This window comes from Wyeomyia smithii, chromosome 1, assembly GCF_029784165.1.
Source record: "Wyeomyia smithii strain HCP4-BCI-WySm-NY-G18 chromosome 1, ASM2978416v1, whole genome shotgun sequence".
NCBI classification, from domain to species: domain Eukaryota; kingdom Metazoa; phylum Arthropoda; class Insecta; order Diptera; family Culicidae; genus Wyeomyia; species Wyeomyia smithii.
The window spans coordinates 72244867-72347194 of record NC_073694.1 but is presented as its reverse complement, the minus strand read 5'-3'; the positions used below and the strand labels follow the sequence as shown (position 1 = coordinate 72347194).

The 102328-nt window shown below is 38.7% G+C and overlaps 2 protein-coding genes across 6 annotated transcripts; one reads left to right on the top strand and one right to left on the bottom strand.

Annotated features, from left to right (window-relative positions):
- Positions 1 to 9686: 9686 nt before the first annotated feature.
- On the bottom strand, positions 9687 to 94512 carry LOC129724002 (myosin heavy chain 95F). Of its 5 annotated transcripts, none has more exons than XM_055678613.1 (14): positions 93671 to 94511; positions 17349 to 17656; positions 16424 to 16497; positions 15238 to 16357; positions 15008 to 15172; positions 14719 to 14942; positions 14459 to 14656; positions 13968 to 14400; positions 13446 to 13908; positions 13297 to 13387; positions 13081 to 13220; positions 12534 to 12581; positions 11141 to 11379; positions 9687 to 11058 (listed from the first exon to the last, which is right to left on the bottom strand). In XM_055678613.1, exons 2-14 carry the CDS (start codon positions 17530 to 17532, stop codon positions 10709 to 10711), a joined length of 3729 nt encoding a protein of 1242 aa, XP_055534588.1. In that variant the 5' UTR covers positions 17533 to 17656; positions 93671 to 94511; the 3' UTR covers positions 9687 to 10708. The 5 variants fall into 5 exon arrangements, with proteins under 5 accessions (XP_055534588.1, XP_055534669.1, XP_055534751.1 ...); XM_055678694.1 differs by having other exon boundaries at positions 17349 to 17659; positions 93673 to 94511; XM_055678776.1 differs by having other exon boundaries at positions 94326 to 94511.
- A 3655-nt stretch (positions 94513 to 98167) lies between these two features.
- Positions 98168 to 100571, top strand: LOC129727082 (pre-mRNA-processing factor 17). Its single transcript, XM_055684514.1, has 4 exons — positions 98168 to 98538; positions 98596 to 99633; positions 99702 to 100057; positions 100116 to 100571. Exons 1-4 carry the CDS (start codon positions 98344 to 98346, stop codon positions 100291 to 100293), a joined length of 1767 nt encoding a protein of 588 aa, XP_055540489.1. The 5' UTR covers positions 98168 to 98343; the 3' UTR covers positions 100294 to 100571.
- The last annotated feature ends 1757 nt before the right edge of the window (positions 100572 to 102328 follow it).

Here is a 102328-nt window from a genome sequence, read left to right as displayed (position 1 = left end):
GGGAATTAAGGTACGGGTAGCAAGAAGGCCACAGTCTTATCGAAAATCAGTCAAATTCTCCCGACACCACTCTTAGACGATTTTCGCCGTGTGGGCCGGTGCGCCGTCCTGTTGAAAGACGTAATGATCAAGCTGACCAACCGTACAGTTTTTTTTTGTGGACGGTCCGGATTTTCAGGAGTGCTGTCCGGATTTTGTGCGGATTCTCCAAGCATTTCAGATTTTGTCCTAATTTTTCAAACTCGTTTTGAACAAGTTTAAATGAACCTCTCTTTTTATTGGAATCTAACAGCAATGATTCGCTTTATCGTTAAAGTATTATAGTTTTCATGGGTTTCTCCCAAATTTAAATGTTTACACTCGTTCAGCGTACGATCACAAATAAGACATGCACAGAGAATAGACGTTCATCTCATTTTCAAAGGATGTATAAAAACTTGAAACTTTCATTCTACAGTATGTGGTAATGCTCCCGCTATGTGGCGCTCGCGTCACCGACAAACCAAGCACTGATAACGATACGGCAACATTCATGCAGTGCAACTGGGGCACCACAAGACAGGTGTCGTTAGTATATTAACGTTTTTTGATCCAAATTTTTACACACGATTTTCAAATTCTTTATATGAAGATGAATGTCAACAACGATTGAAAACTCGGCACTTGGAATGTTAGTACTCCGCTCGAACCGGTTTGCGCGAACATCTGGCCAGAGAGCTACGGAAGGCAAGAGGGGAGGTGGCAGCCATACAAGAGGTGCGTTGGTCTAAAACCGGAGAACGTAAATTCCGGGCGGTTGATCAGACCGCAGGCACTTCTTTCAAGTACCACATCTCGGTACGTCGGGGTCGGTTTTGTGCTACTAGGAAACCAAATAAAGCGTGTAATGAGGTGAAGGCCTATCAATGACCGTCTATGCGTATTGAGGATCACGGGTAGATTCTTCAATCACAGCCATATTAACGGGTACGCGAGGACACTATCTCGTGGCAGGTAAGATTCGCGCTCGGTTGTCTAACGTATTTAAATCGAGATCGGCGAGCAAGATACGTCTGGACATCAGGGCGGAAAGAATTGCTGCTGAGTATACTCGGGAAATTAATTGACGGATCGGTGAACCAGCTGAGATGGACCTGAACGAGCAGTGGAAGCACATCCACGATGCGGTCAGCGAAACAGCGCGAGAAATGATAGACATGACAACGGGAGCCACGCGAAGTTCGATGCTAAGTGTCTAAAGGTGACGGCAGGGAAGAATCGGGCCTACACGAACACGTTAGCAGAAGGGGTAGGAGAGTCATCGAGGGGAACAGGATAAAAATTGGTGAGGGCGGACAAGCTGTGGACTCACTAACATTGGACGAGGTGAAAAAGCTGAACCAGATTATCCTAACGGTATGGTCTGAGGAACAACTACCTACGGACTGGTTGGAAGGATTCATGCCCTATCTACAAGAAGGAACATAGAATTGACAGTAGTAATTATTGTCATTGTTAAGTGTATAGCCCGTGCTTTCCGCTAAGTCAGCATATCTAGGGACTAACCCCCTGTTCTATACACCTATTGTAATCCTTCCTGTTGCACGTGTCGGCATGTGCGATACTCTAGACTCACATGGGTGGTCGTATCCGGGTCCTCCCCTGGGTAGGCGCAATGTCCGGCCAGGTTCTGGTACATTAACTTACTAACCCGATTCCCATTTTGTTTCATTCAAAGATGTTAAAGAAACAAAACTATTTGCAACAATACAATATAATGATAAAATAGTAATGTTCAAAATATGATTGATCGTTACGAGTTTATGGTAACGATCAATAATACTTACGATAATAATTATAATAATAGATTTCAAAGAAATATAACTAATAAATAATAATTGGCTTATCTGTTTGCGAATCCGATGCTCGATTCCTGGGTCTCTATCTCTCTTTTTATTCTAACGTGTATTGGTGGGGAGCGTGGCAATGCTCGTAAAAGCTGTTCTTCCTTCGGTGCGCGATGTTGTGCTTTCCATTGGTGTCGTCTCCGTTGTTCCCTGTTATTTGTTGTCATGTGCAAAGGCTCGGGTGTGTTTCAAATTATGATGGGTGCGGAAACGAGAGGAAGGAAAGGAATTGAAGTGTTAGTAACGGTTAAAAAAACAAAATTAAAAAAAATAAAAAAAAATTAAAAAAAATAAAATAAAAAAATAATAAAATAGTAATAAAAAAAATTAAAAAAACTAAAACAAAAAAAATAAAAAAAAATAAAACAACAAAAAAAAACTAAAAAAAACTAAAAAAAAATAAATAAATAAATAAGGTGGTTAATTTGATGATCGATTCGTGAAGAAGCAGCAGAGTATCCCCAATCCAGCGGAAGAGTCCGGTGAGGCTCCCCTGGCACACCTTTCCGTTGTCATACGTTCGTCCATTCTCGCTCTCATCGTTTAGCGCCACCCAGGGGGGACTTGGACCTGTACCCAATGCACTCAATATCTCTCCATCGCCCATCTATTCGCAATTGCTTGTGATACAGTGGACGAAATATCATTATTAGAGATAGTTTGCAGACGTCTTCCAGTTAGGAAGATCGACAGGTAATTGGTGGATATTCACCTGGCTCTCCATAGTATGTGCTACGGAGAGGGCCGGAAGTTTTGATGAGCTTTCCACTCCACATAGAATTGACTGTAGTAATTATTGAGACATAACCTCCTGAATTCCCTTCCCCTTCCCTCAATTCATCTTGAGACAGATCCTCGACAAGTTTCGAAAACACAACTTGCAGACACATTGTCTGTTTATAGATTTTAAGGCAGCGTACGATACCGTGAAATGCAACGAGCTGTGGCAAATTACGCTCGGGTATGGTTTTCCATCAAAACTAATTAAACTGTTACGGGCGACGCTTGAAGGTTTCACATCAAGCGTCAGGACAGCGGGCGAATTTTCGGACGCATTTGTGATGTTATATGGTTTGAAGCAAGGTGACGGGCTCTCGATCTTGCTGTTCAACATAGCTTTAGGAGGTGCAATAGGAAGAGCAATTGTACAGAGGAGCGGCACCATCATCACGGAGTCTCACATGCTTTTCATGCTTCTACTCTCGTGACATGTGACGGATTGCGGCATCGAAAAGGGCTTATTACGAATTGCGTAAACAACTTTGGTCTCGTATTCTACAGATCCGTACGAAATTTGCGCTTTCAGGACTCTGATTCTTCCGGTGGCGCTCCATGGACGCTGATTGTCAAGCTGATGAAACAGGGCAGGTTACAGTGGACTGGCCATGTAGCACGGATGGCGGATGAGCGACCGGCAAAGATATTTAGTAGAGAACCGAATACAGGCCGACGACTTCGAGGCAAATCTCGCACACGCTTGATGTGTTCTATAGACGAGGATGTCAGAGCAGCGGATGTGATGGGAGACTAGAAAGGAGCAGCCCAAGACCGAGTTTTGTGGAGGCGTATTCTGGATTCGGCAAAGGATCGCAACGATCTGTCGCCATAAAAGTAAAGTAGGCAGTAAAATTCACATATCATTCTCAAATGGAAGCCGATTGTAATTTCTAAAATTTTCATACATATAATCAAACTAGGGTGGTTTACCGGTAAAACAAAAACCGGTAAAACCAGTAAAACCAGTAAAACCGATATTTTTTTTCAATACCGAAATACCGGTATTGGAGAGACGAAAAAACCGGTATTTTCGGTATTTTCCTTAAAATGGAAAAAAAGCTTCCCACAATATTCATAAATCTTTGTTAGGCTAATGAATGCTTCTCACTTAGGTAGTCGTTACAAATCACATGACGATGTATACAGGGTGTAGGGTAGCTCACTTTTAATCAAATCCTTTAGGGGATAGAGGACCCTATTTGATGAAAAAAATTCTGCGCATATGGTCAAAATTTAACTACTGCAGAGTTATTCTCTTCTTCTAGTTTTCGGTTATGTTTACCTTAAACGAGGTCTATCACAAGAAGTATGATAGCTAGCTCAATTCTGTTGGTTTTCTTGAAAAGCTGAGAAAATTTCGTAATCAATAGTGTCTCAAAAATGTCGAATTAGGAAGAACAAGAAGCCTTTAGAAAGGAACAAATATGAAATCAAATGTTTTTGAGAACTTAACAGCAATTTTCTCTCTGAAATGTGTGATAAACATGGAGTTTGTTGTTAACCAAATTATACATTGGAGTCTACTCTACTAGTTGCACTCTGACACCAAGCACCTAATTCTTTTAGTTTAGATAATATTTCACTTTAAAAGCAATCAGCCGCGCCTTCGTTTAGTGTGGTAGAATTCACAATTTTCTGCTCGTTTAAGGCAAACATAACCAAAAACTGAAATTAGTGAATAACTCTGCAGTAGTTGACTTTTGACCATATGACTAGAAGGATTTTTTTCATCAAACATGGTCCTCTATCGCCCCTTGAAGGATTTTAAGTGAGCTCCCTAACACCCTGTATAATAAATACATTTAGACAGAAGCAACATTATATATTAATTTACCCTCACCTATTTACCAATTTTTGTTATCTTTTTGTTTATTCTGCTCGGATTCAGACAATGTGTTTGTGTGTATCGATAATATGTCAAAAAACTTCATATCAATAAAGCATTTATTTTTTAAGTAGAACAGCTTATCTCTACACACACTCATACTCACAGAGGCAACGCGTGGGTTGGTTCAAAACCTACCAGTTGAACTACAATTTATGAGGCAGTAATTACAATCATGTCATCGAAAAAACGCAAGTCATTATTCATTTTGTGCTATTTAAAAGTAAAACTAAAAAAATTATAAATAAATATAAATTTGGATTAGGAATTTATTTTTTGTTGAGACAAAGTGTTTACAGGATGAAATAATCAACCAATAAAGATTTTATCCTAAAAATTACTGCTCCTTGAAAAAGTGAAATTTAAATAGCTGTAACATGGTCAAAACTTCGTCGCCCGTACCGCAGCGGGCTTTTACTAGCAACTAGCTGAATGTACCCGGCCTCACTCGTGTACAAGTTTCTGCTTTTTCTATAATTTTCTATATTTTTCTATATTTTTTATCAACCTCTCATTTCAAATATTTATTTCTATTTCAGTTACAAACTTGTACATATGCCACATTTTTCGTTTCTTCATTAGAAGCTAAAATTAATAAAATAATAATAATAATAATAAATAATTTGGACGAATTGTTTAAAGAGCATCGAACAGAATAAAGAAGTATTTACCTTCGATTCATTCGGATTGGTAAAAAGTAAATTCTGGTCTGATCGTGATTTCTTTTTTTTTATTTCATTCATATACTCTTCTCAACAGTTTCAAATATTGTTTTTCTACGAAATTTTATGTTGTTCACTAATTTGTTACTAAGTTTTGCGATGTGAAAGAAAATTTAAATAAAAATCTGCATGTTTTTTTTCGTTATTACATTAGTTTCGAAATTATGTTCTTCGTAATCATATCACTAGATTCATTCATTGGAGTTTTTCAAACACTGTTATCCAGTGTTGTATCTGGATCGTATACCACAAGAGATCAAAATAATGGTCGCAGAGGTCCTAATCTTAGAAAAAAATCTGGATCGTAATGAAGCAGAGGTACTCATAAATGCAAAATCATAATCATGCAGCGACACGTCCATGCATAGATGCAACCTGAGACGCTAAGCAAAAAATAAATTTCAAATCCAAATTTATGTAGGTAACGTTTTCGGCAGTGTGGCTTACTTCGGCATGTTTTTGTATAAGACTGCGGCAGAAAACCACTACCGAAGACGTTCGACACCCCATATCTTTAATAATTTTTCAGTTTAATTTTTATATAGTACAGGGAAAATGACTTGCGTTTTTTTTTTCGCGGACAATCATCATTACTTTCCCGAACTATGATTTTAAGAACTTTGTACTACCCCTGGTTTGTATTAATCCGAAAGAAATAAAAATACCGGTTTTACCGGTTAGGTATTTTTATGAATACCTAAATACCGGTTTTTCGAAAAGTCGGTAATACCGACCACCCTAAATCAAACGCATTTCAAAATTTTAACTTAAAAAACTCGAATAACTCTGAATGCAGCTGGAACCAGTCTGGAACAAATGCAAATAGAACAATTTAAATTTAACTGAAGCGCTCCTAAAAGATAAAGACTCCAGGAGGAAAATAACCAAAAATGCACCCTGAAATAACTGGAAGCACTTTGAAGGCTTACGAAAGCAAAAAACAGCAAACAGGCCACCACAGGAGATAGTTCTAATTTGGAGAAAAAACATTCGAAGAAGCAGAGAAACTTTTGAACCCAAAAAAACTGAAAAATTGGTCTTAAATTAGTACTAAAAACTAAATCAGAAAAATACCAAACTCAAGGAAAAAAATCATCAAGTTTTTTTTTTAGAAAAAACTTCAAAACTCTCGTAGATGTCGCTTAAAACATTTGAAAATACTTCGAAAGGCTTGAAAGAATTAAAAAGATTGAATTGCAAATTCAGCTCAAATGGCTGCAGAGTATTCGCAGATAATTGATGAGCAGATCGATGGGCGAGTGGGAGGGGCCTTAACGAACAGTGGAGATATTTCCACAAAGCGATGATCTACTATGATCAGCACGACTGCACGAGAAGTGTCGGGTACAACTACAATTTCAACTACGACAGTCGCGTGTGCTGTTGAACGGCGAGGAAGACAGAGACGTCGAAAGAAGTAGAATGAATATTGCGAATGATGGACGAGCTGTGGATCCACCATCCATGTACGAAATTAGGAAAGCATCATAGAGCTGAGAAACTGCAAGTAAGCTAGGAAGGGCGCGTCGTTTCTGCCGAACTTTCCAAATTGGGAGCGAGGAACTGTATCGTGCCATCCATCGCTCCATGCTGAAAAATGAAGAACTGTCCTCGAATTGATTGGTAGGTCTTATATGCCCGATCTACAAAAGAGACCAACGCTTAGACTGTAGCAACTATAGAGGCATAACTCTTCTTAATACCGTACACCAAATCCTCTCCCGCGTCCTGTTCCACACATTAAGGCCGTTGCAGGAAACCTTTGTTGGCAAATACCGATGTGGTTTTCAAGAGAGACGCCTTACGACAAATCCTCGATAAACTTCAAGAATTCAACTTGTAGATTTACTATCTGTACATAGATTTCAGGGTAGCGTACTATTCAATTAGGAGAAATGAGTTATGGCCGATTATGCTCGAACATGGTTTTCCAACAAAATTTATTAGACTGATACGTGCCACTCTTGACGATTCCAGTATCAGGGTAGCTGTTCTAGCAGCGCTTTCGTGAAGATAGATGACTTGAACCAGGGTTAATTGCTGTCAAATTTGTTACTCAACATCGCATTGCGAAGTGTTATACGGAGGACTGGTGAGCAGAGAAATGGTACCATCCTTATGAAGTTTCACCTGCTCCTAGGTTTTGCGGATGATATCGACATCATTGGTATTAACTGTAGAGTTGTGGAATAGGTCTTTGAACCTTTCAATGGGGATGCTGTGAGAATAGGGCTAGTCATAGGCTCTGCCAGAATGAAGGTGGAGATAGATGGAGAATCATTTGGAGTAGTCGACGAATTTATTCACCTGGGTACATTATTGACGGGCGACAAGGAGGATAGTCGTGAGATAGAGACGCGGATAGGCCGCAAACAGGACCCCGCGCAGCAAACCCGTACGAAACTTGCTATATTATACACTGATTCTCTCGATGGCCCTCTATGGTCTTGAGGCATGGATACTGAAAAGGCTGACGGGGAACTCTTTGCGTCTTCAGACGTAGGATATTTCTTTCAATCCTTGACGGGACTGGAAATGGTGTTTGCTGAAGAAACGACCAACGAAGGCTATATTTAACAAGAATCCCGATACTGTCGACTTCGGGGTAGACCCCATACTCATTGGATGTGTGCTGTCGACGAGGATGCCCGGGTTATAGGTGTTCGAGGCGCCTAAAGGATAGAAGCCCAAGACCGAGTGACATGACGAGGTATTTTGGACGCACCACTGCCAATATACAGCCATTTTGATGCAAAGTTTAGATATTCTTTGATGAGTGTTTTTAGTTTGCTTACTAATAGCAAAGGTATGAGTCACTTGAAAATGCATCGATCGCGGTGAAGTCCGAAGAACCTAATTGTGAAGCTGACTTCAGTTAAAATATCGGGAACAAATAAATTAGCTCTATCTCGAAGTTGGTCTGATTTAGGAAATATGTTAAATAGTCAAAAGTTCATTGTACTTTCAGATAAAAATATTACCAGTCGTCAAATGAAATCGCAATCATTCTTTGGAATTCGCGCCATCATCTTCAGCGCACACACCTGGTCCACCTAAGCGGCTAGTTTGTTTCAATTTTCCAGTATCTGTATAGCATCCCGCATCAGTTTTCTAGTCTTTTTTTTCTCTTGATTATGTCCCAGTACTTTTTAGTGCATTTCCGATCAGAAAGAAAAAACAAAAATGTAACAGAAGCTGTTAGTTAGTTACGGGAAAAACCTTACAGACTGTGTTTTCAATTTGATCCCATTAGGTGTTAAAATAACAGAAATTATAACTGAAATGATTCTACTAGTATCAAACACATAACAAAATTTGTTACTAATGTATCAGCTTTCTAACAAAATAAGATAGCATATAGAACAATATAATAACAAACATTGTTAGAAACAACAGGTTTTGATAGAAACGAAAAATAAGTTAGACTTTAAGAACTACTTCATTTCAGGTTTTGTTATTATAACTCATTCAGATTCAATTTTGTTATCAAAATTATATGGAAAAATACAAAGTCGTATTTAAATATGTTATTTGTATCTCGCGTTGATAAAATTTTGTAATTTTTAGTTATGCTCTTCTGATAGGGTTTGGCTGGGTTGATATCCTTGGTGATGAAATCTACCTTGTCGTCACGGTACTACTGAATTCCCTCTGACCACTATAGTCAGTCCCTCCAAAATAATAACAGGATCTCGGTGTACTTTAATAACAGGTAGAACCAGTATTTTGAGACACTCTTACTTACTTGATTTTCCGTCCACAGCTACAAAATCCTTGCAAGACCAGTAGTTTACGTCCAACTTTTTACAGCAAAAACAAACTTGAACTTGGCGGGGACATCATACTGCGCTGTGGCAAGATAAAGTCAACATTTTTCATAGAAATTAGTATTCCCTATAACTGTAATTTATTTAGCTCAGTGAAAAAAAGTAACCAATTTGGATTGGCCCTACAATTCAACACATTTATAACTATTCCCAAGATTATGAACACGGCAAGTATTCGCCTTCTTATAAAAACCTCTTTCGCTAGGAGGATTATAGACACTAGAGAAAGTAAACAAGAAATGAACTCCCTTTGACTTTCTATGCTCTACAAAATTACGACGTGCATGCGGTAATTTTAAACAATCAAGTTAAACCAATTGGTCCACAGTAGCTAAGCGATCGTAAAATAAATTAACTTGACCTGGCCCGGCCATTAACCTTCTCGGCGTTTTGGCAATTCACATAAATAACAGTGTGCTGTTGCTGCGGTCTGAGAACTGAATTGGCTCGCCCGATTACGTGTAATACTTGAACTTGACCTGTCGTATGCTAAATTGGATCAGTCAAGGTTGGGAGTGCAAATTATGAACGGTGCAGTTTAAAATCATTTCTTTCTATCTATTATCAACAAAAGAAATCGGCAAAGAAGTCGTAAAAACTGCAGTAATTTATTCTAATTAATATGCTGAATTATTAGTAAACTTAGTTTTTCAAACTAACGTTACATCTCATGTTCGGCATATCGGCGTTGCCGGGTTGTATGTAAATAGAGAAAATCGGAATAGCATCCACGATGAGTACAAAGGTAGAAAGAACACTTCCTTGTCAAACGTAAGGAGGGAAAATTTGTAACGATGAATGGTCATTTTTCACATTCATTTGCACCTTATTTTAGCATTATTCTATTTTTTGATTCCGGAACAATTTTAGTTCTGTTTACACTGTGTCAGAATTTTGTTTCTCAGGGAAATATGTCGATAAATATATATAGTATTAAATGATCTCAGACACCAACAGATATAATATAGAGTGGCTATATTTGTTATTGATTTTTTTTATTGAATTTTGATTCTCGGTTTTGTTAATGATTTAATAAGCGGTTTTCATTTTGTTTGCCAATAATATGTGAGGAAAATTTGTCACAGCTATTCGATCATGAATTAACTTGTCAGCTGCCCCACTAAAACTGTAAAATATCTTTCCTAGAATAAATCGTATATATTTTCAATTGTCTTAAAAAAAATTTAAAACAGTCATACAACCTTAACTCACACTAAAAAGCTGACTATTTGCTATATGTAACTTTTACATAAAAGGTAATACGAATATATTGCAGTAAAGCGAAAAATACTCACACTGGAATTCGGATTGGTCTATTGTTCCAGCACATGCGATAATCGGAATGTTAATAATGAAAGCATCTAATTGGTTTAATACTTTTTCGAAAAAAGGCACCTAAACTCAAGTCACTCGAAAATCAGATAATATTTTATCTGTTTTTTTTTTTGGATCACTCAGCAGCTCTGTATTGTTTGGAATAATTGGAAATGTTAATTTTGGAGACTAAAAACAATTATATCAAACAATATGGAGCTATTCTGAAAAGGATGTAATGTTTTTCTTCTTCTCTGTTTTTGTTTTATATTGAAACCATGTAGCAAGACCAACTCCCTACTTTCCTACCTTTTTGAACGGTTTGCCGCCATTTCGTTCCCATTCGCGGTTAAACTCGTGCTCGAGTATCTCGGCGCCACGCTTTCGTGTCAGTCCTGTTTCCTCCAGACTTAGCTCGCACATCTGCATGTCGTCCACGCCGGCCACTAATAAAATTGGTGGTTTGTCTGCGTGTAACTCCATCTGACGTGCCACATACTGACCATCGAAGTGTGCATACCACCAACCTCTTTTATTGTTATCTTCCGGATTGATGCTGGGTCGCACGAAAGGGATACGGAAGTAGCGATGAACCGAACCGGTAGTGATTTCTTGCTTCTGGGAAAGTCGGGGCGGAGCGCGGGCGGCTGAAAAAAAAACAATAGTTTTTTTTTTTTTTTTTTTTTTTTTCAATATAAGATCGAAACCCCATCCTCATCCCGTACTAACCGGCTTCCATAACACTGCGCGGTGCCCGTTCGTTCTCGTCCATTGTCGTGCGCTTGCGATTCTTTGCTTTCCACGCATGATAAACCTTTAGGCGACGGTGGAACTCGTGACGGCAAGCTTCCAGCAGCTCAATGTCACAGCTAGTATTGATGGCGTCCCGCAGCTCCGAGTACTTCCATTTAGAGAGGTCATGCTTCTGCTTCTCGATCAGCTGCTGCTGAGCTCGGATCGCCTCAGATCTGTGAATTTTTGGTACACAAATTAGATGTAATGCCGGTTAACTGCCCATCAAATTGGACTCATAAAAGATACGGTAGGGAAACAATCTGTAAATACTGCTGCATGATTTGAAGTTTGCTTCCGTTAAGATACAGATAATGAAATGTAGCGCTACTAGGTTGGTAATAAATGTGCAGTTTTTATCAACATTTTGGTGCAAAAAAAAACATTCAAGGGAATAAGTGTATAGTGAATTGTGTACAGGAATTAGTAAATCGAGTAAGACAGTTGAAACAGTATTTTTTTAATTAAATTTCATAACACATGGTTTTATCAGATATCCTTTTTCCATCATTTTCTTTTTTACAGCCATGATCAGTTTTACTATCGAAATTGTATCGAACTTTTTCGGATCCCGAAAGGAATTCCGAAACAAAACTGTACCTTTGAGAATCTATTCTGATCGAACTAGGTTCGAATTGAATCCAAAAGCATTTATCCATGCATAATGATTTTGTTACTGTGAATTTTGCTATGCTATAAATCCGTTCAGTTGGCAAAATACAATTTTGCCGCAGGAAAAAACTTAGTTTTATGCTAAAATTAACCAAAAATTGTAAAAGTAAGCCAAAGCAGAAGCAAAATAGGATTTTTTTGACTGCGCACCGTTCAGTGCCAATAAAATTCTTCGTAAAGTTTGAAACAGCTAAATTAACCTGCCATCAATGCCTCGCAAGACTCTTACCGATTAAAAATTGATCAAAAGTGAAACTCTACGCGAGTATTATTATTGCAATCTTCTTCTTGGAGGAACAGTTATTTTCGTCTGAGCAAATTTCACTGGCATGACATCGACATGAATCTATCGATTGACTGCAGCTAATTGTTAGGTTTATTCAATTAAATTATTACTTTCCTTGCAATCTACGGAACACATGTATGAGAACACTCAAAACACTACAAACACAAATATCTACAATACAGGAAAAGTGGTTGGTTATGGTTATGATTTCAAAATGATTACATCTAGGATAAAGATAGTCAATTCTCGAAGGCTACAACGGAAAACAAATGCAGAGAAATGTGTGTATGGGGTAATTAACAAGTATGCGGTAGTTTTCTAAGTACGTTTCTAGCAAGTAAAAAGTAGTTGATTTCATAAAACAACAAATACCTGATCAATCGATTTGGATTACCCAAAGGCGTAACTTCTGGCGTACCGCTGTGGAATGATTGAATGTGAATGATTTAAAAAAAATTTAATCCGTTGTTTCGCTTTGTTGCCGGGGTCGACTTAGTTTTGAGACAAAAGATAATTAACAAGAATACAGTGGGGGAGTACAGCACAGACTGGAACACCAAAGATTTGAAACATAGATAGTAAATTTACAGGGCCGGTGTAATTTTTCTTGTTCATTGTGTAGATGCTTCAATGATGTGTCATGAAAGCAACGAAGAGATCGCGAAACCAAAAGCTTGTTACTTAAAGAATTCAGATATTTACAGCCGAAAGAGTTCAACCAAAGGGTATTAATTTTGATCTGTGAAACGAAAGCACTCGAATAATATGATCGTCGCGTATAGCTTTGCTTTGTACAAATGAAACCTTAAAATTACAACTTCTACCCTGTAGATTTGGGAAGCTGCATGAGATTCGTAAAACTATAAAACAAAATAGAGATTGCGCACAGGAATAGTGAAAAGGAATAATAAATGCATACTTTCTCAGTAACGGCGGACTGTCCTCAACCTGGCCGTTGGATTCCTGTGCCAATCGCAATGCTAACTCGTGATCACGTCTTTCCTGCTCCAATTGCTGTCGGTATTTGATATCTTCCTGGGCTTCTTTCTCTAGTTGAGCCTGAACAAACAATGGATAATATGAAAAATCAGAACTTAATCTACGTTAATGTCGATAATCTATGTTATTTACTTACTTGAAGAGCAAGCGCAGCTTTGCGATCCTCCTCTTCTTGTCTGATACGACGAGCTTCCTCTTCCTTGCGTCTAGCTTCCATTTCGGCTTTTCTGTAAATGATAACAAGTTTTAATGATAGCTGTTCACTTCATAAAGCGGGTAACGCACTTTCTTCGGTTGTCTTCTTCCTCACGTAATCGTCGTTCCTCTTCCTCTTTGGCTTTTCTTTCCGCTTCGAGGGCAGCCTGTATCTTTCGCAACCGTTCCTGTTCCTCAGCGTTGCGCTGCTCCTGAAGCTTGATGTGTATCATTTTCATTTGGGTATCGATCTTAGCCATCACGCCTGCGTATAAGTTATCAATTTCTGCCGGAGTTATTTTGGGATTCGCCTTGATTTTCCGCACAGCATCATCGATAGCTCGCGTTACATCGGCCACCTGTTTCAGCATGTTCTCCCGCTCTGTTTTCAACTGATTGGCAATGTCCTGCATCTTCCCTAGATTTGTTTTAATGGCGTTAATTTTCTGTATGCCCTTGTATCGAGGTTGGTGTTGCTTGCGAGCCAGATAACCGCGAATTGTTTTCTGTGCCATCAGAACGCACTTGTTGCGGTAGATGATGCGATTCTTTACTGTGAATTTTCAAAAGAGTTGGATATAATATGCATTGAAAAATATCACAGCAACTTACATTTTATAACACAAATTGCACAGAATACCGACTTAATCCAACGGGACCGGACCAACCACTTCTTCACGTTAGCCACAATCGCTCGCAGGTTTTCTGGGTCCGACTTCATAATTCGGTCAAACTCAACGAATTTACCCGGCCTGAAGAACACCTTCGTGATACCGAACTTGAAATCTCTGTTGTTTAGTTTAAGTGAATGCAGCATAGCTTCACAGAAGGTTCGTGGATTGAGCCGTGCTAGTTCGGGTGGCAAAAATGATTTATACATGTTGTACAACTCATTGAAGGGCACTCTCGATGGGTAGCCATACTCCATTAGTTCCAGCACCGATGTAGTACCGGAACATTTTAGCTGAGCTAAAGCCAAACCACCCTCGAACTCATGATCGGTCATGCGACTGTTGGGTTTGATACAGCGAATAAAATTTGTGCCCTGAAATATGAAATAATTTTGAAGAAATTCGTTTGATACGTTTGTATAGGAAACTCACATTCTTTTCCAACTTATCCATAAGCTCACCCAGCTGTGTTTTAAATTTGGATCCAACGGAAATGAAAGACAATTTACCCTTACTGACTGTCCCTTTACCACTAGCAAAGAGCCGTTTCAGCAGCGAGTTTTCAGACTCTTGGACCAATCCTTCCAGTGAAGCGTGGAGTGCATCATTATTTTTCTCGATGAATTGATTCTACAAATAAGCAAGTTTTTCATCTGACTGATTCATGTGTCACTTTTAATATCTGTAAATACCGTATTGTAACAAACGGCGCCTGCAAAGTGACGCACCAAGAACCCTTCGTCATCCCGTATCACACGGTGAGCCTTTAAGCGAGAAGCTCGTGGTAACGATAATCGGAAGTGACCCTGCCAAGCGCTATGTACTTCTGCAGTAAAATGGGCGTACGATGGTTTAGGAAGCTTTGATTCTTCGTCCAGCAAATTAAAAATACCACTTGATTTCGATTCAATCAGCTCTGCAAAATAGAAAACAATGTTATGCTCGTTCAATGCATTCAAGGAAGTAACCGAGTTGGTATACCGATGATATCTTGATTGTCGGTGAATTTAATTTCTGGAACGTTAAGGCCCTCTCGTTTATAGAGATCTTGCTCAGCGGCTAGAATATTGTCGTTGAAAAATTTTTGCAGCTTTTCGTTACAATAATTAATGCAAAACTGCTCGAAGGAATTCACGGTGAAATATTCTACAATTACAAGAGGATAATATATATAAGTAAACATTTTTGCCTATTCACAAAAAGCAACCCACCAAATCCTGCTATATCCAGCACCCCGATGTAGTAACTCGACACTTGGAAGGGTATGTTCTGATTGATGAGCGACACAATATGATCAAACAGTCTCGAGTACAAAGCCTTGGCTAATGCGTCGCGTGCGTTGTTTGCCTCATAGACCTTCAATGGGACCATAATAACTGTCCCCTTAACACCTCCGCCCTTGCTTTGCATCACCCTAGAAACTAGCGCTTGTCTTAGCTCCGAAGGATCCAAACCGATCAAATTTCCCGTTATTGCTAGTGCTTTCTCTGAGCCATGTGTAACGCGACAACCTCCTTTGGCATCTTCCGGATTTTCTTCGAAGCAGATGTTTCCCAGGTGCAGAACTGCTGCCACTAAACCATAAATCTGGTATTTCTGCACATCGGATAGTCCTAATCGACTCAGTGCTTGATCTAGCTCTTGAAAATCGTTGTAATCATCCAGTATCGGATCTTTTAGTGACCCTCTACTTAAATGATCCTTCGATTTCTGGGAATTGGGTATCTTTCGGTCTGTTTGTGATGTGGAAAAATACTGCGTACATCCCGTTAGATATCGATAATCATCAGGTTTTCCGATCAGCAATTTATCCCGTAACTGCTGCGGAGCACCCGCGCACAGCAGGTAAAAAACGTGATAATTTCGCTCCTCCGCACTTTGTGTACATATCCTACTCTTCTCCAAAAGGTAATGTGAGATGTGTCCACCTACCACTTGGCACCGACTATCGTAGTGCACCTCAATGAACTTACCGAACCGGGAACTGTTGTTGTTACGAGTGGTTTTAGCATTCCCGAACGCTTCGAGGATCGGATTAGCATCTAGAATTTTCTGCTCGATAGGACCAGCGGTCGCAGCCGCATCACACAGATACCTCAGTAAGTACTTGGTACTTTCGGTTTTGCCGGCACCAGATTCACCGGACACGATAATCGACTGGGACATTTTAAGCACTCGCATATCTCGGATCGCCTTATCCGCGATTGCGTACACGTGCGGGGGAAGCTCGCCGAGAGATTTACCATTGTATCGTTTAATGGTCGCCTTCGAGTACAGGTCCCGAATCTCTTTGTACGGATTGACCGCAATTAGGATATTTGCTACGTATGTCTGTAGATGGGAAATGTAATAAAATTACAATTTCGATTTTGATTGGAAAGAAAATTGAGCACTTACGTAAATTTTGTCTTTATAATATCGGTTCTTGATATTGTCTAGTAGAGTAGCCTCGTTTAGGAACATTAATTCACCTGTGAAAAAAGAGGTTTGGATAAAATATTTAGTGACAACAAACTGAAACAAGAATAAGGTGTGCCTTTTCCCAATGATTCGTACTAGACTTTATTTGTTAACGTAAAAATTTGATCTGATGCTGGAAAAGGCCAAGAAAGGCTTTCTTTATGATTTTATGTTTTACCTTAATGTTTAAACAACAAAGTGAAAGAGTTTCAATTAAATATTATACTCGGTTTTTTAACTATCGAGTCCCAAAAAATAGATCGAAAACGACTACAACGTAGGTCTACGGTTAAAAATTTATGTTAGTTTAATGCTCAACGCGATCTGTATATGTGAGTGATCTCCAAAGGTTCCAAATAATGTATATAATATATTCATGCTGTTTTGGATGCGTTTTTTGCACCAACGGTGAGCGTCTTACCAGTTTCGTAGAGTGCAGACTATCTATCTTTGACATCTCGCTGCACCATTCTCTGCCCTCCACATTCATTTGCCCACTGCGCTTCAGTAATCCATATAATGAAAAACTGAACTACAACTTGGTGTTCAAGTATCTGAACGACTCGAACAGCACAATGCACATACTGACTGTCATGCAATGGCTAGAACAATGCATTATAGGTTACTGTGTACATTAGATTTAGATGTTACTTCACACATTAATTAGTTGTACAAACAACCATTAAATTGCCTCACCTCGACTGAAGAGGTTTACAGCATAAACGATTGTCTTTTAAACAGCACATTACTTAGATCTACTGGTGCTAAGCACTGACTTATGCTTGTGTCAGTAGTTCATAGTATTGTTCATGAACTGCATATATTTCATTGGCAAATAGTTAAAATTTCGATTGCAACTTACAGTTATCATCATGATCGGATACAGCTTCACAGGAGGCGAAGATATCTTCCAGGATGCAGTTTTTTCGGGGTTGCTTGCTGTCCAGCGGCTGAACTTCGTACTCGTGCGCACCGATTTCAGTAATCCGGCCCTGGATGTAGCCCTGCTGGGAATCCCGAGCCCACACCAGTTGGGAGTCCCACATGGTGTTACCGGTGGCACCGTTTGGCCCTTGGCTATATGATGACACGGCGGTCTGGGTCGGGCCCACGTAAAAGCCACAATCCGGCCGTTTCGGTACTGCCCTACGCGACAATGTGTGCTGCAAACTGGAAAGAAAGAAGTGAGAATACGGTGAAATAACTTCGAGATAAGATTATTACTATCAGTGGCGAGTTTGCTGTTAGACTAGACAAACACTTGAGCTGTACTGCAAATGAACGATTTTTCGTTTTACAGTGAACTTGCGAACCACCCTAGAATGGTTTAGTCATCCATTTAGTCACACATAGGTACCAACTGATTAGACAATATACCTATATCAACGGATATAACAGTCCAGAAGTGCAAGCTAATAGTAGGCGATGGAGTGCGCAATAATGTGATGGAATTCAATGGATTTGACCTTGTATGTGTGTGACGCTGATTTTTGTACACATACGTGGAAAGTGCTCCGGTGCTGGTTGTGCAAACTCCACGCGCCATAAACTTGCACCACATATGAGGACCACGATAAGTAAATTGCCGTATGTGTGTTGGTTGATAAACGATTTATCGTGTAGCCGGTCAAATCAGCTGATGCATTGTGGAACATTTTGTTTTACTAAAATACTTGACAATTTCACATTGGATACGTACTGGTTGGTTCGCAGTAGTAAATGGCCATCATTATTTAGTTATTTTATTGGTTTTCAAAATTAACGAATGACGACATCAGTACTGAGCCATGTCGTGATTTAGTTTATATCTTAATGTCAGGTGTAAATAAGAAATGTAATTCAGTGTTGCAATAAGGATTTTTGAAGAATGAAAACTTTGTTAACTTGTATTGAGCCTTGTGCCAGTAACATCTGTACACTGTTAGATTGTACACATGTTAGATATTTTTCTGAATAAAAAAAACATTAAATTATTATGATGCATCACGGCATTATAAGGTTTTTTTGCAGGTATGACGTTTATGTCGCAAGAGTTAAATCTTATATGCGCCATCTGCTCATTATAAGGTTGACTTTGCCAAACTAACGAAGTTTTACTGAAATGAAGAATGCCAAGTTAGTTTAAACTATTAAAATGCCTACAGGACTCGTACTATGCTTGCAGAAGACCGCATCAACAGTTGCGGTTTCCAAGGAGTGTCTACAGAAGCATCTGCTTCCTCTATTGAAGCAACATGAGGGACCTACGATCTTCTGGGCAGGACTAGCTTCGTGCCACTGTTGAAATTATGTCCTGAAGTGGTACGAAGCCGTTCCCAAGGACATGAATCCCCCCAACGCACCGGAACTTTGGCCTATCGGTAAAAAAAACTGGGCTAGGCACTACGAAAGCATCCCAAGCAGGGCAAATTTAAAGAGAACATGATGAAAAAGTGGGTTTCCGTACAGAAAAAGCTGCAGCCAGATGTTGCACAAATCCTAATGAGTGGAGTTAAGCGCAAAGTACGAGCGTACGGTTATGGCATTGAAAAGTTGAATGAAATGAATATGTCTAAAGCTTACTAATGACTTATATTTTATTGTCTGAACGGCTGAAAAGGATCGGTCAACTAGGTAATTTTCTACAGCGATTTTTCCGTGATGTAATTTGATGTGGAACCCCTTTTATCATGCGCGTCATCCTTGGAAGGTGACACCCACGTAAATCCGCCAAATTTCTTGGCCCGGATATTACGAAGTCGCTTTGCGTCACTGGATGCGACTACAAGAAAAAGTGAGGTTTTGCCTCCAAGTGCTGCAGAAATTCGCAGTACAGGACCGGAATTTTATTTTTTTGATGTTTGTTTTTAATTTTTGCGCGTCTGGTTCAAATCGTTAAAAATCTGTTCACGTGGTATGTGGATGGTCCCTAAGCTGCAAAACTAAGGAGATACTAAACGTAAGTTGCTTACATTCTAAACTGCGCATTATCAATTTAATAATTAATGTCCTATATAAACCTTTGCTAACCTAAAATATGTTTCTATGACAGGAAAATTATATTCTCGCTATTTTCAACAAAAGTGCGTTTCATTTCCGTGTTGCGGGGAATTATAATTTTGGAAAAACTCTCGTTGAATTAATTTCATGATCATCATGAATTCGAAGCTTCTTATTCTGAATTATTGTCGTTATGAATGTGCCGTTAATGTGCCACCTATTGTGGTAATAGTTGCAAATTTTGAAGCTTTTTAACAGAACCTCCATCATTTCTGTAAAATTCGTATTTTAGCCGAGGCTTTTGATGATCATGAACATTTATTACAGTATTTGACTGAAAAGATGTATAAAATTAATCTTTATGATGCCAAAAACTAAAGACAGTTTAAGATATAAACACTATACACCCTGTTCAATAAGTTCGAATACAATATTTCATTGTTGTGCTGGTGTGCATTCTTGAGCAAAGCGCTCCTCTCAGTGCACAGTGGTCTAAACTCGAAAAATCGTAGATTTGACTGTGAAATATTGATTTTATGTACCCAGTGCCTTCAGCAAGTTTATTGCATATAACAAGGCCTTTCTTTTGGCGTTTTCGTTTTTTTCATCAATCCCCCTAGTAGTTAGATATAAAAACTATTTTTTCTAATTTTTAAAATACCAGATTGCTTTCATCAGCAAAGTTGTAGGAAAATCTATAAGAAAAAGAATTGCTGAACACTGTAATCTTTTATCTGTACGTCTGATATGACGAAATAGAGATTTACGAGGAACACTGCTCAAAATTCGTTTTTCGCCCATAACTTTTCCTGTAATTCTCAAAACAATTCAAGATGTTCTAAGATTTTGTTTATTCTGCCAAACCTCGAATTTTTGTAGAATATATTGGTTTGATATTTTTATTTGTTGTTAAGATATTTCTAGTTTTTTGCTGAAAATAACCATATTTTGAGTCCATATTTCTCCGAAGGTTGCAGATATAGACCGTTCCGATAATTATAAATACACTTACGATCAACCGTCATTTCAAATAACGTGCAGTATTCAACCAAACGTTGGCTGCGTTCTGTTGTTTACGACCAAAAGAAACAGATGCTGTCATTTTTTCTAGCATTTAGTGCGAAATTTTGAAAATGCGTGGCCTTTCTCCCGAGCAAAGAAAGCGAATTGTGCACAAATGGGGCACCGTGAGTGGTCTTTCTATAAGAAAATTAGCCAGAGAAGAAGGTATAAGTGTCGGAGCAGTTCAAACCCCATTGCGGAAGTATTGTGAAGAGTGCACATTTACTGATGCCCCAAGACGTGGTAGAAAACCCGGACCTGTTGATCCCACAATGGACAAAAAGGTTAGGGAATACTACAAGCGGCATCTTTCAGTTTCAGTACGACATGTGGCGAAAAAGCTTGTAACCTCGGCGAGTAACGTTATGCGTGCCAAGGGAAGAATGGGTCTGCAGACCCGTCGGAAGCAGAAACAGCCAAAACGAAATCCAAAACAAGCTGAATCTGTGAAACCGAGAGCTCGGAAGCTTTATGACAAACTTCTGACCAAAAAAATGGGGTGTGTTATCATGGAACGAAACCTACATAAAACTGGACTATAAGACTCTACCAGGACCGCAATTTTATACATCACCGAAGGGAAAGGATGTCTCTGGACCAGTGAAAGCCATTTACACCGAAAAATTTGGCAAGAAGGTAATGGTTTGGCAGGCCATTTGTGAATGTGGGAAAATATCTCGTCCATTCATTACGAATGACACAATGAATGGTAAAATTTACGTGAAAGAGTGTTTGCAGAAAAGGTTGTTACCCATGGTTAAGCAGCATAACAATCCTCCAATCTTTTGGCCCGATCTTGCTTCCTGCCATTACTCTAAGGATGCACTAGGGTGGTATAAAACAAATAATGTCACATGTGTCCCAAAGGTGATGAATCCTCCGAACTGCCCTGAAATTCGTCCTATTGAAACTTTTTGGGCTTTGACCAAGGCAAAGCTGAGGAAATATGTCAAACCAGCGGACAACGTTGAAAAATTTAAAAAAGATTGGCTTAAAGTGGTAAAAATGGTCGGAGAACACACTGTGCAAAAGCTTATGAGTAGTGTTAAGAGCAAAGTTAGAGAACTCACGTATCCTACGAAAAATAATCCCAACTTGAATTGAAACTGGAAAGAAAACACTTATTATCTATATTTCAGAATAAAATGACCCGAAAAATCCTGTATTTTTTGTTTTATTCAAGAAAAAAGATGTATTTATAATTTTCGGAACAGTCTATAGTAGCAAACCAGACTGTATGCATTTGAAAGTTTGTCAAAAAATTGCATTACTCATAAGAGTTCAACTGTTTCCAGCTGTATCCAACCGAGTACTGAATGAAAGGAAAACACCCCTCAAAATAAGTTTTTGTCCATAACTTTTCCTGTAATCGTCGAAACTATTCAAGATGTTCTAAGATTTTGTTCCTTCTGCTAAACCTCGTATTTTTGTAGAATATATTGGTTTGATGTTTTCATTTGTTGTAAAGATATTCCTAGTTTTTTGCTAAAAATAGTTGCAAAGACTTGCCACAATTTTCATCACGGGAGCAATTCGAAGTACATTTATTGAGTTGCATTTATTTGTGCAATTAGAAGCGGAAAAAGCACTAAGGCTACAAAGAACAAAAAAAAATCTTGAAGGAGACCTTAGAGGACACCCCAGTATACTTAAAAAACTTCAAAATCAATGCACTGTTGACTCAGGAAGACTGGATGGATAGGCAGTACGACTTTGGACGACTATTCTGACGGAGCCAAGTCGCACTTAATAGGAATCAGAACCGCCAAGCTCAATAGTGTTCTACAGGGATGGCTCCAGGTCAAACAACAGGGTTGGGGCTGGGGTGACAGGCCCTGGAGTCAACCTATTTCAAGCAGAAATACACTGCCGTTCTACGCATTATTGGCATATTTGTCCCATGTTCCAATTCATGCAAACGAGAAAAACGATGTTAAAGTTTTACAACACTTTTACGCATTGCGTCAATGTGACAAATGCAATTATGGGCTTCTAACCAGTTTTACCTTGCAATAGACTGTTTTCAATAAATTTAGTTGAAGGTTTTTCGATTTAACACTCTTTTCCATAAAAATACCCGCTGGGACAATAATGCCGAGAAATTTGCCTTCCAATATGTAATTTCTACGCATATCAGTCCCACCACGTGCATTCGATGTTTCCCAAAACAAAGTTCGTTCTGGGGATACATGCTGTTTATTCTTCAAGAAAATGATCACGCTAATCTTGTTGTCTTAAGACGCAAGTGATGATAGTCGAGATGAATGTTTAGTTGATTGAATAAGTATCAGATGACTTACCATTACAAAGGGGAATTGTATTTGAGATTGCCCATTCCTATCATATTTGAACGTTGTTGGGCGTTCACCATTTTGGCTACACACAAAAGACAGTTCTTACAACCTCCAATTAGTATGAATCTCATGCGTTTATCTTTATCCCGAACAAAGATATGAACGTACCGCATTTAAATAATCAAACAGAGTGATTTTCGGTACCGAATTTCTGAAACCAGTAATATATCAAACGTTGTTAGAAGAAGTCTTTAGTGCTCTGTAGCACTTCCCAAGTTATAAATGCGGGAATTAGTGGTTAGTGGGATGAATTAGAATAGAAAAAATCTAGTGGGACAAATATGTGTAGAAAATCATCGATGGGACAAACAGACTTGGTATTATTTTTCAAGATTTTCGGAACAAACAATGTTATTCTTAAAACTTTTTCAAAAATATACGTGCAAATAGACTCATTGGTGATAAAAAACGAAAAACGACCAAAAGTAACATGGGACAGCTATGCGTAGAACGGCAGTACTGGCAATAATTAAATGCGCTACAATTTGTTTTCGACGCAACTATAGACATGCAAATATATGCTTTTTTTCGGTTAGTCAAGCTACACTAAAAGCACTGAAATCCGTTTTCTGTTCTCCAAAATTGGTTTGGTATTGCATTCAATTGCTACAGCAGATGGCTAGAAATAGTGAGATTAACTAATTCTGGTACCTGGGCATTGAAGCGGTATTGAAGGAAATGAAAAAGCTGATCTTTCCAATCAATGCAGTTATTCATAGGGCCAGAGCCGTTTTGTGGAATCTCAGAATTTACCCGCAAAATGGAACTTAAGAAGTGGAAAAACTCAATGACAGAAAACACTTGGAAAAACAACAAATCAGCTCGACAATCGAAAATATTTATGGCACCCAAAAAAAACAGTAACCCAGCGATTGCTCAGTATCTCAAAAAAAAAAACTTATGTACCATCAAAGGCCTTTTAACGGGCCACTGCCTAAGTAAACATTACTTTAAACAGATAGGTAAATTACAAGATGATGCCTGTCGCTTTTGTAATCTAGATAGAGAAACTTCGGAACATTTACTATGGGACTGTGAAGCGCTCTTTCAAAAGGGTAAGCAATTGCTTGATATATACTTTTTTTTTGTTAGGGAATTAGCATTACGTTGTCCATTGATGTGAATTTGTAATATATCTCAGTCAATGGCTATACGTGTCCTAAGGATGGGGGATACTAGCATCGATACTAGGGGTCGCGGTATCGAGTATTTTGGCATCGATACTCATCGCGAGAGATGAGTACCGGTATCGATACTTTCTGAACGATGCTTTTTGAAAAAAACTGTAGGTCTGATACCGATGCTATCGAAGCATCGAACATCGATACTCCTTCAACCGATACTCCGATACCCGGTATCGAAAATCATTAAAGTATCGCGATACCAAAGTATCGATACTTTTGTCAGTATCCCTTTGTGTCCCTTTGCAAAATACAATAACCACTATCACACAACAGATCAGGTACCTGCACCGAAACGCCGAAAATATATTGGTTTGATATTTTTATTTGTTGTTAAGATATTTCTAGTTTTTTGCTGAAAATAACCATATTTTGAGTCCATATTTCTCCGAAGGTTGCAGATATAGACCGTTCCGATAATTATAAATACACTTACGATCAACCGTCATTTCAAATAACGTGCAGTATTCAACCAAACGTTGGCTGCGTTCTGTTGTTTACGACCAAAAGAAACAGATGCTGTCATTTTTTCTAGCATTTAGTGCGAAATTTTGAAAATGCGTGGCCTTTCTCCCGAGCAAAGAAAGCGAATTGTGCACAAATGGGGCACCGTGAGTGGTCTTTCTATAAGAAAATTAGCCAGAGAAGAAGGTATAAGTGTCGGAGCAGTTCAAACCCCATTGCGGAAGTATTGTGAAGAGTGCACATTTACTGATGCCCCAAGACGTGGTAGAAAACCCGGACCTGTTGATCCCACAATGGACAAAAAGGTTAGGGAATACTACAAGCGGCATCTTTCAGTTTCAGTACGACATGTGGCGAAAAAGCTTGTAACCTCGGCGAGTAACGTTATGCGTGCCAAGGGAAGAATGGGTCTGCAGACCCGTCGGAAGCAGAAACAGCCAAAACGAAATCCAAAACAAGCTGAATCTGTGAAACCGAGAGCTCGGAAGCTTTATGACAAACTTCTGACCAAAAAAATGGGGTGTGTTATCATGGAACGAAACCTACATAAAACTGGACTATAAGACTCTACCAGGACCGCAATTTTATACATCACCGAAGGGAAAGGATGTCTCTGGACCAGTGAAAGCCATTTACACCGAAAAATTTGGCAAGAAGGTAATGGTTTGGCAGGCCATTTGTGAATGTGGGAAAATATCTCGTCCATTCATTACGAATGACACAATGAATGGTAAAATTTACGTGAAAGAGTGTTTGCAGAAAAGGTTGTTACCCATGGTTAAGCAGCATAACAATCCTCCAATCTTTTGGCCCGATCTTGCTTCCTGCCATTACTCTAAGGATGCACTAGGGTGGTATAAAACAAATAATGTCACATGTGTCCCAAAGGTGATGAATCCTCCGAACTGCCCTGAAATTCGTCCTATTGAAACTTTTTGGGCTTTGACCAAGGCAAAGCTGAGGAAATATGTCAAACCAGCGGACAACGTTGAAAAATTTAAAAAAGATTGGCTTAAAGTGGTAAAAATGGTCGGAGAACACACTGTGCAAAAGCTTATGAGTAGTGTTAAGAGCAAAGTTAGAGAACTCACGTATCCTACGAAAAATAATCCCAACTTGAATTGAAACTGGAAAGAAAACACTTATTATCTATATTTCAGAATAAAATGACCCGAAAAATCCTGTATTTTTTGTTTTATTCAAGAAAAAAGATGTATTTATAATTTTCGGAACAGTCTATAGTAGCAAACCAGACTGTATGCATTTGAAAGTTTGTCAAAAAATTGCATTACTCATAAGAGTTCAACTGTTTCCAGCTGTATCCAACCGAGTACTGAATGAAAGGAAAACACCCCTCAAAATAAGTTTTTGTCCATAACTTTTCCTGTAATCGTCGAAACTATTCAAGATGTTCTAAGATTTTGTTCCTTCTGCTAAACCTCGTATTTTTGTAGAATATATTGGTTTGATGTTTTCATTTGTTGTAAAGATATTCCTAGTTTTTTGCTAAAAATAGTTGCAAAGACTTGCCACAATTTTCATCACGGGAGCAATTCGAAGTACATTTATTGAGTTGCATTTATTTGTGCAATTAGAAGCGGAAAAAGCACTAAGGCTACAAAGAACAAAAAAAAATCTTGAAGGAGACCTTAGAGGACACCCCAGTATACTTAAAAAACTTCAAAATCAATGCACTGTTGACTCAGGAAGACTGGATGGATAGGCAGTACGACTTTGGACGACTATTCTGACGGAGCCAAGTCGCACTTAATAGGAATCAGAACCGCCAAGCTCAATAGTGTTCTACAGGGATGGCTCCAGGTCAAACAACAGGGTTGGGGCTGGGGTGACAGGCCCTGGAGTCAACCTATTTCAAGCAGAAATACACTGCCGTTCTACGCATTATTGGCATATTTGTCCCATGTTCCAATTCATGCAAACGAGAAAAACGATGTTAAAGTTTTACAACACTTTTACGCATTGCGTCAATGTGACAAATGCAATTATGGGCTTCTAACCAGTTTTACCTTGCAATAGACTGTTTTCAATAAATTTAGTTGAAGGTTTTTCGATTTAACACTCTTTTCCATAAAAATACCCGCTGGGACAATAATGCCGAGAAATTTGCCTTCCAATATGTAATTTCTACGCATATCAGTCCCACCACGTGCATTCGATGTTTCCCAAAACAAAGTTCGTTCTGGGGATACATGCTGTTTATTCTTCAAGAAAATGATCACGCTAATCTTGTTGTCTTAAGACGCAAGTGATGATAGTCGAGATGAATGTTTAGTTGATTGAATAAGTATCAGATGACTTACCATTACAAAGGGGAATTGTATTTGAGATTGCCCATTCCTATCATATTTGAACGTTGTTGGGCGTTCACCATTTTGGCTACACACAAAAGACAGTTCTTACAACCTCCAATTAGTATGAATCTCATGCGTTTATCTTTATCCCGAACAAAGATATGAACGTACCGCATTTAAATAATCAAACAGAGTGATTTTCGGTACCGAATTTCTGAAACCAGTAATATATCAAACGTTGTTAGAAGAAGTCTTTAGTGCTCTGTAGCACTTCCCAAGTTATAAATGCGGGAATTAGTGGTTAGTGGGATGAATTAGAATAGAAAAAATCTAGTGGGACAAATATGTGTAGAAAATCATCGATGGGACAAACAGACTTGGTATTATTTTTCAAGATTTTCGGAACAAACAATGTTATTCTTAAAACTTTTTCAAAAATATACGTGCAAATAGACTCATTGGTGATAAAAAACGAAAAACGACCAAAAGTAACATGGGACAGCTATGCGTAGAACGGCAGTACTGGCAATAATTAAATGCGCTACAATTTGTTTTCGACGCAACTATAGACATGCAAATATATGCTTTTTTTCGGTTAGTCAAGCTACACTAAAAGCACTGAAATCCGTTTTCTGTTCTCCAAAATTGGTTTGGTATTGCATTCAATTGCTACAGCAGATGGCTAGAAATAGTGAGATTAACTAATTCTGGTACCTGGGCATTGAAGCGGTATTGAAGGAAATGAAAAAGCTGATCTTTCCAATCAATGCAGTTATTCATAGGGCCAGAGCCGTTTTGTGGAATCTCAGAATTTACCCGCAAAATGGAACTTAAGAAGTGGAAAAACTCAATGACAGAAAACACTTGGAAAAACAACAAATCAGCTCGACAATCGAAAATATTTATGGCACCCAAAAAAAACAGTAACCCAGCGATTGCTCAGTATCTCAAAAAAAAAAACTTATGTACCATCAAAGGCCTTTTAACGGGCCACTGCCTAAGTAAACATTACTTTAAACAGATAGGTAAATTACAAGATGATGCCTGTCGCTTTTGTAATCTAGATAGAGAAACTTCGGAACATTTACTATGGGACTGTGAAGCGCTCTTTCAAAAGGGTAAGCAATTGCTTGATATATACTTTTTTTTTGTTAGGGAATTAGCATTACGTTGTCCATTGATGTGAATTTGTAATATATCTCAGTCAATGGCTATACGTGTCCTAAGGATGGGGGATACTAGCATCGATACTAGGGGTCGCGGTATCGAGTATTTTGGCATCGATACTCATCGCGAGAGATGAGTACCGGTATCGATACTTTCTGAACGATGCTTTTTGAAAAAAACTGTAGGTCTGATACCGATGCTATCGAAGCATCGAACATCGATACTCCTTCAACCGATACTCCGATACCCGGTATCGAAAATCATTAAAGTATCGCGATACCAAAGTATCGATACTTTTGTCAGTATCCCTTTGTGTCCCTTTGCAAAATACAATAACCACTATCACACAACAGATCAGGTACCTGCACCGAAACGCTCAGTTAAAATATGGTTTCATAAACCAAAGCCAATCACCTTCCCAGGATTCAAAGGCCAAATCTCTTTGGGCTGTAAACAGCCACTGCCAAGAAACTTTGATCTGCGTTAAAAAAATGCACCACAACTGCACGGCAGATGTTCCGATGTCTCGCTTTCCATATTACAAAAGCGACAGATAACATCCTGAACCCGGCCAATGTTCTTTAAATGATATCTACTCGGACAGTGTCCCGTTACTAAGCCGACGTATGTACAAAGAGCTCTTTTGTTAAGCTCTAGAATCTTTTCCGAATGATTCTCGTTTAGTGTTATAAATCTTTTAGATTGGGAACACTTTTTGACATCCAACCAATTGGTTATCACCTTTTGTTCCTCCCAGCGTTTAAGCTCCATTTGCACTGCACAGTTTGATATAACGCGGCTTCCGCGAAATCGCGATTTACCACTGTCCCTACTTATTTCATACAACCATTAGATATTTGAATGACTTCTCCCAATAGGAATGAACTTCATTCGTTCAATAACACCTTATTAGGACGATAATTATATTCAGCAAGTGAAAACCATTCAATTTAATAGTGGTACGACACCCTGATGAGGCTCACAATAAATCGGTGCCCGCCATAAAAAATCAAATCTCTGGTCACAGAGGAAAATGTACCCATCAGCAAAAATTGGCATTCTGTGTATTGGTATTGGTGTCAGTTTTAGCCTCATATATAGGCTAACCGAAGCGCATGGGGTCGACTTGCTAACATGTGTTGTTTGTTTACCACGCACGATGAAAGAGTACGCAGATTAGTAGTTTGTGTTTTCTGATGAGAAACGCTTTGTCTTGCACAAGAAGGTTAAAATTTTCCTACAATTACATTCACTTAACTGCAAAAGCAATTAAAATCTATCATTATGATAAAATTTGAAATAGTTGTAATAGTATTGATATGCCACCGTTCCCGCAGAACACACTATATAAATTCTTGAGTACTAGACTTTCTGATGCAGTTTTGAGAACTTAATGGAAACAAACGGGTCCAATAGGGAAATCAGAAGAAAGAATTATAATTTTCCGCTAGACCAGTGGCGTAGCTTTGGTTTGGTGGACCTGGTGCGATATCAAAAATGTGGGCCCCCAATGAAAATGACTAGGCAGTTTTTTTCTTTCATAAAAAGAATTAAAAGGAAGCAAAAAGTTTAGATTTTTCTACTTATTTTTTCCGTTTTCCGCAAAAGTTAAAAACTGGGTTAATTGAGATACTTACTTTACGTGCTTTTTGATTGGTGATTGGTTTTGATCAGTGATTACACGTTCAATTGATAAAATGGTAAGGTTTGTTAATCTTAAGTCACTCATCGTTGACCTCAAATAGTTCTTGATCAACTTTAACTTAGAGCCAACTATTTTCGGGTGCATATTAAGGGGCCGTTCAATAATTACGAAAGCATATTTTTCCACTTTTTCAACCCCCCCCCCCCTACCTCCCTTGTGAGACATCGTAAGATTTTTTGATACCACCCCTCCCCCCTAGTAAGGTCTTACTGCCAGCATATATAGATTTTTATTTTAGTTTTATCATTATACAGCGAGCACAATACTTCGTTCCATGATCTGTCCTTCATTCGAGTAGTTCCGTAATTTCCTTTTCATGAATTTTACCGTCCACGCTGTCATGAACATAGTTATTTGAACAGCTGCATTAACAATGTTTCTCTCACGTAAGAACATCAATTCACCCCCCCTTCCTCCCTTGTAAGATATCGTAAGAACATTGCACACCCCCCCCCTCACCCCACTATTTGCTTACGTAATTATTGAACGGCCCCTTAGAGTGCCGATAAAAATCGTTTTTTCGAATATCGTTTAGCGGTAGGGCTCAAAAGTTTCGGTTTCTCGAATACAGCCCCCGTGCCAAATTCCAGCTCGATCAGACATCGGGAACACGTGACTCAAAGCGGTCAAAGTTTCACGAAAAATATCGATGAAAAAAAAGCACTGGTGAAATTTTCGATGTCGAAATTTTTTTTATGCCAAATGTCTTAGAAATGTATGAAACGTCGAGATTTAGTTTTAACTCGAAACAAAATTTTTTTTCTAAAAAATCAACTTTCTGGGTCTAAGAAAATTTTCGAGCATGGGGCCAGTGGCATATATACACTACCCGTCATAAGTTTAGAATCGCTTTACCGAGTATTGCAACACCCAGTTTGAATATTGCAACACCCCAAAAAGTTTAGCATCACTTGATATGGGCAGATCAATGTAACTCTATCTCTTGATTCTATAAACCTCGAGAGTTGTGGTATTCAGCAAAGTTGCTCAGGAGGTAAAGGGATTGTGATTGGAAGAGAGTTTAGTTCGGAATTCAGCTACAACGCAGCGCTAGTGTGCATGAAGTTTTAAGTGTTTTGAACACTATTTAGCTCAATAATCCCACCATTTAGAGAGTAGCGATTTTCAGCAAAGTTACTCAAGAAGTCAAGGGCTTGTAATTGGCGGATAGTATAGTGCGGAATTGAGCCGCAACGCAGCGCTAGTGTGCATGTAGTTTTGAGCGTTTAAAACTTAGTTTAGCTCAATAATGACATCATTTACACTGGTTGTTTATACATGACGAAGTGAAACCAATTTGAATGTTGACAATTTGATTACCACACACAATACGTAAGCTTGTGTGTATGTGTTTATTCTAAAGAAATGTTTTCATTTGAGGAGGTTATAACATATAGCATGCGACTGTGTTGGTATGTTGAAAGTTTGATCAGCAACATGTATACACAACCCGTTTTACTATGGGGAAAATTGACGATAACGCGACAAAATTGATTACCTCGGCTGCAAAGAGTTGCAATAGACTTGCCCCTTATCCGATATTGAAGGATTTGGATTTGATTGCCACATTTCGTATTACTTTACCCTGCAAGCTGGAGACCGAACACGCAACGCCGTCGGCTTACATGCAAGCCGAGTGGTTCTGACTTCAGTACATGGTGCGTTTGAGAAAGCGCGTGTAAGCCCCATCCAACGAGCAGACACCCAAAATGTATACACGAAGTCAAAAACACTCGCTCTGGTGGTTGCCGAAGTTGTCGAAATCGTCGAAGTCGTATTTCAATTGGAACACTAGGTGTTTTTGATTTGTGTTGACACTGAATTGTAATGGAAATAGCCTCAATGGAATAGTTCGGAACACATATGCGGCGTTATACTGTGTTTCGACGTGCTTGACCACAACTGGTGGCACTAGCCAAAGACCGCAACTTTCTGGGTAGTAATATTCGCGCGATGAGTTGAAGTTTCAATACGAAGAACAACATATACCCTAGCGCAGCATAGGGGGGTAATTCAGTACTAAATTGTCAACCATGTAGAGGCCTTTAGAATCCTGGACAAGTTTGCTGAACACCGCAACTTTCTAGCAGGTCGGAATCGTGAGGTTAGTTAAGTTCAAAATACGACAAATTGTGTGCCCACTAGCGCCACATAGCGGTAAAATTTCACAGTCTTTGACCTTCTAAACAAGTTTGCTGAAAACCGCAAATTTCTAGGTTGTCAAAAACACGAGATATCCGCCTATTCTAGGTGATGCTAAACTTTTCGGGAGGCGTTGCAATATTCAAACTGGGTGTTGCAATACTCAGTAAAGCGATTCCAAACTTATGACGGGTAGTGTATAAAAAATCAACTTTCGAATTTCGTTTAGCGGTAGGGCTCAAAAGTTTCGCTTTCTCGAATAGAGTCCCCATGCCAAATTTCAGCTCGATCGAACATCTTTGAGACACGTGTTCCCGATGTCCGATCGAGCTGAAATTTTGCATGTGGACTTTTTTCGAGAAGACGAAATATTTGAGCCCTACCACTAAACGATATTCGAAGGTCAATTTTTTTCATACATCTCATTAGCACTCTAGTGCATATAGTCACGCGCGAACGCGGATTATTTCCCTCGCAAGATTTCGGGGCCTCCTTGAGTGGTGGGCCTGGTGCGGACCGCACCAACCGTACCCCCCTAGCTACGCTACTGCGCTAGACTCTACTAGAAATTTGAGAAATAAATATTGGATTTAGTCCATACAACAAATACGTATTTCGACTGTGACATACAGTCATCATCAGTGCTTATGTGGACTGGTGTGTATGTGTATAGATAAGCACTGATGATGACTGTATGTCACAGCCGAAATACGTATTTGTTGTACGGACTCAATTCAATATTTTTTTTTTAATTTCTAGTAGAGTCTAACGAAAGATTATAATTCTTTCTTCTGATTTCTTAAATCACACGCTCAATATAGATTTTTCAAATTTGGTCCACTAGGGGTTATTGTAATATTGTAATCAAAAAACTCATCGCAAAATTGAAATTTATTTTTCATGCTAAGGCCGTTACAAATTCCATTTTCATTTTATACCACCCCCCCCCCCCCTTCGAAAATCTTGAATATTGGAAGGGGAAGAAGAAAAAAGTTCATTTCATTGGTTTTCCGACATCATTAATGCTTAATTTAGCAACAAACAAGTCAGGTGACAGCGAGAGTGTCGTCGAAAGGCAAGCGTAATAATAATAATAAAGTGTTATTTTTCAACATTTATTTGAGTGCAAGTTACAAACGTCATAACTTGCACACAAACTTTGATCAAAGATATTTCTTTTTTTTTCGTCTCGGTGTTATTTATTTTTTGCCACCCCCTCTGCTAACTTTGATAACCTTGGACATAAAAAGAATTCTAAATTTGTATCAGCCTAAATACTTTAAATGGATGCTGAGTGAAAGAACACTATCTATAAATCCATTGAAAATTTTTTCACGAGAAATTCTGATGTTACCATTTTTCTCGCGGCAAAAACTTTACGATTTTACAATTTAAGAACTTTTTTTAAGGCAAATCTTCAGCAGTCAATGATCGATATAGCAATTCAAAAAAAAAGTGTTTTTCTTTTTTTTTATTTCGGCCTGAAATCTTTCCGCAATATGGGTCAAACTTAGCAACATTTTATTTAAATTTTGTAATTCGATATGCTCATTCCCGATGCTGTAAATTTTACTTCCAATGTTATATTTGTTCAAGTTTTCCATCACTATGTCTTCAGTTTAGAGACATTTTTACTTTGAGAAAGTGGTTTTTCTCTCCCGACTGAATCCGTTTTTCTAAAGATTGTGAATAAAAAAATTGTTTAAAATTCAAACACATAAAACGCACAATTCTAGTTTTTCCCTAGCGCTAGTCCCCCTGAAGAAGTGGCGGTATGGGTTAGAATCCCAACGCGGAGTGAGGTGTCGATAATTGTCGATAGTGCCCAGTACAAACTTTGTTGGTGCTCCAGATCAGTAACGACTGAAGCTGATGTTGTTTGCTGCTGTTCGTCTACTACAACTGAGGTGGTTTCTTGGCTGGCGGTACAGGAACTAGGGCAAAGCCTAAGCCGCGTACGAAACCTACATTTCAAATTGGGAACTCTAGAATCGATAAATTTTAAAAATTGTATTTCATGTATTCGTTGTAAATATTTTCGTTTGTCTATATATGCTATGTTCTCTCCAGTATGCACATTGAAATCCCGGAGGGTCACACAACGCGCTCTTTGCATGTGGTTTTCACTATCAAATGTTCCGCTTGCATGAGCACCCACAACAAACAGTGCACAGTCGTGGCAATGCAGTGTGTGTGACTCATTTAGTTGCGCGCTTGGATGCCGCAAGTTCATGTTCAATTCTACAGGGGGCCTAAATTTTCGTTGTGCATACTCTAAACCTGCGCCGCATATTTCAAAAAGAATTTACCGTTCACAAGCAGAAATGACCCAATCCACAGAAAATAAGAGAATGGAAATTAGTTGCAAATTACTTTTCTTCTTTTTAAAATCTATCATAGGCACCAGAGCGGTCAGTCTTCTGGCGTTAGTACTGCCCACGCCTCATTGTCGCTGCCTATCAGGCGTTCAACAATTTCCCTTTCGCGAATCGCGTTTTTTCTTGTGGGGATCGTTCACCTCACACCAAACCGGTGAATCAGTAGAGCGGTGATATTTACTCGCTTCGGCGTAGAAACATTCTGCAGTGTTTTCATTTTCCACGGAAGCGAGGCCTACTGGCATGATGTGTGCCAACAATAGCAATGTGCTTTTGACCCAGTATGGTAGAAACGAAGCTACACTCTAAAAAATAGGCACGAAAAATCCACCTGGAAAATCACGTAAGTGACTGACCTTTAGAAAATTTGCCATTTTACGTGACATTAGTAACTTTCACCTAAATTTCACGTAAGATTCACTGTCAATTCACGTAAATTGGTCAAATTCTAATGTAAATATTTTGAGCGCGTTGGTATTTGTGTGTTTTGGCTTTGTTAGTGTTAGTGCGACTGTGGTGTGACGTTTCCGACAACGGAATTTACGTGAATTTCTAGTGTGCAAAAAAAGTCAATATGGCGTCCAAAGAACTCCTAAGCTGCTTCGGCTAGTTTTATATTGGAAAACACGCAATGTAAGTAGCCAGAATAATATTTAGATTAACAAAGGAAACATATACATTTTTCAAATTTTCAGTTGGTGAATTCTTTCCGGACGATTGGAATTTTCAACGGTCATTTTCGAGCGGAACACCTCCTGCCGGTTGAATGGTCGACATCTTTCCGATCATTCCTGTTTTTTTCGTGTCAGAATCTCGATTTTAAACACGTAATTATTTTTTAGTATTTTAAAATAAATTATAATTCTTATATGCGCTGTCTAGTCTATTTACTTAAAATTCACGTAGATTCCATCTGAATAACACTTAAAAAGTACGTGAAAATCATGTGGGGTTTATGCGTTCTGTTTATGGTTTCACCTAAATATCACGTAAAAAGGTACGTGAAAATCAGGTTATAATTACCTGACCAACACGTAGACGATTGACACTGAAGTTGACACTAACACATGAACGGCTTTCGAGAAATCGGCAAAAGTTACGTGAAAAGAAGGTGGATGAGAATCAGCCACTTTTCCCGGTAAATTTTACGTGCATTTTTTTCAGAGTGTAGGGTTATGTTTCTGTTCGATCTGCTAGCTACTACTGCACATCTTGTGTAAATCTCTTGCTGTCAGCCGGAAACAGATTCGAGTGCAAAAGGAGCATATAAGCGCACGCTGCCAAATACGGTGTATAAGAGCGATGGTTACATCGTGAGAACTTAATTTCTACTGACCCATTAACCCGAACCATTGAATGGGGTAAAATATTGAATTTTTACATTTTGTAGGCATACAGGAGCCCCGGTCGATATAAATGTATGTACCTACTACATACATCGAACCGCTTTCAAACCTTATTTAAAGAAATAATTAGCTGCACTCGGTTTAACCGCTCTGTACTTGGTGGTTTCGATTGAGGATTTAGCTCTGGCTAAATGATATGTTATTTTCTACTACCCATAAAGATTATAATAATTTATTTATTTTAAGACCCTTTAACTCTGTGTCATTCGGGTCCATAAAGATTGATTATGACCCTAACCTAAGCTCGCGACTTAACCCTCTAATGCCCAAATTAGTTTTTAGACGAACTTCGGAAAAATCACTATGAGGCATTATAAACATTTTTTAGGTTCTTATTTAAGCTTTTTAGAGGTTTAACTGCGGCACTGGGTAATAGAGGGGTAAGAAAAAGCGCTGACCATACACTGTCGAAAACCGCGACAAAAAACCTTCTAGTTGGCGTTGAGATACGATGCTACTGTAACAAATTAGTGATCGTAAGCTCGAATTTCGTATGAGAGAGGCCGTTAGATTCGGTAAGAGCCGTCGGTAAGATTGTAGTACCTAACCTCACAATTGTTCTGTATACTAACGAAGTCGCATAAACAGAGGGTCAAATTACAAGTCGAAATTTAGAACCTATACGAACAAAGGATAAAGCAAGAGGGACAGGATACAACAAACCAAAAATAATAAAGACAATCACCACAAAAGGACAACACTTAAAAAGAAAGCGTGGAAGACCGAAACTTAATCTTACACAAATGATGGAACACAAAAATGCAGAATATTTAAAACTGCACTTAGATGCTAAAAAACAAACTTGACTAAAAAAGTGGAAGCAGACTGGAAACATCAAGAGTATCTGTATAGATGCAAAATGTATAGATTCACAAAAAATGTTCCTCATAACCTTTAATGTACATATATTGTATATGTTATAAAGACTCGATACTATTGGAAAAAAACGGAAACTTTAATTTCAACGCTGACAAACTCGAAAATAAAAGTTGGTGAAACCAAAGATACAAGAAAAGCATACTAGTAGAGCCTGAAAAGCTTGAAAAACGAGAAAAAAAAGCGCAAAAATAAAAAAATAAATAAAAAGCTAGAAACACATTGAGATAATACCTAATAGGAAACCAAAATCGAAACAAAAACGAAAAAATGAAATAAGACAAAAAAAAATAAAACAAAAAATAGAAGCTAAGACAATAGTATAAACCAATATATGATAATTAGACAAATTAGACAGGACAGTAAGTATTCGAAAAATATAATTCATAACAATAAAAAAATGTAAAAAAAAAATCAGCAAACTAAGCGATAGTAAATGTTGAATCTAAAAATAAAAAACGGTAAAGAAAACTAGCAAAATCATTCTCAATAAGGAAAAAAAACCTACACCCAACGCAAACGGGGAACATTTTATTACTTTAGGGCAATTTTTTATTACTTATTGTGTCTTATGACTGCGCATTATACACAAATAGTAACAAACAAAAAGTAATAAAAATTATGACGGCCACACGCTTGTATGTGTTTCTGGAGGAGAACATACAGCCAAGCACCCACCGCAATGCATGTGTTAGCAAGACTTCACTCGCTGCATTTGTATTGATGCAACGATCAGATTCATTTTTGCTTCCCTTCATCCACACATAATGCGAATCTCACCCGTCAACCTCAAATGTCTAATTAGAAACACTTTCGTTTCGTCCCCCAGTGTTTACATGAAATGGAAATATGTAATACTGTCTGACCAGAGTTGCCGAAGTTGCGAATATTGTCTGGATAGTCACGAGTATTGTATTTTCAAACAGGTGCAAATGAGTTTCCATGAACCAATGAGTATGTGTTTTAGATATCTTGCAGGAAAGCGAATGTTTTTGTTTTTCTCTAACGCAGTTTACAGGTCGTGATGTCATTTAATGACGCATTTCAAGTCTTTGAAATCATCAACGTTTGCATACTCTATGACGGGGAAAATGCTGCTTGGCAGCTCTTGTCATATTTTTTCTCTACTCCGTATGCGAACTAATACACGCACACCGGATGAATTGGAGATTGAAGAAACTTGTAACATGTGCAACATATGCGACGGTGTGTGATTTTTTTTTGCTTTGATGGAAAGTAAGCAGTTTTCGACAGAAAAAATCTTGCATGTGGTTGAAACGACCATTATTAGATAGTCGTACTCCCGTAACACGTGCTAAATTTATGTCAGTATGTGTTGTTACTTGACTGGGGAAGAATTTTATTGCCTTTAAAGTAATAGGTTGTTACCCAAAAGGCAATTTTGCGCTATTGCTTCTAAAGTAATAAGGAAAAGTTTTGCGTGTAGAAACCGAAGGAGCCTAAAACTCTTAGCCTATTGGAAGTTTTCCATTGAACTTGATCACGAAACGCTTAATTTACCCATGTATAAATTTTAAAAACAATCATAACAAAACTGTTACGTCGCTAGACACGTTTGAGTCACGCACGGAGCATCGAGCAATTTCCCTTAAGAGTGATGAAAAAGGCACAGTGTATCATGAAGCGAATGAAAACCAAAACAAACTGCGTTATCCAGCCGTAGCTGCCGTTTTCCTTGGTTGCGTGATTCACGCTGCATGCCTCCATTAAATATTTGTTCATAAATATTGATGATCCGCAGAGCTTTTAAGAGCCTTATATGACTATAAAAACTTCAGCCAAGCGTCTTTTAGGTAAGGATTATTCGAGAGGCGAAAGAACCAGAAACATCATATTCAAAGGCACTGCGTTTTAGGCGAAATGATACATATTTTATTACCGCCAACGTGCACGTAGCTTTAAAATGACAGCGAACGATTAACTAATCCATCCGGCCGAGTTAACTCTGCTTTAAATGGAAAACGAATCGCTGATAGTAACTTTCACTTTATCTGGCGATCTCAATTACTGGTCATACCTGCTAGTGCAGATTTCCCAATCCAATAACAACTAGCTAAACGGAAAACTTAGCGAGTTGTTGAGCTGTTGCTAACTCTCCCAGCGGCCGTGTGCGACGTTGATGTCAAAGTCCTGTTTCGATTTTGCCTTCAAAGGCCACGGACCGGTTGAGGCACTTTTCTTCAGACGGTTGCAATGATGTAGAGCATTATCCACCACATATCCCCAATCGAAATCCAACTTCAGACACGACGTGTTGCAAATATCTATTTCTAACCACAAAACCGTATAGACCGACAGTGCTTTTTGTTTAGTTTAGCTAGGGAAACCCTCTCTCCAGAAACCTACAACGTGCCTAGTATCGATTTCAAATAAGAAAATATGTCACAAGACAATAGTTTGCAGTGACTGCAGTTGAGACGTGAGTACATAATGCCATAGACTATCTGGCATCCAAGCCCGAGTGAAACTAACCTTGCTGCTGTAGACACTCATCACTATTTATTAAGGTTGGTAGCATAACCAATCGAAAACTACGAAAACTTTTATTAGTCTAATGCGAAACCCGCCGAAAAGCGACCGCTACCGAAGTAGTGAGATTTTCTAGCGGATAAGGAATCGCACTACTTCGGCATTTACACTGCTATAGAAAACCTTCCGTAGTAGTCCGTTACCAATATAGGTGAGGAAGAAGAAGACTTTTGTACTGTACTGGGTTGTGACGTAGATCTCGTTTAGTGGCGCAACCCGCATAATTGGTAACCATAAAACATGCCCAACAACTAGTTCGGGATATAGTCCCGACTACATGGGTTATCGTTAAACCATATGGATATAATCATCCGTTTATGGTTATTGATTATGTCAAAACTTGTGAAAAAAAATCTTGAAAAAATCCACCGAATATTGTTTTTCCACATTGTTTTTGGAGGTCTACTTTATCATTGTTAACAAACAAAAGCCCTTTAAACCTGAGACTTAACCAATCTGCCGTACCATCTTAGATTCCATTGGTCCGATATCCCATATACTCAAACATTTCCTACCACAGTGCAATATAACGAAGTTACTGGTAAATAAGGAAAAGTCTGTTATTGTCCTGTCCAACGTTTTCGCGGATTTCTGCTTCGGATAGACTATTTTTATCAAATTCTTTCACACTTATTTCATTCTCACTAGAAACAAAGCATGGCAAAGCCAAAGACCGTCCACATTCCCGCGGTTATTGTATAGAAAACAGATTGGAGTATCGTCCCGTTAATAAATTGGTGGCTTTCTACGAAATAGTTCAATTTGTGTCACATAAATCAAGGCTCTTACCTTACTTGCCGGTACCGCGAATGAAACCGCCATTTACATCTTTAGTGTTACATAAACAAAATCGTCTGTTTATTGTTGGCACGAAACATTGCAGACGAACCTTCGTAGTATATGATTCGTTTTCCTCCTTCATGCGAGGGAAAGAAGTTTTCGCTAAGTCTTCGTGAGGCGCAGCACGATAGTCAAACTACTTTCAAAACAATTCCTTCACCAAACATGCTAGCGGGAATAACGAACAAAATAATCGCAAAAGATCACTGACCTTTTTGAATGTTTTCACAGCTTTGCAGCCAATATAAATTCTATAACTATTCGTATTCACCCGTAACATTCTGAGGTACTGTTCTCTTGCATAATATCGAGTTTATTTCTTTTTCTGAACTTGTTATGAACGTAGGAAGCCGCTAGCATCCACAGTTTGCGATAAAAGAAGGACGCTGTTGCACTCTTGAATTAGTACATTGTTTTTTATTAGCTTTCTTCTTTTGACGTAGAACTACCTCCTTCTTCACAATATTAGGGTACAGTTTGTGAAAACCAAAATAAGCGCAACGCTTTAGGAATGAAAAGATTCAAATGCTAATATTTTCCAGACTACTGAGTCCAATCTATGTGTTTTAGTTAAAATGCACACGATTTTTACGACCATTGTTTTCATGTTACGTGGTGGAAATTGTGAAAAAGTTTTAAAGTCAAATATTCCCGTAAATTTTACATTGGATCATATCCCTATCGCAGACATTTAAGAATATAAACGAAAAGGTTGCTAGCCTTAATGTCCACGCAGTTTTGAAAAATTGTCCTTCTTAGCGCCTTTCCTTCGGAGGACCACCCATTGGCTATCTTGGTCCAAGCAATGGGACCATTACTAATCTAGTTAACCGAGAAAACCCGCTCTAGAATAATAAAAAAAGAGCAGGAATTGAAAGACACGAATATAGGAATGTATATTCATAAATACATTAGAAATTGTAATCCTTTCAAGTTTTATTCCAGGAGCGTGACAAGAAGTAAGGGTTATCTCCATCCCTTAGGCCAAAAAAAAAAAAATAAAATATTACCAAGATCCTTCAGGCCAAACAGCTTACCGTCAGTTCATCTCAAAAAGTTGGTGTACACATCAAGTCATCATGTTTTTCTAAAACTCCTCGAAGCAAATATCAATTTGCATATCAGGAGGTTGAATCGTCTGTAACAGCACTTAATGTTATTGTTACAAAACTAGAACAATCCTTCACAGCAAATAAATTTTACTTTCATCATTCCTTGATATATAAGGAGCATTTGATAATTCATCTCATGTCTCAAAAAAAAAGAGAAAAAGAGAATTATCAGCTAACCCTGGAGGCTCTTACATAAGTGTAAAAGAAATAAAAAGATGCCCGCAAGGAGGTGTGATTTCACCTCTACAGTCGTCTTTAATAATTGATGACCTTCTTAAATAAGAGATAAATAAAAATTTTGAAATATTTGGATTTGCTGATGATACAGTCATAATTGTTCGTGGCAAATATGATGCTATCAGCGCAAAGCAAAGCAAAGCCTTGGTGCTACTTTCCGATTCAGAACTCGACCTTCTGTTTATTATCAACAGACTTCGCAGCCGACTGTTAAGTATACAGGATTATTGCGGGGCTAGCGCTACGATCCTACTGACACTAATAGTCTCTTCCGAGCATAGCCTCGAACCTACAACGACTGGCTTGTAAGACCAGCATCGTACCTCGAGACCAGCGCAAACCGAGTGCAAATTGCCTTGAACATTGTTTCCTCTTGGTGTGATAGAGAAGGCATGATGTAAATCCTTAAAAAACCACTATAGTTTCCTTTACACGAAAACTATGATTAGTAATATAAGACCTCTTGGAACTTTCAGACAACGTTAATTATCTCGGAATACTCCTTGACCAAAAGATTTACTGGAATACACATCTAGAGCAGGCAATAAGTAAAGTTACAAATACTCTATGGATATGTAATGAAACTTTGGGTAAACAGTGGAGACTCAAAATGAAAATGATTCATTGGATTTATTTGACGCACCCCGATCACTTCGAGGTAATATGAGCCAATCTCGAGTTATATCGTTTCTACAAGTTGAAGTTCAAGCAATTCTAGAAAGTTCTGTCATATGCCTATGTAGGAAATGCAGACACTTAAACATCTTCATCATGTCAGATAGTCAAGCAGCTTTAAATGCTTTGAATTCTGCGACATGCATATCAAAACGTGTTTGGGAGTGTATCCAAACTCTAGGTTGTAATAATTAAGAAAATTTATATTGACTTCTTGGTCACTGTGGAATCGCTGGAAACGAATGAGCCGACGAAATTGCAATATTTGAATCGTCTCATCAGTTCATAGGACCAAAACCCTTCTGGATAAGCCCGCTTCTTCATTCTAAATGGAGCTTAAAGCATGGATGTCCGGCAATTTTAAGCAAAAGATATAAGTTCTGGGATAGAGGACTACTAGAAGCCACTGATATCTGAAGAACAACTTCCAGTTTGGGGCGCTCCATGCGAAATGTAATACCAAACTTGATCACTTAGTTCACATCATGACGATCACTTCCAATAGTGATACTTTCTCCTGACTTTGCAAAATTAAATAGGAGCATATTCAGGGTCGGAATTGGGTGTTGGGGCCCGGGGTAGATATTTTCGTGGCGCCCTCTTACCCTTTGACATTTAGAGGTATGATAATTAGCAAATTGTGAAATGACTTTACGCTCCACTGGAAGGTGACGAGCAACAGAAAGTCTTTACCTTGTCTTCCCGTCTGTTTTGCTTTCAAAATCAAGTCTTCCCGTTATGCTTCAAAGTCAAGCTTTTTGCCTTTCTCCTAGAAAGGTATAGCAATCACTGGAAAAACCAAAGGTATAAAAGTGGTCCCAATGGCCGAATGTCATATACTACTCGACCCCTTTCGACGAACTGAGCATTTTCTGTATGTATGTATGTATGTGTGTATGTGTGTGTGTGTGTGTCTGTGTGTGTGCGAATGTGCAACTTTTTCTTCTCACTCACTTTTCTCAGAGACGGCTGGACCAATTTTTATAAAATTAATTGCAAATGAAAGGTCTAGTTGCGCCATAAGTTGCTATTGAATTTCATTGTAATCGGATTTTTAGTTTGGAGGTTATGTATCAAAATGTAAAAATCACGAAACATCAATATCTCAGAAACCACATAACCGACTTCAATAAAACTGGTTTAAAATGATCGGGCTGTCTCCAGAACCCTTAACTTTTAAATTTCGTTATGGTTGAACATATGGTTCAAATGTTATGTAAAGAAAAGTTATCCTGAGGTTGTTTAAACTCACTCATTTTTCTCAGAGATGGCTGAACCGATTTTCACAAAATTAGTGTCAAATGAAAGGTCTAGTTGCCCCATAGGTTGCTATTGAATTTCATTGCAATCGGACTGTAACTTTGCCCGTTGTTCATAAAAATGTGAAATCATATAATAAAGGAAACATATTGACTTTCTCCTAACGATCACTGGCTAATTAAAAGGTAGAAAAGTGATCCAAATGGCCGAATGTCATATGCTACTCGACTTAGTTCGACGAATCGAGCATTTTCTGCATGTATGCATGTATAGGTGTATATGTGTGTGTGTGAGTGTGGGTGTGTACGTGTGTATGTGCATATTTTTTTCGCACTCACTTTTCTCAGAGATGGTCTGACCGATTCTTTCTATCTTGGTGTCAAATGAAGGGTCTATTTGCCGCTTAGGTTGCTATTGAATTTCATTGTAATCAAACTTTTAGTTTTGGCGCTGCGTCAGAATGTAAAAATCGCTATGAACATAGTTGAATTCAAATTAATGGGCTTTTAAATCCTTAAATAATGAATTTCATAATGTTTAAACATGTGGTTTGAAAGTTATAGAAAGAAACGTAACCCACAGACTGTTTAAAATTATAGCTACGATAAATATATGTGGCCTCAACATCATTTAAATTTGATATTGTACTATTTCAATATTTGCGGCCTTAGGTATCTAGTTATTTTGGTTGTTTTCCACAAACTAAAAGTGGTCGTCTTTAAATTCAAAATGGTGTCCAGGATCAATGTTTGGTTTTTATGCATCATCTCGATTACGAAAATATCCATATTGAGTATTATTCGGTCATTTTCGACTGCTTCCTAGAAGTTGCCATTTAGCAATTCACAATGGTGCCTGACGTCAATTGTTAGCTCATTGCATCATTCTGGTTCCAGAGATACTGATATTGGATGGTATTTGGTTTTTTAGGCTGTTTTTCACAAACCGGAAGTCGCCGACTTGGATTTCAAAATGAGAATAATATCTGGCCTCTGAGCGTCATTCTGGTCGGCTATTTCCCTGGAACCAAAATGGGGTCTGTGGTCGATTTCAGCTGCTGTGTATCATTCTAGATCCGGAGATACTCAAGTTAGACGGAAATCGGCCATTTCTGGCTGTTTTCCAGAAACCAGAAGTTGCCATCCTACAATTCATAATGGTGTCTGAGGTCAATTTTCAGCTTCTTGCAATATTCTGGCTCCGGAGATACTCATATTGGGTGGTATTTGGTCACTTTGGGCTGTTTTTCAGAAACCGAAAGTCGTCATTTTGGACTTTAAAATTACCTGTGAAATCAATTTCTGTCATCTGGGCGTAATTCTGGTTCCGAAAACATTCATATTGAATGGTATTTGCTCATTTTTGGCTGTTTGGTCGATTTGAGCTCCTGTGTTTCATTCTAGATCCGGATATTATTATATGAGGTGGAAACCGGCCATTTTTGGCTGTTTTCCAGAAACCAGGTGTTGCTATCTTACAATCAAAAATTTTGCCTGAGGTCGATTATGGAACATATTTTTTACCTCTAAAAACATTTACCTGCTAAATTTGGTTCCATTTAGTTGGTTAGTACTCGAGATGTGCAGAAATTTGTGTTTCATTTATATGGAACCCCTCCCTTCCAGAAAAGGGAGGGGCGTCCAACTATTATGGACATATTTGTTACCCTTAAGGGTCCACATGCCAAATTCGGTTTCATTTGCTTGGTTTGTTTTTGAGTTGTGCAGAAATTCATGTTCGATTTGTATGGGACTCCTCCCTTCCAGAAGAGACAGCGGTCTCAAAATATCATAGGAACCTTTATCGGCACCAAAAACCCCTACATACAAATTTTCACGTCGATCGGTTCGGTAGTTTTCGAGCCTATATGAATCAGACAGACAGACCGGACTGCATTTTTATATGTATAGATTGCAACATCAAATTTTAGAAACTAATGAGTGAATACACATTTAAAGGATTGAAGCGTACATGTGATTCTATTTTTACAAATAAAAGTTTGAATGAGAAAGGCTGGGTCTGACCGCTAGGTGGATTAATTTAGGTTTTTTACATAACGTTTATTTGACACGACACAATACAAAAAATGTTTAACGGAACCAAATAACTCGTATATCTAGGGAATCTTATAAGCTAAGGGCAAATTTTTTACCTTCGCTGCCGACTTCGCTTAAACTGGCATGTTTTTTTTTAATCAGTGGTTCGGTTTGTTGTTTAATGGGCACTTTGATGCTTTTCAAGTAGCCATAAATCAGCATCATGTATGTTATGTTTAGCTGAGTCAGGATATCACGAACTGGGACGTAGGGTTGTATTCCTCGGACCCTGAGAGAGTCCAAAAGTAGGGATCTGGCGTCACGGAATTCAGCACAGACCCTAACTACGTGCTCATTGTCATGACACCTCAATCCACAAATGCAATGATTACTGTCCGTGAGCCCAATACGCAGTAGATTTGCGTCTAACCTGTAGTGGTTGGACATAATCCGAGATATTACGCGAATGAAGTCTCATCCTACATACAACCTTCGAACCAAGGTTTGGCGGATACCTTGGGGAGATACTGTGTAGCCACCTTCCCACTTCTCTCTTATCCCACGAGATCTGCCAGTTGACAAGTGTGGTCTGACGTGAAAGTTTTAGAAAATAATTGCAGACAGTTGATATATCGTGCCCACATTAGTCACAAGTGTCCGCTTTCTTTTTCCCGGAATGGAACAATGAGAATCCCTTCCCCACACTAAGGTAATCTGAGAACATTCTTTGGATAAAGCACTCAAATGCTTCCGTATTTTCCCCAGGAAATACCTTTGAGCCTCAGTTCAATGTCAGGTTGGTTGCATGTCTGGCCTAGGACTAGAGGGCTCCTCGAGTCGGGAGGCTTGGTTCCCCTAGCTCTAGCTTAAATCCGGGCCTGGGCATTAGTAACAAAAGATCAAAGAATGAATCGTAGTGACGATAATACCCAACAAGGAATAAGCATTTTTCACAACTAAAAATAAACAATTAAGTCATCAGAGGAATATCGATCATAATTTTCAACTTAGGCTTCGCAATTGTGAGAATGACAGCAATTTACTTTTCGCCTAGATTGTGTTCTGCGTTAGATCCTGTTTAATTGTACACTCTACATTATCCCAATTTTCATAAATTTAATTTTTTATTTAAAAAGATTTAACTTGACAAGACTCGTCTGTTTCAATTATTCAATTCAATTATTTGTCACGTTCCTAGTCGAACACGTAAGATGGTTCGTGTGCATTTGTGTATTTCTTTAAGAAAAACCTCATCATCGCGTCTAAAATCGACAGCAATTAGTTTATCACGTACTATAAACATTTTCACGACCAACTGGATCCGATTCAGAGTCAACCGTTATCTCATTACATTCTACGTTCTACATCTCATTACGGCTACATTTCAAACCCGATCTAAAATTCGGAGGGGAATGAATGTATAATGTGAACTACTAGAACCATTGTATGTAAATCCAAAGTTAAGCTTTTTCAACTCTTAGGAAGGCCTTATAAAGCTACCGATTTGCACCAAATGTTAGGCAATTCAGAGCAAGTTGACAATTAGTTTTGCTCACGAACACGTAATTGAAAACAAGAAATTTGAAGCCATGTAAATACGCGCAACACTTCAATTTCATCAGCCTACGCATCATATCAGTAAACGCAAAAATACTCCAACCAAGTCAATCTGGAACACTTGTCACAAGTCATGTAATTTCTGCCAATCGAACGATACCGATCGGAGCCAACGAGAAAACGTCACTCGCGAACAATGGCAAGAAGGTAGCCGCTGGCACGGAAGAAATTGTCTACAGCTTTGTGGCATTATTTGCCGAAGGTCTTATTCGGTTTTGGTTGCTCCGTAATTGATGTTAGTATAAAAAGCTGCTGATACCAATAAACGGTCACAAAATTGATAAGATATCACCACATACCTGACAACGTGACGAATTTGTACTAGGACACAAATTTATTACCCAATGACTCAACGTCCACAGTACACGTCCCTAGTAACAATATTGGTTTTATTAAAGTGTTATAGCGCTCAATAAAGCCAAAACAACGCTATAAAACTTTGATATAACCCGTTTTGTTACTCGGGGTTTCATATGAACTAGTTGTTTTATTGAGCAAATTTTCAAAGCGAAGATTCAAAGTCAAGTTGTCGATTGAAATTATCGCTTCTTTCGATTCTTCGAAACCAGAACCAAGCACATTTCCATTTCAGAAACCACCACTGAATGGCTCTCCTACAGCTACAAGCAGCAGCAATCTGAGCCATATGTTTCCACTTGTTTCGACTGTTAAACTGTAAAATCATCATCATCATCTTTCATTTTTACTCCGAAGGGGAAATACATATCTAAAAAGTCAAAGCATGGATGGATAAGAGTACGTCTCTTTGTGTTCGCGCAGATCTAACATCGGGGACCGAAAAACCCTAAAAGTAAAGCAACCTTATACGTTGAATGTTGAACATGTTGAACAACGCTGAGTTTCAACATTTTTCTCAATTTGATCATGCTAGTTTTGCAAACTAGCAGGTTCAATCTTCTACAAAAACATCGGACGTTAAACAAGCACTGCTAACATCGATCTATTATGTAGGTACACAATAGTAAAATTACCAACATCACAATAATAACATTAATAATAGTAGCAGCAATACGGCAGCCATCGCAAACGTATGCGAGGAAACACAACGTAATCGCATAATTTCTATGTGCCCCCATAGTCGGTGGTAGGAACTTATATCTACCCGGTGATGAAGTGTACTCAATAGTCGTTTCGCGCGCCGGTTGCGTTGCGTGTTGTATAGAATTGAAGTGAGTATGGGTGTATGAGCACGGAGTACATTTTAAAGTGCTTCAAGGTGCAATAGATTGGGTATAATTTCACTGGGTTTTCAGATAATACAGAATCTTGATCAGGGCTCTTATATAAATCATTTTTCTGATCGATATTTCGAAAAAAAATAGTTAAATACATTATCACCTTTCTCCTACTACATAATTTATGTTTTTAAATACTTCTCGATACAGGATATTAGTATTCCGAATTTTTGAGCGAAATAACATTTGAACATGATTTTCTCGGAAAACTCCTATTTGTCAAAACTTGAAAAATAAATCAGAAAAAAATCGTCGGGATGTCCAAAGTTTACTTTATAAACTGTACATCATAGAATAATAATCAGTAAATGGACTATGCCTAAAATTTTTGCAGCAATTTGGAAAAATATATTCTGGAAAAATCCCTAAAGTCACAACGACATCAATTCGTCGAAACTGAATCTGAAAAGCTCAATTTCCTATTTTAGTTCAACTTTCTCTAAATTTTTGTGCCAGTGACACTATTTTGTTCGATAATGAAAAGCCCGTACAACTTAGGAAAAATCATGTAGTCTTAATTTAAACAAACAACTGGCGACTGAAGAACCACGCGAAAATTGTTTCCTCATTCCGTCTTTCAGCGTTTTGCAATGACTCTTCCACGTTTCTTTCTTTTTTATTATCTCGCTAGTTTTAGCCAATGTTTCGCACCCGGTTAGCAGTGTTTAGTTTGTTACTTTAACCATTGTATGGCGTGGCTATACTATGTTTGAGCATGGTTCCTAGTTCCATACAATGCTTTGTGTATGTGACAATGCAAAATTAGCGCTTCAACACCTATAACTAAGGCCACCAGAGACTGGGAACTTAAAAGTTTATTCCCTTCACGGTTGGAAGGAACGAAACCTCATCGCAGTTCACTCACCGCCTGGTTCATTCCAGCGAATTTGAATCGGCACAAATAACGAAAACGCGGAGACTTATGTGCTCGTGTGTTCTATACACACGCATCCATTATCATAACACCACCGGCGATTCCGTCCAATTAAATGTGGTGTAATGAGCCTAGCATAGTTTTATATGAAGTGTTTTCTTCCACTCCCCGCGAATGGTTTTGCATTCATGACGATACGATGGTGATGTTGAGAATCGGCTCTATAGATTCGTGCGATGGGTGAAGCGATGAGAGCAATCGCCAGGTGGAAAAGTGGATATCGCAAACTACACCAATCCACATGTTTGCGAACCATACATACAAATCGAGCGGTGATGTTCGGGCAATTAATACATGAGTAATATGCAATGTTCCCCTATGATACCATTCCCCTCCTTTTTGTGATAATACAAATATTATGATACGTTTTGAAACATTTCTGGTTCGAAATAAACAATTAAAGTAGGATCAAAAGTTTACAAACTAAAAATGTGGTAATTAACGATGAATGTACAAACTGAGACAAGATTAGTAGTACACGCATGCAACGAATTAACCTGCTCGACTTTGCGTAACTAGCGAACTGCATTTTTAGACCACACTGAAGACTAGTGACTGCATCACTGTGACATAACGACAGTCATGCCGAAAACTGTTATCATGCTATGATCACAGATGACCAGCCGTCCATAGCGAAGATTTTCTCTCAGTTACGGCTTAATCTGAGCCACATCCACACGGTGCAGCTTGGCCTCAAGATACGCCATGCCAGCAAGCTGAGAGCAACAGTGAGCGAATTAAATAAATTAGATGGAACGAAAACCGTCCGCAGTCAGTTGTTACAGGTGCTGGCGTAACATGACCTGAGTGCGGTCATTGTATAGCCCAATTTCCCGCCAGTGGGTGTTAATTTTCGCTTTCACTCACTGCTGCTGGATTTCATGTAACACTTAAGTCCGAATGAATAGATTCATAACATCACAATCAAAGGATAAATAGATCAGTTATTATAAGACGCTGCGTGGAGAGCGATTTTTAGACAACTTAACAACATTTGATAGCTTCCGAATCGGTTGTGTAGCACGACCCAAAGACCCACTCCTTTCCGTGCTAAAGGGAGATAAACTAAAGTAACTACATTATAAGGTGCTCAGCAAAGCAATCGTTGCTGGGTGGTGGAAACTTCAGGCAATTAGTTTGCAGTTTACTTTTTGAAATTCGAGGTGGCCGATTTAAAATTGGTTACATATGGGTCATTCCATACGAAGTGCACATACCACTTGGACACGACCATCACATATTTTACTCGAAGTTGGTGTCGATTGAAATGCCCCCCGCTTTGTGGAATCTCATTCATTGTTGCAAAATAACGTATTTTTTGTTCAGAACCTGTTTTTTTTCTTTTACTTACAATTTATGGACGTGAGACGTCCGAGAAAATGCCTGATGATTTTTGAAGAAAATAAACCAAGGCACCTGGGAAAAAAATCCTTTTTGACCGGAAGTGTCGTCAAATAGATTATTCGCGATGCCTTGTACGTTTTTTCTTCTGTCTTGTGTTTCTTAGCTATGAAGTTTACCGAGTAAATAACACTTAAACCCTTTTAATACGTTTTTAAAACATTCAATCCATAATTCCTTCAGATGCAAACCTTCAGAAACTAATGTGGGCATCATTCGGTGAAAAAAGACGAAAATTGATTGTTCCTCCGCATCCACTGTCGTAAGTCCCCAGCGGGGACGCGGTTAGTGAATGGCACTGATGTTTTCCCGGAGTACTTTCATACCATTCAGTGGACATGTATTAGGACGTCCATTTCCCCGCAATCTTCAGCTTCCCGGGGTTCGGGAAATAAAAATTTGATATCACGGGAAATGAGAAAAAAGGCAAAGAAAAGTAAATAACTAGCGTATTTATAGGAGAAAATATTGAAAACATATTTCAATGATTGGAAGTCATAAGAAAAAAACATTAAAATAAAAAAAGGTTAATCAGTTTTCGAAAACAAAGTGTTAACAATATTTGATGTCAAAAAGCGATAGCGACGAACGGAAATAATTTACTAACAGGAGGGGGAGGGGGTGCCAATGGAAATCTACTATTCAAATTTCAATTTTTAAAAAAATGTGCAACTAGTTCTTTGTGGTATTTTTGAAATCGATTTTTCATGACAAATATATTACATAAAACGTCAAAATTTGATGTTAATAAAAAATAATACACACCGACTCTCCCAGTTTAGAACTTACATCAGATACCTACCAGATCTCGACGTGTCATGTATTTGTAAGACATTTTGGGATCGAAAAACAAGGTTTTGATTTCGATAATTTCATCAACTATTTCCTATGCATTTTTGATCGGTCAAAAAAGTGAAACTCTGACCACTTTGAGGCTCCACTACCCGAAATCCGATAGAGTCAAAGGTCAAAATTTTCCCCTAGCATTCCATTTGTATATAAATATGCAGTGGTGGGCACCGCTAACCGAAAATTTAGCGACGCTAATCGCTAAGCCGCTAACCGGAAAATTTAGCTCGATAATCGCTAAACGCTAAACCCACATTAGCGGAACTTTCGCTAATCGCTAACTTTTTAATATGTAAATAGTCATTTCGCTATATTTATTGCTCGTGTTTTGTAAGATTTGGACCACTTTGTTTTTTTTTTTTTGGTAAAACAAACGAAAACAATTACTTTTTAAAGCTATTTACACGGTGACAAAAAAGTCCGGTCACACTTTTTTGGGGTCGCCTGTAGTCTACACGTTGCATCTCTCTGGTGCCATCTATATGACAAATGAAAGGGTTAATTTTGCTGCCCAAAGTGGCAGAGTTTCGTTTCTGTGCAGTTTGTTTACATTGAGTTGGAGCCATGGCAGAGTTAAGAGCAGCTGCTATCGCTGAATATGTGAAAGGGTACAAACCCGGACACATATTCAAACACCTAAAACCACTCGAAATCAACCGGAAATTCGTGTACCGGACCATAAATCGTTACCTAGAAACCGGAGGCACCGAGGACAAGGCACGATCTGGACGACCAAGGTCTGTGAGAACTCCAAAGCTGAAAAAGATTATACGAGACCGGATTCGCCGGAATCCCGCCCAATCTGCACGGAAGCTGGCCAGGAACCTTGAAATGAACCGCAAATGCGCAAGGATTTAAAACTTACACCGTACAAAAAACAGGTGGTTCATGGGGTTACCAAAGCTACAAAGGACAAGAGGTACCAACGGTCGCGGGAGTTGCTCGGTTGGCGCGCAGATGACGAGATTATTTTTTCGGACGAGAAGCTGTTCGTTTTGGAGCAAACAGTCAATCGCCAAAATGATCGAGTTTGGAGTGTGAGCCTCCAGCAAGCTCCTGCGGACAAGCTGAACGTTTCCCGGTTCCAAAATAAGACGTCAGTGATGGTTTGGGGAGCCATTTGCAAAAGAGGTAAACTGCCTCTTATTTTTATCGATAAAGGGGTCAAAATCAACGCAGCGTACTACCTGGACACGGTTTGGAATAAAAATGTTCTGCCTCAAGCTGAACTATTGTTTGAAGACGATTACTACTACTTCCAGCAAGATGGCGCCCCATCCCACACCGCAAAGGTTGTTCAGGCGTAGTGTGAGGAAAACTTGACCGATTTCATTTCGAAGAATGTATGGCCTCTGTCGTTTTCGGATCTGAATCCACTGGATTATTTCGTGTGGGAATACATGATGTCGAAGCTGAACGACTGAAAATAACAAATTTGGAGCAATTCAAGCGAGTTATCACGAAAATCTGGGACGAGATACCGATGCACAGTGGTCCAGATCGTCGATTTAGCGATATTTAATTTTTTGTGCAAAAATAGCTGTTGTTAGGTTCATAGTATATCTGAAAGATATTTTGTGTTTAAAAAGGCGCTTCTTTATAGAAAATAAAAATTGGGGTGGCTCCATTTTTATCAAAAATAGCAAAACTAACTTTTTTGCTGATAAAGATACGGTTCTTTTTAGTTCAAAGGAGTTGTAGATCCATTTATGCTGAACAACTTTCCGAAGAAAGCTCTATCTTGCATAGTTTTCACGGTATGATGAATTTAATATAGCAAGTTAGGGTGTCACTGAAAAATCTATTTTTTTCGATGTAACTTTTTTATTTTTGATTCTGTTAAAACTTGGTCTTCTAACAGTTTTTAGGTCTTTTTGAGGTGCATATTTTCTCTGAATACTGGAAAGCGCTATCTCATTCACAAGAAAAGTTATTAAGTTTTTCGCTTTCAAAATACGCCCTTTTCAAATGTTTGTATCTACTTAAATAGCAAACACAAACTAAAACTATTGATTGCGTTTGAAAGGTCGTACTTTTCTGTATATAATATCTAAAATCTGGAGGGTGGATATTTTTCTATCTCAAATAAATCCAATTTGAACTTTGCGGTTTTGGTTGGATTTCTCGATACATGTCACATGCATGCTACTATTTTTTTAATTTTTTTGTAATTGATCGGTCTATATCACTAAACCCAAACGTAAGATCATACAAAATAAGGTTTTTTCAAACAGTTTTATGATTCATGAGAGCCCTTTTCATAAAAAAACAGGCAACAGTATATCTTTATATATTTTTTTTTGTTCAAGGGATTTTAACCGAGGCGGTCATTCGTCCCTAATATCTTATATTCTACATGTGTTTTAGCAGTAGAAGTATTGCATTATATGCAAGCTTTAACTCTGCTACGTTTGCCAAAAATGGTTTTTTAAACACGAAACAACCCAGGAAATTAGCAGAATTATCTCGGAAAATAAAAAACTTCACCCTACTTTTATCGACAGCATTCGAGTTACATCGAAAATGGCTTCCTACATGAAGGAGACAAAAGTGGGGAATTATTTCACTAAAACAAATTCACAAGCTTTTTATATACGTCATCGTTAAGGAATAACATTAAAAAGCGATCGTGACGTTGACGATCCTGAAAAATACAAATTTAGGATGTCACCCTCGCACGCCTACATTCGCTTCATACAACTATTGGCGAAAGTAAGCTATCGTTCAACTATGGCTAAATCATTGTGGTGAGTAGCGACAACCTAGTTTCTGAAGCACGAGAAATCGCCATTCAGAATGCGTTGAAAGCGAATTAGTGAACTTCTATATGATGGTGAGAATAACAGAAGTTAGCTCGCAGATTTGTCAATATATATGAATTAGTATCAGAGATCACAAGCCTCAATGAAGAAATATTTAAGAGTTTCTACGTAATCCTAACGTTAATAGGAAATAAAATAGGAGTATGAATCATATACTGAGAAAATCGAACATACGCTATGATGATGAACATATTTTTTTCTAAGCCTCTGTGAAACTGTTAGATCTCGTTTTTTTCGCATTATCGTAAAATTACATAGGTACGCTTCTATCAATTGGACTGTACAACGACGAGGCACAGGAAGCACGAAACAAATTCAAATTCAAACCGTTTACGCCAGAAGAAATTAGAAAACACAATGCATTTAGTGCTGGAGTAATGCACACCATGCTGAAAACACAACACTAACAGAACATGAAAATACACTGTTGAGTGTTGCAAACTTCTATGTAAACAGCTCTCATGAGTCATAAAACTATTAAGAAACACCTTATTTATTATGATCTTACGTTTGGGTTTAGTGATATAGACCGATCAAATACAAAAAAAAAGGAGCATGCATGTGACATATATCGAGAAATCCAACCAGAACCGCAAAGTTCAAATTGGATTTATTTGAGATAGAAAAATTTCCACCCTCCAGATTTTAGATATTATATACAGAAAAGTACGACCATTCAAACGCAATCAATAGTTTTAGTTTGTGTTTGCTATTTAAGTAGATACAAACATTTGAAAAGGGCGTATTTTGAAAGCGAAAAACCTAATAACTTTTCTTGTGAATGAGATAGCGCTTTCAAGTATTCAGAGAAAATATGCACCTCAAGAAGACCTAAAAATTGTTTGAGGACCAAGTTTTGATAGAATCAAAAGTAAAAAAGTTACATCGAAAAAACTAGATTTTTCAGCGACACCCTAACTTGCTATCTTATATTCATCATACCGCGAAAAGTATGCAAGATTGAGACTAGCTTTCTTCGGCAAAGTTGTTTAGAATAAATGGATCTACAACTCCTCTGAACTAAAAAGAACCGCATCTTTATCAGCAAAAAAGTTAGTTTTGCTATTTTTGCTGAAAATGGAGCCACCCTAATTTTTATTTCCTTAAAAGAAGCGCCTTTTTAAACACAAAATATCTTTCGGATATACTATTAACCTAACAACAGCTGTTTTTGCACAAAAAATTAAATACCGCTAAATCGACGATCTGGACCACTGTGCGATGGAGCACGTGCGCGCCGCTTGCGACGATTTTCCGAGACGTCTGAAGCTGGTTCGATCAGAGAAAGATGGTGTAATTCCGAGATATCGTCTGTGAAGTATCTTCATGAGTTACTGAATAAAGCTATGAAAGCCAGATTCAGATTTCCTTCTTATTCTTTGAAATATTGTGATTTTCCTGTATGATCGGACTTTTTTGTCACCCTGTACAATAAGAGGTTCACGAAACGGTATTCATACTTGATTTTGTAAAAACAAGAATATCAAAAGTTATTTAGCTTTCATTAAAAATAGATACTCTTAAAAATGTTTTCATAAAAATTCAATCTGAATTGAAAAAGTAGAACCAAAGTTGTCATAATTTCAAGCGCATTGCAATTTACAAAAGTTCTTGGTGTGCCGAAAATTCAATCTAGACCTTGAGCTTGTTATTCAAAACGCTCCTGTGGCTTGTACGATAACTGGAACTCCATTCTATGGTAAAAAGACTGACAAAAGTAACTTTCGCATTAAAGTATGTTCATCTTCCGAAGCAATTCACGTACGCTATCAGCAATTCACAATTTTTCTTAATATTTCTATTGTCGCTCCTCTACAAAATTTAGTGAATTAGCGATTAGCGTTTCGAAGGCCAAAATTTTAGCGACGCTAACAGTTTCGCTAACCAGCTCAAAAATTAGCGGAATCGCTAAACCGCTAACTGAATTTTAGCGTCGCTAATTAGCGATTAGCGAATTAGCGGAATGGTGCCCACCACTGAGCATATTTATATACAAAGAGTGGAAAAAATGATTCATACTGTTCAGGACCGGGTTTGCAAATGGTTATGCAATCTTGCTCAACATGCGCAAACTCAGAAATGTACACATTTTTTTTCATTGCAGAAGATGTTTCCCGGGTTATAAATAAAAATTCCCGGGAATTGGGAATTTAACAAATTGAAATTTCTCGGGAAATTCCATCCTGAGACGTCCCGGGAAGAACGCTCTAGTAGGTAAGGTTTGTTCCGCTTAGTATTTGGCAGATCCCTTTTATTTACTGCAGCGTCTCTAGTTGTCGTACCGAGAAACTAATGACAGCGTTTTGATCTGAAAGGTTTATTTGCTTAGTGGTGAAAATTTCGTCAGGATTGGTACACGCGTGGAAAAGTTATCCAAGATGGAACGCGACAGACGAGAAAAAAATTGTGCACACCTACGTTGAAAACCCAACATGGTCAGGAGAAATGATCGCCAAGGCTTCGAAGGTCAAATGTTCGCACTCCCTAATAAACAGTAATGTCGAGCCCTAATATTGAAAAAAAAAATAAATAAAGATGAAAGGTTCTGGGGGGGGGGGGTGAATTTTAAACACCACTTATGAGCTACACCACTGATAAGCTACAATGAGCGAGGCATGTTGTAAGAATGCCGGAAAATAATCCCGCCAAATATTGTTAACTCCAGCCGGTACAAAACTAGAGCGTCTTTTCCGGGAAGGAGGGAGAAATGTGCCCAATATACAAAAAGGGTGACAGAACTATCGAGCGATCACGATTTTCAACGCAGCCTACAAAGTGCTCTTCCAGATCATCTTTACCGGAAAAATTTCATTTTCCCGAGACTTCCGATGAGAGCGACATTTATGGGTGTTGAGATGAACATAGGATTTATGGGTGTTGATATGAACATAGGAGCGCCATTTGATAATAGGACTGTCTATTTGAACCAAACTAAATCGAAAAACTATTACGGTTCAGATCGATTGCGAATGGCTCTGCTTTACCGCAAAGGAAACAGTAGTTTACAGGAAACTGAACGTTGAATAACACTTGTTTTTTAGGTAAAAAGGCGAATGTTAATTTATCGCTGATCATTTTTCAACTTTACTGTCAGAGTAAATTACAAAGAAAAAAATTTGGCCTCGAATGTTTTATCTTCCTATTTTACCGGTTGGGTTGCGTCACATACATTACAACGAGCCGTCAGTCTTGACTTTCTCTTGTTAAAAACGAATCTTTACGAAATCACTAATCAATTGAAAATCAGTACTTTGTCCGCTACTGACCGAACAGATTACTGCTTCGATTGCAATCATATTTACGTGAAGCTCTCCTCTTTTTCATATCACGAAATCATCAATCATGAAATCTAATCACTAGGCTGAATAGTAAAGCTTCAACCCAATCAACGGAATATTGGCAGAGTTTTTCGGGCAGCTGCGCCGGCAACCCACCGTAAACACTGTGTAATTAAATGGCACAAATCCAGTGCGTCTTGAACTGTCCTACAGATCAGACGTTTTTTCGGTTGCTTGTGGACTGGTCTTTGACTGCCTATAGCTTCAAAGTTTGTGTTTTGTCAGTGTGTCTTTTAAAGACTACCTGAAAGTTATTTCCCATCAGTCTTTCTCAAGACTACCTACTTTTGAATTTAACATTTGTTTTAACTTTTTTCGTATCACCTGAAATGGCTGGACGGAAAAAGAAACCTCGCATCGCTGCGGGGAGGAAAAGAGAGGCATCTCTTTCTGACACATCGAGTGTCTGTAGTGACAATCCTTTTGATATTTTGCCTGAGCAAGAAGCTGGTGAAATGGAAGTTACCAATAATGAAACTATACAAAATATAAAATCTTTAAAAAAGGAGAAAGTTCCACCTATTGTGGTAACTATTTCTTCTGAATTTAATATATTCAAAAAGGAACTTTCAACGTTTGTTTCTGACGTTAAAGTTACCTATCAAATTGGCCGTAGAGGTGAATGCCGCTTATTAGCCGACTCAGTAAAGGGTCGTGATCGTCTTGTTCAGTATTTAACTGACAAGATGTACAAATTTTTTACATATGACACCAAGAACTCCAAGCCGTTCAAGGTTGTCTTGAAAGGTCTCACCAACGATCAAACCGTTGATGAGATCAAACTTACTTTAACAGAATTACTTGGCATAGCCCCTACCCAAGTAATTCTAATGAAACAAAAATCACGAGGCGAAAACAGTCAGAGAACTGGAATTACCCTTGTTAATTATTTAATTCATTTTAACCGCAATGAGGTTAACAACTTAAATTTTTTTGAAAAAGCACATGCTTTGTATAATGTGCGTGTAAAGTGGGAAACTTATAGGAAGTATGGCGGAGGTGAAAAGCATATCACCCAATGCCGTACTTGCCAACGTTATGGCCATGGTTCCAAATTCTGTAACATGGACCAAAAATGTCTTAATTGTGGAGACTCTTCTCACAAAAAGGACACATGTCCTGTGAAAGAGAGTAAAAATTTTCGCTGTGCGAATTGTAACGGCAACCATATGTCAAATTTTTATCAATGCCCAGTCCGTTTAGCAATTGTTAAGGCAAGGCAAAGTAAACAAAATTCAATTTCTCAATTAAAACCAACTTCAAAACAAAATTCTCCAAGCGTACCAGTGACGCATAGTTTACCTACTCCTTTGCATACCCGTTTAACTTATGCACAGGTTACAGGTAGTTCGAACATGATACCGCCTAGTGTTGGTAGTTCGAAAATGACCGTTAATATGGGTAAGCAAAACACGCTAGAAAATAATTGTACACCTATCACTCCAGCTAATATTGCTACCGAAAATATTTTTTCTAATGTCAACTGCCTGGGGCCTATTACGGCAGGTAAACTTTCTTTTTTGCAACAGGCAATGTTCGATCTTATGAACGCCATGTTGCAGGCAAAATCAATGTTTGAAGCCATTCAAATAGGCACAAATTTTACTATTAAAATTGTTTCTAATTTAAAATTTAGCAATGATTTTAAATAAAACAATTAAAATATTAAATTGGAATGCTCGCTCATTGAAGGCCAATGAGAATGAGCTTTTTAATTTTTTAACAGTAAATAATGTGCATATTGCAATTATTACTGAAACATTTTTGAAACCTAACATAAAATTAAAATATGATCCCAATTACGTGGTTCATAGATATGATAGGATTCAGGGTTCCGGCGGTGGAGTTGCAATTGTTATTCATCGCCGAATCAAACATCGTGCTCTTCCCCATCTTGAGACGAAAGTTATTGAAACTTTGGGAATTGAAGTTCAAACTGAACTTGGGATTTTATTTATTGCCGCAGCATATTTACCATTTCAATGCACACGCGAGCTCAAAAATTATTTTAAAGGTGATTTACAAAAACTCACCAGAAATCGTTCGAAATTTTTCATAATCGGCGATTTTAACGCTAAACATCGTTCATGGAATAATTCTCAAAGTAATTCCAATGGCAAAATTTTATTCAATGATTGTTCTTCAGGATACTATTCTATTTTGTCTCCGAATAGTCCTACATGCTTTTCTTCTGTAAGAAACCCTTCAACAATTGATTTGGTGCTAACAGATCAAAGTCATGTATGTAGTGATTTGATCACACATGCTGACTTTGATTCTGACCATCTTCCAATAACTTTTTCTTTATCACATGTCTCAGTTTTAAACCCTATGAGCTCTGTTTTTAATTATAACAAAGCTAATTGGGAAAGATACAAAAATTATATTGAGAGAAATTTCAATAATGAGCTTGATTTGCAAAACGAAGTGAATATTGATTCCGCTTTGGAAGCATTAAAATGTGCAATTGTTGATGCCAGGAATTATTCTGTTCCAAAGGCTCAAGTGAAATTTGATTCACCAATAATTGACGAAAATCTTCAACTTCTAATTCGTTTGAAAAATGTCCGCAGACGTCAATATCAACGTTCTCGTGACCCTGTTTTTAAAACTATTTATAAAGATTTACAGAAAGAGATTAAACATAGATTTACTCTTCTGAGAAATCAAAATTTTGAGACTAAAGTTGAAAAATTGAAACCATATTCAAAACCATTTTGGAAGCTGTCGAAGATTCTTAAGAAACCTTCAAAGCCTATTCCAGTTTTAAAAGATGGTGAACGTTTTCTTGTATCCAATGAACAAAAGGCTCAAAGACTTGCTCAGCAGTTTGAGAGTGTTCATAACTCAAATTTGAATTTTGTGAGTCCAATTGAAAATGAAGTCACACGTCAATTTGATTTAATTTCTTCCCAGAATTTTTTACCTGCAGAAATAATTGAAACTAACTTGAATGAGATTAAATCAATTATTAAAATTTTCAAAAATATGAAAGCACCTGGTGACGATGGAATCTTTAATATACTAATCAAACGTCTCCCTGAGAGCACAATGGATTTTTTAGTGAAAATTTTCAATTGCTGCTTCAAAATTGCATATTTTCCCAAATTATGGAAAAATGCAAAAATTACTCCCATTTTAAAACCGGATAAGAACCCAGCTGAAGTTTCAAGTTATCGACCAATCAGTTTGCTTTCTTCAATAAGTAAACTGTTTGAGAGAGTTATTCTTAACAGAATGATGTCACACATCAACGAAAATTCAATTTTTGCAAATGAACAGTTTGGATTTCGCCATGGGCATTCCACAACTCATCAATTGCTCAGAGTTACTAATATGATACGAGCTAACAAATTTGAAGGTTATTCCACTGGAGCTGCTCTTTTAGACATAGAAAAAGCATTCGACAGTGTTTGGCATAAAGGTTTGATTGCGAAATTGCAAACTTTTAATTTTCCAATTTTCCTAATCAAAATTTTAAAAAATTATCTTACTGATCGAACTCTGCAGGTTGTCTATCAGTATTCAAAATCTGATAGATTTCCTGTCAGAGCAGGTGTGCCTCAAGGTTCAGTCTTGGGTCCAGTCCTGTACAACATATTCACTTCAGATCTTCCTGATTTGCCTCCAGGATGCACAAAGTCATTGTTCTGCGATGACACAAGCATTTCCGTAAAAGGAAAAAGTCTTCGTGTCATATGCAGTCGATTGCAGAAAAGTTTAGATATTTTTTCTTCCTACTTGCAAAAGTGGAAAATCTCTCCCAATGCTTCTAAAACTCAAATGATAATTTTTCCGCATAAGCCTAGGGCTTCTTTCCTCAAGCCAAACAATAATCACGTTGTCAAGATGAATGGGGTTATTTTAAGTTGGTCCGACAAGGTCAAGTACTTGGGACTAATTTATGATAAAAAACTTATTTTCAAAGAGCACATTGAGAGTATACAAGCCAAGTGCATCAAATATACGAGATGTTTATATCCTCTCATTAACAGGAATTCTAAACTTTGTTTAAAGAACAAACTTTTGATTTACAAACAAATTTTTAGACCAGCAATGCTTTATGCTGTACCGATCTGGTCAAGTTGCTGTTCAACAAGGAAGAAAAGCTCATTTCAAGATGGCTTGACAAAGTATTTTTTTTTTATTCTTTTAGCACCAATATTTAGTGGTTAATTTGTGGTTTCGAAATCCAATTTGTGGTAATTTGTGGTTGAGTAATTTCTGAGAAATTTTCAGGAACCTGAGTCAAGCCATCTCTGAAAATGATTTCGCTTCAAATGAATCGGACAACGATGATATATACATCAATCGAAAGCTCTTAATTTGTGGTTCACGAAAATGTAGTTTTTGTAGGCATACTTCATAATAAAATAATAAAAAAACTATTATTTAAATTTTTGAACATTGTTTACCTCTTGTTGTCAACACCGACCGTACGCGGCGCTGGTAGACCATCAAGATGATTTTTTCTCAGAAAGCTTTCGTGTAGCGATGAGTATGGTGAAACTAGAGATACTCAGAGGGAGAGATATGCGGTGAGCCAAACGAACAAGAAAGGTAACACCACATTGAGAGGTATTGCAATCAGGTACAAAAAAGAACGTGTTCATTTCTATACGATTTTTTGTTCTATTGCTAATAAATGAGTGATTTTTACCCGGAGTTCAACAAACCTTGTGTATAGGTAACAAAATAAGTGAAGGTGTATAAAATTAAACATAAGCATAAAATATATCACCTTAACAGTTTTTGCGAAGCACTTCACTATTCTTAAGGACTTTCACCGTCACCACCGATTATACAAGTCGGATGTTAGTCAACATTGCGCTTTGAGAAGAGATCTGGCACCTCTGACTTATGAAACCCAGTTGCCGAATTGGCGATTTTTTTCACCGCGAATCTCTTCCTCTTGAGTATTTCTAGGTGAAGCAGTATGTAAACAGCAGGGATACTATAGGTGCAGATTTGCTGCGAAATGCAAATGTTGATCAATTAGCAGATATTTGTAGTTGACAAGCCTCCGTGTTTTACGTAAATTTCCTCAAAATAGGTGAAGTTTTACGTAGACATGCGAGCGTAATTTTCTCGATCTTCGGTCGAATCATTTCCGGAAATGTGGTTTTGCCGTTTACCGATTGTTTGAAAAAAACCTAAATTCATACACCTAGGGGTGTGATCTGGTCTTTCTCAAACAAAATCTATTATATGTTTAAATCTATTAGCACATACGTTTTAACTCTTGGATGATCACAACTCTTGGATAAATTACAGCCTGATAATAATAAAGAACAACTTTTTGTTTCGATAAATATAATAATATTTTGGTAACCAACTACGCACTTGTATTCGACTGTTGGGTATTTTAGAAACCGGAATGATGCCTGAAAATCGGGAATGGGCCTTAGAACTGTAGGGAACGGTTGAAACGCATGGTAAATGCCCAAAGTGTGGGTCCTGACTAGAATTAAAATTCGATATTTTCTCGTCTCAGGAATATGCTACTACAACTACCCCCTGAATAGTAAAACAAAAAAGCTTTCAACGGCAGCGACAACTGTATGTCGTATACAGTAAGGTCGCCTTTACGCGTTTTTTTTACGCGGGTTGCTTTCCTGCATTACTCAAAAACGGTACAAGATATCGACCTCATTTCAATCACGTTTTCCGTTTTAGGCCACGAGTGATCATATATCAGTTTTAAAAAAAAAAACACAATTTTTAGTGTAAATACTCAAAATTTAAAATATTGAATTTTGGTCTCTAGATTGGCCACTATCATATTCAAACGAAGTTTTAACGTTTTAGGACGGTTTTCTTTGTTATATTTGCAACTCAAAAAAGTCGTTTTTTACGCGGGCCCATACAAATTTGGAACGCATCCCCCGCGTAAAAAACGACCTTAGAGTATATGAACGACTGTTGATATTTTCTAGATAACCCACTAGCACTAACATCGGCAGATGCCAGTACTATGCTCATCCAGTACGGTCGGTGTTGACAACAAGAAGTAAACAATGTTCAAAAATTTAAATAATAGTTTTTTAATTATTTTAATATGAACTATGCCTACAAAAACTACATTTTCGTGAACCACAAATTAAGAGCTTTCGATTGATGTATATATCATCGTTGTCCGATTCATTTGAAGCGAAATCATTCTCAGAGATGGCTTGACTCAGTTTTCTGAAAATTTCTCAGAAATTACTCAACCACAAATAACCACAAATTGGATTTCGAAACGACAAATTAACCACTAAATATTGGTGCTAAAAAAATTGAAAAAAAAATACTTTGTCAAGCCATCGTGAAATGAGCGGAAGAAAACGCTCCAAAGGATTCAGAATAAAATTCTGAAAATGATTTTGAAGCGTCCTCCTTGGTTTGGTACACTCGAATTACATAGACTTACTGGTGTTGAACCATTAGAAGCTATGTCAAATAAAATTATTAACAATTTTCGACAAAAATCGTTGCAATCCTCAATTGCTACGATAAGCTCTCTTTATAGCCAATAAGTTAGCAATTAAGTTAGTTGTAAGTTTACTTCCCCTTTTCTGACAAGTAGGTTTAAATCCCTACGAATGATAAGTCCTAATTGCGAAAGCAAACAAATCGTAACAATTAAAATTACAAATTTCTAACAGTGTTGAGAAGTCACCATTTGTGATTGGACACACATACTCATTATTTACTAATATTTATCATAAATACTTAAGCTACTAACAAATCCCCCCTTAAAAAAAAAAAAAAAAAAAAAAAAAAAAAAAATGGCACAAATAGACTAGTGAGGTGCAAGCCGGAAATACATGGTACTTTACATGCGTTGAATTGGGAGACTATTTTAACCTCGCGAGGGGGTTGGCAGGCATTGACGCTCTGTACACTTGGCTTTCTCTGCTTTTTTAACTATGCTCTCGTATTGGTTATCACATGATAACCGATCGCCTAATAGATAAATCTGTTTTCCTGGTATCAGTCAGGGGAATATCAAGCAAACCTCACGAATAAATCTTCAACACGGCAAACATATTTCAGCCTCACTCGATGTGCTCCAATTGAGGCGATGAAAAGAAACAATGGTTACATAAATTCAGTAATGTGAAGTCTACATGAGGCGATCCAGATTAGCATATGAGAAAATCAGCTATCAAATACGATGAGCTATGAGTTAGCTTCAGAAATAAATGAGAAGAGATAAAAAAAAATATTCCAAAAATATTTACACGAAAAATTTTTTTCGCAGCTAAAGACTTCCAGCATTTTCATTATATACGATTTCGATTATTTTCCGTTACGTTCTAAATTCAAATTTGAAACATTTCATTAAAGAAAACGAAGATAAATTTTCAAGTGCAATAAAATATGCAAATAACCCCCGCAAACTGATATTTTCTGGAACTTGAAATCATCGATTTGACACTTCCAGACTCTGGCACCAGGAATTAGTTCACGTGCTAGGAATGCGCTTCAATTGTGCCTAACAAAAACTTGCTTCGAGGCCGAAACATGCGAACTGCCGATTTTTTTTCTATGGACTTTCCACAACGGTAACAAGTTATTTACTTTTGTCTATGCGATGACTGGTTTTTCACACTTCTTCGGCCTGCCACTTCAACTATGGCTCGGCAACTCACACATGATGAGAATAATATCTCGCTTCAACAGCAGATCCGTAGCAGCTGGAATGGACAGGAGGAGTATAAAAAGTGTACTACAGAGCACTCGACGGCCCATGAACACTAAAGTGTTCACGCGTAAAGCGGCTCGTTTCTGCTGCGCATAACCTCCATCATCATCATCGGGCGAAAGAGTCCGTGTGTAGAAAACTTACCGACTTTTCTACCAAATGGTTTCTTGCTTTTCAACGTCTTCGACGTCAAAGGACGGGCGGTCCATTACAACTATACTAGTTACAATAGATGCTATGTATACTAATACCTATGTTATGTCATGTTTTCCAGCATGTTTAGGGAAGAGACGGCTGTTGCTATTTTTCTTTCTTTCTACTGCATTTCCACATGTTGTTCAGAACGATGACGGATACGGCTGGTGCAAGCTGCGGTGCACCATTTGATTGTGCAAACATGCCGCTGTAGCTACTACCATCCGTAACCATTGGTACCGACATGAACAACAAAAGGTATTAAAATTAACCCAGATATTTCCGGGTTTCCCCGGCTTCGCAGTTTTTCTCGCGGCCGAAGTCATCCTTCGCCCCCGTCTTGGAATAGGTAAAAGTGGAGAATTTCGACCGAGTGTGCGAAATCACGTTCGAGGTCTTAAACATATGGGTCAACTGTCAGAGTTAGTTGGTTATCTGCATCATACGAAAGTGGGTACTAAAACAATAGATTGAATAATAAAAGTGTAACGGATCCGACGTTTATATGAAAGGCCACTGGTGGCCACTCGTTTTACATTTTCGAATTCCCGCATTTTTCCCGACTTTTTCCCGCATGATTGCAAGAAATTCCCGATTTGAATCAAAATGCTGAAAAAGTTGTGAATTCACTTCTAAAAAGTTTTCAGAATCTATGTAACGCGTGATAAACGAAATACAGTTAAATCGCAGTATTTTTCCTGAACGTAAAATAACATTATCTTTAATTTGAAAAAAAAAACGCAAATCCACAAGTCACAAGTCACAAGTTTTGTTCTCCAAATAATCAATTCAAACAAAATATTTTTTACTCTTAGGTTTAGTAGTTTTATGTTTACCCTTAGCTTCCCATGACTTTTTTCGATGATTTGAGCAAAGGAAAAAAAAAAATTGTACGAAAAGTGCGGTTTTGTTTGTTGTTGTTCCCCTCATAGGTTGTTAGTCCATCTAGTCCATCAAAGTTGCATCTCTCTGGTCATCTGCCAACATATTCTACTTGTTTGCATCCAGCGCTCAAAATGTCTAAACTGATAAAAATGATATTGGGGACCAACATTTCAAAATAAGTAGTTTCGAAACTTAAAAAAATAACCTGGAAATCAGAGAAATGATCTTAAATTATTATTTTTCAAATTGAAAGTCTTTTACTGCACGAACATGTCTTGCAGAAACCGTTGAAAAGAAAACAAACCTATTTTAAATTTCTTTTAAACTTCTCAAAATTAAAAAATATTTCCTAAAATTTTCCCAAATCCTTTTTATTAGGATATTTTCTAAAGAATTTTTGGTTTTTATTTCTCCATGATCATCAATGTACAGTTTACATTATGCAGTTTTAAAAAATACATTAATATTTTCAAAAATCAGCTCTTTGGAATGTTTAATTTAGAATATTTATAATACTACTGTAAACAACTTTGGCGAAAACATCGCACCAATCAAACAAATCGTTCTGGTTTCGAAAAAAAAATCAGATATTTTAACCTCTTAAGAAGAAATAAATAAAATGTTTTCTTAAAAAACCTCGCAAACGATTATGCTGTTTTCTAGGAGCATTTCTGATTGTATTTACATCAAAAATAGTTTTTTAACAGTCAAATTGTATAAATACGAATTTGAAATATGTACAAAATTTAGTTTTAAAAAAATTCCAAAATAATGTTTGCTCTATTTTGTGGCAAGTTTTTAATGTTTTTTCAATTAACTGCTCCGCATAGCACAGAGGCGACGCGTGACCAAGTGGGCTACCTGTTCAATCAACATTTGCAACACTAAAACAACAGTATCGTGATAACAGTTTCGAAAACTTTTATCTCTCTACATTTATCTATATGGCAAAGAAATTCTACGGTCTATTATGACCGCGAGTTTTCCGTTAATTTTCTCGTAGAATAATGATATCTGCATCATTTCATAAGATAATCTTTATCCACATTTATCACATCATGATTCTCAATGATCGGTTTTAGTCATAAATAACTCTGGATCTGTCGAAGAACTAGAAAAGTTCGCTCGACGTATGGCGTTGTGATATGCAATGTCAGTATCATTCAGGTTTTTTCCAACGATAATTGAAATCATGTTTATGCTCTATTTGCCTCTAAACTTTTCGCATGAGTAAAAAACCTATCTTTGTTCAATGCTAAAGCGTTTCTTTTGACGATGTTGAAATTTTAAACTAAAAAGAAAGCAGCGCGTAAGAAGACAAACGTATACTATGCAGACTATGCGAGGTTCAAGTTTTCGAATGAACAAAATGGGTGTAGAGGTTTGAATGAAACTATACATCAACGGAAGAATTCCACCACATTGACAGAAATAATGAACGAATTTGCTCGTTTTCCATTTGCACTACGAAAGCTCTGAAGATGGATCTGCGAACTCTCGCGGCCACGTGGTCTCTCTCAAATTTTAATGACGTCGAGAGAAGAAACAGAAAGGCATAACGAAACAGATAAAGAGAGGTGGTGTGTAATGAATGTTTTCTCTCGCTGACATCGGTTTTGTTTAGCAGAAAGTTTGAACCAAAAATGTCATTTTTACGCGAGGCGTCGCATTAGTAGTGGTGTGCATGAATGTCTGTGTCTACCCTGCCGCACTTGAAGGTGGAGAGAAGTGTTGAACGACGGTTAGTTCAGGTGAAAGGTATGAACAAACGGTAGTCATTATTGCGTGTGGGTTGCGTTGCGTGTGAGTTGTATGGCGTAGTCTGAAATGTGGCCCATCAGGTTACATTCTTCACGGTGCATACATTTCCAATATGTAGAAAATGAAATAAGTATGTTCGGGATAACATTGAAATTACAAATAGATTACTCCGACGATTTTTCATCCACTCTACAAATGTGAAAAAATCATTTTTTTTCTGAGATTGTCTACCTGTCCTATGAAGAGGTTGAACAGGTGGACGAGACGCCTCTGCCATAGCAAGTTCATCCCAAACCCAAATTTTCACCAGCATTGAGTTTCTAAGCGGAAATGGTAGCTAGTTTCGCTGGAGTTCGCCAAATATTTCTTCTGAAAGACTAGCTGAAATAAAAATCTTTGAAAAACTGGAGAATCAGAACTGTGTACCACTTATTTTATCTTAAATTTGTTTATTCAAATAACTACTAATAACTAGTAATGTTAGTAAGATTGTACAGTAAAACTTATTTTCCATTGCTACTAGAAATTGAAACAGTTTCTATTATACATATGAGAATTTATGATTGATTCTTTCGCTAAAAACGTTTTCTCGACAAACTGGCAACTTCCATTACCAGACTCCGGACCAGTTTTCGACCCCGGTTTTAATTCGCTTTACCATCTTGAGAAGTCCCACAGAGTCCATTCATTTTTTTTAGATAACACCAGATTTCGACTTTTTATGCTATTCTAAGACATTTGGTGTCAACATGTATTGCATTTGAAAAGCAGGCCTGATAAAAGTAGTCAGCTGGTCAACTTGCAGTTCTGCACTTCCAACTTCTCCATCATTTGTAATTGCATCATACACAATACTTTGAAAAATCTTGGTAACAAAATCCCGATTAAAGAAAAAAAATTCCGACTTTTTCCCGCATTTTTACCGATGTAATTTAATTCCCGACTTTTTCCCTCATTTCCCGTTTTCCCGATTGAGTGGCCACCCTGGAAAGGTGATATTATATGTTTGCGTACAAATTTGGGCTTGATGTTATGGAATCTGAATGTCATGATATATATTACTTGGAATGTGTAGAAAATATTTCATGAAATGTGCCGTTGCGAAACAGTGTGGTCTATGTGCCATCGAGCAAATTTGTCAGGAGAAGCAATTTTCGAAATAAAATTCTGTTTAACGGATTCTGTTGAACATGAAGTGGTTTAGCATGTGAATACATGATATTACCATTTTTTGCGAAATAAGTCATTTTACCATACCAATGTACATAGACCACTCTGACTTCATATATACATATATCACTGGAATCCTCGTATCGTTCCGGAACAGAGCACAGTGGGGCGACTCCATACAAAGCTTGGCCAAGCAAAAAAAGTGTCGATAAATGCGACAAAAACTTGATATTTACATAATTTTGGGGCGCTGAACACGAATTTGGCATCCATTTTTTGTTTGGGGCTGTCCATAAAGCACGGATTCCAATTTTTAATATTTTTCGGCACTTTTTTCCCTTTTTTTAGAATTATATGATCTTTGACCACAAGTAGTGCCACCGGGCGTCCTCCCCATTGAAAAAATACGTAATTTATGGACGACTCCTCGAGCTAAACAAATTTATATCGTTTTTTTAATGAACTAAAACAACACAACTAATATAAACTAATTACAAATTGAAAAAATCATCAACAGCATCATCAACTTCCGCTGTGATCGCTTTAATCTCGTGTTGAATTGTTCCAGAAAGTTTTCCAGAAGTTCATTATACTTATCAGCAGGAAAAATGTCTCTCGCTGCAATTTTCATTTCTTCTAGTAATTTTCGATGTTTCATTGTTTCATATACATGTTATTTTCCTAATCCGGTTTCTATGATTGAAAGCGGACATTTAAATACATGTATAACACCATGAATTGACAACTTACTAGACATTGAATCAGGTGGTGCCGCTGAAGTTGAAAGCTCCGTAATAAAATTCAACGAATTTATGAATTTGAAAACCAAGACACTGAAATGACACAACGTTCTAAATGAATACGAAAAGACGCGGAGGGCGACGACTGTTCTTTGTTTTTTTTTCTCATAAAGCAAAATGTGTGCTTTACTTTTGTATGCAAACGAGTGCGAAGCAAAAGCAAACGGGCTTGTTAGCCGGAGTTTGATGGTATGAATTTGCTGCTAGTATTTGACACTTAAATCAGTTTAGCGAATTTCATGATCATAAATTGAAAAGGGCTGAATGTTTTTAATATTGTTTTGAATTTGCAGAAAGTGATCAAGTTTGACATAATTAAAATTTCATAAAGATTTGTTTGCTATTTACTTATTTAACAATTATTTTATAACTTTTAATTGATAAATTTTGTAATTTTTGCCCAAATTTTCATTTTATTTTTACGGATTGAGTTCGATACCATAAATTTCCATTAATGAGGTATCATGGTTATGATTAAAATTAATCCTGGATGAAATTTCGACCTCAAAAAAAAAAATTAAAAAAAAACTGCTATCGCTTTTTTCACTTAAGTGACAATTTGCGCAGTTTTGCGCAGCAGCGGACAGTATGCATTTTTAAGCTTACCTTTTTACCTAAATTTTGAATGTAGTCACAACCGTAGCAAACTGCGGCAACAAAACTTTTAAGCTGCTTTTCAACAAAAAATCACGTTTTTTTCTATTTTTTTAAATGTCAGGCCTATTATGACTAAATTTTACAATATCTAATAAAGAGGGTTTGTTTTGCACAATATTTACAACAACTTTTTCTTTGACGTCAAAAAAATCCAAGCTATCATTTAAGCTATAGAGCGTTTCAAGGTAATGTACTTTTTTCAAAAAATGACAAAAAACGTCAGTTCGCCAAGCTTTGAAAAGTCATAAAAAATTCAGATTTCATGATATTGCGCCCAAATTTAGGATTTAGACACTTGAATGTTATAGCAATAAAGGAAAAATATTATGAAAAAGCTAACGAAAAAAAATTTTTGGCTGATGGCCAGCAATTCCCCGCTGTGCAGAGTGGTCTATGTACATAAACATAAATAAAAATGACGTTAACTTGTATAAAATGGCTAGTGTCACATGTTATATGATGTACAAGGCATGTCACATGTAACATGTGACATGTAACATTGCAAGTAACACAACATGTTACATATTACATGATATTTGACATGTTACATTTTTCGTGTTACATTACTTGTAACATGTTACAGATCACGTGTAACATGTTACAGGACAAGTGACAAGTTACATATCATGTTACATGGTATTACCTCGATTTATGTACATAGACCAGGTTGTCCGACTTTTCCTAGAAAACCATTCCCCAGAAAATTAAGTGTCGAAGGATTTTCCCCAGAATGAACCATTCTCCAGAATACCAAATCCCAGAATATACTTTTTACCAGAATTCTAAACTCCTGAAAGTACTAGTTACCAGAAAACCGTTTTCCAGAATGCACCAATGCCCAAAAAACTATTCTCCAACATCACCGTAACCAGAAAAAAAACATCAGTATTCAGTTATTATATTGTTAACATTCTAAATTATTTGACATTTTTAACTAACACTTGCGTATCTGACCCCTCCAGAGCCGAAAATATGAAAATTCTTTTACCTGCCATTCCGCAAGATCTAAACCGAATTTGATCGAACCCTTTTCAAAGGATCACAAATGTATCATAGTTATCGGATTTATCGAGGGAAACGGTGGGGTAAGTACCCTTCCAGAGACACAGGCTAAATTATAAACGGTAGCGAAACCTTGCTTCAACATATCAAGCTTTAGGTTTTCGCAAAACAACACTATTAACGATCGGTATTTCGCCACTTTGTTTACATAGTCGGATTCCCTCAGCCGTGCCAGTTCTGAATTGACTGTTTATCGATGACTGCAGCCCAAGCCGGGAAGCGTATGAACTCGGGCGCGACGGGCGAGCGAGCGAGCACACCGCACGCCCGCGCGAGCGAATGAACGGACCGCCCACACCACCACACGGCCGAACGCCCCGGAGTGCGTTGAGGCAGGTCCACGGCGCGACACCCGCACGAACTGGGAGCACGCGCAGACCCGCGACCCGGCAGCCTCGTAGCCCGAGTCATTCCAGTCTTCAAAGCCAATCCTTATCCCGAAGTTACGGATCTAATTTGCCGACTTCCCTTACCTACATTGATCTATCGACAAGAGACTCAAATCCTTGAAAACCTGCTGCGGATTCGGTACAAGCTGTTGAGAGTTTGCGTGCCCCAGTCTTCGATTTTCAAGGTTTAGGAAGAGAATATCGACACAGCAATTAAACACCATGCTCTACCAGCCTGTTCAACCATATCTCTCTATGAAAGACTTCCATGGCTAGTATGACTGTTAAACAGAGAAGAAAACTCTTCCGATATCTCTTGTTGACTTCTGGAAGGAAAGGATTCATGTCGCCATGATTACAAAGGCGCTACAGTTTCCGGTGTGCACGCCAATGCAAACGTATACTCAACAAGCTCCGGAATTGTAACCGGGTTCCCTTTCGCTCGTTTAATATATACTAGTGGATGTTGCATCAACCCAGGAAAATGAACGAACCTCTACTCAAAAACTCAGTTTTAGCAGATTTTCCATGTTAAAAAAATAAAAATGCATATTTCTTCGTTTTAGGATAACAGTTCTCTGGGCGGTATTTCCTGGGAAATAGTTTTTCTGGGCATTGTTTCATTCCGGATAATAACTTTCTGGGGATTAGTACTTTCTGGGTAGCAGTTTGCTGGTTATTGGTATATTCTGGGATTTTGTTTTCTAGGGAAAAAGCTTCGGCGTTTTATTTTCTGGGGAATAGTTTTCGAGGAATTGTTATACAATCCATAGACCAATCTGTTCCGAAACAGAATGGCCATTCTGTTTCTTACTCTGTTCCGAGACAGAATGGCCATTCTGTTTCGGACGAAATTTCAACATTGTATAAATCGAAATTTCGATTTTTCGAAATTTTTCTAGTTCCCCAACTTTAGCTTCTTGAGCAGATGCGGTTTAGGTAAAAACTCATTTTTGGAAAAAAATGGTCTTAAGACCACTCTGTTCCGCAACGGCTCAAATGATGGTTGAAAAACGTGCTTCACAATAATTATTTCGTCGTTTTTATATCACTTTTTGTACTTAACGACCTTCAAAAGAACACTACCCAAAAATGTACCGTACGACGATTTTGAAATTTTAACCAGAGATGCAGGACGTCATTGCGAATCGTATGGTGTAAGCAGATACTTTTGTGCATCGGAATATATATATATATATATATATATATATATATATATATATATATATATATATATATATATATATATATATATATATATATATATATATATATATATATATATATATATATATATATATATATATATATATATATATAGTTTGCTTGTTTTTCAGTCACGCACACGACAAACGGAAGTTACTCAAATTTTCTTTTTTCCAAGCAAACTCGGAACCTGATGTATACCAAAGTTCATTATTTTTTTATGTGTAACAACGCAAACACGACTGTCGTGACTACAAGTTACCATTGATTGTGTTTAATCCTTTACACACCTTCTCTCGCCTGATACGGATCCATTGATGCGTGAGGAAATCAGTGTGAACTGAGTCTTTTTTTTTTGGCTCACGTGTTATTGTTCGCTACTCTTCTTAATACCGTGTACAAAATTCTCTCCCGCATCCTGTTCCACAGACTGAGGCCGTTGCAGGAGACCTTTGTTGGCGAGTACCAATGCGGTTTTCGAGGGGGACGCTCCACGACGGACCAAATGTTTACCTTGCGACAAATCCTCGATAAATTTCGAGAACACAACTTGCAGACGCACCATCTGTTCATAGACTTCAGGGCAGCGTACGATTCAGTCAAGAGAAATGAGTTATGGCAGATTATGATTGAACATGGCTTCCCAACAAAGCTGATTAGGCTGATACGTGCCACCCTCGAAGGTTCTACATCAAGCGTCATATCAGCGCCGGTGGGATATCGGACTCGTTCGTGACGTTAGATGGTTTGAAGCAGGGTGACGGGCTGTAGAACTTATTGTTCAACATCGCATTGGAAAGTGCTATACGGAGGGCTGGTGTGCAGAGAAGCGGCACCATCATTACGAAGTCGCACATGCTTCTCGGTTTTGCGGACGATATTGACATCATTGGTATCAACCGTAGAGCTGTGGAAGAGGCCTTCGGACCTCTCAGGAGGGAAGCTGCGAGATTAGGGCTTGTTATAAACTCGGCCAAAACGAAATACATGGTGGCTGGCAGAGTGCGTGGTAGTCCGTCGGAGGTTGGTGCTGCGGTGGTGCTAGATGGGGAACGATTTGAAGTAGTCGACGAATTTATTTACCTGGGTACATTAGTGACATGTGACAACGAGGTTAGCCGTGAGATAAAGAGGCGAATAGCAGCCGCAAACAGGGCCTTTTACGGACTACGTAACCAGCTAAGGTCCCGCAGTCTGCAAATCCGTACTAAACTTGCACTCTATAAAACACTGATTCTTCCGGTGGCTCTCTACGGCCATGAATCATGGACGCTGAAAGAGGCTGATCGGCGAGCTCTTGGTGTTTTTGAGCGTAGGGTTTTGCGTTCAATCCTTGGCGGCAAACTAGAAAATGGTGTTTGGCGCAGACGCATGAACCATGAAGTGTACCAGGCATACAAATCGGCGGATATAGTCAAGCGGATAAAACACAGCAGGCTTCAGTGGGCTGGGCATGTAGCGAGAATGCCGGATGAGCGTCAAGCGAAGGCTATATTTAGCAGGAATCCCGATAGAGGTCGTCGACTTCGGGGTAGACCCCGCACTCGTTGGATGTGTGCTGTCGACGAGGATGCACGCGAAATAGGTGTTAGGGGCGATTGGAGGATAGCAGCCCCGAGGGACATGGCGACGTATTCTGGATTCGGCACTGGATCGATAATCGGTCTGTCGCCTTAAAAGTAAGTAAGTAAGTAAAGTAAAGTAAGTTATTATTCGCACATGGCTAAATGTTCTGATTCAGTTGCATAGACAAAAACCGCCAAAAATATGATGTTTCGCTGAAGACAGAGAAAGGAGCTTTCGGGATGTGAAAGGAACGTAGAAATATCCTTAATGTATATCCCGTTGACACCCTTGCCACACATTTCAAGTTTAAACGTAGGAACGAGGTCTCTATGATGGAACGTTGGGGACAGACTCTTCATGCGCGAAATTGATCATGTGATTATATCGGAGTATCACAGAGTGATTTAAACTACCCAATAATGATTAGTAGACGTCAGTACCTAGCTATTCTAGGCTTTGCTATGACTATTAAAAGATACGGAGGCGAATTTTGGCACGTGTGAATGTTTTCTCGAGTAGTTCAGTATTTTCTCATAGGCAATCAATTTGCAAATTGTTACTTGTTTCTCAATCACATTCGTTTGTATATGTTTTGTAAGTTTTACTTGAAATGTAACATCATACGATTGGATTGGAAATTAGACTCTTATTTAAGTTATACAGTTTACACGAAAATTAATCAATCATTAGAAAACGATTTTACAGAAATGGTCAAATAATGTAAAAAAATGTTTTGTGCAGTGGTTCCGTATCAGAGGCAAGATGTTGATTCGTTTTCAAATAAACGATCAATCCAAGCGTTTTTATGATATACTGAAAGAAGGATGTTTCTCACAGCTAACGTTAACAGTTGAGTTTAAAATTAGCGTTAACCATCTACATCGAATCGTCGAATTGTTAAATGATCATAGTTGAATCTTGATTCCGAACTAGATTTTTTGGAGAAGCATCATCATTTTAGAATAAATACCAGCATTTGTAGTAAGTTAAATAGTCCAACATGCATTTTAAAAGTGGCTAGCCACTACGAACCAACTAGTGTTTTTTATAATAACGGTCTGTGGGAGCACCGTGACTCAACACTGTTAGAAATTTGTAACTTTAATTATTTAGGATTAGTATAAAAATCGCGACTAAGACTTATCATTCGTAGGTGTTTAAACTTACTTGCCACAAAAGGGAAATAATCTTACGACCAGGAGCGACTCGTCTATAGGTGCAACCTGTGCATTGTACACGGGGACGCCAGGCAAAAAAAATATATTTCAAACGCAAATTTATATTCATATTTTAGTGGTTTTTAATTTCACTTTCAAATAGTAACAAATAGAATGACTTGCGTGATTTTCGCGATTTTCAGAATTCGTAGTTGAACATTGGAATTGCTTGAAGCTGAGAGCTTGAATGAAGACATAGTGTATCTCGTAAGTGTTTTTACAAAGTTTTGGATTGTCGGACATCATTATCAATACAGGTGAGGAGTGAGTTCTAAGCTTGCTCATATTTTATTTTATTTAAAAGTCATTCTCTTTTTTAGTGATTCAATATACGTTAGAAACATTGAAAATTGTTGAGTGGAAGGAGTCAGAAGAGCCAATCCCCCAACGTTTCTTAACCGAAAGAACACGATTTATACATCGGCACAACAATTGGCAAAAACACAAGGTTAATAAAAATTGTCTGTGATAATACCAAGAAGCTCATTCCGCGTCGAACACTCGACAGAAACGGACGTGCAAAGTGGTCGTTCTATTACAATCCGGTCCGTGTGTACGAATAGCCAAACAAAAGAGTGTATTATTCGCGCTAAAGGCCAACTAGATTGTGAGTTGTGTCGCTACGTTCTGTACCCGGCTCGCAACTTTGGCTGTATTGGTGCAAAATACCAGCTGCAGTTTTGATCTGTGCACAGTGAATAGATCTTTCTAATTCAAGGCCATCAGTTGACAGTCGAGTCGTGTCGCTGTGCTGAGTGATCTCACACCCGGCTCACTGCTGGTGGCTGTATTGGTGCTGCTGTACTGGTGCTGCTGGCTGCTTTGGGTGCAGCTTCGAACGATCGGACAACCACTGCTGGAAGGAAGAAGTAAATAGGTACGTGTTCTTGTCGGCGCTAGTGCGCAACATTTAGCGCGATGGATATAGATACCTCGCCTCCCGTGCCACCATCCCCGAACCCCCCTGACCCTGACCCTTCTGTTACCCCCTCCTCTGTTCATTCTCCAGTCCCCCCTCGCCCCAGGCTTTACCCGGACGGATCTCAACAGGGCAGCTATACTGTTTATTTTCGTCCAAAGGCAGGAGTGAATTCAAAGCGATTAAACATACTGCAAATTTCTAAAGACCTGACGAAGGGGTACAAGGCCGTGACCGAAATTTCCAAGGTCCGACCTAACAAGCTCCGTGTCGTGGTCAGTGATCTGGCACAGGCCAATGCTATCGCTTGCTCTGAGCTCTTCACACGCGAGTATCGCGTTTACATACCCGCACGAGACGTGGAGATCGACGGTGTCATAGCCGATTCGAGTCTGACTGTCGAGTGTATCCTAAAAAGCGCAACCGGTTGCTTCAAAAATTCACAACAGGCGAACACAGGCGAAGATTTTGGATTGTAAGCAATTGCGGTCCATGTCTCTCGTCACTCACTCGTTTACACTCCGTCAGACTCGTTTCGCGTTACGTTTGCCGGATCTGCACTCCCTAGCCACGTCTCGATCGACCGGGTTCGTCTGCCTGTGCGATTGTATGTACCCCGTGTTATGAATTGCACCAATTGCAAGCAGTTAGGCCACACAGCCGCCTACTGCTGCAATAAGGCACGATGTAGCAAGTGTGGGGAGACTCATGCGGGAGATTCTTGCAGTGTTAATGCTGAAAAATGTATTCACTGTGGGGAAAACCAGCATGAGCTCTCCACATGCCCGGTGTACATGCAGCGCAGAGATAAAATCAAGCGGTCACTTAAGGAGCGTTCAAAGCGTTCTTATGCTGAGATGCTGAAGAAGACCGTGACCACTTCTACCATAACATCGAACCCCTTTGATCTGTTGTCCTCTGATGAAACCGATTCTGACGATTCATCAGCGGGAACATCTTATGCCAATCCTGGGGAGTCTAGGAAGAGGAAAAATGTTTCTTCTCCTGAACTTCCCCGTAAAGGTCCTAAGATTTCCCAAAGTGTAATGAAAAGTACGAACAAACCAAACAGTGCTGCGGAAAAACCGAAGCAAACTCCTCCTGGGCTTGCAAATTTGAAGTCCCAGAAGGAGTTCCCAGCACTGCCAGGAACATCTAAAACCCCAGTTGTTCCTTTTGCACATCCAGTTGATGAAACAAACTCTGAATTAGTGAAATTTTCTGACATTGTGGACTGGATTTTTGAAAATTTCAATGTACCCGATCCAATCAAATTTTTTTCTTACAGCATTCCTCCCAACAGTTAGATCATTCTTGAAGCAGTTGACTGCCTAATGGCCCCTCCTTGCAGCGATTGTATCCTTCGGTGCCTAATTCAACTGCGTATATGAAGGATTCTATCTCTGGCTTACAGTGGAATTGTAGAAGTATTTTACCAAAAATTGATTCGTTTAAAGTTTTGATAAATAATAAACAAATGCGATGCATTTTCCCTTTGTGAAACTTGGCTTACTTCAAATATTGATCTCAACTTCCATGATTTTAATATTATTCGCCTTGATCGAGACACCCCATATGGAGGAGTACTTTTAGGGATTAAAAAGTGCTATTCTTTCTATCGTATTAACCTCCCCTCGATTCCAGGCATCGAAGTTGTCGCATGTCAAATGACAATACAAGGTAAAGAGCTTTGTATTGCCTCAATATATATTCCTCCCAGAGCACAGGTTGGGCAACGGTTGCTCTTTGATTTAATAGAACTTCTTCTCTCGCCACGTTTGATTTTGGGAGACTTCAACTCTCATGGTGTTGCTTGGGGTTCCCCTTACAATGATAACCGCTCCTCTTTAATCTATAACCTTTGCGATGACTTCGACATGACTATTTTAAACAACGGTGAAATGACACGTATCCCGAAACCTCCAGCGCGCCCAAGCGCTTTGGATCTTTCCTTATGTTCGACGTCGCTACGGTTGGATTGCATATGGAAGGTAATCCTCGATCCTCACGGTAGCGACCATCTGCCTATTCTTATTTCAATTACAAACGGGTCAACTCGCATGCGACCAATTGACATTCCGTATGACCTAACACGGAATGTCGATTGGAAGTTATACGAGGAAATGATTTCAAAAGCGGTCGAGTCGATTCAACATCATCCACCACTTGAAGAATACAACCTCCTCGCGGGCTTGATTCTCGACGCCGCGTTGCAAGCCCAAACAAAGAAATATCCCGGCGTAACGATCAAAGAACGGCCTCCCACTCCGTGGTGGGACCAAGAGTGCTGCGATGTCTACACGCAAAGATCCGACGCGTTTTTGGCCTTCCAGAAGGGAGGTATACCTGGCGACTATTTACGGTATTCTGAGCTTGATACCAAGCTTTAAAGTTTGGCTAAAGCAAAGAAACGCGGATATTGGCGTCGGTTCGTGAACGAGACGTCGAGGGAGACATTGATGAGCACTCTTTGGAACACAGCCCGAAGAATGCGGAATCGCGTAACGGTCAACGAAAGCGAGGAGTCTTCAAGTCGGTGGATATTTGATTTTGCCAGGAAAGTATGTCCGGACTCTGTTCCTGAGCAAAACATTGTTCGCGATGCGTCTCCGGGCCACGACGCGATAGAATCACCTTTTACGATGGCAGAATTTTCAGTTGCCCTCCTGTCCTGTAACAATAACGCGCCTGGGTTAGATAGAATCAAATTCAACTTGTTGAAGAATCTACCCGGCAATGCCAAGAGGCGCTTGTTGAACTTGTTCAATAAGTTCCTGGAGCAGAACATTGTACCGCAGGGTTGGAGGCAAGTGAAGGTGATCGCCATCCAAAAACCAGGGAAACCAGCTTCTGATCACAACTCTTATAGGCCGATTGCAATGCTATCCTGTATCCGGAAATTGATGGAAAAAATGATACTCCGTCGTTTAGACCATTGGGTCGAATCAAATGGTCTACTATCAGATACTCAATTTGGCTTCCGCCGTGCCAAAGGGACGAATGATTGTCTTGCGTTGCTTTCAACAGATATTCAGCTGGCGTATGCTCGCAAAGAACAAATGGCGTCTGCGTTCTTGGACATTAAGGGGGCTTTCGATTCCGTTTCTATTGACATTCTTTCGGGTAAACTTCACCGACAAGGATTTTCTCCAATTTTGAACAATTTTTTGCACAATTTGTTGTCCGAAAAGCACATGCATTTTACGCACGGCGATTTGGCAACTTTTCGCATTAGCTACATGGGTCTTCCCCAGGGCTCATGTTTAAGCCCCCTTCTTTACAACTTTTATGTAAATGACATCGACGAATGTCTGGCAAATTCATGCACGATAAGACAACTTGCAGACGACAGTGTAATCTCTGTTACAGGAGCCAAAGCTGCCGATTTGCAAGGACCATTGCAAGATACCTTGGACAATTTGTCTGCTTGGGCTTTACAGCTAGGTATCGAATTCTCTCCGGAGAAGACTGAGATAGTAGTTTTTTCTAGGAAGCATGAACCTGCTCAGCTTCAAACACAATTAATGGGTATAACGATTTCTCAGGTTTTGGTACACAAATATCTTGGTGTCTGGTTCGACTCTAAAGGCACCTGGGGTTGTCACGTGAGGTATCTGATGAAAAAATGTCAACAAAGAGTGAATTTTCTTCGTACAATAACCGGACAATGGTGGGGAGCCCACCCAGGAGACCTTATAAGGCTTTACCAAACAACGATACTGTCTGTTATTGAGTACGGGTGTTTCTGCTTCCGCTCCGCAGCAAACACACATTTGATCAAACTGGAGCGAATACAATATCGTTGTTTGCGTATCGCCTTAGGTTGCATGCAGTCGACCCATACGATGAGTTTGGAGGTCTTAGCTGGAGTACTACCATTGAAAAACCGCTTCTGGAGCCTGTCTTCTCGCATTCTTATCAAATGTGAGGTCTTGAACCGTCCCGTGATTGAAAATTTTGAAAGGTTAATCGAACTTAATTCTCAAACCCGTTTAATGACATTGTATTTCAATCACATGTCCCAAAATATTAACCCTTCTTCGAATATTCCAAATCGTGTCGACTTATCAAATACTTCTGATTCTACTGTGTTTTTCGATACATCCATGATAGAAGAAACTCGTGGAATCCCGGATCATTTACGCGTGCAGCAGATCCCTAAAATTTTTTCCAATAAATATCGAAACATCAACTGCGACAATACTACACTGACGGATCACTTCTTGATGGGTCAACTGGCTTCGGTATCTTCAATAACAATTTAACCGTCTCCCATAAGCTCGATAATCCTGCTTCTGTTTACGTCGCAGAATTAGCTGCAATTCAGTACACCCTAGGGATTATCGAAAAAATGCCCACGGACCATTATTTCATCTTTACGGACAGTCTCAGTTCCATTGAGGCTCTCCGATCGATGAAAGATGTTAAGCACTCTCCGTATTTCCTGGGGAAAATACGGGAACATCTGAGTGCTTTATCCGAAAAATCGTATCAGATTATCTTAGCGTGGGTCCCTTCTCACTGCTCGATACCGGGTAATGAGAAAGCGGACTTTTTGGCTAAGGTGGGCGCAACAAACGGTGATATTTATGAAATTAATTTGCCTTTAATGAATTTTTCGCATTTGTACGTCAGAATACGATAATCAGTTGGTAAAATTCTTGGACCAAGGGGGAACTGGGAAGGTGGTTACATTCCATAATCCCCAAGGTATCGACGAACCCGTGGTTCAAGGGGTTGGATGTAGGTCGGGATGTCCAATCACTTATGTCCAATCACTATAGATTTGACGCGCATCTCCGTCGTGTTGGGCTCGGGGAGAGTGGTATCTGTGCCTGTGGTGAAGGTTATCACGACATAGAGCACGTTGTTTGGTCATGCCCTGTACACCGTGACGCCAGGTCTAGATTAATAGCTTCCCTGCAGGCCGAAGGTAGGCAGCCGGCTGTTCCTGTTCGTGATGTCTTGGCGAGCCGTGACCTATCCTACATGTCCCTTATATACGTTTTCCTGAAATCCATCCACGCCCCAGTTTAGTCCTATCCCCTTCCGCCTACATCCAACCAAACGACAAGAACACGTTAAGACCCCGGATCCGGAAACAGCAATCAGACCCGCACGATACTCTCAAGGCCCGATGGAAACAACCCAATATGCCAGTCCGTAATATCTTAGCCCAGCAGCGGAACAAATTTAACATGCTGCTTACCTATGGCAATGAAAACCATCACACAGCAAACCTGTGCTTTTAATGCAAAATATTCTAGCTTTAAGTTAGATTTAGTTTCAGCTCGTAGTCGGCAGCGAAAATTTGCTTTTAGTTATAAAGATACTTTAGAAAGTAAGCTACCAGATATAATTGGCGCCGTTAAACATTGAATTGTATTTGTGCCGTGTCAAATAAACTATAGATGGAGAAAAAAAATACCAAAAAGTTTTGGAAACAACAAAAATGTCTCTAATCTTAAATATAAATAAGTTAGAAACATGCACGATTATTTTGCATACAGTAGATGGTAGGCTGTATTTCAGATGCTGTAATCATCAAAATATTAAATAATTGATAATATTTCAATTTGATGGATTTAATTATGTAAAATAACGATAATAGAAGGTTGGCAAATGGCTGGACACGTGTAACTTGAGACCCTAGTGTGGCCATTCACCTCTGTCCAGCAACTCCTATCCAAACCTCCACGTGGTGCCGACCGGAATACGAGTAACCTTAGCGGAGATCGGGTAACCAACCCCGGTGGAAACTATGGTCGTATGCTGACTGGGAAGGGGGTCGTACGCGGCTGTATCCCCATAGGGGCGGCGTACAACAGCGTCTGACCCGGAGCGGGCGGCTGATTTATGGAATGCTGTATCCCGCCAGCTACACCTAAGATGGCAGCCCCATCAGCAGGATGTAGGTATCGCGACCCTGGTAAGGTAGCATACCGAAACCTTTCATCAACCACGAACAACGAATTTAGAAATACGGAACGGATCAATCGGCAAAGACCTAGGCTACGATCACGGAAAAAGATTAAGGTAAACGATTGGAAATTGGGTACTTGGAACTTCCGATCTCTCAATGAATCGGCGCGGGGTGGCTTGCTTGCTCGAGAACTACAGCGGCAGGGAGTCGAAATCGCAGCGATTCAGGAGGTTCGGTGGCCAAATTCCGGAGAAAGGGAATTCCGTGCAGTAGACCCTATTGCACGCACTTCTTTCAAGTACCACATCTACTACAGTGGCGGCAAAGCAGCGGAACGGGGCGTCGGTTTCGTAGTGCTGGGAAATCAGAAAACACGAGTCATCCGGTGGAGGCCCGTAGATGACCGTATATGCGTGTTGAGGATTAAGGGCAAATTCTTCAACTACGGTTTAATCAACACCTACGCACGACAAATCCGATAAAGTCAAAGATGAGTTCCATGACAAGCTTGAGCGAATCTATGACGAGTGCCCAAAACACGACGTAAAAGTCGTCATCGGAGACGCAAACGCACAGGTTGGGAGGGAGGAATTCTTCCGTCCGGTCATTGGAAGACATAGCCTCCACTCGTCAACCAATGAAAACGGTCTGAGGCTGATAAACTTTGCCGCGGCCAGAGGAATGGCCATGTGTAGCTCCAATTTTCCACGTTTGAATATTCGGAAACACACCTGGAGGCATCCAAATGGAGAAGCCTGCTCCCAGATCGATCACGTACTGATTGACGGTCGGCACTTTTCGGATGTTACTGATGTTAGGTCTTTTCGGGGACCAAACATTGACTCTGACCATTATCTCGTCGTTTGTAAGATCCGCGCACGGTTGTCGAACGTGCTGAAATCTCGCACAGAGAGGACGACGCGTTTTAACATTCAGCGGTTGAAAGCTGATGGCGTGGCAGCAAAATACGCCAGAGAGCTGGATCAACGGATCGCAGAACAGCAGGAGGAAGGAGTGGAAGACATAAATGGGCTGTGGAGCAGTATTCACGGCGCCATCGAAACGACTGCGAGAGAGGTGGTAGGTACGACGGGTGGAAGACAGCCTAACGGCTGGTTCGATGCCAAGTGCCAGAGAGCGACAGATGAGAAGAACCGTGCCAGGAGCCGCATGCACACTGCGGCTACGCGTCAGAACAGAGAGAGGTACAGGGTGACAAGAGCTGATGAAAATAGAACCCACCGTCGGAAGAAGCGCGAGTACGAGGAGCAGGTGCTCGCCAGCGCAGAGGACAGCTATACTCAAAACGACGTGCGGAGATTCTATAGAACTGTCAACAGAGTCAGAAGCAGGAATTTCCCGGTGCCGGTCATGTGTAATGACAAGGACGGCAACCTGCTTACTGATAAACCGACGGTTGCAGGTGGAAGGAGCATTTTCAGGCGCTATTGAACGGTGAGGAGCCGGATGAGCAGAGCAGGAACAGGATGACGATTATGAGTGACGAACAAGCCTTGGAGCCACCAACACAGGAGGAGGTGAAAAAGGCGATTAGTGAGCTGAAAAACGGCAAGGCCGCTGGGAAGGACGATATCCCGGCCGAACTTCTAAAAGCGGGAAGCGAGCGGCTGTACTATGCGATCCACCAGATAATACTAAGGATCTGGGTGGATGAACAAATGCCGAACGACTGGTTGGAAGGCTTCATATGCCCTATCTATAAGAAGGGCCATCGATTGGATTGTGTCAACTATCGAGGCATAACGTTGCTCAACTCCGCATATAAAGTGCTCTCCCGTATCCTATTCTTCAGATTGAGACCGTTAACGGAATCCTTTGTTGGCGAATACCAGGCTGGTTTTCGCCAAGGGCGTTCCACGACGGATCAAATCTTCACCCTGCGACAGATCCTCGATAAGTTCCGGGAGTACAACTTACCGACTCAACATCTATTTGTGGACTTCAAGGCGGCATACGACTCAGTGAAAAGAAACGAGCTGTGGCAGATCATGCTGGAACATGGTTTCCCTACGAAACTAATAAAGCTGAGTCGTATGACACTGCAGGGATCAAAATCGTGCGTGCGGATAGCTGGCGAGACATCAGCCGCGTTCGTAACGTTGGATGGACTGAAGCAGGGGGATGCGCTCTCCAACCTACTGTTTAACATTGCTCTTGAGGGTGCAGTACGAAGAGCAAACGTCGAAAGAAACGGTACGATCATCACGAAATCTCACATGCTTCTTGGCTTTGCGGACAACATCGATATCATCGGTATCAACCGTAAGGTCGTGGAGGAGGCCTTCGTACCTTTTAAGAGAGAAGCAGCGAGATTGGGACTTGTCATTAACTCTGCCAAAACGAAGTACATGGTAGCTGGCAGAGAGCGTGGGAGTCCCCGTGGTGTTGGTGCTGAGGTGGAGATAGATGGGAAACGATTTGAAGTGGTTGACGAATTCGTTTATCTTGGTACGCTTGTGACATGTGACAACGATATGAGCCGTGAAGTGAAACGACGAGTTGCAGCTGCGAACAGGGCTTTCTACGGTCTGCGTAACCAGCTAAGGTCCCGTAGTTTGCAAACTCGCACAAAACTAGCACTGTATAGGAAGCTGATACTCCCGGTGGCCCTTTACGGACATGAAGCATGGACGCTGAAGGAAGCTGATCGACGAGTGCTCGGAGTTTTTGAGCGTAAAGTTCTGCGATCGATACTTGGCGGTAAGCTGGAAGATGGAGTGTGGCGCAGACGCATGAATCACGAGTTGTACCAGGTATACAAACATGCTGATATAGTGATGGTAATACAGCGGGGCAGGCTTCAGTGGGCTTGACATGTAGCCAGGATGCCTGACGAGAGAGCCGCCAAAACTATCTTCAGTAGAGAACCAGGAATAGGCCGTCGACTCCGTGGTAGGCCTCGCACGCGGTGGATGTGCGCGGTGGAAGAAGATGCACGATCTGCTGGTGTACGGGGAGCGGCTGCCCAAGACAGAAGAAGCTGGACATCTCTAATTCGTTCGGCCCTAGACCGGTGAACGGTCCGTTAGCCAAAAAAGTAAAAAGTAAAGTAAGTAACAATAATAGAAATCTATTGAAACGACAATGAAATATTTTTGAATCAATAATGCTTTTTTGATTCTAATATCACTGAAATGGCTAATGCTACTAATAATTTGTGTTGTTTCAACAAACTGTGGTTTAGTTTCAGCAATAAAAATGTTTTGTTTTTGACAGCTGGCTGTTTCAAAGGCATTTTGAAAACAACAAAACTTATTGCTGTAATGAACAATTCAATTATTTAATTAACAATAAATTCAGGTAAGCCGTAAGCCAACAAAAATATATGGTTGAATCTGGACAGAATCTTTTTAAATTTACAATATATTTTTCTACGTGTACATCAGCTGTGCTTGCTTCGATGTGACTCGTGTTTGTAGTTCACTTGTTACATATATAACCAGTGTTTTACTTTTTTTTAAAAAGAATAATTGCAATGGATTCAATATAAGAATAAAAAAAGTTTTCGTATCTTGCTGGAATGAGCAACAAACAGACCGGAAGAAAGCTGGCACAACTGAATTTGAGCAGGACATTCGTATACAGCAGCGGTTCTCAACCTGGGGTACGCGTACCCCTGGGGGTACTTGAAAGCCTTCAGGGTGTACTTGAAAGCCTTCAGGGGGTACGCGGAAGAAAAATCAGTAATGGCGGACAAAGAAATTTTTCTTTATAATACTTTGTTGTTCAATCTTGCTCTTAAAACAAGGCTGTAGCAATCATTGTTTGACCATAGTTCAATTTGAAAGCTTAACTAGACTTCCAGAATATGATCTACCACTACTCTTTTCCACTCTGCGAGAACATTCCAAGCTAGGGGGTACATTCGATATGAAAAATATTGCCAAGGGGTACGCGGACAAAAAAAGGTTGAAAACCGCTGGTATACAGGACCATCAAACAGTTCGAGGAAACTGGCCCAGTGGTCCCCGAACAGAAACCGGGTAAAAAAGGCAGTGTGCGGACTGCAGTTGATCAAAGCACGAACGTTTCCGGAAAAATCAGAACATTAGTCATAACACTTTGCAGAAATAATCAAAAAGGACCGTGGATACGGAATTTTCAAGACACAGAAGATTCACGGATTATCCCGCACACATATTGTCCACAGGGTTGAGGACGGACGCTGCTCACAACATAATTTTTTTAGATGAAAAATTATTAACTTTGGAGGCTGTTTCAAACAAGCATAATGATCTTGTGTGTGGATCATGTCTTCGAGATAGTTCAGTCAATAAATGGTTCTTTTACGTCGAATTCGTTATTGCAGTGTAGCTACACTCGGACTACCTTTTTTACCCCGTAACTGTTTTTTTTTTCACTTTCCGGACTACACCCGAAAGAAGCAGAATGTACTTTTGGGAGTTACCAACACATTCACACGTATGTGTCAAAACTGGTTTGTTTGGGTTCTCGTTCCATATGGTAGAGTGCAGGGGCGACCTGTGGCTTTTGAACCTGCCTGTTCAACTACAAGTTCTGAAAATCAAAGTTTGGGAAAGTAGTTACAATCATGTCCGCGTAATCACGCAAGTCATTCTCTATGTTACTATTTATAAGTAAAACTAATAACCAACCAAATATAAACATAAATTTGCTTTTTTTTAAGAGGGGGATTCGTTAGTAGCTTAAGTATTTATGATAAATATTAGTAAATAATGAGTAAGTGTGTCCAATCACAAATGGTGACTTCTCAACACTGTCAGTAATTTGTAATTTTAATTGTTAGGATTTGTTTGCTTTCGCAATTAGGACTCATCATTCGTAGGGATTTAAGCCTGTCAAGAAAGGAAAGTAAACTTACAACTAACTTAAATGCTAACCTTTTGGCTATAAAGAGAGCTTATCGTAGCAATTGAGGATTGCAACGATTTTTGTCGAAAATTGTTAATAATTTTATTTGACATAGCTTCTAATGGTTCAACACCAGTAAGTCTATGTAATTCGAGTGTACCAAACCAAGGAGGACGCTTCAAAATCATTTTCAGAATTTTATTCTGAATCCTTTGGAGCGTTTTCTTCCTTGTTGAACAGTAACTTGACCAGATCGGTACAGCATAAAACATTGCTGGTCTAAAAATTTGTTTGTAAATCAAAAGTTTGTTCTTTAAACAAAGTTTAGAATTCCTGTTAATGAGAGGATATAAACATCTCGTATATTTGATGCACTTGGCTTGTATACTCTCAATGTGCTCTTTAAAAATAAGTTTTTTATCGTGAATTAGTCCCAAGTACTTAACCTTGTCAGACCAACTTAAAATAACCCCATTCATCTTGACAACGTGATTATTATTTGGCTTGAGGAAAGAAGCCCTAGGCTTATGAGGAAAAATTATCATTTGAGTTTCAGAAGCATTGGGAGAGATTTTCCACTTTTGCAAGTAGGAAGAAAAAATGTCTAAACTTTTCTGCAATCGACTGCATATGACAAGAAGGCTTTTTCCTTTTACGGAAATGCTTGTGTCATCGCAGAATAATGACTTTGTGCATCCTGGAGGCAAATCAGGAAGATCTGAAGTGAATATGTTATACAGGACTGGGTCCAAGACAGAACCTTGAGGCACACCTGCTCTGACAGGAAATCTATCACATTTTGAATTCTGATAGACAATCTGCAGAGTTCGATCAGTTAGATAATTTTTCAAAATTTTGATTAGGAAAATTGGAAAATTAAAAGTTTGCAATTTCGCAATCAAACCTTTATGCCAAACACTGTCGAATGCTTTTTCTATGTCTAAAAGAGCAGCTCCAGTGGAATAACCTTCAGATTTGTTAGCTCGTATCATATTAGTAACTCTGAGCAATTGATGAGTTGTGGAATGCCCATGGCAAAATCCAAACTGTTCATTTGCAAAAATTGAATTTTCGTTGATGTGTGACATCATTCTGTTAAGATTAATTCTCTCAAACAGTTTACTTATTGAAGAAAGCAAACTGATTGGTCGGTAACTTGAAACTTCAGCTGGATTCTTATCCGGCTTTAAAATTGGAGTAATTTTTGCATTTTTCCATAATTTGGGAAAATATGCAATTTTGAAGCAGCAATTGAAAATTTTCACTAAAAATTCCATTGTGCTCTCAGGGAGATGTTTGATTAGTATATTAAAGATTCCATCGTCACCAGGTGCTTTCATATTTTTGAAATTTTTAATAATTGATTTAATCTCATTCAAGTTAGTTTCAATTATTTCTGCAGGTAAAAAATTCTGGGAAGAAATTAAATCAAATTGACGTGTGACTTCATTTTCAATAGGACTCACAAAATTCAAATTTGAGTTATGAACACTCTCAAACAGCTGAGCAAGTCTTTGAGCCTTTTGTTTATTGGATACAAGAAAACGTTCACCATCTTTTAAAACTGAAATAGGCTTTGAAGGTTTCTTAAGAATCTGCGACAGCTTCCAAAAAGGTTGTGAATATGGTTTCAATTTTTCAACTTTAGTCTTAAAATTTTGATTTCTCAGAAGAGTAAATCTATGTTTAATCTCTTTCTGTAAATCTTAATAAATAGTTTTAAAAACAGGGTCACGAGAACGTTGATATTGACGTCTGCGGACATTTTTCAAACGAATTAGAAGTTGAAGATTTTCGTCAATTATTGGTGAATCAAATTTCACTTGAGCCTTTGGAACAGAATAATTCCTGGCATCAACAATTGCACATTTTAATGCTTCCAAAGCGGAATCAATATTCACTGCGTTTTGCAAATCAAGCTCATTATTGAAATTTCTCTCAATATGAGTTTTGTATCTTTCCCAATTAGCCTTGTTATAATTAAAAACAGAGCTCAAAAAGTTATTGGAGCAGAAAAAGTTATTGGAAGATGGTCAGAATCAAAGTCAGCATGTGTGATCAAATCACTACATACATGACTTTGATCTGTTAGCACCAAATAAATAAATTTGCTTTTGAATTATATCTTTTGCCTGGCGTCCCCGTGTGCAATGCACAAGTTGCACCTGTGGACGGGTCGCCCCTGGTAGAGTGTCAGGTTTTTTTTAGCACATTTGCGAGATGGGAATATGAAATGGAAACGAGACAAAAAGGCGATGGCGATAATGACCAAAACAAAACAAATTGACAGCTATCCCTTTTATTACGCATACCAACACAACTACACTTAGTGTTTTTTTTCAAGCTGCAAAGTGTAGTCCTGGACGGTGTAACTACACCGCGAAAACGAATTCGACATTATAAATGTTATATTCACATATGTTGGAATCGTTTTTCTCTATCTTATTGATGTCTGTGTCAGTATAGTGAGTCAATGGTAAAAATGGTAGAACGCACTCGGCAACCACCTACTTTGAAAATTACCTGTTCATAAACCGAGCTCCATAGAATCAAAATAAACATAAGAACCTTTTTTTCGAAATTAGGAATAACTAGAATTATAATCCTATATATACTATATAATTATATATAAATTTTGTGGTCCCCGTGGTTCTGTGGTTAGCGATGTCGGTCGGCTAACTCTCCCACACGGTTGTGATATCGGGTTCGATTCCCGATCAGGTCGAGGAACTTTTCGAGCTGGAAATTTTCTCGACTCAGCACTGGGGCACGGTGTATCGTTGAACTTATCCTACAACATGCAAAATGTGCCGAGAAGAATATCGATAACGAATTCTCTCAACTAATTTAGTTGATCGAGACCGCAGTAGCCCCCAGACTAGCGTGCGATATTGTTGTTGTTTATATACTATATAATTGTTCTCAAAAAAATCTATCAAAAGACGCTTTTTGCAATTGATATCAGGTAACCATTTAAATCGCGATTTCCCTGCCGAAATTTTCAACACAACACATTGAGCTAGACAATCAGATATTAAATATTTTTGAAGAAATTGAAAAATAAAACAAAACATAATCGGAACCCAATTGACAATCACATCATGCGTTACTGTGACGAGCGTCCGTTCTGAAGTATAAATAATTATTAGAGATGTAGCAACTAATGCCGCTATGGCACGTGTTCCTCTGCAAGGGTCTCCTTTGATCAGAAGAACTCTATTGCCGTTCATCGATCGATTGCAACTCGAGTTAGCCTCCGGGGTCTCCGGTTGTCGTGACACGACTGACAAATAGAATGATTCGTTTGGGTCAAAGCAGGATCATCGACCTTTACGCGGCGCTTCATTTGAACAATCATCTGGCAGTGCTGGAGACGAAAGGGTATGTAGTCACGAGCTCGATTATCGGGTAAGTTACAAGATAGCGAGGCATTTTGAGACGCCATTAGTCACCATTGTACTCGGCCCAATTTGGTAGTCCACCTACACGGGATTTTTTCTACAATTTGTATAAATTAAACAGTCACGTTTGATGCATTTTAGCACTGCGAAACACTGATCTCTAGGGTTAATATTTTGAATTGCTGTTGAACAGTCCCGTTTCCACTACCAGCAAAACGCTTCTATCTTACTCACTATTCGCGTAGTAAAACAGATCCACTTTCCATAAATAGCCCAACCACCGCCAGATAGAAGCCCACAACGTTCAATAACTGTAATTACTAGTTTCTCTTTTTTTAGCCAGTTTCAGCGCCGTTTTTTCTATTCTACATTTCTTTTATTATTTGCCCACAATCTCAATCGTACGCCTCGCAGCAACACTATTCAAATACAGTCCCAACCGTGGCCACCAGCTGGCCGATGAACATCGGGCATGCAGAGTTGAACGTGAACATGAAATGCAAAATGGGCTTCCGGAAAAAGTTCCAGTCAGTACCGGACGAGAGAGAAAGAGAGGGAGCGAGAAAGAGGCCGTAAACTTTCACGCGTCATCGTTCCAGAGCCGGTGCTGACCGGACTTCTTCGCTTGAGCGATTTGCGTTTGTGTCTATGGAAATTAATCTCCGTCGAGCGTGCGATGCGGAAATTTAACGTAAGTAAAACCACTTTTCGCTTTCTTCCCATGTCGGTACTATAACTTTGACCCTGCCATTGCAAATATTGTATCGAACAAGTGGTACATTGCAGATATTTGGCGAACGAAGATAGGTATAATTGACGTCGCTTGCTGAATATTCGAAGTCGAAATTGTAGTTTTTGATGACAAATGCATACGAATAGAGTGACGATTCAACTCATAAGACACAAGCAACAATGCAAAGTCATGGCCTTTTCATCTGAGGTCCTAGTTTGACAATGACGTAGAGACACACACTTATTTAATTTCATTATGCGCAAGAGATGCTTTCAGTAGCTGAGAAATAAGGAATAAATACCAACCAACCAGTGATGTCTTTATTTGATGTGCAGTGCAGTAATAAGCGTAATGATGTCGTGGGTTTAAGAGGTCTCTACATTGCTGTATGTTTGGTTTGGAAGGTTAATTCCTCTCGCGATCACTTTTTACAAACGTAAATGAGACAAAGGTTCACTGTGACTTTTCCAACACTTTATTGATAATTTTTCATTTCTAAATATTCGAATAGTTTTTGTACCTTTGCTTTTACTTATATTGTTGGCATGTACATGTACAATGTTCTTCGAATACCACCGTACCATTACAGTGATAATCGTAATAATTGTAACACAGATAACAGACATCCAAGCTAGTTTCGCTTCATGTGTAAAAAGATTCAACGGTTTTTTAGCATGTCGCAATACGCAGTATGGTGGCGCTAAGAACACTTAGTAGTCAACGATTTAATAAAATCGATAGTTTTACAGCTTTTATCGATAGTATCGCAATGAGAAGGGTTGCGGTTTTTAATGTAAAAATTTCGAGCAGTCGTAATTTGTACACAATCGACAATTTTATTCCTTCCCAGCTTAAATTTACGATAAATATGTTTGTTTTAATGTTGATTTGAGAAAAAAAAACACCCACCTTACAAAATCAGTGTTATATCATTGCAAAAACAGCGACTCTATAACCTGTGATAATGTTCATGCGTCTGGCAGCTTTGACTGTAATCCAGCGCTGCCATCACTAAACTGGTTAGAGTCGCAAGTTGCAGAAAGATGGCGTTAGCATTCCAAACGAGTAAAAGTTTGAAATCTTGGAGTTTTTTGTTCTAGCTTGGATGTCTGTTATCTGTGATTGTAATAATAATAATGACTGCTAGTTGTTCATCACCTTTTGCATATTGTTTGAAGTAGTAGGAAGTAGTAGATTGTTGGGCTCAAAAAAGCTAAAATGTATGTTCAAATCCCGGCTTGAAAGCGAAATGACGATATTGCATACTGGCATCTAAGTATAGTATATAAAAAATGAAAACTTACATAGGTACTTTATGTGTAGTTTCTTCTGATAGCAACTCAGCGGAGCTAAATTAGTGGTGCCCATCTCTAGAGACCTAATAACCTAAAATGATATCTTTATCATGGTGTTCTATACATCATGATTTTTAGCAAAGCTAAGCAACTGAGCAAATTTGTGGTTAAAGCAGAACTGATCGCTCCGGATCGATTTGTGCAGTTGCGGGGAATTCGCTACCTTATGCATTATTGTAGCATAATTAAACTTTGGTTTTTAGCGAATCACATCGTTATTTAAGAGGAAGCTGTACGCATTTCAATTTCATTTTCAAAGGATAAATAATGAATTTATAGATAAAAATTTTAATTTAATTTTATTTTATCACAACTTGTAAATCAAAGAAAATAATCGAGTTTAAGAAACCGAAAGTTCGCAAAACGTGTATCAGATATACAGTTTATCTTTTTTGAAAAATTATCTATACAAAATTGAAATCTTGTAAAAATGAGCACTTTTCCTACCTTACTGGACGCTCAAAGGAAGTAGATTGTTTCCCGTCTACCGAAGTATCTTCTGTACAGCAGCCGCTCTCTGTTCCTCCTGAACCGGTACTGCTGCTGCTACTACTGATGATGATGATTAGGGCAATGATTGTGATAAAGCAGCAAATGTTTCTCCAGCTGGAAGCAATTTAGCTCGGGCAAATCCGCGTGCCCCTTTCTGCTACTTCAGTCAGGCAATTTCGATAGAAACTTCTGTTTTGTTTACTTTGCACAATATTCTCTGCACTATTACACTATAACACTCCGTTTTCCAAAAGGAAAGCGCTTTCAAGAAATAATTTAATTAATACTGCGAAGCACTAGAAACCGAAAAGCTACCATCTATAATCACAAGTTAGCAACAAAACTAGTCATATTTTTACCCACGACCACACAATTTTCAATGCCGCTAATTAATTTAACACCAGGTACTATTATGTTCAAGATAGAAACTCTGTTTTAATCACGAATGTTCTATTGTTCTTAGAACAAAAACCTTTCACCAAATGCAGTCCAGGTGTAATAATTGACGTAAATGCAAACAGCAAATATTTCCTGTCAATTTCAATCTCTACTTTCGGTGATCTGCTGCAGTAAACTTTATAACTAACGCAATACTTTACTGTATATTTACATCTATCAGTAAAGACCAGTGGGCGACAGTGGATTTGCACCAAGAAAACTGCTGCCACAGAGGTAGCAACCTCAGAAGAAAAAGAAAACTAAAATAGTGAAACCACCTAGGAAAACACTGTTGCAAGCGTACCACTAACAAAAACACGACCAAGCGGCTCGAGCAACAACAGCGAACTGAAACGCTGAACGGAATCGCCGAATGAAAGAGTTGAACCTGCCGATAGGGTGGCTTCCGCTTCGTTGCACTCAGATAGTCAGATCGCATGAAATAGCGGTTTGTTAATGGGTTGTGCAGTGCAGTGTTTATTATTGTGCATGTGTTTGTGATTTAGAAATTGGTGTCGGAGTTTGTTTCAACTACACACAGGAAAATAAAACTACCCAAATATGCGTATTTTTGACGCAAATCAGCGCTTTTGTGCGGGAAACTAAATACTTTTAGGTAAAAGTCATTTACTTTTGAGTATCTGCATGGAAGTCATCATTTAGGTAGAAATGAACATCTTGAAACATCAATATCAATATCAAAAACTCCATACAAATTTTTACTCGAAATTAGGTATTCGCATTTCTTTGAGTTGTTGCGTTGTTTCCACAATAGGGTGTTTTAGGGGTATGTATATTATTTTTTCTTTTGATAAGAAATGTCAAAAGAAATACATATTCTACTGACCCTTCTTAATTTAAACAGCAAAACTATTGAAAAAATCGATTTCGAATTTTAACAACTGTGAGTGGTTTTAAGACATACCCCACCGTCAAGAAATCATGACACAGGGAGGCCAGGTCATTTTTCAAAAATATTTACACTCCACAAATAATGTCTTTATACATAGGAAATCTGTAAACACGGTCTCCGTTGAAAGTTTACAAAACTTCCAGTGACACATTAAATCGAGTACGGTTAATCAACCGACTATTAGGCTTCCACTTATTCACACGCGCTCAAATGTTTTTAATATTGAGACATGTCTTCACATCTGGCATCCATGTCATGACACGCAAACCAGAGTTATATTTCCCACAAGCCAGCAGCAGAAATGTCACTTTGCTTACTATCAGGGTTATATTCCCCAAAAGCCAGCAACAGCAATGTCACTCTGTGCACTACTTGCCAGTAAGTAAAAATTTAAAACAAATATAATTTTTCAATTTTAAAATCAAAGAAAACCCGTAGAGATCTAACACAAATTACGTAATGCCTACTGAAAGGTCGGTTATCGATTAGTATAAGAAAAAGCAGGTATTTTTTCAAATTAAAACCCCCTATTGTTTATGCGTATTATTTACCTAAACCAGTGAAAACATTCAGGTTTACGTAAATTTACGTTGTTTTTACGTGTTCACTTGATAATATTTTCTCTGTGTGCACGTCTGCAGAACACTTTACACGTCAATTTAATTGATTTAATTCGTCGAACTCGCCATAAACAAAATTACCTAAAATCGAATTATTCACCAAATGCGAACAAAAGACAAAATTAAATGAAAAACAGGATTTATATTTGATACTGAATTATCTACATAACGCAAATTTTGAAATTTGCGAATTATTTTGAGTGACATCACATAAACTCTCAAGGTTATGAACCATTCAGTGAAAATATCAGTAAACATTTAACAAAACAGTTGTAATTTCCCCTGAGAAAAGCAACCATGCTCCAAACAGAATTCTCGACTACTTTGTGATAAGGTCGTATGTCTAAACGTAAACAAAACGAGTGAGAGATGATTTACGCTTGTGAAGTACAAGGGATATAACCCTCACTCGCTTTATTTACGTTTAGACATACGACCTTATCACAAAGTAGTCGAGAATTCTTTCTTCTTGACCACTCAGTTCAATGCAGTGGCGTAGCGTGACCGGGTGACACCCGGGCGGGAAATTTGGGTGTCACCCCTTCTCCCCCTGGGTGTCACCCCCACCAGGTTGCAGTGAAATCATTTTCGTTCGTTTTCAATTGCACTTAATCTACCCATTTTTTTAAAAATGGTTGGGATTATACACACTCTTTCTTACGCGGGTTTTTTTTTGATACGTATTTTCAAACGGGATTTTTTTGCAATAGCGCGGATTTTATTTACCCGATTTGAAAGATAAGTAAATCTACTCTAATCTTTTTTTTTTTGAGGGCGATACGTATGAAAATTTTCCGGCGGACCACCCCCCCCCCACGCTACGCCAGTGGTTCAATGGATTTTTTACTGGGCATCTGTCAAGCGAAGTATGCGTGTGCCATTTTTTATGTGCACGGTGAGGTTCGTTTCTGGGCATTCATATGTGAAGAACGCGGTGAAGAGCAGGGAGATGGTGAGCTTGTCAAACTCCATATACCCAGTGCGTTACCGATATGCACCAAATGTTTGATTCATAGGGTTACCATTTTCAATGTGCTAATATAATCTGTTCATCTGATCTTGATTTTCAACCCCAAATCCAAAACATACTACACAAATTACACGACTGTTACACTGTAAAAAATCGACACTTTACTGCCAAGTGGACTTCACTTACTTCTGTGCTAATAGATGAAACATTTCATAACTACGTGGAATACACTTGCGTTCCAGTTCACAGCACAAAATCAAATGTCTTACATTTCGGTTTGCCATGTCATGCATACCAAAACCAATCATTTTGCACTCAGATTTCAATGCTTACACAGGTCAAATGCCAAAACACGTTATAATACCGTGGATTCCAATAAAAATCGATATGGGTCGACAGAATAGAATGATTAGGTTCGTTTATTGACATTCATATGTAAAGAGCATTAGGGATTAGCGTGCGATTTATTTTCAGTGTACGACCGTACCGACACAATTAGATCAAATTTTACTCCGACGCCATGCTGATTTTGATGCTAGGTATTTTCGCTCAACACCACCCCCTGATAAAGAGCATTAGGGATTAGCGTGTGATTTATTGTCAGTGTAAGGATGAAGAAACTCGTTGCGCTGCCGAGCATCATTTAAATCTGAGTAAAAATTACTCCATCTTCAAATCGTATTTTTTGAGCGTGTAAGCACGCTGTGTATAAATCAGTAACAGGGCTGCCAACTATACAGATTTTTCTGTATTTTACAGATTTTTTGACCACGATACAGAAATGATACAGAATACAGAATTCATACAGAATTTTGATTTTTAATACAGATTTGTACAGAATTTAAGCAATCGATTTTTTTTTATTCTTGCTTATTTTCCGTCGATCTGGTTCCGCCACTGGTGGAGGCGACTCCACCCAGGACCCTACCTTACGACCCGTTGTTCAACGGACCGGCGCCAACGGCTTTACTTCCTCATGCGATGGAATGCGTGATCCCAGAGATTTTTCGCCTCAGAAAATCTCCCGGTGTCGGCTAGGACTAAACCTAGACCAGTTGGGTTGGTTGAGGGTGAATCACGCCACCCCACAACCATCGACACCTATGTCGGCGTTGGGATTCTAACCCAGGCGTCGAGCGTTCGAGCTTTGCTGGGCGTCTGGCATTTACTAAGCGGGAAATTCCTTTTGTTTGATTTCTTCTGGACATTCGACATTTGGCTAAGCGGGGAAGCTTTGAAACAAAAATACCGGATTCTATTGCCTCTCTAGCAAAAAAAAACACGGTTATAGACCTGACTTTTCTTTCAGGAATTTTACCCAACCTTTTTACGGTTCCAGCCGAAGTTTAAGGTTGGATGCCAAACCCAGTTACCCCAAACCAGAGCACTTGTAGGCACACGAACAAAATACAGAAAAATACAGATATTTTTACGGGTGCATACAGATTTTTCAAAATAAAATCTGGCAGCTCTGATCATTAAACTCAAACCTTGGCTCAAACCGACAAAATCAAAAGTTAAACCCGTTAAAACAGCAGAGATTTTTCATTGGGTAAGCAATCGAACACAACAAAACAAGAAGATTGACAAACGATTACAGTACGCCTGAAACCCGAAAAACAGATTGATATCTGTTTTCTGACTTGTGTTTATTAGCCATCTGCATCATATATAAAACTTAAGAAATATGTTAAACTTGCAAGCTTATGCCAGTAATAGCAGCGGCACCAGTAGCAGTGAGGAATCTGATCAGGAGGATGCTAAAAGAAAATGTACGCGACCAAAAGAAGAAGAACTAGCCCATCTGAAACCAGTGGTAGACAGTTCTCTATCTGTTGCCAAAACTGTGCAAATTTGCGCAGCTCCAGTAGTAATACCAACGGTAAGAAGGATTTTGAAAAATTTCGTGAAATGTATTAAACCATATTTTGTTTTGCAGGGACAAGCGGAAGTGGCACGGGTGGTTGCTCCTACTGTTGATGAATTATCCTATAACCCACGGTACGAGGAACTTTTCGCCCCTATTGCTGGACCGGCTAATCCTTTTTTAACTGAACAAATGAAGGCACCAAAAAACACTTTGACTGGATTCGTCGAGTCTGCCCATATAAGTGACTTTCAGTTTGAAAACCAGCGAAAAACTTTTCATAGTTATGGCTATGCCCTGGATCCATCCGTTGATGCCAATAACGGCGGTGGAGCTGAAGAAGGTCCAAGTTATGTAGGCCATTTGCAAGCAGCTTATGACACAGAAGGTAAGACTGTGTTCGAGTCATCTAAAGCGAATCGTGTTGGAGATAAAAGAAAACGACTGAAAAACGATAATCCGGAAGACGTTGAAGGATTCCTAGGTCCCTGGGGTAAATTTGAGGATGAACAAACAGTAGCTCGACCTACAGAGCAAGAACGCGCAGAGCTGGAAGAAATGATGGCGAAAAAGCAACATCGAAATCGCGTTACTGAAGACAAACCGATTGAAGAGAAGTCGGTGCTGCACATTAAGGACTCGGTCGATTATCAAGGTCGTTCGTTTCTTCATCCGCCACATGATGTGGGTGTTAATTTACGCAAAAGTGGCGCCCCAGATCGATGTTTTCTACCGAAAGCTCACATCCATACATGGACTGGTCACACCAAAGGCATTTCTGCGATTCGGTGGTTTCCAAAATCAGCCCATTTATTGCTATCGTGCAGTATGGATGCCCGAGTCAAACTGTGGGAAGTGTATAATGAACGGCGCTGTGTTCGGACGTATTCTGGTCATAGACAGGCCGTTCGGGACGTCAGTTTCAACAACAGAGGTGACAAATTTGTGTCGGCTGGATACGATCGCTATTTGAAACTATGGGACACTGAGACTGGGGATGTCATTTCCCGTTTCAGCTCACGGAAAATTCCGTTCTGTGTAAAGTTTCACCCGGACTTCAACAAACAGCATCTGTTTGTTGCCGGAACATCCGATAAGAAAATTATTTGCGTAAGTATAATCGAAATTATGCGCATAGAAAAAATCAAGGTTTTTATTTTACTGTTGCTTATTTACAGTGGGATACCCGCAGTGGAGACATTGTTCAGGAGTACGATCGGCATTTAGGTGCTGTTAACACGATTACATTTGTGGACGAGAACCGTCGCTTTGTGACCACCTCAGATGATAAGAGCCTGCGCGTGTGGGAATGGGACATTCCAGTGGATATGAAGTACATCGCCGATCCCACAATGCACTCGATGCCAGCGGTTACGCTCTCGCCCAATGGGAAATGGTTGGCATGTCAGAGTTTGGATAACAAAATTGTTATCTTTTCTGCTATCAACCGGTTCAAGATGAATCGAAAGAAATCGTTCACAGGACATATGGTATCTGGATATGCCTGTAATCTTGATTTTTCGCCTGATATGGGGTAGTTTTTATTTTTATTTTTGTGCAGAGCATTTCATTTGATTGTTATTCTCTTGCAGTTACCTGGTCTCGGGAGATGGCGACGGCAAATGTTACATATGGGACTGGAAGACGACAAAGCTTTACAAAAAGTGGCAAGCACATGAGAACGTCTGTATTGCGGCTCTGTGGCATCCGCATGAAGCCAGTAAATTAGTTACTGCTGGCTGGGATGGAGCGATTAAGTATTGGGATTAGCTTGTTATGTTTTCGTGGATCCTGATACGAATTATAACTGATGATTTTTAATGTTAAAACCGATCGTTCAGCCAAGTTTAATTATCAGGGATGACATCCTACGTATAAAGAAGTACATAATCGACCGTCAGGTTATGAAGTAGATGCAGTCGATGCAGTTGCAAGTTCCAACGTCTAAAACTAATATGAGAACACACATGCTGGGTTTCCGTGTTGGGTATTTTCGTCACTGCGACCAGTTTTTTGATATTTTGTGACATACATGCTGGGTTCGTCGATGCATCATACGGATATGTTGGAATTTTTCAACACAAGCTTAAACCTTTTTGATATAGATTGATATGATTTTCAGTTTTTTTAATCGTGCGTTGAAAAACTATATGCACAAGTATGACTCTGTTTTTATGTTAACATTTTTTTAAAGATAGTTTGAAGTGGCTTCAACTATTACCATAGACCTGTGCGCCGACCATATCATCGGCGGCGGCGGCGGCGTAGAAAATATTTTACCTTGGCGGCGGTCGGCGCGCCGGTGTGACGCCGTTGGCTTTTGTCAGCGGCGGCGGCGGCGTGTATCGGCGTGACACTAATTACCAGTTTTAAATATTGCGCATAATTTGTGCTTTGTACTCTCATGTTCGGAATTTTTTTAATTCAACGTTCATAAGCAAAAACGATTTTTTGTTTCTTAATCCGACAGTTTCGGTGACTTTATTTCGGATTAAGAAACAAAAAATCGTTTTTGCTTCTATACACGGACTGATTAAGCCGATAAATCTACAAAATTAACCGCTACAGTCGACAAACAAACAAGTCAACGTTCATAAATAAAAATGTATGGGTCAGGGTTGACAGGATGTCAGAATAGAAAAATAGGTAAGATACAATTAAATAACCAGAAAATAATAAACCAAGCAGAGAAAGTACTAAAAAGTGTAAATATCAAAAAAAATCGAGCCCACGATAAAAAACTGCAAGGAAAACTATTCCCAGAGACGTACAGTTTAGGAAAAAAATGGATAATTTTTCGATATGTTCATTTTGATTAACCGTATACCTAGTTAATTAAATTTACGTTGGAGGGTCGTTTTCAACTTTCATATATTTTGTTAGGTTACCCATGGAAAAGCTGAAAAAAAATGGGAAACTCCTTCTATTTTGAATAGAGTTCTTCGTTAAACTCCACAGATTCTTCATTTTCTATTGCGACTTATGGAACATATTCATTATCATTACCATTTGAAAAATTTTTGTTTGTTCTAAATAGCGTTGAAAAAAGCAACAAAATCACATGAACTATATCCAAGAGTTACGCGTTTAAATATGACGGGTCGAAAGCGACCCATCCTGACCGAAAAGTCTGCAAATATCATTATTAGTAGTGGAAAATAGCTGAAAGTGTTCTTTTCGATGCCTTAACGTTCAAGCAACAAAGTAATGAGAAATCATCAAAAAATAAAGTCGTTTTCTTTTTGATAATTTTGATTGGTATGAAATCCATCGTGTATTTGGCAAAAAATTCATAATCGATGTTGAAAAAAGTACTACAAAAAATCTCTGTTTCAGCGCAATATGATCAAATATTTAATTTGCCCTAAATTTTAAGCGAAATCCCGAAAATTGATCTATAATAAAACATAGTAATCTAAAGAAAACTAAAGTCTTTACAAAAAATTGATGTAAAACCACTAGTTTTTTTTTTCTAAATTTTTGCACATTTTCGGATTGCTCGTACGTTTTTATAAGAATTACAAATAAAGATAAACATATAAACTTATGTTATGATGACCAAAACAATATTCACGAAGCAAACTGGATCTATACAAATCATTATTAATGACATTGATATTTTTGATTTCATCCGATAAAAAAGACTAAAGTCTGAATATTCAATGCCAAATAGTGTATCAAATTTCCACAAATTAAAATAATTTACACTTGGCGAATTTTCTTCTATACACGTTTATACAATACACATATTCGTATATACATTATACACGCTCAGAGGAGGGTACTTAACGAAGTGACACTGCGT

Excerpts from the sequence above, each read along its gene's own strand:
- LOC129724002 (XM_055678613.1), bottom strand. The coding sequence starts at position 17,532 with ATGTGGGACTCCCAACTGGTGTGGGCTCGGGATTCCCAGCAGGGCTAC. Across the intron at positions 14,401-14,458 it reads TGGATAAGTTGGAAAAGAAT|GGCACAAATTTTATTCGCTG; the intron begins GTGAGTTTCCTA and ends TTCATATTTCAG. Across the intron at positions 11,380-12,533 it reads AATCCAAATCGATTGATCAG|ATCTGAGGCGATCCGAGCTC; the intron begins GTATTTGTTGTT and ends AAAAATTCACAG.
- LOC129727082 (XM_055684514.1), top strand. The coding sequence starts at position 98,344 with ATGTTAAACTTGCAAGCTTATGCCAGTAATAGCAGCGGCACCAGTAGC. Across the intron at positions 98,539-98,595 it reads CTCCAGTAGTAATACCAACG|GGACAAGCGGAAGTGGCACG; the intron begins GTAAGAAGGATT and ends TTTGTTTTGCAG. Across the intron at positions 100,058-100,115 it reads GATTTTTCGCCTGATATGGG|TTACCTGGTCTCGGGAGATG; the intron begins GTAGTTTTTATT and ends ATTCTCTTGCAG.